Source organism: Neofelis nebulosa, chromosome 12, assembly GCF_028018385.1.
Source record: "Neofelis nebulosa isolate mNeoNeb1 chromosome 12, mNeoNeb1.pri, whole genome shotgun sequence".
Lineage (NCBI taxonomy): Eukaryota > Metazoa > Chordata > Mammalia > Carnivora > Felidae > Neofelis > Neofelis nebulosa.
In genome coordinates, this window is record NC_080793.1 from 8,213,722 (window position 1) to 8,322,833 (window position 109,112).

General features: G+C 56.8%; 6 protein-coding genes across 20 annotated transcripts; all 6 read left to right on the forward strand.

Moving 5' to 3' along the window:
* The first annotated feature begins 5,172 nt into the window (after positions 1 to 5,172).
* On the forward strand, positions 5,173 to 40,668 carry EEIG1 (estrogen-induced osteoclastogenesis regulator 1). Of its 2 annotated transcripts, none has more exons than XM_058694003.1 (11): positions 5,173 to 6,093; positions 28,280 to 28,400; positions 28,664 to 28,693; positions 30,650 to 30,766; positions 32,978 to 33,024; positions 33,148 to 33,302; positions 35,337 to 35,441; positions 35,525 to 35,720; positions 36,173 to 36,294; positions 36,401 to 36,470; positions 37,880 to 40,668. In XM_058694003.1, exons 1-11 carry the CDS (start codon positions 5,948 to 5,950, stop codon positions 37,923 to 37,925), a joined length of 1,155 nt encoding a protein of 384 aa, XP_058549986.1. In that variant the 5' UTR covers positions 5,173 to 5,947; the 3' UTR covers positions 37,926 to 40,668. The 2 variants fall into 2 exon arrangements, with proteins under 2 accessions (XP_058549986.1, XP_058549987.1); XM_058694004.1 differs by having other exon boundaries at positions 5,174 to 6,093; positions 35,337 to 35,438; positions 35,522 to 35,720.
* Positions 40,669 to 42,500: 1,832 nt separating this feature from the next.
* On the forward strand, positions 42,501 to 45,421 carry DPM2 (dolichyl-phosphate mannosyltransferase subunit 2, regulatory). The gene is made up of 4 exons (XM_058694005.1): positions 42,501 to 42,620; positions 42,911 to 43,000; positions 43,798 to 43,900; positions 44,727 to 45,421. Exons 1-4 carry the CDS (start codon positions 42,618 to 42,620, stop codon positions 44,783 to 44,785), a joined length of 255 nt encoding a protein of 84 aa, XP_058549988.1. The 5' UTR covers positions 42,501 to 42,617; the 3' UTR covers positions 44,786 to 45,421.
* A 2,129-nt stretch (positions 45,422 to 47,550) lies between these two features.
* PIP5KL1 (phosphatidylinositol-4-phosphate 5-kinase like 1) lies at positions 47,551 to 56,717 on the forward strand. Of its 4 annotated transcripts, XR_009251392.1 has the most exons (11): positions 47,551 to 48,215; positions 49,028 to 49,231; positions 50,332 to 50,382; positions 50,589 to 50,743; positions 51,016 to 51,140; positions 51,633 to 51,667; positions 51,758 to 51,813; positions 52,822 to 52,934; positions 53,242 to 53,395; positions 55,419 to 56,188; positions 56,522 to 56,717. XR_009251392.1 is itself a non-coding variant. In XM_058694006.1 (10 exons), the coding sequence occupies exons 1-10, from the start codon at positions 48,186 to 48,188 to the stop codon at positions 55,684 to 55,686; spliced, it is 1,191 nt and encodes a 396-aa protein (XP_058549989.1). In that variant the 5' UTR covers positions 47,551 to 48,185; the 3' UTR covers positions 55,687 to 56,717. The 4 variants fall into 4 exon arrangements, 1 of the variants encoding a protein (XP_058549989.1); XM_058694006.1 differs by having other exon boundaries at positions 55,419 to 56,717; XR_009251393.1 differs by lacking the exons at positions 47,551 to 48,215; positions 49,028 to 49,231; positions 50,332 to 50,382; positions 50,589 to 50,743 and having other exon boundaries at positions 50,807 to 51,140.
* Positions 56,718 to 59,659: 2,942 nt separating this feature from the next.
* On the forward strand, positions 59,660 to 68,728 carry ST6GALNAC4 (ST6 N-acetylgalactosaminide alpha-2,6-sialyltransferase 4). The gene is made up of 6 exons (XM_058694016.1): positions 59,660 to 59,818; positions 60,257 to 60,343; positions 61,867 to 62,052; positions 64,910 to 65,322; positions 67,081 to 67,182; positions 68,037 to 68,728. Exons 2-6 carry the CDS (start codon positions 60,332 to 60,334, stop codon positions 68,230 to 68,232), a joined length of 909 nt encoding a protein of 302 aa, XP_058549999.1. The 5' UTR covers positions 59,660 to 59,818; positions 60,257 to 60,331; the 3' UTR covers positions 68,233 to 68,728.
* A 2,055-nt stretch (positions 68,729 to 70,783) lies between these two features.
* On the forward strand, positions 70,784 to 87,914 carry ST6GALNAC6 (ST6 N-acetylgalactosaminide alpha-2,6-sialyltransferase 6). 9 transcript variants are annotated; one of them, XM_058694008.1, is made up of 7 exons: positions 70,784 to 70,841; positions 76,304 to 76,360; positions 77,994 to 78,084; positions 79,911 to 80,090; positions 82,531 to 82,937; positions 85,641 to 85,748; positions 86,413 to 87,914. In XM_058694008.1, the coding sequence occupies exons 2-7, from the start codon at positions 76,335 to 76,337 to the stop codon at positions 86,600 to 86,602; spliced, it is 1,002 nt and encodes a 333-aa protein (XP_058549991.1). In that variant the 5' UTR covers positions 70,784 to 70,841; positions 76,304 to 76,334; the 3' UTR covers positions 86,603 to 87,914. The 9 variants fall into 9 exon arrangements, with proteins under 9 accessions (XP_058549991.1, XP_058549998.1, XP_058549990.1 ...); XM_058694015.1 differs by lacking the exons at positions 70,784 to 70,841; positions 86,413 to 87,914 and adding exons at positions 74,986 to 75,139; positions 86,062 to 86,188 and having other exon boundaries at positions 76,302 to 76,360; XM_058694007.1 differs by lacking the exon at positions 70,784 to 70,841 and adding an exon at positions 74,990 to 75,139 and having other exon boundaries at positions 76,302 to 76,360.
* Positions 87,915 to 93,793: 5,879 nt separating this feature from the next.
* On the forward strand, positions 93,794 to 102,438 carry AK1 (adenylate kinase 1). 3 transcript variants are annotated; one of them, XM_058694019.1, is made up of 8 exons: positions 93,809 to 93,888; positions 96,435 to 96,506; positions 96,693 to 96,731; positions 98,356 to 98,391; positions 98,562 to 98,725; positions 99,422 to 99,538; positions 101,749 to 101,940; positions 102,192 to 102,438. In XM_058694019.1, exons 3-8 carry the CDS (start codon positions 96,725 to 96,727, stop codon positions 102,258 to 102,260), a joined length of 585 nt encoding a protein of 194 aa, XP_058550002.1. In that variant the 5' UTR covers positions 93,809 to 93,888; positions 96,435 to 96,506; positions 96,693 to 96,724; the 3' UTR covers positions 102,261 to 102,438. The 3 variants fall into 3 exon arrangements, with proteins under 3 accessions (XP_058550001.1, XP_058550002.1, XP_058550000.1); XM_058694018.1 differs by lacking the exon at positions 96,435 to 96,506 and having other exon boundaries at positions 93,794 to 93,888; XM_058694017.1 differs by lacking the exons at positions 93,809 to 93,888; positions 96,435 to 96,506; positions 96,693 to 96,731 and adding an exon at positions 98,065 to 98,191.
* The last annotated feature ends 6,674 nt before the right edge of the window (positions 102,439 to 109,112 follow it).

A 109,112-nucleotide genomic window follows, 5' to 3' on the forward strand; every position in this document is an offset into this window, starting at 1 on the left:
GGGTAGCTGCCCTGAGGGTGATTTGGGCAAGTGACATTCTCCACCCTGCCTCAGTTTCCTCTTTCCCCCTTTCTTTCCCTTTCTTTCCTTGTTTCCTCTCTCCTTTCCTCCCTCCCTCTCCCCCCACCTTCCAATGAGTTGCCAAATATGCATCACTTATTGTGACAGCAAACAGACGGCGAGCTCTTATTTTCTCTGCATACAGATGGTTGGTAACTTGGGGGGCACAGATCAGGGAGTGAGTGTGGTGTCTGACGTGGGGGCATGGGGTGGGAGAAGATGCTTGAGCTGAAGCTTCGTGCTCGGTAGGTGTCACCAGGTGGGCAGGGGACAAGGCCAGAACCTTTGGGTGGGGCTACAGGGGCCTGGGGGAGGCAGGTAGTGAGAGGCTCACCCTCAAGACGGTCTTGAATGCCAGGCTAAGAACCTTTGATTTTATCCAGAGGGTGATGGGGAAGCATGGAAATAATATCCTTATATATTTTTGCTTGTAATATCCTTATCTGTTATTAAATTACAAAATGAATTCATCATATTATAAAACACAAACAATACCCCCTCCCCAATTCATTAAAATAGGGTAAAAATGTCCCTGTAAGCTCTCTCCCCAGGTGGAAGCTTCTGGTAGCAGTTTAGGGTGTATCCTTCCAGATTCTTCTCTGTGCACACGTAAATATACCCGTGCTTCTTGACAAAAATAAGCTTGCCCTTCACGTACTATTCTGTGACTTGCTTTGCCAAGGCAGGGTAGACATTTCCCATCTCGGCCACACACACACGTCTCCCACATCCTTCTCGCAGCTGCGTAACATCTCATCGATGACGCTCGCCTTCATATGACAAATATCGATTGAGCTCTGTCGTGTACCAGGCACCATTCTGGGTGCCAAGGATGCGGCAGAGAACAAAACACAGTTCTTGCCCTCAAGGCTTCCTTCTTCCTATTGCCAGACATCAGGGTTGCTTCAATATTTTTGTGTAACATACAAGGGTGCAGGAACCATCTTGCATATGTATCTCTGCATGCATGAGTGAGTACTGCTATTGGGTAACTTACTTTCTTTATAGAATTTTAAAAAGTTTTTTTTTAAATGTATTTCAGTAATCTCTACCCCCAACGTGGGGCTTGAACTCACGACCCTGAGATCAAGAGCTGCATGCTCTTCCAACTGAGCCACCCAGGCACCCCTGGTAACATACTTTCCAAGGTATTGTGCACATTGAATTTTGGTAGTTATTGGCAACACTGAGGGGTTTTAGAGTAGGAGGTGATTTGGTTAATCATCCATCCACCCTTCTATCCATTTACCCATCATCCATGCATACGCACATATATGCACACGTACATCGTGAATGCATCTGGGCATCCATTGCTTCGACAGTCATTTATGGAATACCTACCGTGTGGCAGGGCCTGAAATTGACATACAGACACCATGGATGAGGTGTCTGACCCCGTGAAGCTCATGCTGGAATGGCAGGGAGAGAGAAGTAAACAGTATCACAGGAGACTGTCCAAGGCCAGACAAGGGTAAGGATTCTCTAAGGTCTCCCACTTTCTGCAGCCGTGATTCTGTTCTAGAGGCTGCGGTCCCACAAAATTCCTCTGTTCCCCCTATTCCTTTCTCATACCTATTCCAGTGCTTATGCTCACTCACATCCTGACTTCAAGAACCCGGTGGCGGGGCGCCCGGGTGGCTCAGCTGGTTACGCGCCCAACGCTTGATTTGGGCTCAGGTCGTAATTTCATGGTTCGTGAGTTCGAGCCCTGCGTGGGGCTCTGTGCTGACTGCACCGAGCCTGCTTAGAATTCTCTCCCTCTCTCTCTGCCCCTTCTCCCCACCAAAATAAATAAATAAACATTAAAAAAAAAAAAAAAAAAAGAACCCTGCGGCATCCAGTCAAGTTCAAAACCCTGGGAATATTCAAGAAGTTCTATTTGAGTAGCTATTACTGTTGCTCAGGAAATGCTGAGCGCTTCCTCTGCAATGTGTCCCCTTTCTCCTCACAGCACGCTGGCTCCACCCTGGTCTGAGCTACCAGTCTCCTGTGTGGCCATAATAGCTTCCTCCCCTATCTGCCTGTTCCTGTTCTTGCCTGCCGGCAATCAGCCCATTCTCCACATAGCCAGAAAGAACTTTGAAAGAGGCATTTTGGATCTTGTCATTAACCTGCTAGCATCCTCCAGTGACGTCCCTTTGGGCTTAGAATAAAATCTGAACTCCTTCCAGGCTCACAGAGCCCATCAGCAGGTTCTGACCCTATGCCTCTCTCTTTTCCCCTGCAGTCACACACAGTCCCCCAAACACACCAGTCCCTGTCTCTGCCCCTGGAGTTTCCTGCACTTGGGCCCTCCTTATTATAAAGGTCTGGGCTGAGATAATACCTCACACAGGCCAGGAACCCCGATCCGATCATCCTCTCACATTTCCCTGGATTTCCCTCCCCAGACCACTTGTCTGAATTATCTTGTTAGTTACTGCTTTCCTTATATGTCTGCTCAGGGCCTCGAGTAGGTAGGACAGGTTATGCTTGGGAATTTAGGGGGTGCTGGAGAACCATAGAAGTGCTGGCCTGGGCCCCCTTCTGACCTGTCGCTCAGATCTCCATGTCCCTTCAGGCCTAAGCCATTTGCAGGGGTAGCCCGTTTGAAGTCCTCACAACTTTCTGAAAAGGTTGATATTCTTTTTTTTTTTTTTTTTTTAATTTTAAAAAATTTTTGAGTCTACCGACTCAGCCAGTCAGGCACCCTAGGTTGGTATTCTTATTCCCCTTTTACAGGTGAAAAACTATGGCTCAGAGATTTAAAAAGAAAAAAAAAAAGTTTAGGCTGTATCCCTCAAGATTCCTTTCTATCCATGCAAAACTCCAAACAAAGTTTGTGCGACGCAGGTGGTCAGTGTTATGTGAGCCAGGTTTTGAACCCTGCTCTGATGGCTTCCAAGCAAGTAGTTCTAGCCATATCATACTGAACCCGCTCTCTCTTTGGAGTCCCCAAACCTCAGTGTCCCAAACTAAGGCTATACTGCCACTGTGCAGCAGAGCCAGGATTCTAAAACGAGTTTCTCTCACCCTAAATGGAGCATCCTGAACTGGCACCAGGCTCTCTCCCTTCCTCAGGCACCATCTGGGAAATGAGGAAAGGGAAACTTCCTGGGCTCCGAGCCCTGAGGCTACAGAGAGAGAAATACCCCATCGGAGCTAAGTCTGGCAGCCAGGCCCACCCTGCTTCCTGTTAGAGCAGTCTGAGGTTACTCATGGTCACAGCTGAGGAGCCAGCCAGGCCTTGAGAACTCCTTGGCTGGTCCTCTCCTCTGAAATCCCCTCCTGGGGTCAGGTAGGCACAGGATCTTCCCCTGTGGAGCAGACCCAGCTAGGATCAGCAAGGGGAACACACCCCACAGTGTGGGCAGCACAGCTTGGCCCTCTAGCGCCTATGCTCCAGGGTCAAGACTGTAGTCAAATGATCTAAACTTCCCAGGCCTCAACTACCCTGGCTATAAATGGGGATATGTGAGAGCAGTGAGAGCTGCAATCATAATTTTTCACCTATGTGGCTGAATTGTTTTCTAAATGATGGGACAAACTGGAGAGAAGCATGGGTTGCTATCCATTTTATGGCTGGGAAGCAGAAGGAAATCAGAAATTTGAGCCCTCAGTTACATGTCTGGACCCAACTCAGCCCCAAGTCCATTCAGTTTCTGTCTCCAGATGCCTTTCAAACCCATCCTCTCGTTTTCTCTCAGCTCTGAGGTTCTGCCTTTATCATTTCTTGCCTGGATCAACACAAGCCTCCTCGCCCCTGTTTCCCATATGCTCTCCTCCACACTACCTACCGTGAGAGCAAGCTTCTTACAACAAAAAACAAGTCTGGGTCACTCTCCTGTTCAAAATGTGTGAGTGGCTCACCTCCTTACTCTGGCCTACAAGACTCTGCAAGATCCAGCCACCACAGGCCTTCCAGCTGTATCTCTTGCCCTCTGCCTCCCCCAGATCTCAATGCAGCCAGATGAAGTAGTCAGGGCTTCTGTGGGCACCTCACTCTCTGTTTTCCTGGCCTCTAGAGGCTCCCTCTGCATGGGCCCTGCCTAACTCGGGGCCCGCATCCCGCTATGGCTTGGATAACTTTGTGTGAGAAGCCTCATGGTTTCGCCCTCGTCCCTGCATCCACGCAGCTCCTCCAGGCCCCTGTACATCCACTATCACAGCTCTCATCTACCAGATTTGTTGCTGCCTGTGTCCCAGGCTGCTTCTTCACCTGATCCTTGGCTTAGAGAGGCTCGGAGGAGAGGGCCACCACGCACACAGCTGGGAGCAGATTGCCCCTTAACATTTCGGGGCCGAATGAATGAACTACAATGTGTTCAGAGTCTGGGAGGTCCGAGGCTCTAGAAGCGGTCTCTGCATCCAGGGGAGTTAATGTAGTCAGAGAGACCAGCCATAACTATCTAAAAGCTAGCCGACAACAAAAGGCTTGGAAAGCAGGTTGGGGGAGAAGCTGGGTCTGGCACGGGTTGCGTGATGAACTGCTCCAAGTCATTCCTTCGGCTAAGCCTTTGCAGACACTTCCTTCTCAGTGTTCGGAACTAGATTCCCAGGCGAAGAACCTGCTTGGTCTAGTCCTGGCCACCTCTCTGGGTGTTTTTTCTGAAAAATGGATTCACTACCTCTGGGCTCGATTTAGTGTCTAACGAGTTCAAGTCTGGGGGGGGGGGGGAGGGGGGACGCTGGAGGGCCATTACAGCCATAGTGTTCGTATAGTTTCTTTTCATTGTTTCTTCTTTTCTTCCGCTCGCGCCCTCCTCCTCACCGGACCAGCCTGGGCTTCCCGCCCCGCGACCTCCCACCGCCTTCTCGGGGGCCCTCTCCCCTTCCCTTCTCCCGGCCTAGTCCGAGGAGGCGGGTCCAGCCGCGCGGCACACCAATCCAAGCGTCTTGGGCCGCCTCTGCCTCCCGCAAGTCCCGCCCCACGCTGCCGTCCCCCAATCGCGCTCCGCGCCCGCCCCGCGGGGTCGCCCAATCGCGGGCAGCCTGGGCCGCCGGTGCCCCGCCCCTCCCGCGCTCGGCGGCGGCTCCGCGGGCGGCCGCGCTGGGCCTCAGCATTCTCCGAGTGGCGCCGCACAGCGTCGGGCCCGGGCTGCCGCGTCCGGAGCGCAGGCGGCGGCGCTGCTGCTCGCGGGGTGCTGGGCAGAGTTGGCGAGCGAGGCGGGTGCCACCGGCCGGCCGGAAAGGCGCCTCAGCTCCGCCGGGGCCCGCGGCGCGGGACCCAGGACCGAAGAGAAGGCGGCGCCCCGGCTGCCCGGGCCTGGTGCCCGCCCGGAGGGGGCCGCGGCCGGCCGTTCCCGGCCGGGAGTGTCCCCGTCGCGCCTCCCGGAGAGGCCCCCAGAGCTCCCGGTCGCCCCCTGGGGGTGCCCTCAGCAGCCCCGGACTCACCTGCTAGGGCCGCCCGGCTCCCAGGTGCGGGGGCGTGTGCGTGGCGAGGGCGCCTCCCCCGGCCGCCAGCGGGGCGGGGGCGGGGCCGCCCGCCGCCCTCGGCCTCCCCGGTCCGCCAGCCGCGCCCGGTAGCGCGGCTGAGAGCTCCCCAGGGACCGCGGTGCGGGATGCTGCCCTCCAGCGCGGCCGGTCTCTCGCCGCCCGCCACCCCTACCCCTGCCTCCTGGGCCATGCCCCGCTGTTTACATGCCGGTGAAGCCCCCGGCCACTCCGAGCCCCTCCGAGCCCCGGCTCCCCGACGGTGAAGCCAGCCGGCCCGCGAACTGGACTGGTCGCTCAGACCTGGGCCCTCCGGACTCAGATCCCCGCCCGCTCGGCCGCCTTCGCCACCATCTGGGCGAGATCCGGCTCTGATGTTTTGAGGAGGGGGTGTGGTGTAGGGAAAGGAATCCTGGGGATTTCTGGCTTCCCCCCTTTTTTGGCCTTCGGGGCTTCAGACTCAGGGAACTCGCTCATGGCTTTCTTGATGAAGAAGAAGAAATTCAAATTTCAAACCACTTTCACCCTGGAGGAGCTGACTGCGGTCCCCTTCGTGAACGGAGTCCTCTTCTGCAAAGTCCGGCTGCTGGATGGCGGGGATTTTGTCAGCTTGTCGTCAAGGTAGGAGCTGGGGCAGTCGCGCCTGCAGGGGAGGGGGATGATGAGCCAGATCTAGTCACTTGGCACGTGGAAGCGCCCTTGTGGGCCCAGAGAGTTCTGGGGATTATGTGTGTCTGGGGCAGGTTTGCACAAGGCAGGGCTGAGTGATCTGGGAGGTCTGGGCCTGAGAAGCTGGCAGGGTGCCGGGCACCCGTCTGCAGGTGACCAGCTGGTTAGGTGGGGGTTCATTCTTTCAGCCCGTCTTGGGGCCCTGCATGCCGGCCCATTCCTCAGACTTGCACAAAGAGCCCACCAGGATTTGTGCCTGGAAGGGCTGAGGCAATCAGGAGTGTTCCAGGCCACCTTGCACCCAGCTGGCCGCTTGGGCTGTCATATGATTTAGAGACTGGGCCAGCCACAGGTTCCCAGGCACTCCTGGTCTGGATGGAGGGAGGTGGCTAGGTTTTGGCCTGCCCAGCCCTCTCTGAGTGACTGTCCTCTTTTGGCTGGGGCTGGGTTGTTTTGCATTGCAAATGCCCTTGTTAAGGAGGCTGCCACTCTCTCAGAAAGAGGCCCAATCCAGTTTGGTTTTGTGTTCTTCCCCATCCTGCGGGTCCAGCTGTCCAGCTCATTGCTGAGGGTGACTGAGTTCCCAAGCTGCCCCCACTGAATGGGCCCACCTGGGATTACATAGTTTGGGCCTGTGGCGGGGAGAGTGTCTCCGAGTCTGACAGATGGGGGTTTGAGTCCTGGATCTGTCACTTTCTGGGCCCAGTGCAGGTCTCTGTAAGAGTTGTGGAGAAGTTTCAGTAGATAGAATGCAGTACCAGGGCCTGGGACATGTGCCTAGGACATGCTGGTTCCCTTCCCTGGTCTGTCCCTTTGCTCCTCAGGCCTCCTTGTGGGCCCAGTTGGCTGGAGCTGCTTCATGGTTCTGCAATGGAGAAACTGAGGCCCAGAAAGAGGAAGTAAGGTCTTTCCAGGGACCTCACAGGAGGTAGTTGTCAACTTAACTTGGCCTATTTGGAGACCTGTTGGATGAATCTGGTGATCTGGGAGGACGGGTGCGGGGCGTGGGGTGGGGGGTGGGTGGGCATACAGCCTAACCCAGATTTAGGAATCTCCGGTGTGGACAGGGTGGGTGCCTTTTCTCTGCACTTGGGCCCACTTAGGCCCGGAGGCTCCCCAGTCTGCCAGGAATTGCTTATCTGAGGAATTCAGAGAAGGACTGCCCTTTGCTGTGGGGGCTGGTGGCGGTCCTCCGCTGCCTGGGAAGCCTGTGATCCCGTGGCCACCCACGTAGCAGCACAAGGTTTTGGGGATGGGGTTGTGCTCAGAGCTAGGGCCTGGGGTCGGCCACTCATGGCCGGGTGACCTTGGGCGAGTTACCTAACCTCTTGGATTCCAAGAACCAGCATTTGTTGGTGCTGTGCTGCCTGTTTTATTAACACTTCTTCCTTAATTCCTTGACCATGCCATGGAGCCGGGGCCAGGTGGGGAGGGGGCGCTGTAGGATTATTATCCCCATTTTACTGAGGTGAAAACTGAGGCTCAGGGAAGGAGTGATTTGCCTGAGCAAATACAGCAGAGCCCAGATTCAGAGTTGGGGTGTGCTTTTAACCACTACCCTCTTCTACCTTTGAGCCTTTGTTGCCTTGTCTGTGAAGTGGGAGAAGTCACACCTGTCCCTGGAGTTGTGAGGATCATGGGTAATGTCTGTGCCTGTTGTTGCAGCAGTTGTAGTTACTATGGGAGAGGGAGGGGTCCAGGCCCCAGGCCCCAGCCGTCCTGTGTCTTGGAGGGACCAGCTGGAGTCAGCAGAGGGTCTAGACGTGAGCAGGGTATTGGATCCCGTTGAGGAACCGGTATTCAGCCCCAGACTGAGGTCTCCTCCCAGGCACTGGGGCCACCGTCACCCTACCTGGCCCGTCAGCCTTTCCATTGCCATAAAGCTGCCTCCTCATCTAGGAAGCTCTAGAAAGTTCTAGGTTTTGGCCCACAGCGTGCGGATTTCACCGTCTGCCTCCCCTTCTTCCCTCCTGGCAAGGAGCCATGGATTCCCTGAACCCAGCCGAGCCCAAACAGCTTTTCCCAGCCCTCATCCTGGATGAAACCTGAGCCGGTTGTGGAGGGAGGAGCTGACGTTGAGCCCCCAAGGCTGGACGCTTAGTGAGCTCTGGGTACCTGTCTGCTGCTGGGCAGGTGTGGCTGAAGAGAGCAGACAGTGATGTTGGGACCTGAGGCTGCTTTAGAGCTGCTTTGGCTTCTGCCCAGGAGATAGGGGTTCCTGGGCTCCTTTCACCTCCACTCCCATCCCACCCATCCTGTTCTGCAGTCTGGGAGCCCACCCCTCCAGATGGCCAAGGCCCCATTGTTTTGGAGTTGGAATAGGGTCAGAGGTGATGAGACCTGCTCAGATCCTAGGCCCAGATCCAACAGCATACGCTTCCCAACCCCAGGGACCCCTGGGATGGCCCAGAGGCTGCTGGTGGCGGCATGGGGGTTGTGTGAGTGAGGCAGGCCTGAGGCCCCACCCCTGCAGCACCCGCCTTCCTAGCTGGAGTGTTTCCTTGTGTTGGGTACCATGGCAACAGCCGGGTACACAGCTCCAGCCTGACCCAATTTGAGCAGGTAGAACAGGTGGTATGTCGCGCTGTCCCCCAGCCTCAGCCTTCTGAGGCCTCCTTACGAACAGTGACGCTCACAGCTACCACATTCCGAGGGCTGGTGCTACGTGCCCGGTGCCGTGCTCAGTGTTCGGCAAGCGGTATATCCGCTAATCCTCTTGGTCACCCGGAGGGGCACCAAGGCCGGAGAGGTGAAGTCACGTGCCAGTCACCCATCTGGTAATGCAGTTGGGAAGATAACCTTTTTATCATTAGGGTTTAAACTGCCTTTGATGTGTACTTACCGTGTGCCAGGGACCTGCCGAGCACCTTGGATGTGTGATCGGTTGAGTCCTGGAACCGCTCCATGAGCTGATGAGGAAACTGGGGTCAGGACACCTGAAGTGATGGGCCTCAGCTAGGGAGTGGCAGGGCTGTGATTTAAATCGGGCAGGCCCAGCTCCGAAGTCCTGCCTTGCCTTGGTAGCAGAGGGCTGGGAGCAGCTACAGCCCATGTGATATCCTCAGACTTTTGAAGAAGGTTCTTTTTATTGGGCTGGGTCCAGATTGGGAAAGTCCAGATTTGGATACTTTCTAGGCACCAAGCTAGGTCCTGTGACATCTGAGGAAAAGGGGCCCTAGGGCCATAGGTAGGGGTGAAGCTAAAATCGCTGCTGTGGATTTGGGGCCAGGCATGGGCTGGCACTGGGGCAGAGTAGGCATTTGCCAAGGTCTCTGCCTGGAGGCCTTCCAGGCAAATGCATCCAAATGGCATCTGGAAGGCTTTCCCGGGGTCCTGGGGGGGATGCAGAGGTCCCAGCCAAGTCTGGTGAGTTGGGAGGCAGCAGGCTGGGCCGTGGTCTCTCCAGGGCAAGGGTGCAGGCTTCCAGCCTTGAGCCAATCTATCCTTCAGGCAAGAAGAATCCCAAACATCCCCAGAGGGCTCCGTGCCCGGTTGGCACGGGTCCTGTGGCCCGGCCCATGCACGTGCTGGCGGTGCCAGGGGAGGGAGGAAGAGGGAGGCGCTGATTTACCTTATAGCAAGCCCTCTCAGGAGGAGAGCACCTCCTTAGCCGAACGGTTGGGGGGCTGGTGCAAATGAGGAGGAGGAGTTGCCGGGCCTGACTGCTCCTGGCCTTGAGGGCCCAGCCGAGGGGCAGGGGAGCAGTGCGGCCTGGTTTGCCCATTAGGATGATGGCTCTTGGCTGCTGAGTGGAGAAGACACAAGGGGGCCTGACCAGCACCCCGTAAGGGCCAGTTGGAATTGGCTGAGCGGGTTTTGCTGGCCCGGCTGCGTGGTGGCAGGGAGAGAGAGAGAAGAGTGGGCAGACTGGAGAGAAGGTTGCCAGGCAGAGTGGGCAGGTGGGTTTCCTGGTCCTGAAGTGACTGGCACCACTATTGCTTAGTGGCTGCTAGAAGATGGAAGTTCAGAGGGTGCACAGCGGCCAAATATCGCTGGGGTTTGGCTGCCCCATACTGTGCTCTGATAGTTTTTGACAGAGTAAAAATCCAGACTTTCGGTTTCTTTTAAGTTGGGTATCTGGCAACAGTGCCGCGTGGCAGCATTTGGCCCAAGGGGCTTTGCGACTGCCTTCTCCACAGGCTGCCTGCTCTAGGCTCCTGACCCCACTGTACACCCTTGGACTTCTGCCATAGTCTGTCTCCCTCACTTTACTAGGTCCTGCCTGGTCCCCGGGGCCTCTGCAGAAGGCCTTCCTTGTGCGGGCTGGGGGGCATGAGGAGGCAGACACTTGCGGAGAGAGGTCCTGCTGGCGAGCCATAAAGGCCACCCCAGGCAGCCGGGCTGTGGCACCAGGCCAGCCGCTGGGTCCCTGCAGGGTCAGACCGTGCTGCTGGTGCCCCTGGTGAAGCCTGAACCTGTCCAGCCTGTGCCTGGCCTTGGTGTCTGCTCCTTGGACCTGGCCTTTGCTGCCAGCTGGCCACACCTTTGGCAGGTGCCACCCTGGCAGCCCTGCCGCCTGTCTCCCAGCCTGGCAGTGGCAGAGCCCTGACCTGAGGCGATCTGAGTCTCTGGAGCCAAGGCTATTCCCTGAGGCCTGTTCCTCACTTCAGGCTCTGTCCTGATAGCCACTCTGGCCAGGCGTTCTTGGCAGCGATGACATCGTGTGTCTGAGTGCCCTGAGTGCCCTTGAACTCGGCTTGTTCGGTACCTGGAAGTCCTGACTTGCATTTGGGAAGCCTTTACTGAGCCTTGTGACGGCCACTGGCTTGTCTGCTCACGTGTCTCAGGAGCCTGAGGACTCAGCGTATGGAGTCTGGTGACTGCCATGGGGCGACCGTGCGGTCACTTGCCTGTTGCCGGGGATGGGCAGTACAACACCATGGCAGCCAGTACGCGTTTATCTTCATCCTGACAGACAGCCACGGCAAGGTTTGAGCGGGCGACAGACATCAGATTTGCTTAGAAAGTGACCTGTAACTTAACACAAGGTGGGGGCAGCGGGGGCGTCTCTCTTCGTTATCCATCTTGCCTGGCCAGTGCTTCTCCCAGGGCTTCAGATGTGCCCTGTGACCCGACGTCTGTCATCTCCTGGGCCTTCTGGCTCTCCGTGAGGTCATACCCTGCCGTTGGTGGCCTTGGTGAGGCCTTAAACTGCCCAGTCTGTGCCTGGCAATGGTGTCTGCTTAGGGCTGTGGTTGCAAACCTGTGGTCTCCGCTCTGAGCCATTTGTGGCACCTTGGGCTTGGAAAGGCGCCCACGTGCAGGCTTGGAGTCGCCATCCCCCCGTCCCTACCCAGATGTCAACTGAGAGTGGCCAGCCAGCAGCCCCCTCGGCCAACTTGGTTCAGCGGTCGGGAGGAAGCAGCTCTGATGGAGGACTTTGCGTGTTCGGTCAGGCTGGTGCCTTGCCCCTGCTGTAGGACTGGGAAGGACATTCCTGTCCTGCCTCTTGCTGCCTGTGTGACCTTGGGCAAGGGACTTAGTCCTTTAGACCCTACCAAGTGGGGCTGGTTGTGCCTGCCTCGCAGTGTTCTTGGGAGGACGCAGTGAGATAATGCCTGTCAAGCGTCCAGCTTGGCTTCTGGCACATGCTAGAAGCACAGGGCACACTGCAGTCCATCCTCCCGTCCCTGGACTGGGTCACAGCGGTGGGCTGGGTGCACACCTCAGTTCCCACCCCCTTTGCCCACCGGTCCTGTGGCAGCTGGCACTTGTTTGTGGGCCAGGACTGACCGGAGTGCTGTGGAGAGAGCGCACTTTCCCCAGGGGGCTCTCTGCCTTCCAGAAGTGGGGGAGTGGGCGAGGAGCACATTTAGTGTCTAAGGGGCGTGCTAGCATGCTGGAGCACAGGGTCTCCGGTGGGTCTCCGTGACCGTGCCTTTTCTTTTTTTTTAGTTTATTTATTTTTTAAGAGAGAGAGAGAGAGAGAGAGAGGGCAGGGGAGGGGCAGAGAGAGAATCCCAAGCAGGCTTCTCGCTGTCGGCACCAAGCCTAATGTGCAGCTCGAACCCAGAAGCACTGCGAGATCATGACCTGAGCCGAGATCAAGACACTTAACCGACTGAGCCACCCAGGCGCCCCAGTGGGTCTCCGTGCTTTTTTGGCCCCATTGGTTAGGACCTTGGGGTGCTTGGCTCTGAGCCAGAGAGAGCTGGGGCACTCTCCCCAGGAGGGCCTGGGCTGGGGTGGGGTGGGCTGCTGCCTGCGGGAAGGGACCCTCTCCACGGCCAGCTTTGGAACCCACTCTGACAGGCTGAAGATAGCCCCCCCACTCGAGGTGGAGGTCCCGGGTGTCAGACTCTGTGGAGGCGTGCGCGGGTGAGGAAGCCAGGGGCCCCTCAGTGGATGGGAGGCCCCTGGCACTCCCCTGGCTCCCACCGGACCTCACTCTTCTACCTATTTGTTTCTGCAGTTACTTTGACCTCAGGCTCCCTCCCCCCACTGCTTTACTCAGCTAAACTCCTGCTCAGCCCAAGAGCCACCTCCTCTGGGAAGCCCCCCCTGGATTCTTTTGCCCTGTACACCCACTATGGGCCCTTATCTTGGGACACTATGGGCTGTGTCCCTGTCTCTTCGCTTCTTCCCCGGACTGGGCAGGAGCGGCCTCCACTGCATCTTAGTCCTGGGACTTGCTGCTGTTGGTCGTTGCTGGCACGGGGCTGGGACTTTTCTCTCTTGGCACCAAACCAGCGTGGGCACTGATGGTGCCGGATCGTGTGCCGGATCGTGTGCCGGCCACTGCCAGCTGCTTGGGTCCAGCCCCTCCCCCACCCCGGGGCCAGAGGTATCAGTCCGTGTCAGGAGCAGCCCTCACCCGCCTAGCGGGCAGCTGGGCACCACCATGGGCTCAGAGGGTGTGATGGAGAGGCAGCTGGGGGCACTGATGGGTTGTGGGAGGTGGGAATGCTCCTGGGGGGATGCAGAGGACGAGGGGGTTGGGGCCCACCCCGGGCTCTGCTGTTGGACCTTGGCAGCTGCTCGCTGGCTCTGTGACTGTGGCCAGAGGCCTTGTCCTGTCAGCCTTGGTTTCTTCCTCCATGGTGTGGGGGTGCTCATACGGGGGTGGAGGGCTACCTGTTCAGCACAGGGCCACGTACCTGGCAGCCAAACACAGACGAAACTTGCTGAGAGGGGAGAAGGTGCATATAGCCCAGGGCTCGGGAGGGCTCTGGGAAGGAAGGCAGAAGCCTGGGTCCTGTTTGCAGGCCCGGCATCTTCTCCTGCCATTGCTTCCTCTCTGCAGGCAGACACGCGGGGGCAGCACACCTGCGGCCCTCAGTCCCTCAGGGATAATTTCCTGAACACCTTCTGTGTGTAGGGCCCGTGGTGGCTCCTGGGGGCAAAGTCCTACAATCACAGCCCTCCCCCGCCACACACAGGAAGCGATGCTGGGTTTGGTCCCAGGGAGGAGTGGGCAGGTGGTGGGGAGAAGAGCACCCTGGGGTGGAGGGAGGGTGAGGGCAAGAGTGCTGAGCAGGGAGGAGCCAGTGGCCTGGGGGCTTGGAGTGGCAGGAGGCCATGGGAGGAGGGGGTTGGACCTTTCCCAGGTGGGGAGCCGGTGGAGGAGTCAGATCGCTTAGGACCAGGGGCAGCCTGGGGCTCCAGTTTGCAGAAGGGGAGGTGGCTTTCAGCTGAGAGGGCAGCTTCCCACCTCGGTCATCATGGAATGGTTCAAAAACAAGGCTCGAGCCTCCACCGCTGCCCCTCACAACCAGGACGGGCGTCACAAACGACATTGAGGGAAGGAAGCAGACAGGAGCACGTTGTGTGATGTTGTTTATATAAAGTTCAAAAACCATCTGATTCAAAACCCACCTGATACAGGTCAGGATGAGGTTATCTTTCCCGGGTGGCATTCATGCCTGGGAGGGACTTCTGAGGCCTGTCCCCTTCCTTGGGGGCTGGTTACAGGGCTGTGCTGAGACTCTGGGAGCTGAACACTGAGGATGTGTGTGCACACATGTGTGTCAGCAACAGCCGTGAGACCTCCCACGCCTTCGGGAGTGCTGGGCGCCTCTAGACAAAACTGAACCTCCTTCTTGGGTGCCTGGAAGCCTGGAGGAGGTCCTCAGTCTTGCTGGAAGGGCGGTCTGAACCGTCCTGACCTGATAAGCATCTCTCCTGTTTACGAGGCCATAACTCATCTTGGCAGCTGCCAGCGGTCTTCTCCGGCTGCAGATTTTCCTTCTGCTGCTCGCAAACCCTAGCAGGGGCTTCTGGACCGCAGGGCTTGGCAGCTCAGAGGGAGGAGTGGCTCTTGAGGCTGCCAGACCACGGGATCTCGCTAAGCCTTGCTTTCCTCATCTGTGAAATGGGGTGATAAGCTATTTGGTGTGGGATTAAGTAGATTAACACCTGTTGTGTACCCAGCATAGCCCCTGGCACAGAGTACGTGCTCAGGGAAGGCTGGCAGTGATTGGTATTAATCCAGGGCAGTTATTGGAGGGGATCCACGGGTGGGACAGAAAGGAAAAATCCACGTTCCTCCATTTCTCCTTTTAACTGTTTCTCTTCTCTCTTCCTGTTTTTCACCCAGTCAGCAAACATTTGTGATTCGAGCCAGGCTACTTACTGCCCTGACCCTGCACTGGGCACTGGGCCCAGCAGTGGCCAAGACAGCCATGGCCCCTGACCTGGGGGCCCATGAGCCAGGGGAGACCATTAGTCGCAACCATGCTCAGGGAAGTACTGAGCACCGAGGGGGAGGGGAGGCATTGGCTTCTCCCTCCTGCTCTGGCCCTGCCCCATTTTTTGGGAATGGCCCTTTGACCGACTGGGTACTCTCTGTGAATGCCAAGAGAAGGCTCCAGCCCCTTCTGAAGATTTTGAGTTGGCTGAAGAGGAATCACATGGACATGAGTGAGAATGGCCATGCCCGGTTTGGATGCAGACAAGACTGATGTCCAGGCTTATTCGGGGGGTATCTTCAGCGTCCCCCTCAGGCCCAGCTCAGTGTAGTTAATGCTCAGTTAATGTATATGGCCTAAGTGAATGACAGAGGCAGTGATTGGCCCAGGGTCAGAGCATGAGTCTGTAGGAGAATCAGGTGTCAAGGAGGAGGTAGAGAATGGTGAGTGATGGCCTCATGGTCCCACCTGACCCTGAGCTTTCTGTCCTGTGGTTGGAATCTCGGAGAAATGCTGAAGATGGCTGGTAAAACAGGTCTGAGTCTGTGAGGAGACATGACTCTGAGTCTGAGTGGTCTCTGAGTATTCCTCGGTCACTTCAGAAGACCAGGGAGCCATGTGCGGGGCAGTGGGAACAGCTGGGGACAGATCCAGAGGTAGCGATAACTCTCGACCCCTTGGACTCTGTGGAGAGCCAGAGGACATGGCCCAGCCACAGCTGGGAGGCCCTCTTCCTGGAGACGGAAAGAGCATTGCAAGAAGGCCCATGGCAGCCCTTGTTGAGAGCAGGGCTGTGAAGGTCACTGATTTAGTCATTGGATACTTACTGAGTACCTGCTATGTGCCAGGTGTCATCCCAGGACTCAGCAGCAGCAGTGAGTGAGACAAAGGCCCTGCGTCCAGGAGTCCCACGCTCTGAGACACAGGAGCCTTGTTTTGTTTTCACCTAAGACCCAGACCCAGAAGAGGAAGTGATCTGTCCAGCTACAGTAGTTGGGGGAAGGGTGCTTACCTGAAGGCCTAGCGGGGTTGGATAGGGGCTCAGAGGACAGGGACACACCCGTGACTCACTTACGTCCAGCCATTCAAGGAACAGGACTCTGGGGATGGGATTCCCTCCCCCCTGTTTGTCTTCCTTGGATGATTCAAACGCCACCCAGATGTGAGTCAGCCAAGAGCAGCCTGGGCCACTTGCCGGGTTCAAGGCCTGGGGAAATATCCAGATATATGGTCCTGGGGTGGGCAAGGGGAGGCTCAGTGAGGAGCCTGGCTTCCTGCTTCCGACGGTTGCAGCCACATCCCCCATTCCACGTGAGTGCCCTCTGGGGGTGGGCTGTGAGGTCAGGCTTGGTGGGCCAGATAAGCACCTCCCGTGTGAGCAGAGGACTTCTTGAGAGTTTGCTCATCTGTGAAGTAGGTGGAGGTCGTGCCTGCAGAGAGTTAATGCTTGAGTAGCACCTGGCACGTGTGCCTGGATACCTAGGAAACAGGAGCCAGGCTGGGTCACACTGGGTAGTGGGGTGCGTGGGATTGGATCAGCACTTGGTCAAAGCTAGCAGTCTACTTTGGACCCCTTCAATGGCCCGCTCTCCTCTTGGGCTCTAAGAACAAGAGGGAATGACCCACCGTTGTCAGTTGAGAAGAGCGTCCATAGGCCCTCGCCTGAGTGGTGGGGAGGCCACCTACATGGCCTGACTGGGTGCAGAAGGCTGGGGCAGAGAGGCTATGTGCCTGTGTCTGCAAAATGGGGAAGCTGGCACCTGCCCGCTTTTGGGTTTTGATCCAGCTCAGGGTTGTGGGGCTGATGAATGGCAGGATTCAAACTCAGGTGCATGTGACTCCAGAATCCTACTCCTAACCCTGACGCTTCCCCACTAAGCCTGAGTGGTTTGGCTGACCCCCTACCCCTTTTCCGATGTGGAGTTTCTGAAGCCCCCAGGGGGCTGTCCATTCTGTACTTCCATGGGTCACTTGCTGATGCCAGCCTTTGCTCCTGGGCCAGCAGCAGGACTCCTATTGGCAGGGGAGCAGAGACGAGGTCTCGGGGCGGCCGGGGGCCCCCTCCCTCCACCCGCCCGCCCCCGCCCCCGCCCAGCACTCCGGTGTCAGCACAGAGTGGCTGGCTTCTAGGAACTGGCTGCCGCCTCACCCTGTCACTGGCAGTGTCAGAGCCACAGCGAGCTGCTTCCCTGCACGCGGCCCTGAATTCCTGGCAGGAGCCCGATGCCGCTGGGCTGCCACGTTGGCCACGTTGCTGGGATGGGAGCTCCAGCGCCTCACAGCCCCTGGATGGACGCCTTGGCCGCTCCCTGGGGTGGGCCCCTCCCCGGGCGGCTGTGCTCTCTTCTCTTCGGGGAAGCGCAGGCAGATGTTGTGGATTTAAATTGTTTCCTTATTAGACTCTCGCCTCTCCCGGCCTGGGCTGGGTTTCATCAGCCGGGAACCTGGGTTGCATCACTGCGACCGACTGCTCGTTCCTCCGGGAACCCAGCCAAGGGCTGGAGATGATGGAGTGGGTGTGGCTGAGGAGGAGCAGGCTGGGCACCGTGACAGCACCCCCTTCCCCGGGGCTGCTGGACCAGCTGGGAGGGACTTAGGGGGTGCAGCCTCGCTCTGCTTACCTGTCATTGTAGGGGCTAGATGGGAAGAATCCAGGGGCCAGCGTTCTCAGGAACCCAGGAGCACAGCTGGGGCTGAGGGGTCCCTGGGGTCCCACTCAGTCCTTGCGGATGTGCCCTCTCTTAGGTGGGGGCCCAGCTCCTGCATCGGAATCACAGGAGGGCGTGTTCCAAAAGTTCGGGCCGAGGCCTGCAGCAGTGGTTCTTCACTGGGTGACTTTGTCCCTGGGGAGACAGCTGGTGATGTCTAAAGACAGTTTTGGTGGTCCCAGCTGGCGTTGTACTCCCGGCAGGGTGCTGCTGAATATCCAACAATGCACAGGAGACCCCCCACCCCCACCCCCGCCCCCACAACCCAGAATTTCCATCTCGGGATGGCAGTGGTGCTGAGGTCCAGGCACCCTGCAGTCTGTAGCTCTGGCAGGGCCTGGGAATCTGCGTGACGAGCCAAGGAGTTTGCGGTGTTCACTCAAGCCCGAGAAGCCCTGTCCTACGGGGCCTTGCCTGTGGCCACGACTGAGCCACTCCCTGCCAGACTGGGGTTCCGTGCTGGCGGGCGGCGGTGGTCACGAGCCGGAGGCGCAGACGAGGCCAGGCGGCTGGGAGGGCGAGGTGCTGAGGCTGGGCGTGGGGTCACACCGGAGGCTGTTCCATGGGCTGCCCCACTGATACCCCGGGTTCCCTTCTCCCGACTCTCTGCTCCTCTGGTGACTGCTGGCCGTGCCGCATCCTTGCTCCAGCTCCAGCGGGAGGCACCGAAGGGCCTAACCGGTTCCCATCTGCAAGGACCCTGGGGGCCATGGACAGCCTGTGGTCAGGAGGTGGCTCCCACCGCACCGATCCCTCGTCACCTGAGTGACGGGGACGCCGGGGCTGCTAAGGCTCTGGGATCTTGCTGTGCTTCCTGGGTCGTGATGCTGGTCTAGGCCGGGTGCCGGGGACGCGGCAGTGAGCCGACTTTGGGGAACCGTGGAGCCTGGCCTCTGAGGTGTCTCCTGCTGGGAGTCCCGAACTTCTCTGAGGGGCCGAGGATGGGGCTCACTTTAACCTGGCCCGCCACTCCCCACAGCCTTCAAGTGGCTGGGGCCCGGGAAGAAGCACTTCCCGCCACCCAGGTCCACTTCTTGCTTTTGAGGGGAACGGACACGGGGAAGAAGTGAATCTGTGCTGTGATCTCAGGCCGCCTCAGACTAGCATCCCACCCTGTTGTTCTGTGAGTTGGGACCTATCCTGCCCTTCTCTGGACCTCCGTTTCTTCATCTGTAAATTCGCAATGATAATGGCACACGCCTCATGGGATTGTGGTAAAATTCGGTTGGTCATGTATATGAAACACTCTCCTAGGGGCGCCTGGGTAGCTCAATCGGTTGAGCGTCCGACTTTGGCTCAGCTCATGATCTCACAGTTCGTGGTTCAAGCCCCGCGTCGGGCTCTGTGCCGACAGCTCAGAACCCGGAGCCTGCTTCAGATTCTGTGTCTCCCTCTCTCTCTGCCCCTCCTCTGCTCATGCTCTGTCTCTCTCTGTCTCAAAAATAAATAAAAACATCTTTAAAAAATTAAAAAAAAAAAAAAAAGAAACACTCTTCCTGTAGAACAAGCTCAGTGAACAGGATCTGATTTTACTATTGATTAAATTAAAGATGAGCCTGGAGGGGTGCGGGGGAAAGTGGTCTAGAGTGAGAGTCGCACTCTGCTCAGCTCTGTCCTGGGCTCTGGGGAGATAGTGGTGACAGATGAAATGCCATCATCATCTGCGTGAGGCCCCAGTGGTGGCCAGCTGCCTTGGTCTCTGACACACGGCAAGGCAGATACTAGGAAGACTCAGCCACACGCACCATGTTGACAGAATTCTCTGTGTTCCCCGTCCAGCCGATCGGGAGGAAGGAGCTGGACAAGGCACCGCGGAGTCACCCTGTGACAGCCTCAGGCGGTGGGCAGTGTCACCCTTCTGCAGATGAAGAAGCCCGGGCTCCCTGAGACCGACCTCCTGGGGTCACTCACCAACCTGATCCTGCCCCTCCCTGGCCTTGTCCTATCTCTTCCTGGAAGCCACCCCTTTCCCTCTGGGTCTTCCTGGGCCGTTCCCATGACCTAGGACATCTCATCTAATCTTCACCTGGCCAACCTCACCTTGAGGTCCCAGCTCTGGTGTCACTGCCCCAGACCGGGTCAGGCCCCTGTCTGCACTCTCGGAGGCTGGTGGCAGTTATCGGTCACTTGTGTACTGTCTGTCTCCCCCACTCGACTGGGGACTCCCTCAGGAAGACTGCTCCCGTAGTGTCCCCACACCCACCCGGGGCCTCGTGCCAAGCCAGCACCCACAGTAAGTCTTTGTGGATACGTAATAGAGGCCCTGGGATTTGGGGCCAGGGGGGCTCCAAGGGAGTTCTGCTGGCCTGATGACAGCAGCCTGGTGCGGTGCTCTGTCCTATTTCAGGACAACCCGGAAATAACAGAATTCTGCCACTGGGATGGCCACAGTGGGCTGCGGTGGGTGGAGGGCTCACCCTGCCTCCTGGGATTTGGACATCTAATTGTATATCTTAAAGCTAAAAACAAAACTCCCCTGAAAACCCAGTCTCTGTAATTACCTATCCCTGGCAGCATGGCTCTGGATACTCATGCCTGAAACCCTAGGCTTGGGGGGTGAGGGGCGCCTGGTCCTGAAGGAGGGCGAGTGTGGGCCCAGACCTTGAATCAGGGAGATGATTTTGCTTTTGACCGCCCCTTCTGATCTCACGCCCTTTTCGCATTTCTCGGTTTGCATTTCGATTATAGAAATGATTCTTGGACAGAAATGAAGAAAACGGTCTTGGTCCCTCATCCCACCCCAGCCAGACCTGCTATGAGCTCTCTCCTTCCTTCAACCTGTCCCCTCATGCCAGCACACAGATGAATGAGAATGAGCCCCTTGCCCGGAAGCCCGGAGTCCAGGCTTCTGGATAGTCTCCTCTCTAGGCTTCATCGTCTTTTTAGTTCCATTTTCCCACCTCTCCTGAGCCACGTCAGCAGGACAAGCGGAGGGGACGCGCGGTCCTGTATGGTTGTTTTTTTTTTTTTTTTTTAAGTTCATTTATTTATTTGGGGGGTGGGGGCAGGGGTGGAGAGAGACCATCCCAAGCAGACCCCGCACTGTCAGCATAGAGTCCGATGCAGCGCTTGCAACCTTGAGATCACGACCTGAGCGGAAATCAAGAGTTGGCGTCCCAGTCCTGTTTTCTTAATGAACATCTTATTTTGACTTTTCTCCCTAGATGTTCACTGGTTTTAATTCTTTCACACTCCCCATCTTTCCGAGACAGGCGCTCACTGTGCCTCCTGTCATTGCCCATGTACGCGGAGGCCAAGGGTGCCTAGCCAGGCCCGGTCCCTGTCCCCGGGGCCCACAGTCCATCGAGGTCATAGCAGTGTCACGTGGCGCTCACCTGTCAGGGTCCTAGCCACCCATCAGGGGTCTCGCATGGGGCCTCTGCTATTGCCAGGGCTCATTCGCCACGGTGGCTTTGTGGCCTCAGACGTCACTGCAATGCTGAGAACTCCCAGACGAGTTCATTTCCCCCTAGTTGTGCTTCTAAAAAAAAGCCACCTTGGTACTTCCAGTTCGGAAAGAAAAGGACACAGTTGCCCTTCCCCTCATGTCGTCTCTTTGTCCTTCCCTACCCACCTGTGCACACATGGACGTCCATGATCAATGGCACCTCTCCACAGCTTGGAAGCTTGGGGCCATGACCCCCTCTCCAGTTTCGCCCCCACCGGCCCCCTTGCTTACTCTGCTCCAGCTACACTGGCCTCCTTGGCTTTGTTAAACATGTCAAGGGGCACCTGGGTGTCTCCAACTCTTGATTTCGGCTCAGGTCGCGAGCTCACGGTTCGTGAGTTCGAGCCCCACATCAGGCTCTGCGCGGACAGTACAGAGCCTGCTTGGGATTCTCTCTCCCTCTCTCTCTGCCCCTCCCCTGCTCGTGCTCTCTCCCTCTCTCTCTCCCTCCCTCTCTCTCTCCCTCCCTCTCTCTCTCTCTCTCTCTCTCTCAAAATAAATAAATAAGCATTTTTAAAAAGTCTCTTAAACATGTCAGGCACGCTCTCACCTCAGGGTCTCTGCACTTAAGCTCTTCCTCCTGCCTGGACGGCTTGTCCCCAGGGCGTGGGTCACTCTCATCTCCTTCAGCTCTTTGCTCAGATGTCACCTTCCCTGGTCACCTTTCTCTCACGCTCTCTCCGCCTGGGCACTGCCTGCTTCCTCACCTGGTCCCCTTTTTCCTCCACAGCACGTATGCCACCACCTGATATGTGTCTGCCCCATTTTGTCGGTCTCCTGCTACCCACTGCCAGACTGTAAGTCCCTGGAGGGCAGGAATTTCGGTTTCGTTCGATGTTCGTATCCCCAGGGCCTTCAGCTCTACCTGGCAGCTACCAAGTGCTTAATAAAAGGTTTATGAGTGAATCAAGTCCCTGAGACTTCCACAAGCCTGGCCAGCTCCCCCCTGGGGCTCATGGCAACTGACTTGCTTGACATCCTCATTCCTGCCTTTTTTATGAACAGCCCTCCCCTGCCCCTGAGCCTGTGTTCATCTCCCTCCATCATCCCTCTCCTGAACCTGTGACTCCCTTCCACCCGACTAGGGGTGCCCGAGTCCCTCTCTCCAGAGGCGGCCATAGGGCCGAGTCCTGGCTGGGCCATCTCTGGCTCTGTGACATGGGCTCTGGACACAGACGTGCTCCTCACAGCTCTGTGGCTGTGGGTGGGTGACTCAACCTTTCTGAGCCTCACTCAGCGAGGATTGGCCACGATAGCACGCAACTTTCAGTGTTGAAGGGCTCCAGGTAGCACATGGCAGGCTCTCGGGAAATGGCCGCTGCTGGGTGTTTATTTTACCCTCCCTGTGCCCTCCTGGGGTGGGCCAGGGCGGAGGTGTGAGCCTCTCCCGTGGGAGTGGTGGCATTTAATAGTGTGTATTTAGAGCCCTGTGGAAACAAGGGGGTGGCCCAGCACTGATTCCGGTGAGCCCTGTCCTGGCCCACCTTCCTGCGGAGGGAGAGGAAGGCGCCTGTTACCTGAGCCTGGGAGGGCACCACGTGGCTTTCTCTGGTTCGGCCTGGCAGGCCCACAGGAACCCGGAGAGGGCCTCAGGCTTCCTGGCCGCTCGTTCCCAGGGCAGACTCACAAAGGGGCAGGGAGAGAGCCTACAATCCGATATCGGCTTTTGTTCCCAGACACTAATCCTAATTCCTTGGGGTGTTTCAACATGCCCGACACTGTGAGCGTTCTCCTCAGGTCTCCAGCAGCTGCTTCCGATGCCCGGGCTGAGTTGAGTGGAGGGGGGGCGAGTGGAGATCTGAGGGTCCACGTGGAAGCCATGGCCGGCCCCCAGCTTCCCATTTCAGGCTTGGGCCTCTGGCTGCTTTCCACCCTTCCACCCGCCTACTCCAGGGTTGCTCTCTGCCTGTGCCTAAAGCCATCGTGGCAAGACAGAGGCACCGTCAGAATAAGATTCAAAGACCTCACCCGGGCCCTTGAGGCCCCTCATGACACCTAACCCCCTGCTCCCTCACCAACCACATCCCCTCTGTTTTCTCCATTTTTCTCTCTTTCTCTGACCTACCGTGTTTTTTGGTTTTTCACCTGTTTAAAGCACACATTTCAGTGGCTTTTAGTCTCTTGACAGTGTTGTGCAGCCATCAGCACAGTCAATTTTAGAACATTTTCATCACCCCCAAACGGAAACATCATACCCATTGGCAGTCCCTCGCTATTTTCTCCCGAATCCCCTAGCCCCTGGCAATCACCAACCAGTCTTTCTATCTCTTAGCGATTTGCCCATTCTGGACGTCTCATGTAAGTGGGATCACACAACATGCAGTTCTTTGTGACTGGCTTCTTCATTTAGCGTATCACAAGGTTGAGCCACGGGGTAACAGGTGTTAAGTGCTTAATTTCTTCTGATTGCTGAGCAATAATTCCACTGAATGGATAGACCACGTTTTATGGATTCATTCACCGGTTGATGGATATTTGGGTAGCTTTCGCTTTTGAGCTGTTACGAATATCGCTGTGTACATTCATGCACAATCTGTTTTTTGTGGACATACGTTTCATTTCTGTTGGATATACACCTAGGAGTAGCATTGCTGAGTCATAAGGTAACTCTGAGTTGAATGTTTTGAGGACCTGCCAGATTGTTTTCCAAAGGGGGTGCACCGGTTTACATTCCCGCCAGCTGTGTAGGAGGGTTCCAGTGTCTCCACCCCCTCGCCATCACTTGTTCTTATCGGTCTTGATTATAGCCTTCCCAGTGCGTATGAAGTTGTAACTCGTTACAGTTTTGATTTGTGTGTCCCTGATGGCTAATGATGTTGAGCAGCTGCTCATGTGCTTGTTGGCCATTTGCGTATCTTCTTTGGAGAAATGTGTGTTCAGATCTTCTGCCCATTTTTAAATTGGGTTGTTTTTTACTGTTAAGTTGTAAGTGCCCTTTACATATTGGTTGGTGACAATTCCCTTGTGATGTATCTGGTCTGCAGATACTTTCCTTCATCTGTGGGTTGCCTTCTCACTATTGATTTATTTTTAATTTTTTTTAATGTTTATTTTTGAGAGAGGGAGAGAGAGCAGGGGAGGGGCAGAGAGAGGCGGAGAGACAGAATCCAAAGCAGGCTTCAGGCTATGAGCTGTCAGCACGGAGCCCAATGCAGGGCTCAAACTCATGAACTGTGAGATCATGACCTGAGCCAAAGTTGGACGCTTAACTGATAGCCACCCAAACACCCCTAATGTTTGTTTATTTTTGACAGAGAGAGTGCGCGCGCGAGCGCACGCGCGCAAGTGGGGGCAGGGCAGAGAGAGAGGGAGACACAGAATCTAAAGCAAGGCTCCAGGCTCTGAGCTGTCAGCACAGAGCCCGACACAGGGCTTGAACCCATGAACCACAAGATCATGACCTGAGCTGAAGTCAGATGCTTAACTGACTGAGCCACTGTCTCACTTTCTTCATGGTGCCCTTTGAGTCACAAAAAAAGGCTAATTTTGATGAAATCCAGTATTTCTTTTTTTTATGTGTCTACACATTTTTTTAAATGTGTCTTCAATATTGAGAAAGCTGTTTCTTTTTTTTAATATTTATTTATTTTCTTTTTGAGAGAGAGAGAGTGTGTGTCAGCAAGGGAGGGGCAGAGAGATAGGGAGACACAGAATCTGAAGCAAGCTGCAGGTTCTGAGCTGTCAGCACAGAGCCTGACACGGGGCTTGAACTCACGAACCACGAGATCATGACCTGAGCTGAAGTCGGATGCTCAACCAACTGAGCTACCCAGGTGCCCCTGAAATCCAGGATTTCTATCTTTTTTTGCCTGTTCTTTTGGTGTCCTATCTGAGAAACCCTTGCCTAATTCCAGATCACAAAGATTTATCCTATATTTTTTTGAAGAATTTGATAATTTGGGCATTTTAAAAAAAGTTTTTATTTATTTATTTTGAGAGAGAGAGAGCAGGTACACAAGCTGGGGAGGGGCAGAGAGAAGGAGAGAGAATCCCAGGCAGGCTCCACACTGTCAGTACCGAGCACGATGCAGGACTCAAACTCACAAACGATGAAATCATGACCTGAGCCCGTCAGTCAGATGCTTAACCATCTCGAACCACCCAGGCGGTTAAGGGTTTGAGCTCTTAAATTTAGGTCTTTGATTCATATCGAGTTAGTTACTGGATGTGGTGTGAGACACGAGTCCTACATCATTCACTCGCACAGGAATATCTCATTGTCCCAGCAACTTTTGTTAAAGACTATCCTCTTCCCCTACTGGCAGGCACCCTTGCTGAAAATCAATTGACCATAAACGTGAAGGTTTATTTCTGAGCTCTTAATTCCATTCCGATGATCTATGTGTCCATCCTTAGGCCAGAACCATCTTTTCTTGATTATGGTGGCTTTGTAGAAGTTTTGCAGTCAAAGACATTGAATCCTTTGATTATGCTCTGTTCTGTTTTTTTCTAGATGCTTTGACTATTCTGGTTCCTTAAATTTCGAAGGTTTAGGGCCAATGTGTCAAATTTCTACAAAGAAGCCAGCTGAGATTGTGTTAAATTTTTAGATCGATTTGCTAGTATTGTCATACCAAGATCAGATCTTTTGAAACATGACTGTAGGATGTGTTTCCATTTATTGAGATCTTCTTGAATTTCTTTCAATAATGTTTGGTAGTTTTCAGAGAATATATTTTGTACTTCTTTTGTTAAATTTGATTCTATTTATTGTGTTCTTTTTGGCTTTTCTGTAAATGGAATTATTTCCTTCATTTCATCGTGGATGTTCACTAGTATATAGAAATAATGGATTTTTGTTTACTGATCTTGTATCCTGAAACCTTGCTAAACTCTTGTATTCTGATAGTTTTTAGTGGATTCTTTGTGATTTTCTACATACAAGCTCAAATTATCTGCCAATAAAGGTAATTCTAGTTCTTTCCGCCCACTACCATTTCTTTTTCTAGTTTGCTTGACCTTGTTTTTGTCCCACCACAATGTAAGCTGGTCACTGCGGTGGTCCCAGTGTGTAGGACAGGGACTGGCACATATTTGAATGAATGGGTGGAACCAGCATGGTTGGGGCAGGGGCTGCTCCCCAGCCCAGGGCCCGCTCCCCAGCCCAGGGCCCCTGCTTCCCCTGTGGCACCCGCTTCTTGAAGGTCCCTGCCACGTCCGCTGGCGGTTGGGCACTCTTCTCCCTCCCCCTCGTCTCTAGCCCCAACCTTTTCTGTTTGTGCCAGTACTGGGGCTGCAGGGAGTCGCTGGAGCTCCCCTTCCTAACAAGGTCAGAGCACGTTGGGGACAGTCCCTCTGGACCCCCAGTGTCTTCATCACGCAAGACACGTCTCACGGACCTCCCCAGGCTGGGGCCTTTGAGGGACCTACTGATGCCTCCTGGTGCCCACAAGTCAGCGGGTGGCGTGCCTGTTTTGCCCATGAGGGTGGAGAGGTCGAGCTCTCGCTGAGTCACTCAGTGATCTGAGGGCCATGAGCCCAGGTCTGCCTGACCCAAGTCCTGTTGTCCCTTGTCACGGCCCCGACAGGATGTAGGAGAAGCCTTGTAGAGTCCGGAGGGGGCTCCTCAGAGACGCTTGGCGCAGGGGTTTTCATAGCCAAGGAAACCAAAGTATATTTGTTCCTCACTCATGCTGTTTCCTCTGCCTGGAACTGTCTCCCCCACTGGCTACTCCCCTCTCTTCATTCCTGCCTGAGCTTGAATGTCACCCCCCTGCAAGTCAGTCATCTACCCTGACTCACCCTTCCCTCCACCCCCTCCTGGTGACACTGAGTCATCACCGGGGTAACTGTCACTGTCGGTCTGTGAATAAAGTCCACCACAGGCTCAGTGCCTGACTCATACTTGTCAGTCAGAGACACTGGTGGGGTCTCAGGTACATCGCAGGGCACTGCTGGCCCCAGAACCCTGGTGGGTTCCACCTGCCAGGCCTTCCCCGGCTCTGGGCCCTGTGAACCAAGGTGATGGCCAAATGCTTTGACTGCAGTCAGACAGTCCTGGGTTCAAATCCTGCACTGTCAGTCACTGGGGATGTGATCTGGGGCAGTCTCTTGGGGTCCCTCCCAGTGCCCTCAGCGGTAGAAGGGGGTGGCATAGAGCCTACTGTCTGAGGTCGTGCGAGAAGCAAACACGCCCCCGTTTCGATGATGCTCCGTTTGCGCTGACCCTCCAACCTCAGGCCCCAGTCTGACAATTAACCTGTGATCCTCGGGTCCCCCGGGGTGTAGGGCGGTCACTTCCTCATCTGTCCACGTGGCTGTTCCTGTTAGATGGGATGATGAAGCAGGAGATAATGTCTCTCATGCCGTTCCTTCCCTTCTGTGGCCACCCCTTCCTGAGCACGGGCTCTGCCAGGCAGGCTGCGGGGGGCCGGGGAGCTGTGCAGGGATGCAGACTCACCACTGCCACCCCAGGTCCTGCCGGTCAGCTGGGAGAGGCTGGGGGAGCTCCTGGCATTGCTCTGGCTCCCAGGGCACGAAGCATTTCCCTATTAAGGGTGTGTTGCGGGTTTTGGTGTGGTGATACTTCCCAGGTGCCGCAGGAGTGTGGGCTGGAAGGCCAGACCCCCAGTTAGTGTCAGGGAAGCCGAGGACCCCAAGGTGGTGTCTCAGGCCAGTATGGTGAGAGTGACGCATGCAGCCCCTGGGGCCCATTGCTCAAGGTCAAGTCCCTGTTCTGCTGTGCCTGCGGTGGGCCTCGGGTCAGCATGCTAGCCCCCTGAGCACCAGCGTCTGTGACTGTGGGATTGGGCTAAGGGTAGTAGCCGTCCCAGACAGCTGCTGGAAGGGCGGGCGGGCGTGATCGTGGGTCTCTGACCCTGGGAGCAGCCCCACTAAAGTGCCGTGAGAGCTGCCCAGCACGTGTGAAGTGCGATCCGAGCGCTAGACATGGCTATTATTACTATCATTGTTGTTGTTAGTGGCAAAGAAATGGTCTCCGAAGGCCAACTGTTTCCTGTTTGGGCGACACTGGGCAGCTTACCTCGCTTTTCGTCTGCTGGGGAAGACTGTTGTGAGGGTCGGCCGAACAGAATGGTCAGGGGCCAGTGGGAGGTAATGGCAGAGGAAGGAGCCACAGGACAAGGGGAAGGGGCAGTGCTGGGAGCAGGGACAAGGAGTAGCTGCCTCCAGCCTGACCTCACCCCTACCTTGTGTTTTTTCACTTTTTATCACTTACTATTTTTGTTTTTGCAACACTTACACAAGCATGTTCTTGTTAGGAAAACACAGTCACTCTCTGATACAAAGTAAAAAGCCAGAGCTCCCCTCCTCCCTCTACTCCCTAAAGGCCAGCCCTGTCCCTGATACCTGTGCTGACCTGCCTGCTTGTGCTCACCTGTCTGTCTGCCCTGCAGGGAGGAGGTGCGGGAAAACTGCGTGCGGTGGCGGAAGAGGTTCACCTTCGTGTGTAAGATGAGCGCCAACCCGGCCACCGGCTTGCTGGACCCCTGCATCTTCCGTGTGTCGGTGCGCAAGGTGAGGCTGGGCTCCGGGCTGAGGCGGGGGGCTGCGGGCCCAAGGCCAAGGCGGCGGGTGTGAGGCCGCTGGTCCAGTGGCTTTAGGCCCATCCCCTGACCTGTCCCCTTGAGAGAGCATGGAATGAGTCGCTCTGCCCCTTGGTTTGTCTTCCCCCGCCAGCAGTCAGATTTGGTGTGGGGTGGGAGGCACCTGGGGAGATGCCCGAGATCACTTGGATTCCCCAGTTACGCTGCTGCTTGTGTCTCTGTCTCTCTGTGCAGGAGCTGAAAGGCGGGAAGGCTTATTCCAAGGTGAGTGGGGCTGTGAAGGGATAGTGGGGTGGAACAGGCATGAGAGAAGCTCCCAGAAGAACTTCCAGCCCCTTCTCTGCCCCAAACAGGAGACACTCAGCTCTGCATGAGATGTATTGTTTTTTGGAAATGTCTTTATTGATTGTCTTTGCACTTAATATAAAGGTCCCATGTGCTTGTCACAACACAAATGGCACAGAAGTTCGGAGTGAAAAGGGAAGTTTCCACCCCCTTCCCCTGTAGGCTTCCTCCCCAGATCCCATCCTTGGGTTCGTTAAGGTCTCTCCAGACCATTTAAGGAAAAGAAAGTTAGGAAATACACAGAGCAGCGAATAAAACATATGCGCGTGTGGGTCAGAGGAGTATGGAATGAGCTCCCCGTACGTGTACCTATGTGCACGCAGACAGTGGGATCTTTAAATACACAAAAGGGACTTGTTCTAAACAGATTCGACAGCGTGGTTTCCGCTTGCTGGTACACCGTGGGCATGTTTTCACATCCTCACAAATTCCTTTTGCCATCTAACAGAGGCAGCATCCCCTTGTACGGCTGGGTGCTGAGTACTCCGCCAGCCCCCGCTGTCGCACATCTGTGTTGTTGCCATTTGCATGACACCCCCTGGGAAAAGTGAGAAAAGGCGGCTCCGGAAGGGTCACCTCTGGCTTTGAATAAGCCTGCTCTGCCCTCGACCCCCTTCGTGGTGGGGACTCACAGCCCACCCTCTGTGGCCCCTGGGAGGCGGCCTGGTAGCAGGGGATGGGCTCAGTCCAGAGGGGAAATGCCTTTGCCTCACCTCGCCCTGCGTGGAAGGCGTGTCCCTTCCCACTGACCAGAGCTCAGGAAGCTCAGCATTCTGGGCTGTGCACTCTGCCCTGGGCAGGGTGGCTAGAACTGGGCTGTGGAAGGTGCCACCAGAGTGGAAATTTCTCCTGCCACTAATTCACATGGGCAGGGACAGCTGCCCAGAAGGTACTACTGGCAGACGCTTAGCAGGTGCCTGGCGCGTGTCAGACCTGCAGGCCCTTCCCCTCTGTCCTGTAGTCAAATGCCCTCGCCAGGCCCTGCTCCCGTTCTCCAGGGAAGGAAGCCGGGGCCCAGAGGGGCGGCTGGACTTGGTGCTGGTAGGGCCTGGTCTTGGGCCTGGCTCTGCGGGTTAGGCGGTGTGGGGCCCTGGGGAAGTCACTTATCCAGAACCTTAGTTTCCTTCTCTGCCAAACGGGGGTCCCTGTGACTTGATGGCAGGGCTAGGATGTGAACCCACTAAACCTCTAATTCTAGCATGTGTGCCCCTAAACTCTGCCGTGGAGATTTGCATGCAGCAGGTGGTCAGTAAATGCCACTTGTTGCTTTGCTTGTCCCCCCCCAAGTCCCTAATCCCAGCACCCCCTGCCTTAATTCAGTTTCCTGCCCACAGGTCTGGAGACCTGGCTTCTATCGAAGGCTTTCTTAACTCCTACACTCTGTTCTCAAACGTTCTCCCACCTCCCTCTGTGTCTCTGGTGCCTCTCTCTGCGTCCCAGAACAGCCAGGTGTTCCCACCAGCCCCCCACTCCAACCTCCATGAGGGACTCCTGCCCTCCCACCTCCCCCCCACGCCATACCAAGTTCCCACGGGCCTTTCCTCCCCTCTGCGTGCTGGCCTGGCGACTCCCACAGCACAGCCTTGTTTCCCAGGGAACAATGCCTCTGTGTCACAGACAACAATGTCCTTTCATCTCAGGCGCTGCCCTAGTGCACGCTGGGATGTGGCACAAAGGGCGCTTTGTGCGGCTCAGGGATGTGAGCCCCAGACCAGCCTCTGTCCTTGGGTGCCATTATGCAACACTCAGTCTGGGCTGTGGGGCGGGCCCGGGGGATCTGCCTGCCCCCCCCAACCTTGACAAGTTAACCCTTGTGCTGCCCGCTGTGCGCCCACACCCCCTGCAGCTTCCCACACTCTCCTCTGTCCCTCCCAGCTGGGCTTTGCCGACTTGAACCTGGCCGAGTTCGCAGGCTCAGGCTCCACAGTGCGCTGCTGCCTGCTGGAGGGATATGACACGAAGAACACCCGTCAGGACAACTCCATCCTCAAGGTACCAGGGTCCCCCACCACCTCTTCTGCCTCTTTTACTAAAGGAGCCCGGCAGACCTGCCCCCATCCTCTGGGGGGTTGTGAAAAATACGTATTCCTAGCCCAGACACTAGGAAGACGTGGTCCCAGGGTCGGGAAACCACCCTCAGAAGCCTGGCTCTGCCACTGGCCTCAGTTTCCCCATCTTTAATTGGGGGGCCGGTGGGGGGGGGACCCCAGCAGTCTCGTTAAGGGTTTGATGAGCACTTTTGGTGAGATGAGCATCCCCAGGTGTTTGCCACCTCGCATCTCATGACACCTGACAGCCCCATCGGGTGTGGTTTGGTCCCAGTTTTGCGTAGGAGGGGGTCAGGGCACAGAGGTCAGATCATTTGCCTGGGGTCACAGGCAGAACTGATGCTTGGCCCCCAGCTGTTTGACTCCACGGTCCAGCTCCCAACCATTGCCCCATGTGACACCAGACTGCCTGAGCTCGCAGTGGAGGGTCAGTGTGGAAGAACTTGCCATCCCTTGAGCCGGGCAGACCGAGGTATTTCCTCCGAGAGCCCAGCCATAGGCAGGTTTCCGGCGGCCGGGGCAGCTCCCTCCCTCCAGGCAGCTGGCTCTCTGGCCTCTCAGGACAGAGCTATCTGGGCATCTGCCACGGCCAGCACACCTCTCTTCCTCGTCCCCACACCCTTCCACCCGATTGAGAAAACAGTCTTGTCCTAACCACACCTCTGCGAGCTGACCCAGCGGGAACGTGTTGTGCTTAAAGCAGAGCCAGGCAGAGGTGGTGGCCTGGGGTGCTGCAGCCCCTAGGCCCTTTGCAGAGACAACCAGAAGTACCCAGAAAGGTCCAGGCTAGTTGTGATGGGAGCCGGGACCTTTCAGTCTCACCCCACTGGCCCTGTGCACCCTTAGGCAAACCAGGGGGCCTAAGGGGGGGGGGGGGGTTGCAGGTGGCTGCAAAGCCAGCTGCCTCACATCCTGTCTGCAGGGCTTTGGGCCCTTACTTCCCTTGAGTCTGTGTCTGGGTCCTGCTTCCCTCTCCTACAGCCTGGGGCCATCACCTACTTTGTAGGCACTATCACAGCCAGATGAAATAATTCATTAAAAAAAAAAAAAAGAAAAACAGTCTCAGGGGGTGCCTGGCTGGCTCAGTCTTAGAGCATGTGACACTTGATCTCTGGGTCATGAATTCGAGCCCCACATTGGGTGTAGAGCTTACTTAAAACAACAAAAAGCCTCAGCCCAACGATCTCCATTTTTGTCAGTGTTGGCACTGGGCTTATGAGTACCCATTTCTTTTTTTTTTTTTTAATTTTTTTTTTTAATGTTTTATTTATTTTTGAGAGAGAGACAGAGTACGAGCGGGGGAGAGGCAGAGAGAACAGGAGACAGAATCCACAAAGCAGGCTCCAGGCTCTGAGCTGTCAGCACAGAGCCCGACGCGGGGCTTGAACTCACAAACCGTGAGATCATGACCCGAGCCAAAGTCGGATGCTTAACCGACTGAGCCACCCAGGCGCCCCTGAGTACCCATTTCTTACCCCATCTTCCTCTTCCCGTTGCTCTATCTCAGCCCAGACTTGGGGACCCAGCCTTGCCTTGTTTGGTCCATTGATCTCTGCCCAGGTGCATGATGTCGAACTTCTGATGGCTTCTTGCTTTCCTTTACTCAACACGCTTTCACCAAGCCCCCGCCGTCCGCGTTGGGCTCTGTGGGCACCCCATCTCCCACTCCCACCCACCATGTTGTGCCTGGTGAACCCCCTCCCTACCAGGTGGGCTTCGTGAGCCTCCCTCATGCCTGCCTGCCTGCCTGCCTGCCTGCCTGCCTACCGTGTGGAGCTCGCATACCTTTGCCCACACTGAGGCCACGAGCAGGCCCTGAGGCTGGAGAGGGACTGTAGCCCCCCTCCTCGTCACAGTGTTAAAGTCACAGTAGCTAACTTTTTCTGCTTGCCCTCACTGTGTGCCTGGTGCCAAAGCATGCCAAGCCTCATCTCCCCGAGTCCCCTCCACTGTCTCAGGAGACGGGTGTCAGGAGCGGTTCTGTCCTCCATCCACGGAAACGGGGGCTCGGTGCGGTTCGGTGGCTTCGCCGGGGCCGGCGAGGGGCAGAGACGGGATCAGAGGCCAGCCCATCTGGAGCCAGAGCAGGTGGACCGCAGGGAGGCCCCTGGGCCGGGGGGTGGCCGTGGTGTGGCTGATCTCTCCCTCTGTGCAGGTCACCATCGGAATGCTCCTGCTATCCGGAGACCCCTGCTTTAAGACGTGAGTGTGGGCACAGGCTGTGGGGGGCCACACAGGGACTCTTCCCACCTCGGGGCTCTTGGGCTCCCCTGTCTTGGACCCCAAACATGGGGCACCCCAGTCACAGCCGTCTTTCCTCCCCAGGCCGCCGTCCACCGCCAAGTCCATCTCCGTCCCGGGCCAGGACTCTTCCCTGCAGCTGACGCGCAAGGGTGGTGGGACCGGCAGCGGCGGCAGTGGCACCAACTCCCTGACGGGATCCCGGCCCCCCAAGGCGAGGCCCACCATCCTCAGCTCAGGTGCCACTCTCCACCTGCCCTGCTCCTCCCTGTGGCCCAAGGCTCAGCTCAGTCTCCCCAGGTCCCAAGGGGGACGCTTGCTGAGAAGACAGAGGTGTTGGGATGGCGTTTACACCGGTCCATGCTTCCAGTGGGCCGAAGTCTCAGCCCCTCCTGCATGCCGGGTGCTGTGCTGGGCCCCCCAGGATCGCAGCAGTGTCCTGACCTCGAGGCCCCGTCTTTCAGGAGAGACAGAAGTCAGTCCGGCGGTAAATAAGTCCATGTCACCCTCAGGTGTGACAGGAGCTGTGACGGGCACTGGAAGCATCTGCCTGGGAACAATCACGGAAGCCTCCCTGAAGAGGTGGCATTTGAGCCGAATCCGAGGTGTGGGGTGCGGGGCAGTGTTCCTGGCAGAGGGATGTGCCGTGAACGCTTCTCTCCCGCTTGCTGCCTGACTAGGACTGGCCATTTTGCCTCTCCAGTCTCAGCATCCTCCCCTGACTAATGGGATCAGCCATAGTAACTACATCCTGGGTTGCTTTGGAGATTAGCCTTGCCTGGCACACAGTAGGTACTCTATATACTTCCCAGCACTGGCTTTCTATTAAATTACCGTTATTACTAACGTCATAAAAAGTGCAGATGCCTGAATCCCCAGAGGAGACAGCCTGGCCATTAGGATAAGGAAGGGCTACGGGAGAGGAGGCTCCAGCCTCCCCCGCCACCCCGTGTCTAGTGCTGTGCATGGTGAAGCGGGGCCCCTGAGTACCAGCCTTGTACAAGGACCCCGTCCCTGGGGGTGAGCCCGGAGCTGGGAGGCGGACTAAGCTGATTAGTGAGCAGGGCAGCACCTGCCGCCCTCATTTGCACCATGAGAGCAGTTAGAGAGGGTGCTGGGCCTCCAGCAGCTCAGCAGAAGTTTGCTGGGTGATTCTGCCCCCAGGGCGGCTGGGAGCAGAGAGGGCCCTGACCTCAAGGGCCAGCTTTCTTCCGCTCCCGTTTTTCCTGTAGACTCAGTCAGGTAAGGCCTAGAACCGAAAGCCCGCCTCGGGCTGGAAACTGCTCACAAGGTTAAGGGCTTCCCTGCGCCATCGCTGTCTCCAGCTTCTGGACCAGGCCATCCCAGTGTAGATGGTGCCTGTTGTACCGAGTAGAAGAGGTGCCTCTCCCAGGCAGGGTGGGGATTTGAGCCCCTACGTGCCTCTTAACTGGTTTTCTACCCATCTCCTCCTGCAACCCCCACCCCATCTGCAGAGCACCTGTTTTGAGAAGCCCTGTGGCTTTGGGTGGGGACACAGGCAGGACTGGGGTCCAACCTGTGGCCTGGCGTGCTGTTCTCTGAGGAGATGGACGAGATGAGTCCTTCCTTCCTGTGACCACAACTGGTGGGCAGGCACTCGTGGAGCCCTGAGTGGATCCCGCCTGGGCCCCTTGTGCCTCCTGCTGGCGAGTGCCGGCAAGTTTGTTTCCTAAGTTGGGCTTATGGGTGACTTGTGACAGGACTGTCAGCCACTCCCCATTCCCCTTATTCCTTCCACTCTGGCTCTACTGACCTAGGCTCATTAAAGCCTCGGGGCCTTTGCTTCTGCTGTTCCTCTGTGTGGAAGGTTCTTTCCCTGATGCTTTATGTGGCTCGTTCCCTCCCATGCCTCCTGAAGGCCTCCCGTTAAGGCCCTCTCCTCAGAGAAGACTTCCCTGATCCCAGACTGGGTCAGACCCCCGTACACACTGCTCCCTGTTCTGTAACACGCACCTCGGTTGTGGTTAATTGTGGGTCATTATTCAACATTCTCCCTTCCCACTGGCCTGTGATATCATCTCCCATCTACGGCCCCTGGTAGAGAACCCTGTGCAGAGGTGGTCCCCACGGATGTTTGTGGAATGGACAGACCTGGGCTCCAGCGGTGAACTGTGGCGGCAGTAGAACTCAGCTTTTCAGGCTGTTAAATGGGAAACCCTCAGTGCGCCCCCCACCCCTGACCCAGTGAGAGGACGTGTGTGAATGGCAGGGGCCGGCACCGCTAGTAAGCCTGTCTCCTCCCCGCCTTCCAGGGGTGCCAGAGGAGGCCGAACAGAACCTGTCCAGCCCCGAGGAGGTGTTCCACTCCGGTCACTCCCGCAACTCCAGCTACGCCAGTCAGCAGTCCAAGATCTCTGGTGAGTGCCCGCCTGGCTCCATGCCCCTGGCCCTCCACCTCCCTGGCTGGCCCCTGTAACGAGCCTCCCCAAACGCCCACCAGGCTACAGCACAGAACACTCGCGCTCCTCCAGCCTCTCGGACTTGACGCACCGCCGCAACACGTCGACGAGCAGCAGCGCCTCGGGCGGCCTCAGCATGACTGTGGAGGGCCCCGAGGGCGGGGAGCGGGAGCACCGGCCCCCCGAGAAGCCGCCGCGGCCGCCCCGGCCCCCGCATCTGTCTGACCGTTCATTTCGGTGAGCACAGCGCTCCTGGAGAACAGACCCGTCTCAGGGGCACCCTGAACCTCTGCTTCTTTACTTGTGACACGGGGACAGCAGGGTCCCCCACCCCAGAGGGTTGGATGGTGATGATTCAGCCAGTGGATGTACATGCAAGGCATGGCCTGGGCCTGGCAGGCACGTGCTGTCGTGTGTGCCTTGGTGTACCTAGGTCCCTGGTCTACACGCCGTGCAGCCTCTCGGAGGCTACGAGGTTAGGTAACCTCTCAGAGCCTCCGGGTCGGCATCCATAAAACCAGGTCATGGCACCTGCCCTGCGGGCCGAGGTGAGGGCTGAAGGAACACAGTTGGGATCACATCCTCACGTGCACTCAGAGCAGCCTCAGTGCTGCAGGTGCTCCGGTGTCCTCCTTGTGCCTGTCGCTGGCCGGACTGCTGTGACTCTGCCCTGCTTTGCCCCACCCCAGGCGGAAGAAGGACTCCGTGGAGAGTCACCCGACCTGGGTGGATGACACTCGGATCGACGCAGATGACATCGTGGAGAAGATCATGCAAAGCCAAGACTTTACGGACGGCAGCAACACTGAGGGTGAGCTGCCGGCACGGGGAGGACCGGGGGACGATGTCACCTGTTCCAGGGGTCCCCTGGCTGCCCCTGCCCCACTCAGCCTCCATCCTCCCCTGTGTCCCCACAGACAGCAACCTCCGGCTGTTTGTGAGCCGTGATGGCTCTACCACGCTGAGTGGCATCCAGCTGGCCAACAGGTAAGGGTGACAGTTTGGGGATGGGTCACTAGGGTGGCCATGGGGAACAGGGGTGAGAGCACGGTCTCTGCAGACACTGACCTGGCTTTGAATGCCGGTTCTTATCACCACGTTGTGACCTTGGACCAGTCACTTCTCTGAACCTCAGTTTCCTTATCCGTCAAATGGTGTGGACCACACCGTCTCCACCTAGAAACCTGGGACAACCTGCAGGGGCTGGTTCTGAGGGTTGCAAGGATAGCCTTGGAAAGTGCCTAGCACAGGGCTTGGCACACAGCAGGGGCTTTATCCGTCTCTATTTTGCCCTCTGCTTTTCCCTTCCTTCCGGATCTGAGAACCCCTAAAAATGATGCTGCTGACTCATTTTATTTATTGAACAAATATTTATTGAGCACCAGCTATGCACCAAGCACTGAGCTAGGCGCTGGGGATGCAACAGTGAGCAGCACAGATCTGTGCCTGCCTGATGTTTACATATGAGGGGGTGGTAGGACCAAACTTGGGCTTCAGGTCTGCAGTTTATAGAGGGCCTTCTTGTGATCATTTATTTATTTGTAGCATGTTTACTGGCTCACTGAATGAATGAGCAGAGGAGCTTCCCGTGTGCAGGGTCGTCCTGAGGCCTTTCCCCCCTGTTCCTGTGGGCCGGATGGGAAAGTGCACATCTAACATCTAGGTTCCGGGGTGTGGGGGGACGTGGCTGAGCTGCCCAGCCGCCCGGCACCTTCCCTCTGGTGCTGCTATGCTGACACCTGCTGGCTGAGGCTTGAAATTGCAGCTGCCTTTCCTGGTGGCTTCCTGGGCTGTCCCGGGTAAGGTGGGCAAGAGGAAAACAGGATGCCTCCTTGGAGGTTTGTAAACACCACCCCCTAACCCCCTATGACAGTGAGGATATGGGGGATGGGAGAAACCAATTTAATCAGGAGCAAGGTCTTAGCAGAGCTGCACCCCAAGCCCTGAATGTCCACGACCCTGTGGCTGGGTGGGCCTGGCTTCCGCGGGGGAAAAAAAAAGCCAACCAGGCTCCCTGACCTTCTGCTGTCTTCTTGGTAAGCCTCATGATCCCTCTGCACCTCAGTGCCTTCATCTGTCAAGTGGGGTGGAGTGAAGTCTTTCCCTGCCAGGGCTGCTATGAGGATGGGTGCAGCACACCCCTGAGCGTAAGCCACTGGTCCTCAGGAAGGGCTCAGGCGCGGCCCGTAGCAGCTCTGAGATCCCACAGACTCCCGATACTCACCATCTGTGTTGCCCTAGGCAGGTGACTCAACTTCCCTGAGCTTCGGTTTACCCCTCTGTGAAACAGGGCCAGTTAGTTACAGTGCCAACTCGTGGGGTGCTTACAAGGGCCTGCCCCAGAAGAGCGTCTAGGAGGATAAGCTGACCTGTTTCTCCCCTCCCCTCCCCTGCAGGGTCTCCTCTGGGGTCTATGAGCCTGTCGTAATCGAAAGCCATTGAGGAGCGGGTGTCCAGCCTGGAGAAGGGCCCTGCCTTCGCGGGCATCCAGGCCCGCAGCATTCCACGAGGGACCTTCCGCTTCGGATCACCTTCCGCACCACATCTCATCTGTGCCTCCTCCGTGCACTCCAGTCCCGCTCCTGCCCCAAAGCATCATTCCACTGTCCTCCCATCCATGCCGGGACCCTCCTGGCCTGCCAGGCCCCGGGCACCACTGTGAATATTCTCCTCTGAACCACTAGGGGGGCAGGCCATGCAGGCCCACGAAGCAGGTGGACAAGACCAAGATGGCCGGGACTGCCCCGCTGGAGACCAATTGGGCCCCTCAGTGGGGACATGCAGTGGCATCTCCGCGCGGGGATGCCTGTGGCTGAAGGGCCTCTTGCCCCGTGTCCCTGCTCACCCCGGGAGCATTGGCTCAGCCGTGCCCTGGCAGGGCCTTGCTCCACCACCCCCTTGCCCTTGGGAGGGCCGGTCCACCCCCAGAATCCCGCCACCATGGCTCCCTGACTGCTTAGTGCTTCAGCTGTCCCTTCCCTGTGTCCTGGGGGACCCGCTGGCGGCCTTCTCCTGGGAACCAAGACCACCCACGCTCCACATTGAGACCCCCTTCCCCCAACGAATGTTCTCCTGCTGCCCCGGCAGCCTGCACTTTGCACATGCTCGTCTCCAGCACAGCCCCCCTGGCCCTTGCCTGCCTTTCCCTTGAGCCCTTCGCAAGGATTCCCTGGCACTGCCTGCTGTGCAGCCAGCGCCTGCCTCTAGCGGTCCGGCTGGAACGTGGCACCGCCTCTCCCCCTGCTTAGCTCCAGCTCAGGCCTGAGCCCATGTCGAGAAAGGTCTGAGCATCGATGGTGGCTCACCTCTGCTCGGGGCTGGATCCTGAGCAGCTGGTTTCCTGTAGGAAGCCAGGGAAGGTGCCTCCCAAACCCTTAGAGGTTGAGAGTCTGGCTGGGCTGGGCTTGGCAAGCAAAGCCCCCTCTCCCTCCCCGCAGGGTCAGCTAGCCCAGGCTGGGGCCGATGCTGAGAGGCAGGTAGGCTGTGACCGGACTGGCCCGGAGCTGGCTTCCTGGCCAGAAAAGCCTCAGCCCTCCTCTGGAAGCATCCCTCTCTCTGGGCGAAGGCGAGGTGGGGAGCAGTCTGGCCCTGCCCCCACCCCTCGCTAAAGCCTCTGCTGTCTGCACCCCACCCCTCCTGTCTTCCTTACTTGCTTGAAAATGGGTTCTGGCTGCCAGCCAGTCCCTGGACAGACTTCCCTGCCACCCTGAAATTTCACTTATTTTGTGTGAACCCAGCAGGCTGGTGTTTACGTACTCCTATACCTTTTTTCTTTTTAACATTTCATTTCCTCTTTTCTTTCTTTTTCTTTCTCTTTCTCTTTCCTTTTTTTTTTTTTTTTTTTTTTTTTTTTTTTTGAGTTCACAGTTTGGTATTTTCTCCTCCCCCCGGTGAGGGGAGGTGGTTCTGTTCTCTGCCCTACCTGCTGGCTGGGTCCCAGCAGGACTAGGGATCTAGATGGGGGGAGGGGGGGCAGGATACTGGTTCTCTCCCTGGTGGGGTGCAGGTGCCGGTGGGGTGTCCTCCCCAGGCTGGGAGGGCTCCTTGCCCTTATGCTCCAGCTGGCAAGAATTGGAGCCTTTGTCTTGGAACCTCCTGGCCTTGGGAGGGGAGCATTTCTAGGATTCGCTGTCATTGTTTTTAATCCCCTAACTCATAGAAACTGAATGTGAGGAGGCTCTTGCTAAGACAGGACAGAGTACTTGCTGTGGCTGGAGAGGGCTCTGGTTAGCCCTGCGGGTCCCTTCCTGCCCCGCAGGCACCTGGCGCTTTACAAGGAAGCTGGCTGTGCAGTCTCCAGGTGAAGTGACCCCCAGAAAACGGGAGAGCCCTCTCCTTCCCTTCTGTGTCTGCGTGACCTCTGCCCAATGGGGAAGCGCATTCAGGGTGTATTTGGGGTCTGGCTCAAAGTTCCGGGCTTCAGGCATAAAACAGCCAGTTCTGGTGCTGTTGGGACTCCCCCAAACCCCAGCCCCACCCAAGTCGAGGTCTGGGCTTGACAGACACCCCAGAAGCAGACAGAGCCTGCCACATTCTTCCATGCCAGTCTCTGGGCCAGGGTAATTAATTGGACTGAGAATTCGGCCACATCCAAATTAACACTAGCTGGAGCCAGAGGCCTGGAGCCCTTTCTTCAATCTCTGGTCTTCTCAAGCTCGGTGAATTCCCGTCAGGCACCCACAGCTCCTGGACGTAAAATGCTATATATAGAGAAAGACTATATTAAAGATATTTTTGGAAAGGAATCAGTCTATGCAATGCCAGTTTGGAATCTTCTTGAAAGACAGTTTAACGTTTTTACTAGGAGATTTAAAGAAAATAAAAGTCTACAATATTTTTAGGTTATTTTTTTTGTGGTCACCCCAAACTGACCACATGGTGTGGTCTGCTGGGATGGAGATCTTCTGTGTTCTCCTCTCTCTTAGAGGGTTGAGCTGGGAAATGGGGGGGTGGGAGGGGGTATCTTTTTTTTTCTTTTGGTCTTTTTTTTTTTTTTTTTCTTAATCCCCTCCTTTCTAACAGAATGTTGCCGCCACCACCGCCCCTTATTCAGAAGGCTGTGTTTGTATCTCTGTCTCCCGGCTTCTGTTGTAGAAAATCACATTGTAAGGGGAAATCAGCCTAGTGTCAGTGTCTTGGTTGGGGGAAAAAAAATTAAATGTCGCAATTTTTGTTTGTTATGGCATGTTGGGTTTTGTTTGTTTCACCACGTGGTCAGCATCAGAAGAAAGCCAGATGTGCAGGTGGACATCCGGGAATGGGGGAAGGTGTAGGTGGCCTCGGTTCTCCCTGTCCTGGCTGCCATCAAAATTATTACCACCTTTATTACTCCAGATTCCTGGGGAGGAAACTGAGGCCCAGGAAGGCAGTTTCTTGCCAGTCTCACACCTACTAAGTGGCAGCTCTGATCTCAGGGCACAAGTTCTAACCACTGGACTTCCCCAGCAGTCAGCCTGAGGGACAAATAACTGTCTGTGCCTCAGTTTCCTCAGCTGTAAATGGGCTGGCGGATGAAAATGGGTGTACAGCCTGACACGGGAGGTACTGAGTTTGTTCCCAACTCCTCTCGAGCCCCAGGCCACAACTGTCTCCAGGCCCAGGCCCCTCACTTCCTGTCCCCCACACTCAAGTTACACAGGAGCCAGCAGCTTGGCCAAGCTCTGAGAAGGGCAAGGCACCCTGGCCTTTAATTAGCTCAGAAGTGGCAGGAAGCCTCCGCGGCCGTGGACAGGCCAGAAGGGACCAGACCACCAGGCCTCCTCCCCGCTGCAGCATGACCTCGTCTGCACCCCTTCTCTGGGCTGACACCCACTCATGGCCCCTTTAAACCCTGGAGGCTGATTTTGAGTCTCTTCGTCTGTTCTGCACGGCACACCTGGGGAGGGAAGAGTCGGCCCCTGGCTGAGGCCAAAGTCTGTCCTGAGATGGAGAGGGAAGTCCCTGGGCTGTAGGCCAAGAAGAGTTGCTCCTATCATCTTTGAAGGGTGCAGCCCCCACAGGGACCGGCTCAGGTGACCCAAGGAGTCACGCTGCCAGCAGGAGCAAATCACGCCAGGTTCAGACACATCTCTACAAGTCTGTCTGCCCATCCTCCCGCCCCTCGTTCCGGGCACTAGGGATACAGCAGTGACCACAGACCCCATCCCCAGGGAGCCCACAGGCCAGTTCAACAAGTACATGAGCGAATGAAAACTCAGTGACAAGCGTTAGCTCAGAGACACACCGGGGGCTGTGGAGCACAGGGGAGGGAACCCCTGCCCGGCTATCAAGGGGCTTCCCTAGGACGTGTGGCATCCCACTGAGACCCGATGGGTGAGGAGCAGGTAGCCAGCCCCTCGAGCTGTGGCAAGACAGTGTTCCAGACTGGGGAAGGACCTGCGTGGGGGCTCAGCCCAAGACCTGTCTGTGCTTGCTGCTGCCTGGGCTGCAGGGACACGCAGGGCCCAACAGGCAAATGGTGAGGAAACGGAGGATCACCCTGACCTCATCCCCCGCAGTGAAGAGAAGACACCAGAAAGGGTCTCCTGGGAAGCCAGGCGACGGGAAGGGGGCACTCCCCTCACAGCCAATGAGAATCCTCCTCATCCCTGGGGACGCGGGCTTACCCACCCTCCCTCCTCCTCCCACCCCAGGTGGGGCAATGAACACCCTCTGCACCCCTGTCGACAATTAGGGCCTCGGGACTAGGAAATGGGTGCCGGTCTCGGCCTCACCACTGATTCGAATTGTGATCTGCAAGTCTTCTGAGCCTCATTTTCCCCATCTGCAAAATGGGACTTCTGACCTCCCACGCCATCCCCGCTCTGGGTTTGGGATCCTGGGATATTTAGAGATGGAGTTTTTCTTCTGGGGCGTGTTGGACAGGACGGATGGGATGAGTGCCAGCCAGTCTGGATCCTCCCACTCGTTTCCATTCACTAGAAAGCGTCTGGGAACAGCGTGTCCCACAATGCCCTTGGAAACTACATTTCCCGACATGCGAAGGTGGGGCGCGGCACCCTCCTGTCTTGGGATACGTAGTCCCGGGCCCGCTTGAAGACTACGACTCCCAGCGTGCCCCGCGGCCCAAGGCCAGAAGGGCCCGGACCCGGAGCGCGCTGTGGCTTGCGGCTCCGGGGAGGGATCGCCGGCGAGATGGTGAGCACCGGACCGAGTGCGGGGGGCGGGAGGCGGCTGGGGGTGGGGTCTGGCGCGGAGCGGGGGCTTGGGCACTCGGAGCCGGGATGGCTCGCTCTCCCGCCGGCCCAGTGAAGGAGTGAAAATCCCGCGGCCCGGCAGTCGCCCAGCCCGCAAAGCGATACTCGTCAGGCCTGTCTGCGGCTGTTGAGTGAATGGGAAGCTTGGCGTAAGCAGGCTGCGACGCCACCCCGCCAGTAGTGCACCTAAAGGGGGAGTTACTTCGTCAGTTGAGCCCTCCTTTTCTCCAGGCCACGGGGACAGACCAGGTGGTGGGACTCGGCCTCGTCGCCATTAGCCTGATCATCTTCACCTACTACACCGCCTGGGTGATTCTCTTGGTATGTGTGCTGCCCCCGCCCTCCGTCTTACCTTCCACCCCCGGATCTTGAAGCCGACCCCTAGCACCCATTTAAGCTGCTGTGTGCCGGGCACGGTGCTAGGCGCTTTACCTGCTTCGTCTGGTGAAATCTCCAGAACAGCGCTATGAGGACGATGCTAGAGGTGTCCCAGTGTATAGTTGAGGGAGCTGAGGCTCGGCGAGAACCGCTACCCTTAAGGCCCTTAACCACTACACTGTACGGCCCTGTTACTGATTTGCTTTTGCCTTTGATTGGAGTTCTAGTCCTTCCGGTTATCTTGCTCGCCCCTGGGCATGATGAATGCCAGCGGATTTTGTGAGGGCCTTTAGGTTTTTGTTTTTGTTTCTTTTTCTTGTTGGAAAATTGGTTGGTTACTGCTTAAGAGGCGCAGTGTGGTTGGAAGGCAAAATCTTGCAGAACTTTGGAGGGAAATGTTAGTAAAGAAAACCTGGAGCCCGCTTGAGAACTCCTCACGTGCCTTTGCCCGTGTTGGGCCGTGAGTGGCTTAGGGCAAGTCCCTCCTCTTCTGTTCATTGCCGGGTCCCCAGCACCAACTTAGGGCAGGCACCAGGCAAGTGCCCACGGAACAACTGTTCAGTAAGTGAATGAAGGAAACAAACCCGAACTCCCCAAATACCGTCATCTTAAAGCAAAGCAGGTGCTATACCAGTGCACTGACTGGGGTCAGCCCCGGAGATGGAGGGGGTGGTGGTGTTTGGGCTTGAAGGCCTGGGCAAGACAAGGAATGCTCACCAGAGCTCTGCCCTCGATACCAGCCGTTCATTGACAGCCAACATGTCGTCCACAAGTACTTCCTGCCCCGGGCCTACGCTGTCGCCATCCCACTGGCCGCCGGCCTCCTGCTGCTCCTGTTTGTGGGTAAGTTATCACTCCCTCAACGCTGAGCAGGGCGTCTGCTGGGAGTTCCCACAACCCTCTCCCATCCCTGAACATGCTTCCCCATTTTGCCAGTTGCTGTCCACCTGCTTGAGGCTCCTTGCTGCGCCCCCCTCCCCCAGTTATCCCCTGGGATTTTCCTGTTCATCCTTCAAGACTGTCAGTCAGTAGCCCCTCTGGCCTTCCCTATGCCTCAGGCTCATTGGTCTCAAATGGGATGGCCCCAGTGGGGTGTCTCCCTTTCCCACCCCCGCTCCCTCCACCACCACCATCATCACTCTGTGCACACCTCGATCGCCTCTTACCCCTTCGTCACCCACTGGCTCATGATTCCTGCCCCTCTCTGTCTCCCCCCGGGGTTTAGTGTGTGTCTTCAACATCATTATTATGTTGAAGCTCCTGGAACAGCTCCTGGAACAGGCTGTGGCCCTGAGCTGGTGCTCAAGAAAGCAGTTTGCATGAGTCACCTGGATGACTGGATGGTGGGGTGGGAGGTGGATGTGGGTTAGGCAGGTGTGTGGGCGGACAGGTGGTTGATTGGGTGAGTAGACGGATCATTGGGTGGGTTTGTTCCCTGCAGAATCAAAAACACTAAACATGGCAAATTGCCCGGGGTAGGTGCTCTGGTGGTGTTTGTTGAACACATGTGGGTAGACGTGTGGCTTGCTGAAGGACCAGGGAGGTGATCCTGGCCTGGCGGGTGCTTGGCCCCGCGTGCGGGTCACTTCCACCATGCTGGGCCCTGCTCTGGCCTCCCAGCAGCCCCGAGCCCAGATCTCACGCGGCCTTTCTGGTCTGTGTATTCCAGGAGTGTTCATCACCTACGTGATGCTGAAGAACCAGAAAGTGACCAAAAAGGCTCAGTGAAGGCCCAGTGGGGCTGAGGCTGCCGGCCCTTCCTCTGCCTCCCCTCCAAAGGTGGGGGCACATGGGACGCATCCAGGCACCGCGGCCCCCCCCCCCCCTCAAGCCTGGCTGCCCTGAACACATCCCGGTGGGATGGAGTTGTTTAGAACTGACCACACAGGCCTGCTCCTCCCCTGCTCAACCTTCCGGAAGCCAGGAGGGAGGATTACTTGGAACCTCCCTCTCATCCCTTTCTGGCTCAGGACCTGAAAGATGCTGGTTGTCCCCACCTCACCTTCGGGCTCCCCGTCACCTTTTCCTCAGGGTCCCACCCTCTTGTGTCACTGTCCCTCTTGTCACCTGCTGATGTTGGACTTGGCAGGTTCTGAGGCGTCATGTGACCTTTCCCCACACGTCCTGCTCCTCATCAGAGGCAGCTTTCCCAGGTCTGACACAGCCCCAGGCCCCATGAGGACTTCTGGACCTGGAAAGCCTAAGGGGAGGACTGACAGGCCCTAGGGTTACCACCAGGCCTCAGGGCACATTAGGGTGGCCACAGGGGGCCCCCAGACCAACTGCTCCTCACAGAGGCCCAGTCCCCCAGCCCTGGCGCTAGCCTACTGGGGAGAGCTGAACAATAAACACTGATGATGTGTCTGTCTCTGTGCTATCCCTGACCAGGGAAGCCGGGCTGCTCAGGAACTGGAGAGGGGCTGGTCTCAGGTCGGGAGACCCTGGTTTGTGCAATGAGGGTGCCTCAGGCGCCTCCCAGACTGTCCCTGTGCTGGACACAGGATCAAGTGGGGACTGAAACAGATGTGGATCCAGACAGGTGCAGCCCACAGATGGGAGCTCGGTGGGGGCATGGCAATGTGCCAGATGCCAACCACATCAGCCTGTACTGAGCCTCCCCTGTGCCAGCCCAGCTAGCGCGCACTCGTGTTTTAGGGACCCTCAGGCCAGTCCCCTAAAAGGCCAAGTCCATTGTCCGTCTCTTATACCCAGCAGCCCAACCTAGCATGGCTCTGGGCAGTGAGAGCTGGAGGAACCAGAGCAGGGCTGGCTGTGGTCAGGTTGACTGATCTGGCGCAGGCCCAGCCCTGTCTCCGGGTAATCAACCCCGCCCCCCGCGCAGCCAAGGCTCCGGTCCACAGTTCCTAGTTTAAGGCTCTGTCACGCCTTGGATGTTCACTCTAGTCAGCAGAGGCGGCTCCCTCATCTGAGAACAGAGGCCGACTGCGGGCACACCTCCCCTTCCCTCCCCTGGCCCATCTTCCCCCCTGTCCTCCAGTCCAGGCAGAGCTACGACCTGGGCTTCGGGTTCTGTCCTCTCCCCCTGCTGTGACAGGAGTATCGTGTCTCTGATGGTCCCCCTCTCATTGGAACAACCACTGCCTCCCACTGGGGTCCTCCCTCGGTTTCATGAGCATCCCCAGGCCTCCATATAAAGGACTGTCCATCAACCGAGTAATTTCCTCCGGGTCTCTCCCCTTCGTAGCCAAATTCCGAAAAGGGGGTCCACGTCCGCTGCCTGGATTTCCTCATCTTCGCTGTGCTCGGCATCCTTCCTGGAGGGCTAGATCCACTCCGACCACCAGTGAGCCCATGTTAGTCTGTGACATCCCCCTGGACGCACCCTCAGATGCTCTCAGTGTCTGTGATGACCCATTCTCATACTCCTGCCTCGTGCTCCACTTCTGCCATGAGACAACGTTGGGCTCTTTGGGACTCGGTCACGAGCCTTCTCCCCACAGATCCTGGGTGGCCTTGTCCTCATCCCGGCTCGCCTCCCAAGCCCCCGTGTATTGCATGTGCACCAGCTAACTGCCACTGGATGTCGTAGTGGCACCTCAGATGAAGCCTGTCATGATCTGAGCTCTCAGACGCCCCCTCAGCAATCTGGACCTCCCCTCGTGCCTCGCCCCCTTCCGTGACCGGCATCATCCTGTGACCCTAACCCCAGCCAGAAGCCTGGCAGACATCACTGCCCTTCCTTCTTCAAGCCCCCATCCGCATGACCTCACATCTTGGCAATTCTCCCCTTCTCTCCCTCCCCCACCCCAGTCACCTTCCTGATGCAAAGACACCATCCTCTACCATAAGTCACCAAAAGATTCCTCACTCCCGCCCCCCGCCCACCCACTCTGGCTCCCTCCAATGTGACTATGCATGACAACCATGGCCTTTCTAGAACATCTGAGCGTCTTTCTCATACACATTTAGAATGCTTGTCTGGGTTCTCCACTCCCCTCCCTAAGATGGCCTAAGAGAGCCTGCATGGTCGCTTGTTCGATTCCTTCTCATTCCAGCTACCCTGGCTGGAATTCACTGAGGCCCTTTGCACATCCTACTCACATTGGTTCAACACATGATTGTGAAACACTGGTTTGTGCCAGGCACCAAGCCAAGAAACGGACCCAGCCTGGTTCCTGCCCTCCTGGTGGTCCCATTCTGGGGATGGTGAGGGGGAGATATTAAGAAATAAATGAACAAGACAATTTCCTACAGTGTTGAGTGTGATGAAGAACATTAAAACTAGGTGATGTGAAAAGCATGAGAGCTGGGGACACTTTGAGTCAGTCAAGGTCACAAGAAAGAATAGGGCAAATGAGAGCCTAGGGGAAAGGATTTCAAGCAATGGGAACAGCACCTGCAAAAGCCCCAGGTGTGGAAGAATTTTATTCCTAAGGACCAGCGGGGGGGGGGGGGGGGGGGGGGCGTGTGGCTGTGTGGTGGGTGTAGGGAGAGTGGTTTGAGATGGGCCTGGGGCCGTGGCCGGGGCGAGGGGTGTGGATTTTGTTCCAGTGCAGGGGAAGCCACTGGAGGTTTTAAGCATGAGAGTGACATCATCCGATTTATGCTTTTAAAAGATCACGCTGGCAGCTGTGTTCCTCCCTCTCACCACTGAATCTCCAGGGCCTAGCACTAGCCCTGGCCCAAAGGGAGTGTTCAAAATATGCCCTGAATGAATGCGTGCCCCGGACTTCCTGTGTGACCTGGAGATACTCACTTCTCTCTCCGGACCTTAGTTTTCTCACCCGAGAGGCAGTCCGTGGGGATTTCACGCCAGAGTGAGCGGGTCGGAGTGGATTTAGGTTTCCCGCCTCCCCATGCGGCCCCGAGACCCGAATCCCCCACTTCAGGAGACGAACTAAGGTTGGTGGGGGGGGGGGGGGGAATCTTCCCTTCTGGCGACCTGAAGCAATGCGCTGCGGCCCCGCCCGGGCCTGGACCGCGGTCTGAAGGATGCTGCAGCCCCGGGGGCGGGACCCGCAGGCGATCGCCGGCGCCTCCCGTGCGGATTGGGTGCAGCGGTGACCGGCGCCGCGCTATTGGTCGGTCCAGAAGCAGGGGCGGGGACCCGCTCCCGCAGCGCGGCGGCGGGGACACGGCCAGAGCCCGGGAAGCTGCTGCGGGGGTGATGGCCGCGCCGAGCCCGGGGCCCCGCGAGGTAGGTGCGGACCCAAAAGAGGACAGGAGAGGAAAGGGTTGGGGGTCAGGGTCCAGGCCTCCCCTCCCAGGGTAGCGCGGACACAGACCCCCCAATCCAAGCCCCGGAGGGGTCCTGCCCTGGGCGGGGACCAGGACACGCCCCACAGGGGGCCGCAGGTATGCAGGGGAAGTCTGGCGGTTATCCCCAGAGAACTTCCTCAGTTTTCTCATCGCGAAAATGGAGGTGATTATAAAAGCTCCTCCTTCATAGGGCTGTCAGGAAGTCAGACTCTCAGCCAGTGCTGGGCACATGGTGGGTGCCCACTACTAATGGGTCAGCTGCTGCGAGCTCAGCTTCATGCTGACCCTCCGCTCGGCCTGGAGGAACTTCAGTCGAATAGATGCCCCCGTCCCTGGCGTCACAGCTCCCACTATCAAGGGTTCCTGGGCATGGAGCTCAAACTGCCACGAAGGAGTTATTATAGTTCTCATTTTACAGAGGAGAAAACGAGATGCAGAAAGGTTAGGTGACTTACCTAAGATCACACAGCTGGTGAGAGACAGGTTTGTCTGCGGAAAGCATTCTCTACCTACTGATAATAATAACCATCGTTCTATTCTGGGTGCTGACTGCATGCCAGGCACTGGGCGGCCCATCACAACACCCAGTGAGGTGGGTACCAGCATTCTCCCTATTTTGCAAGCGAGGAAACGGAGGCAGAGAGTGATAACAGGAGGGCTCACGAGTACTAGAGGTGGGACGCAAACCCAGGTCTTTCCCCTCTGGAATGCTTCTGTGTGCTCACTGCTTCTTGTGTTTCCTGCCGCCAGGTCCTGGCCCCCTCCCCAGAGGCTGGATGCAGACCAGCCACCTCGACCTCTGGCCGCCGTGGCCTCCTCTGGCGTCTACGAGACAAGCAGGCTCGCCTTGGCCTGTTTGAGATCGGCCCGGGGCATGAGCTGCACCAGCTGACATGTATGATGCAGGCAGGGCTGTGGGCTGCCACTCAGGTCTCCATGGACCACCCACCCACAGTGAGTGGCTGATCTGTGCCATGCACCTCAACAGTACCAAGGGCAAGACTGCGCCGATGGCCTGTCTTGTTAATACTGCAGGACTGGGGATGAGAGGGCTATGAGAGGAGGAAGTCGGGGGCTTGGGGGTGCAGGGAGGGACATGCTGGGGTGGGGGCTGAGGCCAGGAAGCCACACAGCCCAGTGCGTGTTGGGGAGGCGAAGGCCCCCTTAAACCCAGGTGGTTGGTGTGTGATCTAGTTGGGCCTCTTCTTCTTTGGGCCTCAGAGTCCCCATCTGTATAATGGGTAGGGGGGACTGTATTCCTTGGTCTCTGAGGCCCTCCTAGCTCTGCTAGGGTGCGTGGCTGAGAAAGGACCCCACCCCCACCCTGCCAGCCTGGCCCATCCTCCCGGGAGCTCAGGCTGGGGCCAGGCTGGCTCAGCAGAAAGGGTCGCCCAACTGCAAGCTCAGCAGCTGGACGGAGCCCGAGCAAGCACGTGTGTTGTTTGTGTGTGTGCACACATGTGCACAGTGTGACCACAGCCCATAGGCCAAGTCCTGGCACATGGACCTAGAGGTCCAGGAAGAGTGTCGGAGCCCGACAAGAGGTCCTCTAACTCTCATCACCTGCTGCCAATCTAACATGGCTCCCCAGTACTCAGCATGGCCTCAGGACCTTGCTGGCTCAAGTCCAAGAGCCAGCTGTCCAGCTGCATCCATACTCCATCCTTCCTTTACCTACTGCAACCACTTGGGCCCTCTTGCTCTTCCCGGTGGCCACCAGTGCTGTTCCCCCTGCTGTGAGCACCAGGCACGTCCTCTCCACCACCTTTCAGATTTCAGCTTAGAGGTCACCTCCCCCAAGAAGCCTTCCCTGATCCTGCCTCTCTCACACTGAGTCAGGCAGGTCCCTTGGCTTTAAGGCCATCCCCTTTCACTGGGATGGCCTCCGGCTTCACTTGGCCAACACGTGCATCTGGGTGAATGGACCAGGCTCTGAGTTCTGGTGCTTGTTGGCTGGAGCAATCAGACTGTGGAAAGAGGGTGAGGCCAGAGGCAGGGCTCTTGGAGATCCTGGGGCTGAGACTTGCCCTGAACCCCTCCACCCCTCCCTGTAGGGACCACCCACCGAGGAGGATTTCTCTGAGGTCCTGACCCAGGTTCACGAGGTAGGAAGCCCAAGACTGCTGCATGGGAGGGGCGTGTACTGGTGTTCCTTCTCTGTCCTCGGTCTCCCCCTTTGTGCGGTGGGAGTGCTGACTTGCCTCAGGGCCTTGTGGGAAGGATGTGATTACCCTGACCCTCCCACGCTAGGGCCAACTGCACACACCTGGCCCCCGTGGACACTCTTGGGCCTGCTTTTCCTCCCCTGCAGGGCTTCGAGCTGGGCACCCTGGCCGGCCCGGCCTTCGCCTGGCTACGCCACTCCCTAGGCCTGGCTGAGGGAGACTATCAGGCGGCATTAGGCCCAGGTGGCCCCTACCTGCAGTTCCTCAGCACCTCCAAGAGCAAGGCCAGCTTCTTCCTGTCGTGAGCTGGCAGCAGGGGTGGGGAAGGGGTGGGAGTGTTGTTCTTGGGTGAAGCGGGGGGGAGGCGGAGAAGAGAAACAGGATGGCAAGGTCGGGGAGGGCCAGGGCCAGGTAGGGATCAGACGGAGGAGGAGAGGGAGGACGGGAGGTGACAAGGGTGGAGGTGGGGAGACCTCCACCCTGGGCCTGGGGAGACAGATACACATTCGGGCAGAGGGCCTGATGGGGGCCGCTCCAGCCCTGCCTGACCAGTGACCTCTCCCTCCGCCCCAGCCACGATCAACGCTTCTTCCTGAAGACCCAGCGCCGCCGGGAGGTGCGGGCGCTGCTCGCCCACCTGCCCCGCTACGTGCAGCACCTGCGGCGGCACCCGCACTCGCTGCTTGCGCGGTTGCTGGGTACGACCGGCCAGGAGCCCGGGACTGCGGGGCTGGGGGAGGGAAGAGAGAGCGGAGGAGGAGGGTAGGGAGTGGGGCGGTTCCCAGGATGGGGGGTGTAGGGGATCCGAGCCCGAGCGGGGCGGAGGGAACCGATCCGCCGGCCGCGGATAGTTCCGTGGGGGGCGTGTCCTAGATGTTCCCGTAGGGGAAAGGTGGTGTCTGGATGGGCGGGGCCTAAAGGGGGCGGTGTCGATTGACAGTCCCTTGTGGGGAGGGTATGTGGGTGGAGTCACGCCTGAGGACCGCGCACCTCTGGGGCTGCCTGGAGCCGGGCCCAGTCGGGACCTCTACCCAAGCCGAGGAAGAGGTCTGGGCGCGCGGCCTGGAGGGGCGGGCTCGGGAGGCGGTGGACCTCGAGAAGGAGGCGAGGCCTGGCGCCGGGCCTAGGTTGGGATGGGCCCAGGGGTGTCGAGTTTGGGGCCCCTCACCTGGCGCCCTCTCCCCTTCCAGGAGTGCACAGTCTGCGGGTGGCTCGGGGAAAGAAGGTGGGTGAGGCCGAGGCGAGGGGGCCGGGTCAGAGGGGGCGGCTGGAGGGTGAGATCCTGTCCTCCCTCACTCCCTACCCCCGTCCCCAGAAATTCTTCATCATCATGCAGAGCGTCTTCTATCCCGCCGGCCGCATCTCTGAGAGGTGAGTCGCCTCACAGGGCCCCGGCCCCACGCGGGACGTGCCACCTGCAGCACCCATTCCCCCCCCCCCCAGATAGATGCGAAACTGGGGCCCAGGGAGGAGAAGGGACATCCCCAAGGTCTCCTAATGGATCAGAGGCAGTGCTAGGCACGCCCAGCGTCTCTTGGGCACTCAGGATGCACTGGGCACTCGAGTCTTCGCATTCATTGCCTTCTTTATTCCCAGAACGGTTCTGAGGGGCAGGTGTGGTTATCATGCCCATTTTATAGATGAGAAGCTGAAGACAAGGAGGGGCAGCTACTCTGCGAGGAACAGGGATTCGAACCCAGCCTCTTATTGCACATGCCCTCTGTGCCTCCTAACCCCGACTCTGCCTGCAGGGTCTCCATTAGTGCTCCCCTGGGGCCACGGACTTCCTTCAAGCCCTCCTGGTGCTGCTGTCTAGGGTTGGATGCCTGTGTCTGGAACACCTCCAGGGATGACAGGGTGCTAAGAGGCAGGCACAAGCAGGGGTAAAGCCTGAACTGGGCTTCCAAAGGCCTGAGTTCAAATTCCTGCTCTGCCTTCTTTTTTTCCCCCTTAGTTTATTTATTTATTAATTTTAAAAAATATTTTATTTATTTTTGAGAGAGAAAGAGTGAGAGCGGGGAGGGGCAGAGAGAGAGGGAGACACAGAACCTGAAGCAGGCTTCAGGCTCCAATGTGATGCGGAGCTTGAACCCCCAAGCCTCGAGATCATGACCTGAGCTGAAGTCAGATGTTTACCCGACTGAGCCACCCAGGTGCCCCACCCCCACCCCCGCTCTATTCTTTACTTACGGTGTGGGCAAGTCAAAGAAAACTCTGGGCCTTTTTCTTCATCTGTGACATGGGGACAATAATGGAATGGGGTTGTGCTGAGGATTTGAACGTCCACCCGGTGGAAGCTCTTGTTTCTTGGTTCCCTGTGTGTGTCAGTCTGTGTCAACCTGAATTCTGTCATCCCCTTTCTGTCATACCCCCTCACAGGTATGATATAAAGGGCTGTGAGGTGAGCCGATGGGTGGAGCCAGCCCCTGAGGGTAGCCCTCTTGTCCTCGTGCTGAAGGACCTCAACTTTCAAGGCAAGACCATCGACCTGGGTGAGCCATGGGGACAGTCAGTGGCTGCTCTTTCTCCATTCTGGGTGAAGTTAGAAGGGTGTCCCTGGCACTGCCCTCTGCCTGAGTCATTAAGAGCCCGGGGTCTAGAGTCAGGCAGAGCAGAGTTCAAATCCTAGCTCCACGACTTACCCACTAGGTGACCAGGGCAAAACTACAGATGAGTTTCCTCATCTGTGACGTGGGACAGTAATGACACCTGCCCTCTTGGGGCAGATATGTGTGGAGCCCTCAGCACCTTGCCTGGCACACGATGAGCACTCAAGTGGGGGCACTGATGCTCTGGCAGGGCCCCAGCGGAGCTGGCTCCTCCACCAGATGGAACTGGACACCGCCTTCCTCCGGGAGCTCAACGTGCTGGATTACAGCCTTCTGATGGCCTTCCAGCGCCTCCACGAGGATGAGAGGGGCCCGGGCAGCAGCCTCATCTTCCGCACGGCCAGGTGGGCCCCCCCTACAGGGCAAGGGCAAGAATGAGGTGACGGGAGCCTGAGAGCGATGGGTGGTGAGGTGGGAAGACAGTACAGACGAAGGCTCAGAGACTGGAAAGTGCAGCGTGTGTGTGTCCACGTGTGCGTGTGTCCACGTGTAGGGTGAAGGGCTGGAGAAGCCTGGCTGGCAGGGTGGCAGGGGGGACACATGCGGAGAGCAGCCGAGGACAGAACAGGGGAGATCCAGCTGGACAAGGACTTCGGTGCTGATTTAAAGAATCTGCCCACTTTCCTGAAGGGGTGTGGAGCCATGGAAGACTTCAGAACAGTTTTCAGACCTATTTAATTTTTACTTTAGAAGGAGCCCTTGCCCTTTAACCCCGTAATTCTACTTCTAGGACCCTGGGGTCATCACCATGGGCACCATCATCACGGTGTTCCCCTGCCTTGTAGTAGCAACTGTTCTTTGCATGCTGGCCACGAGCCTCATTAAGGTGGGCTCCTTCCCATTTTAGAGATGTGATAAGTGAGGTTCAGAGACGGGAAGTGAGGTTGTAGAATGACTTCTGAGGATTCATGTTAGTCCTTGGTTGGTTACTTTGATTTCAATCCTCCAAGGCCCACCTTTGTGACCGAACAGGGTTAAGTAGGGGTTAAGGAAGGCACATTAAGGAAAGAAGCCCAACCATCTGGTGGGTGGAAAAGAAAAGTGAAAGATGATGTCCTCTCATCTGGCCTCCAAACCCACCCTTTGGAGGAAGACCTTGGGATGGGTGAGGCTTGGGCAGAACCCAGATTAACAGCTCCCCACAGTCCTGTGGCTGGCCTGACCACATCCTGACCAGAGGGTGAAATTCCTGCCATGGGGCGCAGGTCTGCCCATCCAAACTAGGTCAGCTTCTGCCTTGCCCTCTGCCCCCATCTGGGGCTTAGATTACAGCTGTCATTCAGCCGGTAAACCCTAGTTTGCATATAGTGGTTGTTGTCATATTGAAATTTGCTAGCTGGTAAGTTGCCATGTTCCAGCCCCACCCCTACCAGTTCCCAGCCCCCCATTCAGAGAAAGACCCCTCCCCGCCCCCTCCCAGCACCGCACGGCATCGCAATGCAAAGGACACTAGCGGTTTGCCCAGTCTCCCACACGACTGGGTTCTGATTGGTCGATGCCTGGGCAGGGCCTGTCTTTCATTGGCTTATTTCCCTCCGCGACACTTCCCCAACTTCCCTCCACCCCCAAGAGGACGAAATAGGGAATTGAACCTGCTTTGGGCTGTGACTGGGACCCAGCCAAAGGCATCTTCGGATTTGGAATACATTTGGAAGGCATCCCATCCCCCAACACACACATCATCTATAAACCGGAATTGGACTTTGTTCACAAGGTTTCTTTCAGCTCTGCCACCCCGAAACCTCCAGAGATGGACGACCCCAAATAGAAGTTTGGGAAATACCCCAACACCAGACTTGCCCAAAGTGACCCGGCGAATAAAATGCAGAGCCAGGGTCTGCGTGACCCAAATGCTCTAGACAACAGAAATGTAACGCGAATCACACATGTGGTTTTAAATTGTCTAGCAGCCTCTTTAGAGAAGTAAAAAGAAACAGGTAAAACTAATTGTAAGAATATATTTGTTACTCAATACACCCCAAATTTTATCGTTTCATCATCTAATCAATATAAACATTTATGAGGTATTTTACATTCTTTTTCTCATACTGTCTTGGAAATTCAGTCTGTATTTTACTCTTAGAGCGTATCTCAGTTGGGACTGGCCGCAGTTTAATGCTCAATGGCCACGTATGGCTAGTGGCTACGTATTGGACAGTGCAACTCTAGACCATCATCCACACTTTACTCGGCCTCCCAGTTCATCTGACGTCATAGGCCTGGCACACAGGAGTTGTGGGAATGAGCGGAGGAAGCGCAGGGTCAGCGCAGAATCACCGCGGGCGCGCCGGGGCTAGGCTTGCGGGAACCCTTTGGCCGGGGCGCCCCTGGAGGAGGCAGTAGCCTCACCCACCTGTCGGCCGCCAGGTCTGTGCGAGGGGTACAGAGCCCGGAGGAGCCGGGATCCCAGAACCGCCGGCTGCTGCCCGACTCCCCCAACGCCTTACACATCCTGGACGGGCCGGAGCAACGCTATTTCCTGGGCCTCGTGGATCTCGCTACGGTCTACGGGCTCCGCAAGCGGCTGGAGCATTTATGGAAGACGCTGCGCTACCCAGGTCGGACCTTCTCCACCGTCAGCCCCGCTCGCTACGCCCGTCGCCTCTGCCAGTGGGTGGAGGCTCATACCGAGTGACCCGCGCCCGTCGCTCTCTCGCATCTGGACAATGGGCACACGCCGGGAACCAGGGTTCCAGTCTGGCCCCGGCGGCGGGTCGGCCTCCCTTCACCTGCTGTTCCTCCCTTTGGCCTCCAGAGGGCAGCATCCCCTAACTAATACCATGACAACACAGCCTCATTTGGTGGTGATGACTGGTTCGGCGTTGTGCCAGGGACTCCCCAACATTAGCTCGATTAATCTTCAAAAAAAAAAAAAAAATGCTATTATTCTCTTTTTACAGACCATGAATTGGAGGCTCAGGGGGTGAAGGTACTGAGCAAGATCATTCAGCAATAAATGCTGGAACCAGGACTCGACTATGCCTTTTGGACTCAGGAGCCTGTATTCTTACCCACCAGCTCCCTTAGCCCTGTCTTCATGCTCTGGGGAATGGTGTAGGCTGAAGGCTCCAGCCAAGCCCCTTTGTCGTCCAGATGGGGAAACTGAGGCCCAGAGACTTTAATGGGCTTACCCATGGGTAAGTGGAAAGGCCAGCCCAAGATCCCAGGTCTCCTTACCTCCTGTCCACTGGCCTTTTGGGGTGGTTCCTGTGGCTCCTGCTTCTCTAGGGATGCAGGCAGGAGAAGGGGAGGTTTTGGGGGGGGGGGGGCTGCATCTCTGGAAGACACTATGTTAGGACCCACCATTGATCTTGAGTAAGTTCTTCCTTCCTCTGGAAGTCGCTCTTCTCATCTGCGAAAGGGGGACAGGGGTTGGTGGTCAGACCAAGGGCCTGGCCACACAGACAATACCAGCAGCAAAGAAGTACAGTGCGTGCACAGCCCCTGATCATCCCTTCTCCTTCCTCCAGGAACCTCCAGCCTGGCCTCTGACCCTGGCCCAATCCAACCATGCCCAAGTGGGCCTCTCCTCTAGAGCTGCTCTGGGGCCTGGCTGTGTGACCAGGGCAAGGTGCTAAACCTCTCTGTGCTTCAGTGGTCGAATCCGTAAAATGGAAAGGATGAAAGTGGACTTCGTTAACTCATTAAATATTTATTGAGCACCTACTATGTGGCAGGCCCTCTACTGGGTGGTGGGGACCTGGGGAGCAAGATCCACAGATTCCACAGATTCCACAGTTCTCTCCCTCACAGAACTCACAGTCTAGGGAGAGATTGTGACAAAAGCAGCCCAGTGTGACAGAGCCTCATGAGGGAGCATGGGGCCATGGTGCTGAGGGAAGGGGCCTCCACCTAACAACTTGACTCCAACGTTTTAACTGAGACCAGAAGAGTCCGATGCAGCCCTGGGAGTCAGGCCAAGGTCATGGCAAAGGTCTGGGGTGAGAGAGAGCCCCTGACAAGAGAGAGAAACATCTCACCGTGGGAGGGACAGTGTGTTGGTGGTGGGATTTTGTGGGCCAAGAGCTGACCCCTCAGGACTGGAGCTTGACCTTGGGAAAGCCCTTCAGCCGATACCAAACATTGCCATTCCACTAGCCTTTAGAGGAAATGAAGAAAAATGGTGGGGAGGGAAGGGAGAGGGAAGGGAAGTTGAATGCCACCGCCCTGGAGTGTGGGCTTCTGGAATGCGTGTACAATTGTCCTCACCCCTAGTTGTCTGGGTGACCTTGGGTGATATTCACCCTCTCTGAACTGGCACAAGCCACAGAGAATTTCTTGTTTGGGCTCAGCAGGAAGTTGAGACATGGAGGCCTTAAGGTCATCACTCAGGAGGTGGGTGGGTTGAGGAAACTGTGGCTGTGGGGCAGCACAGAAGGTTTGGCCCTACATTTCCCCAGGGTCTGGGTCTGACAGGACTGGAGCCTGAGAGTCCTGCACTCAGATGAGCATGACTCAGCCCCTCCCCTAGCTGGGGTCTCTCACAATGGGCTGAGCCAGAGCCTGAGGCTGGAGAGGGACATGACTTATCCGAGATCTCACAGGGCCCAGGACTCCTGGTTGTCCTAAATTGCTCATTCAACAGACATGATCTAGCACATCGTGCTGGATGATTACTATGAAAAAGACCAATCAAGGTGAAACTTAGAGGGATGGGCATGCACTGTCACATAGAGTAGTTGGCCAGGGCCTTTCTGAAGAGGTGACATGACAGTTGAGCTGAATGGCCGGAAGGAGCTGGCCAGAAGGAGCTGGCTATGTGACTAGAGCAGTCCGGGTAGAGGATACAGCAAGTGCAAAGGTCCTGAGGTAGGAATGAGCTCAGTGTGATTGGGGGTCAGAAGGGTGACCAGGGTGAGCAGATGGTGATTAAGAAGAAAACAGGAGTTCAGACTGTACAGGGCCTGGTAGGTCAGGATAAAGAGTGGACTTTTGCAAAAACCAAATTGAAGAGCTTTATCTGAGCCTGCAGGACTTCCCGGTGTCAGTTCTACTGTGGATTTATGATTCTCATCTGCTCGGGGAGCCCAGGACATTTGGGCACATCCTTGTTTCCATGTGGCCAGGGGGGTGTTGCCTCTTTAGAGAAAGAATCCTCACATCAGGTCACCAGCCATTGTGGGTAATGAATGGATCTGTGGGGAATTCCTCACAACTGTCCCCTTAGGGTTGAGTCTATGAGGAAGAAGAGAAACGTGAAGGATGAAGACTGGGGGTCAGGGGCAGAAGGACGCAGGCTTTGTGTGCCTGGCCTTGTGTGAATGAGACCACAGAGAGAGTTTGAACTTGGGCCACCACCCTTGAACTATGCCCAGGCTAGGGTGCAGGGACAAAGTAGGCCCATGCTCAAAGGAGGCCCAGGGACAGGGCTTGACTCAGCATGCCCTCCCCGCAATAGGATGGGGAGAGTCATGGCCGACTTGGTTTTGCACCTGAGCAGGTAGCCTTGGGAAGTTGCTGATCTGGGTGTGGATCAGAACGTGGATACCTTGGCATCGTGCCCACGTCAGAGCCTTTGAGAAAAAGGTGAATGGAGTTTGAAATGGGGTCTGAGAAGGAACCTAGCCTGGATCTCAGGGGAAGGCCCCACAGAGGGAGGTGGGTGTGGTGGAGGTGGTAAGACCTCCATAGGTAAGACCTTTATGCTGGCCCATAAAGCATTATATAAAAAAAAAAAAAAAAAAAAAAAAATGCTTCAGATGGAAAATGTGCCCTCTCCTTCACCACAGGCCCACTATTCCCTATTGCCCCATATCTGCTCTTTCGACCCTTTGTGGCTCCTGACCGTGCTAGAGTTTGAAATCCCCAAGGGACCCCATTTGGGCCTTCAAATGGGACACATTGCAGCCTCTGTGGGGGTGCAACACTGAGTTGGTTGGGGTCTGGAGGACACTTTGGGAGGGGGTGTTTGGGAGGTGAAAATAGGTGGCCACTGCGTGGCAGTGAGACTGCCCGGGGTTCGAATCCTAACAGTGTCACAGCTGCCCTGCACTGTGTCACTGGCACGTAGGTGCTGTTATTATCCCCACTTCATAGAGGAGAAAAACTGAGGCTCAGGTGTAGGTCATACCACCAGAGACAGTCCAGCTAGGGTCGACAGAGAAAATATAAGACGACCCGTTACACCGGAATGTCAGATTTTTAATACAATTATACACTGTTTATCTGAAATTCCAATATAACTGAGTGTCCTGTATTTTACTAGCTAAATCTGGCAACCCTACCCGCTTGAAACCCAGGGCTGCTTGACCCCAAGACCCTGCTTAATTTTCCTACCCACCCCCCAATTTCAGAAATGGAGAAACCCAAGTCCGGAAGGCTAGGCAGCCACGGAGGCGCCCTGGTTCCCACCCCCGCTCAGCCTTTTCTCTCGGATCCCCGGCAGGAGCTTGGGAGAAACGTGGTTGGGCAGAAAAGGGGAGATGCGGAGGCTCCGACTCCGCCCACGGCCTGCGGGCCCCGCCCCCATCCCGGAGGCCCCCGCCGCCAGCCACGCACTTCCCTCCCCAGCCGCGCAGGCGGTGCTCGTAGGTCCCGCCTCCCTCCTCCCGGGCTCCGCCCCCAGCGCGCCTGTCTCCTCCCCGTCCTCCTAGACCCCGCCCCCGCTGCCGGCGGCGCACGTTCGGTTTCCAGTCTCCAGAAGCCGCGGCCGCGGTGCCGCCTCCGCCCCGGGGCTCAGGCTTCCAGCCCGGCCCGCCCGGTTTGCGGGCCATGGAGCTCCGAGCAGTGGATCGAGAACAGCCGGAGCGCCCCAGCCTACCCGTCTGGTTAGCTCCCGGCCGGGGGAAGGGGCGGTGGAATCTGGGAGAGGGGTGGAAATCTCTCGTCCTATCCCGCCTCAGGCCTCTCCGTTTCTCCCGCCCGTAGGGAGGTAGGAAGGATGGGGAGGCAGTCGGGGCTCCAGGCTGCTGGTTCGAACTGACCCAGACTCGATGGGTGACCTTGAGCCGAGGGCTCCCCCTCCCTGCCTCTCTTTCTCCATCTGCACAATGGGGATTGGGTTGGTGTGAGGTTTCCCGAAGGTCACCTGATACCAGCTCTTTTAGGATGCGGACAGCGCTGTCCGGTGTTTGGGGACTTTAAGGCGTTTGACTCCCGAAAGCCATTTGCCTTGACCCTGGCCCCATACCCTTCCCTGCCTCAGTTTCCCTGAGCAGGTTCCTCAGGGGCCTGGGACCTAGCTCTGAGTTTCTGGATCTTGGCAGGTGCCTGGCTGCCACCCCTTCCCAGCCTGAGCCCTGGAGACAGCAGCCCCCAGGCTGCTGAGCAGCGGCAACAGCATGAAGGCTCCGGTAAGTGGTGGAAGGAGGAAGGCTCTTGGGGAACTTCCGGCACAGCAGCCTCGTAGCCTCTCCCACCCCAGCACTGACTCACTTTTGACCCACTGCTCCTGAGCTGGGAAGGGGAGACTGGCCTCAAAGCCCTGCCTGATCTGGCAGGCTGTGTGGCTTCAGACAAGTGGTGTTCCCTCTCTGGTCTCAGTGCCCTGTGCGTCTCCCCTGTACTGAGGAGATAACAGTACTACCTCTTGTGGGTATCCCCTAGGTCACCCAGGTGAGGCACCCACCTGGGAGGGGGATATGGTGCGAAAGTTCAGTTTAGCTGCTCTCAACTTTATTTAGGAGCCGCTGGTTGTGGGAGAGGACCCTGGATGCTGTGGGGAGTCCACCACCACTGCCTGAATCCGGGTCTCTGGGCCCCTTGGGGGCAGGGGACCAGATGCCTGGCAGAGCCTGAGGCCTCAGGGGCTGAACCCCCTCCCCCCCGCACAGCTGGCCACAGACAGATTTATTTTTAGAAGCTGATGTGGCTTGTGGGCAGAGAAGGGTGGGCCTCCGGCAGGATATGCCCTGGGAGGGGGGCGGGGGCGGGGAGCTGCATTTGCCACCTCTGATTTTCAGAGTATCAGCCAGCTGCCGGGAGGGTTCTGTGGGCCACCTGAGGGACCTCTGCCTTGGGCGGGCTGGGAGAATATTAGAGCCCAAGGAGACACAGATGGTGACCAGGGTGGCCCAGCACATGATGGCAGCCGCAGGTCGTGCCCCCTGTCAGGGGGCTCCTCGTTGAAAGGCTTGGTGGGGGCACTCCCTAAGAGGCCCAGCGGGCCTCCGGAGGGCGTCCTGCTTCACGTGGCCTTTGGCGCATGTTTTCTGGAGGTGGGAGCCTCTGAACCAGCAGCTGTCAATTACTGAAACCATTTCGTGAGTGACACTTCCCCTTCTCCCATCCTCCTTACTCACCTGGGCTGCTGATCCAGATCCGGCACCAGGTCAGCTGGGGGAGGGGACAGGGGATGGGCACCCTGGCGGCCTCAGTCCAAGGTCTGAAGGAGGAGGGTTTGCCCTCCTGAGGGGCCACTCTTGCGTCTTCTTGTGCACATTATAGTCTACACAGCACTGTTACCGCTGGCCTCACGGTAAGCTCACAGGTGCTACGGGCCCTGAGTTTTTAGAAGAGGAAGCAGGTCCAGAGGGGTGGAGAGTTGCACCCAGGGCTACTGAGTGCACCTAGGCTTCTGGTTAAGAGTATGGGCTCTGCAGCCTGGATTGAAGGGCCCATCCTGTTTCCATGCTGTGTGGCCTCGGGTTTTCATCCCGGATCCCTTATCTAGAACATGGGAAGAATAAAAGGGCTTGTCTCCAGGGCCTGAGCAGCCCAGAGGAAGCCCTGGTTAACTCTGAGCTCTGCTGATGTTCTGGAAGCTACTGAGCTGGGGTTTGGACCCTTGAGGCTGGAGCATGGCACCCCAGCATAAGCTTCTAGGAGCCCCAGGGACACCCCCCGCACACACCCCATGACTGTTTGTCTCCCCCAGGGTCGGCTCCTGCTTGTCATCCTGTGCTCCTCGGGCTTCTCAGCTGCCTACATCCTGCTGTGCTGCTGGGCCTGCCTGTCCTTCTGCCTGGCCCCCTGCCTGGACCCCCACCCGTCCACCAACTCCAGGCCCACTGTGCCAGGGCCCCTGCACTTCAGCGGATATAGCAGCGTGCCAGATGGGAAGGTGAGCTGGCCGGACAACATGTCGAGACGGGCCGGCCAGGGTGCCCCCTACTCTCTGGGCATAAGTGAGAACCAGGCGCGTGCCAGGCCAGCCTGGACCCCAGGCTTGGCCCCTCTGCTCACCAGCTGTGTGACATTGAGCAGTCACTACACCTCTGTGAGTCCCAAGTTCTAAGAGGAAGTGGATTTATTTATTTTTTTTAATTTTGTCATTTTTTTTTTTTTCCAGAGAGAGAGAGAGTGAGCACGAGCAGGGGGGAGGAACAGAGGAAGAGGGAGAAAGAATCTTAAGCTGGTTCCACACTCAGCGTGGACCTGGGATCTTGACCTGAGCCAAAATCGAGAGTCGGATGCTCAACCAAATAAGCCACCCAGGCGCTCTAGAAATGTTTTTGCTTTTGTTTTTTAATTGAATAAATATTGTCTGGCTGCTCTCAGCTGGGTTCTGGAGGTAAACTAGGTGAGTCAGCCAGGGTGGCTGGCCACCTGGAGCTCCCAGTCTGGTGGGGGAGACAGACACCTTCACATCGTGGTGATCTGTGTATCATTCTGTGTATGTATTTAAAAAAAAATTTTTTTTTAATGTTTGTTTTTGAGAGAGAGACAGAGACAGAGTATGAGCAGGAGAGGGGCAGAGAGGGAGGGAGACACAGAATCCGAAACAGGCTCCAGGCTCCGAGCCGTCAGCCCAGAGCCTGACGCGGGGCTCGAACTCACGGACCGCGAGATCGTGACCTGGCTGGAGTCGGCCGCTTAACCGACTGCGCCACCCAGGCGCCCCAAGAATCTTGTAGTTTCTACCTCTGTAGAGTTGCTCTGCTGATCTAACTGGGTGATCCGTGGCCAGTGTTCACAACAGGTGCCATGTAAATATTTGATCAAGATGTAAAACCACTGGGGGTTTGGCCACATGGGACAAGAGGTGGGGTGGGCCGGGTAGATGCTGTCCCATCTTCCGTGGTGGTGGCCAGTGTTTATTTCAGACTCGAGCTCATGCGGATATGGGCTCAAGGTGGCCAGATCCTCTGGGTTTCTTAAGAGAAGCTGGAAATCCAGGTTTTGGATATCCGGAAAAAAATCTGATTGCAGTTAAATAGTTTAAAGCCCTTGCGTGGGACAAGCTGAATATCTCCTGGGGCTAGAAGTGACCTCAGATCTGAATAGACCACAGTGGGCAGGATAGGCTCAAACTGTGGGCAGAATAAAGGAATTGTGCTGTCTTTTGGAGGCATGGAAAATGGGCCTGTGAGTCCCTAAATCAACATTAGGTCTGATATAAAATATCTCAGAGAGGAATACAGGACCATCGTAAACCCGTGTCCTCTCGGGAGGGCATGGAGACGTGGTGTGGGGAGCAAGTCTTTTTCTGGGACCCCTGACCCCTGACCGCCAGTGAACGTTTGTAGACATCTTGGCTCAGCTTCAGCTTCTCGGGGGATAATGAGATGGTTGGGCCCTCACTGTCCTCTGGGTCTGGGCTAATCATTCCCCAGGCAGTTTTATTTTATTTTAATTACTATTTAAAAAAACTGTTTTAATGTTTATTTATTTTTGAGAGAGACCGAGCATGAGTGGGGGAGGGGCAGAGAGAGAGAGGGAGACACAGAATCCGAAGCAGCCTCTGAGCTCCGAGCTGTCAGCACAGAGCCCGACGTGGGGCTCGAACTCACGGACCCTGAGATCATGACCTGAGCCGAAGTCAGACGCTCAACTGACTGAGCCACCCAGGCGTCCCTAATTATTATGTTTTTATGAGAGAGAGAGAGAGAGAGAGAGAGAGAGCGCATGCACGTGAGTGGGGGAGAGGGGCAGGGAGAGAGAGGCAGAATCTCAAGCAGACCCCACGCTCAGTGCAAAGCCCCACTCGGGGGCCCGATCCCACAACCCTGGAATCAGGACCTGAGCCGAAATCAGGAGTCAGAGGCTCAACCGACTGAGCCACCCAGGCGCCTCTCCAGGCATTTTTAATTGAGTCCTCCCACAACCTGGTCAAGTAAATGCTATTTTCATTCCCATTTGACAGATGAGGAAACTGAGGCTCAGAGAGACAGAGGAAGTGGCAGAACCAGGATTCAGGCTCCGAGCCAGACGTTCTCAATGTTGTGAAAGCCTAAAGACTAAAGACCCTTCTTTTACTTACAAACCAGGCACAATATGAGTGGGGCTCAGGCAGAGGAGGGAGTGGCCTAAGAGTCATTGTGAAGAGCCGAGGTTCATATTTACTTAACAAGCACGTGTATGACCCCCAGTACCAGTGTGTGCTAAGTACCGCTTCAAGTGCTTTATAAACGTTTGCTCACGTAACCGTAATAAAGAACCCACGATGGGGCACCTGGGTGGCTCAGTCGGTTAAGCGTCCGACTTCAGCTCAGGTCACGATCTCGCGGTCCGTGAGTTCGAGCCCTGCGTCGGGCTCTGCGCTGACGGCTCAGAGCCTGGAGCCTGCTTCCGATTCTGTGTCTCCCTCTCTCTCTGCCCCTCCCCTGTTCATGCTCTGTCTTTCTCTGTCTCAAAAATAAATAAACGTTAAAAAAATTAAAAAAACAAACAAACAAACAAACCACGATGGAGGGCGTATTAGGGCCTCAGCAATAGGGAAAAGGGACATGAAGGTGGCCGATGAGGAAGCATGGGGCTCTGAACACAGAGTCTCAGCCCTGCCACTTGCTATCCATGTGACCGTGGGAAAGTCACTCCCCCGGCCCAGCCTCAATTTCCCTACCTGCAAAATGGGTTGACGCCGTACTTGCAGCTGATAGAGGGGCCATGTGGAGGCGGTGGCTGTTACTGGGTGGAGGGACGGGGATGTGGGAGCTGTGTGCTCATGCCTTTCTCTTCCTCTCTGCCTCTCCCTGCAGCCGCTGGTCCGAGAACCATGCCGTAGCTGTGCCGTGGTGTCCAGCTCCGGCCAGATGCTGGGCTCGGGCCTGGGCGCGGAGATCGACAGTGCCGAGTGCGTGCTGCGCATGAACCAGGCACCCACCGTGGGCTTTGAGGCGGACGTGGGCCGGCGCAGCACCCTACGCGTGGTCTCGCACACGAGTGTGCCCCTGCTGCTGCGCAACTACTCCCACTACTTCCAGCACGCCCGTGACACGCTCTACGTGGTGTGGGGCCAGGGCAGGCACATGGACCGGGCGCTGGGCGGCCGTACCTACCGCACACTGCTACAGCTCACGAAGATGTACCCGGGCCTGCAGGTTTATACCTTCACGGAGCGCATGATGGCCTACTGCGACCAGGTCTTCCAGGATGAGACGGGCAAGAACCGGTGAGCCTGGGGCCGGCCTGTGGGGGGTCTCCCTGCTGGCTGGGGACCTGCCTTCTCAAGCCGCTTCTTGTCCATCACGGGTCTGCTCCACCGGGCGCTGGGGTTCAGCAGTGAGGGAGGCAGACGTGCTCCTGCCTCTGATGGGGGACAGAATCAGAGAGACTGTCGTTCGTCGAGTTAGCACATAGATCAAAAAGCCCCTACGGCGGCCGGCCTTACGAGCACAGGATAGGGGAGCACTGCCGCGGGGAGCGGTGTCGGGAGCTCTGGCCTCGGGAGGGGATACTCCCTGAGATCTGAATTGGCCTCTGAAGTCCCTGCCAGATAACAGAAGTAACGGTGACAGTAGTAACGGCCCTCTTCCTGCACCAGGCACTGCCTTAAGCCCTCTGCGTTGAGGATCTCCTTTCATCTCACACTCAGACTCCTCCCAGCCTCCTCCTCCACACGCTGGCTCCTCCCACCCCCACCACAGCTCTGGAAATCCGGCCGCCAGCCTCCAGTTTCCCAGCCAGAAACCTGGGCTTTGTACCCGCCTCCTTTCATTCCATCACCTGCGGCATATGGTGGGCTCTTGGCTCTCCCGTCCCACAGGTGCCACCTGGACCCAAGCCACCATTACGCCCCAGCCTCCGCTGTGCTTGTAGCAGCCCCTTGCTGCCGCCACTCTTGCCCCCTTGGCAGTCTGAGCGCCAACCGCCTGCAACCTGACGGAGGCTTCCCTTCACGTGGAGAATGAAGTCCAGGCTCTCGTCCCTCCCCTCCCCTGGCCTGTAAGCCTCCTACGAGGCCCGCCTCAGTGATTTCATCATCTCCCTTCTCTCAACCTGCCCGTCCTCTGGGCCTCCTCATATCTCCACACTGGCTCTCACCTGCAGGGCTCATACATGTTTTCCCTCCATCTAGAATGTTCTCCTCTCACGCCTCCCTGTGACTGACTCCTTCTTGCTATTCAGGTCTGGATGGGATGTCACCTCATCAGAGAAGCCCTCCATGACCACCCCGTCTGAAGGTGCCCTTCCCTGCCCGACATTCTTTGTCCCCTTCTTGTCTCAGCATTCCTGGCCCTCCCTTGAGAATGTTAGCACCGGCCGTGGCAGGTTCCTGGCCACCCAGTTTGAAAGAGTGAGCCGCCCCATAACCCTTCTGTCAAGGTGGATGTGAGTAGCCCTCGTCTGGGAGGGTAAACAGTGCTGGTGCATTGAGAGAGTTGAGCCCTGGGCTGCCCACACAGTCCCTCGCTCCCAGTTGGGTGTGGGGACCAGGGGAGGTGCTGAGCTGACGGTGTTCCCTCCCCATAACTACCTATATAATTCTCCCCATTCCACAGATGGGTCAGCGAGGCTCAGAGAGGTTTGTGAGCAAAGCTGATACCCTAGGGCAGATGTAGGGTTTGAATTGAAGACCAACTTGAATTCAGACAGGGGTCTTCCCCACTCTCACCCGCTGTGCTCGGTGGCCTCACACGATCGTCTGGGGGTTTGCTCAAGCCCCGTGTGGGTGGTGAGGGGCTGAACGAGCCTGGGTTGGCGTCCAGCTGCACCTCTTTCCTGCTGCTGATCTTGGGCTGGCTCTGTCCCCTCCCCAGCCTTCCCCAGGGCCCCCTCTGTGGGGGTCAAGGTGAGGGCCCTTGGCTGGGAGGGTGACCAGCGCTGTGCCTGGAGACAGCTGAGGCTGGGCCTGTCGCACAGCCGCTTCCTTGCTCAGACCCGCGTTGGGGAGGGACGCGGCTGCGCTGACTGTGCCCCTTCCCGCCAGGAGACAGTCCGGCTCCTTCCTCAGCACCGGCTGGTTCACCATGATCCTCGCCCTGGAGCTGTGCGAGGAGATCGTGGTCTACGGAATGGTCAGCGACAGCTACTGCAGGTCAGGCCAGCCGGGTCCTGGGCGAGAGGAAAGGCCGGGGCGGGGAGGACCGTGGGCCCCCTGTCCCTGGACCCTGGGGGAGCTTGGGGCAGGGGGTGCGTGGGCTCCCCTGTGGGCGGCTGAGGCTCCGACACCCCTGGGGCCCAGGGCCTCCCTTTCCTCATATGTAAAAGAGAGAGCGATCACACCTTCCCCAGAAGGTTGTAGAAACGTTTAGAGAGAGAATAATCTACCGAGGTGCTCAGAAGGGCATCATCAGGCACCAGCTGCGTCGAAGCTGTTGCTGTTGATATCACAATAGTTCAGTATTATTGTAAGGAACATGTGCACAAGGGACAGGACGGGCCCCGGGTCTTTGTCTTCTGTTCTCTTGGAGCTTGCTTGGTGAGCACGTGGGCCAGATGACAGCCCATGTGCGCCCTCTGCCATGGCCCCGGGCCAGACGGCCAGTGTGCACGGTGCTGATGAGCGGGTGGGGGTGCAGCCGCGGGGACTGGCGGGACGCTCACCGGAAGCCCAGGACCCGCAAGGCACTTTGCAATCTTACATCTTTTTGACCCGTGGTCTCAGGTGACCGTCTGCGTTTTACAGACGGGTTATTTATGCTCACAGAGTACGTCTCCAGCCCAGAAGCAGCCAGCTTGCAAGAGCCAGAGCCAGGGTCAAACCATGGCCCGTGGGATCTGTGGGCTGCCCTGCGCCTCCCCTGTCTGTCCTGACCTTCCCCGGGACCAGGCATGGGGGTGCTCCGGCGGGGAGTCCCTGGTGAGGGGCTGGTCGTGGTAGGTGGCAGGGTGTGGCGGGAGGCAGGCGAGCTTTGGTGCCCCACGCCTGTCCCTCTTCCCCACCTGCAGGGAGGAGAGCCACCCCTCGGTGCCTTACCACTACTTTGAGAAGGGCCGGCTGGACGAATGTCAGATGTACCTGGCCCACGAGCGGGCACCCCGCAGCGCCCACCGCTTCATCACTGAGAAGGCCGTGTTCTCCCGCTGGGCCAAGAAGAGGCCCATTGTGTTTGCCCACCCATCGTGGAGGACCCAGTAGCCCCATCGCCTAGCCAGCCACAAGGCCCTCACCGGGCCTCTGTTCCACACTCCACCAGAAACATTTAATTTATGGATCCTGTCTCCTGCCACATGCCTAGTGGACCTAAGGTCCCTTCCGGCCCTACCCTGGGGACACTTGGAGCCATCTTAGGCCTCCTGACTTGAGGGGGAGAAGAGGAGGACTGTGGTGACCTTTGCAGCCCTTCCCTGCACCCCACTTTCTGAGTAATCCAAATCTTCATTTTGGGGTTCACCCCCCCCCTCTGGGTCTGTCCAGTGGCCTTTGCCCCCGGGGCTGATGGCCCCTCAACTCACCAGCATTGTGATCTTCGATCTTTCAACAGCCCTGGCCCTTCTTCACTGTCCCCCCTCCACCTGCCTTTGGTGCCACATTTCCCAGGCTGGAGCTTGGGGTTCGTTGGGCGAAGGGGCCTTTGAACTGTGACTGCCAGGGCCACCTCTGGAGTGTACGGGTAAACATGTGTTTTCTGGAAGCCTGTCTGAAGTGTGGTCATGTGTCTGGGGGTGGGGATTGGGGCTCCTCTCCCTGCCACAATCCCATAACCTGTTGACTCGAGGGCAGGCTGGGTCCTTGGGCCCCTCCCCGGGCCCACAGCCGGCTGGACTTCTGGCATTTAACCTGCCCACGTGTTTCTTCCCCAGGAGCCTACCTGCTTCCCCGCCAAGTCAGGAAGCCTCTTCCTCACCAGGCCGGGAAGTCTGGCTCCCTGGCTGCACTTGGCACGGGGAATGCCCCACCTCAGCAGCTTCCAGGGTACCCCTTGTCCTGTACCAGTGGGAGGAGAGTCCAGAGCTTGGGAGGAAATGACTCAGGGTGGGAAGGAAATTGCCCCACCCCGTGCTCCGTGGGTTAAATTCCAAGGATCTTGCCAGTTAAATCCCCTGTTAACTCTGAAGTTGGTCACACTGCAAGAAAGGCAGGCAGAGCTTCAGTTTCCTCACCTGTAGGGTGGGAAAAACAGACTCACCAGTAAACAGCAAGGGCCAGTGAACAAGGGTCTGTGGCCACCTTGGGGAGCGGGACAGAGTTAGCACATTTTACAGATAAGGAGAAGCCACTTGGCTGAGCCAGGAGAGCAAGGAGTCTGAGTGCCTGGGCCCTGCACCAGAGGGCTGGGGAGAGCCTGTGAAAGTACTTAACTACCCCTCCCTCCCTTTTCCCTTTCCTTCCTTCCTTCCTTCCTTCCTTCCTTCCTTCCTTCCTTCCTTCCTTCCTTCCTTCCTTCCTTCCTTCCTCCACTCCCTCTCTCCTTGCCTCCTTCCTTAATCTGGAGACCAGGAAACTAATGAAAAACCAGGACCCCAGGACCTCAGGCTGTCAGTTGCGATGGAGGAGCCCTGGGGTCCTAGCTCCCCCAGCTCCAGGGCTTGGGGCCCACCTCACGGGCATGTGACTTGCGCAGTTGTTTAGGATCTTATGCTTAGCGTAACGCTCTGCTGTTGTCAACCTGAAATTCTTAACAGTACTTTGTCATAAGGGGCTGCACACTTTCATTTTGCGCTGCACCCCGCAAACTATGTGGCCAGTTGTGCCATGGAGTCTGGGTGCTAGGGAGCACACTCCCCCTGCTGCCCCCAGCCTTCTCAGGAGAGCCTGGAGACCCGGCCCCTGGCCCACGGCACTGCTTTATGCGCCCGGCCTCCCCCGCCCCAGTGCCAGGCAGGCCCAGAAGGCTCTGCAAGCGTGGGAGGAGCGGGGAGAGCCCTGAGCTGGGGAAGTAGGAGCAGGCTGGCAGCCGAACGCCAGCTGCTGGCCTGGCAGTGGCCAGTGTCTCCGAGCAGGTATTGGGCAGAGGTAAGGGTGGGATGTAACCTGGCAGGCAGAGGGTTGGTGGGGGAACTTCCAGGCTCGGAGGGAGGGCTCTGGAGTGAGACCTGGCCTCCCTCAGGGTCCTGCCGTGGGATCCTGGCAGATTAGTGCCTTCTTCCTGGCCTCAGTTTCCTCATCTGTGAAAGATATTAAAGTAGTCCTCACTGGGGCGCCCAGCTGGCTTGGTAGAGCATGCGACTCTTGACTTCGGGGTTGTAAGTTCAAGCCCCATGTAGGCCTGGAGTCTACTTTAAAAAAAAAAAAAAAAGTAGTCCCTACCTCATGGGATTGTATGAATTCACCGAGGTGGCCCCAGGGATGGCCCTTGATGTGTGGGACTATCATTTTCAATGGGATCTCCCTTGCTCAGCATCGGCCCTGCCCTCCTTGGCCCTGACCAGCTGCTTCCCTGCTCACAGTCTTGTCCTGGGTCTCCAAGGACAGAGTCTGCTGTTTCTGAGGAGATTTGAACTCACACCCCTTCCAAGAGGTTGCCGCCTCCTCCTCCTCCATCCCCCAGGAGATGCTGGCTCAGCCCCTGGGCCCAGTGCACAGAGGAGCCTCTGTCCTGGTCCTGCCCCCGGGGGGGATGTTTATTGCTGGGTTGGCCTAAATAATGTGTCTTTCTGGGATGGTGACCTGGCAGGCACGATCCACTTCTTCCTCCGGGCCAAAGACAATGACCCCTGGCTGCTCTGGTGACTGGTTCTGGGCCTGCTGAAGGCTCTCCGAGGAAGCCTCTTCTCTGCCACTGCAGTTCCAGCAGCTTCCAGGAGGTGAGTTGGGGGCGGGACCTTCCTCCCAGCTCTGAGGAGTGTGGCCGGGTGGGGCACCGTATGTGCAGCCCCCCTTCGGGGATCTGTTTTCCTGTCCACACCCCTGCTCCTTTGTCCCCTCGGCAGGCCTGCTGAGGACTCATCTACTTCCTCCTGAGGTCAGAGGGGAAACCAGGTGAGCCTCACAGCCTGGAGGTGTCTTAAGGGGCCACTTCTCAGAAGGAACTTGGGGCCAGCTCCTTCCTGGTTCCAGACCCACTGCCCGGGTCTTGGGAACATGCGCTTGGGAGCAGCTCCTGTGTGCAGGCCCACACCTGCCAGAGACGCTCACTGGCCTCTTCTTCTCTGTCCAGAGGAAAAGAGCCTGGAGTTCCCAGGCTTGACTCCCACGCTGGCTGTGCCCAGGACCCAGGAGGGAGAGACCTGGGCAAGTCTTGACCCCTCTCGGGGCCTTGGTTTGGGTCTGTGTAAATTGGGAGCTAGGGTGGCGGGTGAGGGGGTCTCTGAGGGCTCCTTCTAGGGCCCCACGGAAGGGAAAAATCCCAACAGTGCAAAGATTGCTAAGGGGTAAGAAGGGAAGGTGGTCACACTCAGGACCCCCGCCCCGGGACAAGAAGGCCTGAAGCAGAGGCCATCTCCCCCACACCATGGATGGGCAGCTCTGTGGGGAGGACCAGCTCCGGGCAGAGTTGGAGAACAGCACCAGAATTGGCCATGGCCACCCGTCCATGAAAGCCCTGCTGGGGGTGTGGGGCAGGCCTTGGGCTTTGGGGCAGAATGACTTGTGGTTATTCAGCAGACAGGCCTGGGGGAATCCCAGCCTGGGCACCTGTGTGCACGCCGAGTGGCACTTTCTCCCTCTGGAGGGTAGTAGTACCCATCGCATAGGTTATTTTAAGGATTCAGTGAGGTGTATCTGCAAAGTGCTTAGCACAGGAGAAAGCACCTGACACACTGGAGCTGTTTTTCTTATCCTTGTTATTATTGAAGTGGTTCTTTTGGGGGGGCCCAGGAAAAGGGAAGTCAGCCCCACAGCAGAGCTTCCTGGAATAAGCCTTGGCCCGGCAGGCCTGAGGGGGGAGCTCCAGCTCCGGGTTTGGTCCAGGAACTGGTTCTGCAACACTCTGATCTCCCTAGTCCCTGTCATTGGCCTGGGGCAGGAAGAAGAGCTGGGGACAGGACACCCCCACCCCTGGTAGAGGCTCCAACCTGAGGGGTGACTTTGGGCAAGGGGCTCCTCTTCTCCGAACCCCCATAACCAAGCTTCCCACCCGGCTGCCCTGCTCCCTGCCCTGTGGTTTTGTGTCCTCCCGCTGGCAGGGTGAGAGGTCTGGGGCTGAAGTGGGGTGCGGCTCAGGAAGCGGATGGAGGTGGACACCAGAGGGGCAAGAAGCCTCGAATCCACCTTTGGCCCACAGTGTCTACACAACCTGGAGGAAGGACCTTGGGCGCGCCCCCCCCCCCCACTTTGGTTTTAATTTAAAACAAAGTGGTATTAACAAATGAGTCCAATGTAAACAGCCTGGAACTTTATGAAGCAGAAAGCAAAGGTAGCACCCACGCTTGCTGCCCCACATCCATTCTCCAGGGGGACACGACTGCCAGTAGTCCAGTGTGGATTCTTCCAGAGTTTTTATGTACGTTTACAAATATATAGGCATAGATAGTTATATACTTAAAAAAATTTTTTTTAATGTCTATTTTTGAGAGAGACAGATTGCGAGCGGGGGAGGGGCAATGAGAGAGGGAGACACAGAATCCAAAGCAGGCTCCAGGCTCCGAGCCGTCAGCACAGAGCCCGACACGGGGCTTGAACCCACAAACCAGAAGATCATGACCTGAGCCAAAGTCAGATGCTTAACCGTCTGAGTCACTCAGGCACCCCCCCCCCCCGATAGTTGTATTTTTTTCTTTAAGGAATCATGCTATAGATGCAGTTCATTTTTTTATAAGTTAAAAACTCAGTTTTTAAATATAAAAACATTGTGGCTGTTAATCTTAAAATTTCTGGAAAATACAGTTAAGCCAAAAAAAAAAAAAAAAAAAAAAAGCAGCCCATAATCTCATCATTGCAGAAATAACCACTCTTAACACTTTAATCACTGATAGGCAAAAAAGTATCTCCTTATTTTAATTTGATGATCTCTGTCCTTTTTTCACTTTTTTTAGTGCTTTTTAAAAAAAGTTTATTATTGGGCGCCTGGGTGGCGCAGTCGGTTAAGCGTCCGACTTCAGCCAGGTCACGATCTCGCGGTCCGTGAGTTCGAGCCCCGCGTCAGGCTCTGGGCTGATGGCTCGGAGCCTGGAGCCTGTTTCCGATTCTGTGTCTCTCTCTCTCTCTGCCCCTCCCCCGTTCATGCTCTGTCTCTCTGTCCCAAAAATAAATAAATAAAAAAAAGTTGAAAAAAAAATTAAAAAAAAAAAATAAATAAAAAATAAAAATAAAAAAAGTTTATTATTTTTGAGAGAGAGAGGGTGTGCTTGCATGCACGAGCTGGGAAGAGGCGGAGGGAGAGACAAAATCCCAAGCAGGCTCAGCACAGAATCCGACTTGGGGCTCAGTCTCACGAATCATGAGATCATGACCTGAACCAAAATCAAGAGTCGGACACTGAACCGACGGAGCCACCCAGGCGTCCCTCTTTCTTTCACCTTTTAATTACTGTGATACGTGGGGCACCTGGGTGGCTCCGTCAGTTAAGCGTCCGACTTCAGCTCAGGTCATGATCTCGCGGTCCGTGAGTTTGAGCCCCGCGTCGGGCTCTGTGCTGACGGCTCAGAGCCTGGAGCCTGTTTCGGATTCTGTGTCTCCCTCTCTCTCTGACCCTCCCCCGTTCATGCTCTGTCTCTCTCTGTCTCAAAAATAAATAAACATTAAAAAAAAATTACTGTGATACATAAAAATGGTGGCATAGATCATTCTTGTAAATTATAAAACATAACAATATAGTGAACCTCTCAAACCCCACGTCCCACTTAAAGACCAGAGTGGTACTAGAAATGCCCGCCTCTGTTTCCTCCATCCCCTTTCCTGCATCCCTGCCTACCCCACAGAGACAACTGTGTTCTTAACTAACTTTTGCTTGTAAAACTTTAATCATTCGGATAGGCAAAAGCTAACCCCCTCCCTGGCTGGGAGAAGTAGCCTGCTGCCAGCTGTATGCTTAATATAGTGTGTAGTTTTGTCTTCTGGGACTTGTCTTTTTCACTGCTCGTGTCTCTAAAACCCATCCTTGCCATTGTAGCTTGTTCGTTTTCCCTGCTATATAATAGTTCACCGCCGCATATTGCAAAGGAAACAAATCCATTCTCCTGTTGATGGATATATAGGCTGTTTCCAGTTTGGTGTTATTTCAAGGACCACCACTCAGGATTTTGTTGTGTACACATGAAAGAATTTCTCCAGACTACACATGCAGGAGGGGAAAGCAAAGTTTTACAATTTCCTTTTCTAGCATGATTAACTTCTTTAAGTTGCTTTCTTCACTTAAATAGCCTGTAAATATCCTGGACATGCCTTCCTGTCAGTGCATATGGACCCTGCATCATCCATTTTAGCGGGGCTGTGCCTTTATTTAACCAGGCTCCTAGAATGCCTACTTAAATTGTTATGTTTCGTTATCACATGAAATGATGTCATGTATACCCCAGTACCTATAAGTAACATAACATTTTGAATCCTTAAAACACCCTATGAGGTCGTTCTTCCTGTTTTCCAGAGGCAGAGGAAAGGTAAGTAATGTGCCACGACCCAACATCTGGTGGGGTGGCACACAGCTGGACTTGAATCCACAGGAGGACCGGTGAGTTCACCTACGGTGACTCCTGGATGCAGGGCTCTGGAGGTCCTGGGGAAGGGGGCCCAGAGAGGAACTCAACTGGTTCCAAGCTCAGCGTGCTCCGGGACTCAGTTTCCCCATCCGGGTCGTGGCGGCAGTAAAGCGAGATAGAAGCGGGCCCGACCCACACTGAAGGTTTCCAGAAGGCTGTTGCGGTTTTCATTGCCCCTACCGGCTGCCCAGAGGGGCAAGCGACGCGCCAGCGCGGCCGGGTCCCGGGGTCGCCCGCCCCTCGCCCTTCCCCGTCGGCGCCGCCCGGGGGGCGGAGCCACCCGCGGCCCCTCCAGGCTCCGCCCGCCTCCCCGGCCTGGGCCAGAGCGGCGGCGGCGGCGCTAGGACCCGGCGGGCGTAGGCTGCGGCGGGGCCTGGGCGGCCGGAGCAGCGCGGACCCCGGCTCTCGGCTCCCGGCGCCATGTGAGGGGGCTCGGGGGCCGCGGGGGGCCGGGCGCTCCCCGGGGGGAGGTGAGCGGGCGCCGCGCAGAGGCGGGCAGCGGGGGGGGGGGGGGGGGGGGGGGGCGGGGGGGGCTCTGCCTGCGCCCCGGGGCGGGGGCAGGGTGTCGCCAGGGATGGGGAAGATGCGGGGCCTCGGGGCTCCTCCAGACCCGCTCTCTCTCGGCGGTGGCGCCTGGAGGTACCGGTCCTCGCGCCCTAGGGCTGCCGCGGGGTTCGCGGGGCCCCTGCCACTGACTACCCCATTAGAGCTCGGGGACCTGCCGCCGTCCTGCCTCCCTCCTCGTCCCAGCTGGCGCTAGGGCTCCGGACCCCCCCGAGTGCGGAAATCGGGGGGCTTAGCGCAAGAGGGGGCGCAGAGAGTGAGTCGTCCCCCACTGGTGGACTTACGGGCTCAGCGCCCTCCCCCATCTAGACGTTAGGAGCCCCCTCCCCCTCCTCCCCGGAGCCCTCCTCCCGAGCGGCTTGTGGGGGCTTCTCGACCCTGCAGGAGGACCCCACCTCCCCCAGCCCCCCGGCTGAGAGAGGCAAAGCCCCCAAACAGAGGGCAGGGCGTGGCCCCCACCCTGAGCCCACGACTGAGCCCTCTTCCTGAACGACCAGCCTCGGGGCTTGAGGCCACGCTCCTGGCCCGGTGCTCTGGGCTGCCGCCTCCCTAGCAGGCCTGCTCCCTGGTGCTGGGCCAGGTGCTGGGCACACACTTGGTGCCCTCTGGCCCCTTCCAGCGCGAGGAGATCCTGGAAGGAGATCCTGGCAGGCTCAGCCCTGGGCTGCTCCCTGCAAACAAGCTGTAAACAAGGCTCCCCAGCAGACTCTGGGCAGATGTGCAAGGAGCTTGGCCTCTCTGAACCTCACTCTCCTTATCTGTGAAATGGGAAGTAAGAGCCCTTCCTTTGCAGCGTGGCCAGGAGGATTGGGTGAGTGCGTGATGCATAGTGTGGCTCCCTGCACGCCTTCCTCGATATTAGAGGGAAGTGGCTAAGCCAGGTGTCCAACAAGGGGCAGCGTTTAAGCTGAAGGTGAGGCAGGCCTTCAACAATGAATACCCACAAGACTCACAGCTACTGTCAGGCACTGACCCAGCACTTGCAAGCTCCTTGCTTCCCTTGCCGCAGCTGCTTGAATCCTTTCAACAACCCCGTCAGTCACCTACTCTTATTATTCCCATTTCAGAGATGAGGAAACTGAGGCTCAGAGAGGTCACATGGCTTGTCCGAGGCCCCTCAGCCAGTAAGTGGTGGAACCGGGATTCGCACTGGCACCTGAGATGCTGTATGACCAGGACCTTCCCAGAGCAGGAGGGTGACGGGGCTGACCAGGGGGTCGGTGGTCCTGGCTGAGGTCACTGCTCGGGCAAAGGTGGGAAAGTATTGGGTGGGCCTGGGAACTGGAGTGCTCTGGTGTGTCTGGAGCTTGGGGCATCCGAAGGAAAGGGTAGCGAGAGGGGAGGCTGGACCGAGATGGCCTGGACTGCCAGCCAGAGGGTCGGTGCTCATAAGCGCGACCCTGGGATTCTGGACACCCGTCTTGCTCCCCAAAGGGCTGTAAGGCCTAGGACAAGCTGCTTTTCTCTTCTAATGAGCCTCAGTTTCCTGATCAGTGTGGCAGGCACTGTACCCAGTGAGAGTCCCCAGTGCGCCCTGACTGGCCCTCCGGCCTGGGGGAAATCTGAAATCTGAAACCCGGCTTGGGAGGAGGGGGGTCTTCCGCGGAGAAGGGGGTGGGGTTGGACAGTGGGCGGGGTCATGGCCCAACCAATCAGGAGCGGCATGTGGGGGGAGCCTCCTTTGGCCTGTCGTGTCGTGGCTATTCCTGGTGGCTGTGTAGGAGTAAACCAGCCGCCAGGTCAAGGGGTGGGGATAGTGGCGGGGCCGGGAGGCCCCTGGAGGGGAGGACCGAGCTGGGGAGCCCTGGGCCTCCGTTTCTCCTCTGCACATTCTCCCTCCCTTAGTGCCTTTTGGCCTTGAATCTGCTGGAGGTGGCTGGATGCAAGCACTTACTCCCTTTTGACAGGTGGGGAAATTGAGGTCGGAAAGGAGCTAGGGCCTGTGAGGAGGTCCCCTCGCAGCTGCAGCTGCTAAGGGCCGACTGGGGCAGGAAGGAAGGGCTGTTACTTGAGGCTCCCCACCTACCCTCTGAGGGTGCGGCTGTGGTTATAGCGGATTGTCCAGTCTGTGCCCTTAACTCCTAAGGGCTTGTTGTTCATTAACGAAGTCATTCAGCGAAACTCCTGCACCCACCTCCACGCCTTTGGAGGCACAGTGGAGAATGTGAGTGAGGATCTGTGCCGGCTGCACGCTCGGAGAGCTCTCAGCCTAGCCGTGAGGGGACACACAGAGGAAGTTCCTGGTCTACCCTAGGCTTGGACGCTGAGAGGGCATGAGCAGGGTCCAAGAGGGCAGGGTGTTCTAGACAGAGGGACAGTTGATGCAACTTCTGGAGGGCTGCCTGTGCAGAGGAGTTTGGGGACCTATAAGGAATAGTGCTTTATTCCAAGCCCACAGGGACCTAAGTCAGAGCAGGAATATACAGTGGGGCTCTTGCTGAGTGGGGGGCAAGCCCCCCAGCTTGGGAGCCAGCTTTAGGCCCTCCAGCTGCCTAGGAGAGCTAATGAGTGGGAAGGTCCCTGCTCAGGAAGCAGAGTGGGAGAGAGAAAGAGAGAGCAAGGAGAGAGGTCGGGCTCTGCACCACCGGGCTGTGTGACCTGAAGGCAGGTTCCTGCCCTCTCCAGGCCTCAGTGTCTCTCTCTGCAAAATGCATATGACCCTGAGCCTTGAAGTCATGGGTGGGTAGGAGAGCTGGCGGGGTGGGGAGGGTGTAGCCTTTGACCAGCTGTGGCCATAACCCTCTCTGTGGCTTGCAGGTGTGACCCCACATCCCTGCCCCCTGGGCCACCTGCAGGACGCCGGCCCCTGCCCCTCAGCAGACGCCGGAGAGAGATGAGTAGCAGCAAAGTAAGTCCCCCTTCATTTCTCGTCCCCATCCCGGCCTTTTATTTACCCAGTGAAATGGGCTCCTTTGGATCTGTGCCCCAGACCCAGACAACCACCAGTGCCTCTTTCCAGCCAGGAAGTGCCTGATGCCCCGGAGGCCCTGGCTGGAGCTCTGCCGTGGCCACTGATCTCTGTGGCTTTGGGCAAGCTCCTACCTCTCTCTGGGCCCATATCCACCTGTGTCTTCCTAGGTTTGACTGGTCCATCTGTGGTAAAGGATTGGCCCATGTGATGGACACAGCACTGGGATGTGCTGGACGGAGGGTACTGCTCTGAGCAGTGGTCAGAGTCAAAGGTGATGGAATATCGTTTGCGTCACTCTGAGGCTGTCAGAGTGATCGATTCGTTCCTGCTTTCCTGAGCACCTACTATGCGCCTGGCCCTGCACACGCCTTTCCTGGGATCCACTGCAGCGAAGCTTTGGAAGAGCCTGAGGGTTGGGGGTGGTGTGGTGTGGACGTACCAGTGTGGGTCCAACTGAGAGAGAGAAAGCACAGAGTAATTTGAACAGGGAAAGTTTAACATAAAGAATCATTAGCTACAGCCGGGCATTGGAGTCACGAGGGATGGCCATTCTGAGAAATACAGGAATAGCCAGTACAAGGAACAGCCACCACCGGCAGGGCCGAGACCCAGGCCTTGCTGGAGAGGGCACAGCTCTGGCCCACCGGGTGGCAGAGAACTCACTGTGGCGGTCTGCTGGTGGAAGTCGTCACAAAACCACTCCCTGGGCTACGGGGAAGGCTGCTCACAGGAGACGACTCCCAGGAGGCACTCGGAGCTCATACAAAACTGCTCCGGGGAAGCTCATGGTCTCTGGGTGTTGTGTGTGGTTGAGTGTATTACACCCGCTGAGCTCTAGAGAGGCTGTGATCATAGAAGGGGCCAGAGACACTCTGCTCCCAAAGTGCCTGAAGGCACGTACAGGAGGAAGCTGTTGGCCACATGTGCTGTGGAAGCCATGTGCTCTGGGGGAGCAAAGGCACCGGGACCAGGCGTCAAAGCCACCAGAAGCAGGAAGCAAACTCCTTTTCTCCCGCACTGCCTCTCCAGCGTCCTTTCCTGACAAAGCTTCATCTGCATTTAAGCTGCCAAGGACGTGCGTCTAAGGGCCCAGGTCCATTTGCACAGACAGGCAAAAAGGGTGAACTTGGAGCTGAGAAGCGATACACGAATAACCAGCACAGAGGGGCGGTTAGCGCAAGGAGCCAGGATTTCCAGGCCTTGCCTAGCTGTGCCGACCCTGGGCAGATGAATCCCAAGGGACACTTTGGATCTCGCTTTCCTGCCCTGGCAGTGACAATGCATCCCACTTTGTCCCGTGCATCCCGCTTCCTGACCAGATCCGTCCCCTCCAGCTTTAATGAATGATAAACATGACATTGGGTTACTGTTTGGGGAAGACCTGGATCCCCTCCTTTGAATGTCCCACCTATCTCCAGGCATCCTTCCAGCTGTGGCTGGAGGGGTCCTTCTGACACCCACATCCAGTCCGATCCAGCAAGCCTTCTTTGAGAACCTTCCATGCTTCTGTGCTCTGGGAGCTGGGATACGGTGGCCATCGAGGCCATCTCGGTCCCCACCCGCGGAGCTCATGGCCTCACTGGGGGGACTGCAGTTTGAACAGTGTGACCAGCGCTGTGATAGGGGGTACTCGGGGGCCAGACGAGGTGGTATCTGAGCTGGTCTGGAACGAAGAGCGGGAGTGAGCCAGGCGTGGTGGGGGGCAAGGATGAGGCGGGGGCCTGCTGGGCGGCCGGGCGCTCACCAGCCTCTCCCCTCTCCAGGAGCAGCGGTCAGCAGTGTTCGTGATCCTCTTTGCCCTCATCACCGTCCTCATCGTCTACAGCTCCAACAGTGCCAGTGAGGTCTTCCATTATGGCTCCCTGCGAGGCCGCACCCGCAGGCCTGTCAACCTCAAGACATGGAGCATCAGCGACGGCTACGTCCCAATTCTTGGCAACAAGGTAGCATGACCACCTCGGGGCGCTTCCTGAGACCGGGCTGGCGGCTGGTCTTTCCCATTGCCCGCCATCACTGTTCCCTCCTCCTCCTCCTCCTCCTCCTCCTCCTCCTCCTCCTCCTCCTCCTCCTCCCTCTGCTGCCTCCATTCCTTCTAAAGGAAAGGGGGGACCCCAGGAGTCAAGGCCATAGCTTCCAGTGCCTTCAGCCCCTTGTTTGTTTGTTTTTTAATTTTTTTTTAATGTTTATTTATTTCAGCGGGGGGAGGGGCAGAGAGAGAGGGAGACACAGAATCGGAAGCAGGCTCCAGGCTCCGAGCCATCGGCCCAGAGCCCGACGCGGGGCTCGAACTCATGAACCGCGAGATCGTGACCTGAGCTGAAGTCAGATGCGTAACCGGCTGAGACACCCAGGCGCCCCATTCGGCCCCTTGTTTGCTGTGTGATGTTGCACAAGTGCCCCGTCTCTCTCTGGGCCTCAGTTGTCTTCAGGGTTCCATTTTTAGTGCTGATATCCTACTGCCTCCTGAGTCAGAATTCCTAAGGAGAGATGTCTCTGGTTTTCACGGATCTCCATCTTTGCTGGGTAGTCCACACAAGGTTTGAGAGCAGAAGGCTCAAGTATTTGACAACACAAAAACAGTCCTAATAATGGCTGCCCTTTGTCAGTTCCCTGCTGTGTGCCGGGCACTGTGATTAGCAGTAATGAGCATACCAACCCTGTAAGGTCAGCATTGTTATTCGCCTTGAAGAGATGGGGAAATCAAGACTCAGGGAGGCAAAGTCACTTGTCCAAGTCCACACAGCAAGGGAGGGGAGGAGCCAGGGTATTTTTTGCCCCAACCCCTGGGGAGTTGTAGCTGTAGAGAGAAGCCAGAAATCATTCCTGGGGCTTCTGTTTGCCTTGGGTAGCCGTGAAACGCAGGTTGTATTTCTGGGGTTCACCCCATAATCCTCTGAGCCCTAGATGTTTTCTGGGAGGCCAAGTAGATAATCATTGGCTTGGAATATGAACTCCGCCTCCCAGGAGAAGGTGGTCTCCCAATCCCTGCCTGCCTCCTTCCCCTCCCTCAAACCCCACCCCCCAGGGGTACCTAGGCAGCTCAGTTGGTTAAGTGGCTAACTTGGGCTCTGTCACAGTTCCTGAGTTCAGGCCCCACATCGGGCTCTCTGCTGTCAATACAGAGCTGGGTTTGGATTTTCTGTCCCCATCTCTCTCCTCTCCCCATCCCCCCCTCTCAAAAATAAACATTAAAAAAAAATTAAAAACAACAACGACCCCCTCCTAAATCCCTCAGGGTCTTTGCACACGTCGTGTGTATAGAGCCTGAACCAGGGGCTCTGAATGCACCCTTGCTGGGAAAGGGCCCATTGGCAGGTGTTCAGAGATGGATTGACACCTAACTGAGACCCTAAGAATCCTTGAAAGAGAAACACAAATAATGGGACCAGGGAGAAAGTGGAACAGCCTGAGTGTGGGTGACACCAGCCTGACAGGGGAAGCCAGTAGAGCTCGGGAAAGCTGGAAAAGCCATCCGTTGAGGTCCATGGGAGCTGTTGTTAGATCTTGGAGTGAGGGCTCAGAGCAGACTGCCTGGAGGAGGTGGCGCCTGAGCTCACACTTAGAGGGCGAACAGGAATTCCATGGGCAGAAAACAGGCCCCAGAGAACACGTGGTTCCAACTCATTCACCAGTGGGGGAAACAGGCCCAGACGGGCTTCCACACTCTTTCCTTTTCGACAGGTGGTGTCTTACGTGTGGATGGTGTGGAAATGTCATGGGTGCCCTGGGGAGGTTGCCCTCTTAGGAGAACTGGACCAAGCCGGGGGCTCTGTGGCCATATCGACCTGGGTTCATACCCCAGCACTGCACTCCTCTGCTGGGTGACTTTGGGGACATCCCTACATAACTGTCCTGTCCTCCTGTTCCTTCACTCGGCTCCAGACAAGTGGCCGCCTTTGGCTTCTCAACACACGGTGGCCATTCCCACTTCAGCACCTCTGGTCTTGCTGTTCCCCTGCCTCAATTATTTTCCTATGTGGTTCCTCTTCATCCTCCTGGTCTCGGCTCCGACAGGCCCCCACTGGATGATCTTTCTAGAGGAGCCCCCACTCCTGTCCCTCCTGATCCCTTGCCTCTGTTGTATTGTCTTCGTGGTACGTTTTGCTCACCACCTGGCATCATTTTATCTTTTACTTGTTCTCTGCCTAACTGTGCCTCTTGAAGGCAGGACGGGGCTCTTTTTCTCATAGCTCTGTCCCTGGTATTTAGCCATTAGCCAGCTTGCTGGAAGTGTTTGTTGAATGTCGAGCGAACAGCCTTCAGCTTCCCTGTTTTTACAATGGGAAAATAATTCCTGCCTCCTGGAGGCCTGGATGTACAGAGCCTAGGGCCTGGCACCGAATGGTCGCGATAGTGTTGACTTTCCTTGCTGCCTCCCCCCAGACGCTGCCCTCCCGGTGCCACCAGTGTGTGATTGTCACCAGCTCTAGCCACCTGCTGGGAACCAAGCTGGGCCCTGAGATCGAGCGAGCCGAGTGCACAATCCGCATGAACGACGCGCCCACCACAGGCTACTCAGCCGACGTAGGCAACAAGACCACATTCCGTGTGGTAGCCCATTCCAGCGTATTCCGTGTGCTGCGGAGGCCCCAGGAATTCGTCAACCGGACCCCCGAAACTGCGTTCATCTTTTGGGGCCCCCCAAACAAGATGCAGAAGCCCCAGGGCAGCCTTGTGCGTGTCATCCAGCGGGCAGGCCTGGTGTTCCCCAACATGGAGGCCTATGCCGTCTCTCCCGGCCGCATGCGCCAATTTGACGACCTCTTCCGGGGTGAGACGGGCAAGGACAGGTACCAGCCTCCTGCCTGCCCCCTCCGGCCGGCCCTGTGCTCCCCATCAGCATTCTCTGCCCAGGGGGCCTGTTGTTCCCGGCATGCACTACTCTGAGGGTGTGGTCACTTCCTGCTGCTCTCTGCTCAGGTTTTCCTAGGGGATTTTCATTGTGTCCAGCCCTTAGCATGAGTCACTTCCAACGGGCTCTGCATGGTCTCGTCTCCCCCAGGAAGGCTTCCCAGCCTGCATTGCTCTGAGGGAACAGGGCTCCTAGCATGCTCTGCTCCCCGTAGTCTGCCTCTGGAAGGTATTGACTGTACCCAGCATGTCTTGCTTTAGGCACACGGTTGCTCCCAGCGTACTCTATCCTAAGGATACATCTTTCCCAGCATGTCCTTCTCTGGCTAATCTCCCCAGAAAAGCTAGGCCGATGCTATCCAGGAGAAATATAACGCAAGCTGTATGTGTAATTTATATTTTTGTAGTAGCCCAATTAACCCAATCCATCCAACATATAGACCCTGTGCTTATTTTGACTTATCCCTAAGTATTTATTTTTATTTTTTTTACGTTTATTTATTTTTGAGAGAGAGGGAAAGACAGAGCGTGAGCAGGGGAGGGGCAGAGAGAGAGGGAGACACAGAATCCAAAGCAGGCTCCAGGCTCCGAGCTGTCAGCACAGAGCCCGACGCGGGGCTCGAACTCACGGACTGTGAGATCATGACCTGAGCCGAAGTCAGAAGTTCAGCCGACTGAGCCACCCAGGCGGCCCCTGATTTATCCCTAAATATTTAAAATTTGAGGGTGCTGTTGTAAATTATATTTAAAATTTTGGGGGGTTCCCAACTGTTCATTGCTAGTAGATAGAAATACAGTTGGTTTTTGTGGGTTGACCTTATATCCTGTAATCCTGCTAAATTTCCTTATTGGTTCTGGGAAATTTTTCTAGGTTCTTTGGGATTTTCCATATACGTAATCATGTTGTAAGGACAATTTCCAATATGTATGCATCTTATTTCTTCTTCTTGCCTTATTGCACTGGCTAGGACTGACAATACAAGGTCAAATTGTATTGGAAGTGGTGAGAGTAGACATCTTGCCTTGGTCCCAGTCTTGGTGGGAAAGCATTCAGTCCTTCATCATTGAATATGATGTTAGCTATAGAGTTTTTAGCTGCTCTTTATCAGGTTGAAAAATTTCTCTTTTCTAACTAATTTGCTAAGAGTTTTTATCATTATTGGATATTGAGTTTTATCCAGTGTTTTTATGCATCAATTAATATGATCATGTGGTTTTTCTTAAGACTATTACTGTGGTGGATTATACCAATTGATTTTTGAATATTGAATCAGACTTGCATTTCTGGAATAAACTCCACTTGGCTGTGGGGTATTATTCTTTTTTATATACTGCTGAATATGACTTGCTAATATCTTGTTCAGATTTTTGTGTCTGTATTCATGAGAGATCTTGATCTGTAGTTATTTTATTTTATTTAAAAAAATGTTTTAATGTTTATTTTTGAGAGAGAGAGAGATAGACAGACAGACAGACAACACAAGCAGGGGAAGGGCAGAGAGAGAGGGAGACACAGAATCCGAAGCAGCTCCAGGCTCTGAGCTGTCAGCACAGAGCCTGACGCAGGGCTCGAACCCTCAGACTGCGAGATCATGACCTGAGCCAAAGTCGGACACTCAACCGACTGAGCCACCCAGGCACCCCGGTGTTATTTCTTCTTTAAATATTTCGTAGAATTTGCCAAACTCTCTGGGTCTGCAGAGTTCTTTCTCAGAAGGTTTTGAACAATGAATTCAATTTCTTAATAGTCACAGACACTTAGGTTAATCTGTTTTGTCTTGGCTGTGTTTCAGTAGTTTCTGATTTTCAAGGAATTGGTCCATTTCATTGAAGTTGTGAAATTTATGTATGTACTTGTTTGTGGTTTTCTTACTGTCCTCATGTCTACAGGATCTGCGATGATGTCCTTGGTTTTATTCTTGATACTGGTAGCTTGTATCTTTGCTTTTTCTTGGTCAGTCTTGTGAGAGGTTTATTTTCTTTCCAAACTTTCCAAAGAACCACCTTCAATCAAATATATCCAAACTATTTTCGGTTCAACATATGATCAGTATCAAAAACTACCAGTGACATTTTCTGTGTTCTTTCTCTCATACTAAAAAAATCCCAGGCATATTTTACACCGACAGCACATTTCAACCACACGTCGTGTGCCCACATGTGGCTACTGGCTGCCGTAGTGGACAGCGAAGGCTCCAGGTCCTTGGCTACCTCCCATGCCTTGCTGTGAACCCGTGGTCACTCTCAGCATGACCTTCTCTGATTAGTCTCCCTTTAGGCGTTTGCTCCTAGTGTGGGCACAGCTGTTCCTAGCAAGTTCCATCAAGCAAGGCCATGAGTCTAGTGAGCTCATGGTCACTTGCAACCTGCCCTACTGTGACCAGTCGCCCCGGGAGTCTATTCCCAGCGTGCCCTGTTCCTTCAAAGGCGCTCTCTCCACACCCCTCATCTCTGCCCAGACAAGTCCTCTGCCAGCACGCACGTGTTCCCACAGTGGGGCTGGGCTGTGGGGCGGGGGGTGGGGTGGTCACTGAAGTTGGGGGAGGGCCCTGATGGCGGGAGGAGTTCTGGGAAACCCCAGGTGGGTTGACTGTTCCTCCCTGCCTGCCTGACCCCTCATCATGCCACCTCTCTGCCCGCAGGGAAAAGTCCCATTCGTGGTTGAGCACCGGCTGGTTCACCATGGTGATTGCAGTGGAGTTGTGTGACCACGTGCACGTCTATGGCATGGTCCCCCCTGACTACTGCAGGTGAGCCCCCCACCCCACACAACGCCCAGTCACTAGCTGCAACTTGGAACCCAGAAACATTGGCTGGGGGTGCCTTTGAAGCCTCTGTCTTAGGGTATTCAGACTGCTCTGCAGAGATCTAAGCTCCTTGGGGCTAGCTGCCTCAGGGGCCTCTCCCCAGCTCAACCATAGTCCAGATTTTGTATATTAATAGCCACTATTATTGAGATGACCACATGAAAAGCCCATGTACCAAGCGTGGCTTCATTCATTATCTCATGTACTCCTCACGGTGACCCACATGGATAGTTGCATTACTCTTTCTGTTTCATAGATGAGAAAAACTGAGGAAGATGTTTTGTGAGTGGTCTAAGGCCCCACAGACAGGAAGCAGTGGGGCCAGGCTCCGGAGCCCATACTTCTTACCGCTACCCTACACTGCCTCCCTCTTCAGGAAAGGAAACGTTTGGATCATATTAAAAAAAAAAAGTTGGATGGTCATAAACCTAGTCCACCCTACATCCATTTTACAGATGGGAAAACTGAGGCCCAAGGAGGGGCAGGGATTCCACCTCCCCCCCACCCCCCCGAGCCAAAATCCTATAGCAAGTCAGGGGCTGGAAAGGGCGAGGGGGCTGTGCCGGTGCCTACCCTGCCCTTACAGCCCCTCTCTGCTCTGCCCCAGCCAGCGGCCCCGTCTGCAACGCATGCCCTACCACTACTATGAGCCCAAGGGACCGGATGAGTGTGTCACCTACATCCAGAATGAGCACAGCCGCAAGGGCAACCACCACCGCTTCATCACGGAGAAGAGGGTCTTCTCATCCTGGGCCCAGCTGTATGGAATCACTTTCTCCCACCCCTCGTGGACCTAGGCCGCCCTGCCTGTGGACCCCTCCTAAGGGACACAGGAGAGGCCTCTCTCCTGCCAGCCACTCAACCAAGGGCCGTCTCCTGGCCAATCAAGGCTGGTCGGAGCATCTTCTGGCCAATCCGGGCCTTGTCGGGGGTAGTATCCTCTGGCCAGCCAAGGCCCGGGGGTATCTCTTGACCAATCAGGGATTTGAGCTTCTTTGTGGTTAATCAGGGGTGTTGGGGGTATTTCTCGTCCAGTCAGGGTCTGAGCATAGTCAATCAGGGTATTTCTGAAGTTATCTGAGGCTAAGGACATGTGCTTTCCCATGAGTCCTTGGTCCGGAGCCCCAGGATGGACCTCCAGTCACTCCCTGAGCCTGGAACGGTGAGGTCCTGTCCTGAGGAGCTGTGAACTTTGTGTTGCTCCCTCGCTTCCCAGAGCCGGAAAGAGAAGCTGCATGGGAGTGGGGCTGTCTGGAGGGCAGGCCAGACCATTTGGGGGGTTGTGGGGGATCCTAGAGGTGGGAGCCAGCATCCGGGTCTTGGCTCTGCCCTGAGTGGCTTTGGACAAAACCCTTGCCCCCTCTCTGGTCGCCCTTCTGCCCGTGTCAGGTTCTAACGTGGAGGCTGAGACCCCCTCCCACTTTCCCCATTGACCTCCTTGGGTCTGTCCTCCCTGAGACTGGACCCCTCCAGCCACCACCTTTGGCTGGGGGGCTCAGCTCCCTGGGGGACTGGGGTTCCCTTCCTCTCCTCCTTCTGGAAACTTAAGGGTATTTTTGCGCAAACTCCCACAGAGTTTGGGGGGAATCTAACAGGAAAGGGATAAACCTTCAGCTGTTTTCTTAGTCCCTCCACTCAGCTGCCATTAGTTTGGCTCTTAAAGAGCCAGGCTCCCTTTTCTGCCATCCAGCAGTGAGGATTTCTACCTATTGGAGGAGACTTTGGGGCTGAGAAGGGGGGAATCCCAGCCAAACTGGGGTTTCACATAGCCCCTTTGCAGCTGCTGTAGTTGTCCGAGGGCCTCCCCTCCGCTGGGCCTGGGAGGGCTCTAGGGGGCCAGGAGCTGTGTTGCCTGGGTTCTGTCCCCTCACTCTACATCAGGCACTTTATTGCTGGACCTCAGTGGGGTGGGTTCGCCCCTGCTCTTCCAGAGCCTGGAAGGGAAGACTGGAGGGCTTCCTGGAGGAGGCTGTGGAGTGGGAGGGGTCAGGGGGAGAAGGAAGAGGCCAGCAGCAAGCCTTTGCACATTGGGGTGGGGGCTGGGGACCGGCAACTACCCCAGACTTGGTTTTGTAACGATTTGTACAGAATAAATGCACCTAAGCTCTGGTTCCGTTTCCTGTGTCTCTCAGATCCAGCTTGACTCCCTCTGGCCTGGCTGTGGGCTTCCTCAGGACAGTGCCCACACCCTCCAGCCAGCCTGGAAGTTCATACACAGGATGGCCAGCTCCTTCAACCGGCCAGTGAGTCATGCGTTTAGCAGCTTGGGTGGAGACCTGGCAGCCCCGGAGGTGTGTGGGGTTCCTGGAGCCAAGCCCACCTGGCTTTTCCAGTCCCTCCTCTCCCTTCCTGTGTGACCTCAGGCACATCACTTCCCCTCTCAGAGCTCTGGCTCCCTCATGGGTGCAACAGGTCCAGACACTGCTCTTGACGTTCTAGGGAGGGGAGGGGCCGTGTGGCAGTTCTGTCCCAGACAGGCTGCGGAGGGTGGTAAGGGCTACGAGACAATGACACAGGGCACTCTGAAGACGTGACGTGCTTCCCTTCCCTTCCCTTTGAGGCCTGGAGGAGGAGGAAGAGACCTGCGGAAGTTTGGGGGAGGTGCTTCTGGCAGGGAGAAGTTGGGGGGGGGGTGGAGAATGACATCTGTCACAGAGAGCAGCTGGGGGGCACTGGAAAGAGAGAGCACATTGAAGGGGAGAGAACAGACGGGGCTCAGAGGTTGACTCTAGGGCCTGGGGACACTGAGGGCAGGGAGTGGAAATTTCCCGCGAGGCCCAGTGGGAAGAAGGCCGCAGGGCTGCAGCCCTGGGAGGGGCCTGGTGAGTCCTAGACCGCACGAGGCAGCCGCCGCCTTCTCGGCAAAAGGGTTTGTTGACTCCAGGTTGGCAGGAGGACGGGGGTCGGTGACTCTGGCAGATTACAACCTGTTTAGGCAGATAAGATGCCCTTGGGAGCGGAGGCCTAACAAAGGGTGACTGTGTAAGACAAGGGCGGGCGGCCTGCTGGGACGGGAGAGAGTGCTCCCCGGGCACAGGGCCAGCTGGGATGGTGGGCCCCGGAGCTGGGAGGCGAGAGCTCGCTCACGGACACGCTCCCGCAACGGGTAGCCACGCGCCATGTGCTGTGTTAGGTGCCATTGGCGAGGGAGGGAATGTCAGGTGGGAAGAACGGCCGGAACGACAGCCTGCTGGGGGCGACCCACAGCCTGCCTCAGTAGACAGTGAGTCCACAGAAGGAAGGAGAGGTGGGAGATGAGACTGCCCGGGGCTGGCTGGGAAAAGGCCACGAGTGCCCGTGAGAGGGGGGCAAAGCCACAGTCCTGTGGCAGCAGCAGGATGGGCAGGAGGCTGGGACCGACCAGGTACAGTAATGGTGGTGATTGGCCTGTCAGAGGGATAGTGACCCCTTGCAAAGTCCTTATGTGGGGAGCCTAAGGCCCCGCATGAGAATGGGGAGATGGGAATACCACCCACTTCCAAGCCCACGCAAAGGCTGCTGGGGATCTGGGTCCGGGCAGAGGTTTCTAGGTAGACTTTCTCCCAGAACACTGAGGCCCTTTTGTCTGCCCACTGGTGGGCATGAAGGGAGGTGCAGTAGGAAAGCATCAGGAGGGGGTGAGTTGTTGGGGGTGGACCCTGGGACCACTCAGCTTCTCATCAGACGGTAGGACTCGGAGGATGCGGAGGGCAGGAGGCGTGGGGCTCTCAACTCCACAAACTCACCCCCCGAGATGGGACCCAGCAGAGACTGGTCCACACTCGTTGCCAGAACCAACTTCCTAAAGCCACCTCATCACGGTCCTCTTTGCTCTGGAAGCTTCACCGGCTCCCCACTGTGCCAGGACCAAACCTACCTCTTCCTTTGGGGTTCAGGGCCCTCCGACCTCCATTCTTCTTCTTTCCCAGTCACCCCACTGAGGCCCCAACCTCTTACCCCTCCTTGGGCGTGGGGCCATCTCTTACCAGCTGTAGACCTGGCATGTGCTTCCTGAAGTAGCCACTCCAGCCGTTTCCTGCCGTGTTCGGCCAGTGGGGACAGCCAGGCCCACCTGGGGCAGCTGGGCTATGCATGAGCCTCTGCGGGAAGCTGCCCCAGAGTCCTCCTCTACTCCACCCCCTGCCCCGCCCCGCCCCACCCCAGCAGGCTTGTCTTTCAGCCTTGGAATTCTTTCTTTAACCAAAATATTTTTTAAATATTTTAAAAACTGGTTTCATGGGGACGCCTGGGTGGCTCAGTCAGCTAAGCGTCCGACTTCAGCTCCGGTCATGATCTCAGGGTCCGTGGGTTCAAGCCCTGTGTCGGGGCTCTGTGCTGACAGCTCAGAGCCTGGAGCCTGCTTCGGATTCTGTGTCTCCCTCTCTCTCTGCCCCTACCCCGCTTGCTCGCTCTCTCTCTCTCTCTCTCTCTCTCAAAAGTAAATAAACATTAAAAAAAATATTTTTAAACATAAACTGGTTTCATTTTATATGTTTTTTGTTTTTTTTGTTTTTTCATGTTACAAAGTAACATAAGCCATACAAATGTACAAGATAGCATCTCCTGGTCCCATATCCTGTTAACAATCTTCCAGATTTTTCCCTTATGCAATTTTTGCCTGCCCCCCCCCCCGCCCCCTTTCCTCCTTCCTCCCTCTCTTCCTTTCTGCCTCCATTTTTCTTTCTTTAAGTTCTAGCTGGGGGAAGAAATCCCGACACTTTAATATCCCAGCATTGGTGGAAAATCCACAGATCATACACGAATGAATAATTAAAACAGGTACTCAAATACGGAAATTCGGTAGGTTGGAGAGCTCGTTGAACTTCCACAAAAGGCAAACTTGTGTTTTCACATAGACTTAAATATGGCTTAGACTTGAATGCGGAAGAAAACAGGTACTTAAAATAGGATTTCTTTCCCCAATTTTTAAGATTATGGAATTTTTTTCATTGTGGCAAAAACCACAGAAGATTTACCACTTATCCATTTGGGTAGTGTTAGGTACATCTACGTTGTCGTAAAACACCTTCAGAACTTTCTTATCTTTCGTGTCCGAAACTCAAAATCTACTAAATGGCCAGGTCATGATCTCATCATGGTTTGTGAGTTGGAGTCTTGTGTTGGGCTCTGTGCTGACAGCCTGGAGCCTGCTTCGGATTCTGTGTCTCCCTCTCTCTCTGCCCCTCCCCCACTCGTACTCTGTCTCTCTCTGTGTCTCAAAAATAAGCAAATGTAAAAAAAAAGTTTTAAAAAATCTGCTAAATGGCAACTCTGAATTTCTCCATCCCGCCCCACCCCGTTTGCCGTTCCGCTTTCTGTTTCTATGAACTTGAATACTCTAGATACTTCACATAAGTAGCGTCATACAATAAAAAAAAAAATAAAAAAATAAAAAAAATAAAAATAAAAAAAATAAAATAAAAAAAAGTAGCGTCATACAATATTTGTCCTTTTGGGGACTGACTGACTTCACTTAGCATTGTGTCCTCAAGGTACATCCATATTAAAATTGTTTTATGTGTAAAGTAATAGGTTGTTTTAATACAAAAAGAAGGAAGCAAGCAAGCATGGAAGCTTTTAAGTAAGAAGTGAAAGTCCCAGGGGCGCCTGGCTGGCTCAGTTGGTTAAGTGTCTGACATGTGATTTCAGCTCAGGTCATGATCTCAGGGTTCATGGGAACAAGCCCCGCACCAGGCTCTGCACTGACAGCTTCGGAGCCTGCTTGGGATTCTCTCTCTCCCCCTCCCTCTGCACCTTCCGTGCTCCAACTCTCTCTCAAAACAAATAAATAAACATTAAAAAAAAAACAAGTAAATTTTTTCAAAGTGAAAGCCCCACCCCCACCAGGGAGGGTCATGTGCACACCCCGGCCCCTCTGTTCTGCTTCATTTCATCAACTTAAAGATACCATCAATTTGATGATAAGACAACACGATTTCAGAGAAGTTAAAAAAAAAACAAAAAAAAAACCCCTAGGAATAGATTTTACACACACACGCCCCCGCATGTTTAGAATTATTTTCACTGGGCTCTTTGCCTGTTTCTCTTGCTTCGGCAGACACACGGACCTCTGGCTTCCTTTCTCATGCCGACGCTACCAAGGACCATGACCCCACCCTGCCTGGCTGCACCACCGTCCCATCAGGCAGGCCCTTCTGGCACCTGACACATTTCATGCCCACATTTCGTGCCCATGTGTACACATTTCGTGCCCACGTGTGGGATTCCTAAAAGTAGGAGGATGTTTAAAATTTTGATTGACGTCAGTTTGCTTTCCCCAAAGGTTGTGCCGGTGCAGTCAGCCACCGACAGCTTTTGAGAGGGCCTTTCAAGCAACTTTGAAGACAGAACCTCTGGCCCAGCACCCATCCCTCCCACAGATGGGGAAACTAAGCTCGCAAGGGACAAGGACCTTGTCTCATGTCACAGGTGGCAGAGCTGGGACTAGACCCAGGCCTTATTATCCTGGCTGTTGTTGCTCAGAAATGACCCACCGGAGGCAGTCTCAGTCTCCTGGTACTCTTGCTCTCTTGCTCCAACACCTTCCATGGCTCCCTAGTGCCTATGAGACAAATTCTAAATTCCACTCACCGTCATCTGGGGCTGCTACCTTCAAGGTCATGAGTTCTGCCACTGCACGGTCCCGGTCTCTGCCCTGCTGCATTATTGAGCACCTACTGCTATGTGCCGGTCTCCATGAATAAACATCACTTCTACCTGTTTTGACCGAGAAAAGAGGAAGAATCGAAATAAAAAGCATTTATTGGGCGTCTGAGAATTGCAATTTGGGGAGCACAGATTCAGGGAGCAACCCAAATTGTGTCCCTTTGAGGAATAAAAGCCAGGGGGTCTTTGTTAGCAAATTGTAGAAGTATTAGGAAGACCACACAAGTTGTTTTCCAAACATTACGATTGGAAGAGAGAATGACATTTTACAGTGCATCAATTTTCTAGTGCATTACGACAGTTACTAGGAAAATATCCAGTTTTTCTCAAGAACGAGGGTGCAACATTTCTGGGTTCAGTCATAGGCCTTTGTCTAGTTTAACAGTTCAGTAGCTCCTGTGTCAAAAGCTGGAGGACGTTTTCAGCCGCAAATAAGGTTTTGTGTTCAGGGATTTTTCTCAGGTTCACGCTGGGGACCTCAGGCAAGCTATTTTAAGGGGATGACCCTCACTTTCCTCCGTGCTTAAGGATTCACGGACCCCGTCTGAGCCCCAGCGCCTGACTCAGTGAGTGCTTGTTAATGGGAACTGTCCTTTTTATCAGGATTGGCGGTCCCCCGTCTGGGTGCCCACGACCCATTCAGCATTCTGAATGTCCCACATTCTCGTGCTCACCTCACGGGAGCTACCTGGCAGTTTTGCGGAGGCAGAGCTGATATATATAATCTACACAACCACTAGCTGGGAAATGGGTACATGGATGGTCTTGGGGGGGTCCTGAGAGAGTTCGAGTTCCAGGGGGTTCTTGGGCCCCTTCTAACGGAGGGGGGGCCGGAGAGTTCCAGGTGGGTCTTGGCCCAGGGGTCCCTGGGCAGGATCTGAGGAGGGCAGGTACTTGGGGGTGGGGAGGACTGTTCTGGCCGGCAAAGCCCCCAGAATCCACGCAATGATTGCCTCCCGCGCTGGGTCTGGCCTCTCTCTGCCAACAACTGGCTGTGGGATTTTACACAAAGAGCCTCTTCTCTCCGGGTCTCAGTTTCCCCAGCTGTCCTACAGGAAGCCGGGTCCTGTTCCCCTGCCGAGATGTGGGCACACCGGAGGTCAGGCAGGAACGGAAAGCCCTCTGCAAACTGTTAAGTGCCGTGCTGTGTGCAGGCACAGCCACCGGGGGGGGGGGGGGGGGGGGGGGGGGGGGGGATGCGTGGCGGGGAGACGCCGGCCTTGCTCTGGCTTCCCATCGGGGCTCACCCCGGTCCGGCCCCCCACCCCCCTCCCGGTCCGCTCTCCCTCCCTCCTTCCCCCCTCCCTGCCCTGGCGGAGCGCTGGCTCCCGGCATGCTGCGCGCTGCTGACAGCCTTATAAATAGTCGCCTTTGCGGGCGGCCGGCGAGGACGGGCAGGGCACCACTGGCCCCGGCGCCCGCCGCACCCCTCCCCCAGGTCAGTGTGTGCCCGTGTGCATGTCTGGGCGCGCGGGGGGCGCCTCTGCGGGGCGTGGGGAAGCCGCGCGCGCCCGGGGGGCGCCAGCCTGTGTGTGTCCGGGCATCCTTGGGGTTTGTGCGGCTGTGTGTTTGTGTCCGTGGTTATGATCCGTGTGTATTTTTGCCTGTCTGTTCTCCCCAGGCTCTGTTCTGGGTGTTTGTGCCACCCTGCGTGTGCCCCTGCGGGGGGGATGTGTGTTGCCGTCCTTCCTAGCCTCCTAGACCGTCGCCCCTTTGTCCCGGCTGGCACTCCTGGGGCTGGGGCTCCAGGTCCCTGCCCTTGGCACGTCCCAGCTGGGGCCCGGGGAAGGGGGCTGTGGCCTGACTCCCTGCCCCGGAGGATCTGGCAGGGGCAGCCTTTGTGATTGGAGGAGCTGTCCTGCCATGTCATTTTGAGCGCTGGGGGGGACGGGAAGCCCCCCGGATGACTGGTAAGGGCTCTAAGGGAGCCCTAGGGGCACCTTTTCTGAGCACTGCTCAGAGATCCACTCAGGACTCTCCAGCAGGAGCGGGTCACGGCCTGGGGATACAGGCCCAGAGAGGGGACACCAGGTGCCCAAGGTCACACAGCTGAGCGATGAGCCCTTAGGTCACTGTCCCCCCGGGCCCCTGTTCCCCAGGCCCCTCGGCAGACCACCCAGTCATGAGAGGAGTTGCTGCAGCCTGGCTCGGGGGCCTTATAAGGTCTGGGTGCTGAGCCTGTAACCCAACTCCGTCCTGGACCCCTGGCCTCTGTGATGCCTCCTCACGACTCAAGTTATTTTGGACGAAGGAAGTGGCAGGTGCCAGCAGGACAGAGGGGCTTAGGTTACTGGGAAGAGGCAGGGCAAGGTGGGTTGGAGGCCACTCCTCAGGGTCACTGCAGGCTCTCCCTGGCCTGGGGACCCTCCTCCTCCCTTGCCAGCTGCTGCGGGCCATTGGCAGCATCTGCCCTTCCCTAAGCACACTCAGCAGGAAAAAGGCTATAACTCATGGCCCATGAGTGGTAGGACGGCCAATAAACCTGCTGAAAGACCTACTGGGTGCCAGGCCTAAAGCAGCAGAAAATGCACCCCTGAGTTTGACCCCAGCCTGGCTCTGGAGCAAGTTTCTCCTTCTCTCCGAGCCTCAAATCCATTCCAAGACAGCTGGGAGGTGGAGTGAGGCCCCCAGCCCTATGCTCAGCCTGGGGCCAGGCCCGGTCTGGTGGGGCACACAGGCCTGCAGTTCCACAGAGAGGTCCGATACCGTGTGGGTATGTGCTACGCTGGGGGCGTTCAAAGGAGGCACCTGCCAGTGTGGGAGCGGAGGACGGAGTCCAGGAAGACTTCCTGAAGGAGGTGACACCTGAACTGGGTCCTAAACAATAGCACCTGGGGAGAGGCATCCAGGCATCAGGTGCAACAGCAGCTGGGCCTGGAGGCGGGACGCAGTCATGGTGGGTGAGGAAGCTCCAAGCAGTTCAAGCGGTGGCTGTGAAGCCTGCAGAGGGTGGGGGTGGGGGGGCCAGGTTACTGAGCCCTGTCAGCCATGTTAGGGGCCCAGGCTTTATCTTGGGAGCCAAGGAGCCACACGTGGAAGGGTTTTAAGCAGGTGGGCGATGTGGTCTGATGCTTCTCACAGAAAATCCTGCGGACTGCCTGGTGGGGTATGGAGAGACCCACGGGAGGCTGGGGCAGTGGCCAGGTGCCCTGCTTGGAACAAGGAAGTGGTGTTGAGGACACAGACTGCAGAGAGGTTCGGGAGCAAGAGGGTTGGGATGTGGGTGTGCAGGGTGGAAGTCGGGTGTGAGAGAAGACAGGGCCTCTGGCTGGGTAATAGGGCACAGAGCTGGGGACATGGGAAGGTCTGTGGGGACTTGGGGCCTGTCCAGGGGCTGTAGACTCACGGGGCTGGGAAGGGAGGCCGGGGCTGCCTGGGCAGAGGCAGGGGTCCTGGGAACCTGAAGCCAAAGTGAGAGCGAGGAGTAAAGGGCCTGGGGTTGCGGGCATGCCAGGCGGGAGGAATGCTGTGGCGGGCGTCAAAGGTCAAGGCAAGAGTGGCTGTGATAGTAGCTGGTAGCCTTGGGGAGGGCCGGCGGGGGGGTGGGGAACGGAGGCCAGAGGTGTGTAGGTGGTAACTGTAGGTGGGAGGGGACGTTGAAGCAGAGTGGGGTCCCCAGAGGGGTCGGGGTGGACTCGCATGCTGAGGAACACGGTCCTCGAGGGGGTGAGGGGGCAGGGGCCATGTGGGGGGTGGTGAGAGCCGGGGATCCCCCATGACAGCTGTACAGGGCTGTGTCCCCCATGAGCAGCTCCTACAGCTTCCTCCCCCTCGGGCCTCCGTGATGTCCCTTTAAGCATCCTTGTCCAAACCCCACCCCAGGTGGGATGTATTGCAGCTCAAGTCCCCCCTCTCTGGCCTCCACAAGTCTTTCCTCCTGGCCCCGGGGGGAGCATCACCAAGGTGTTGGGCAGACACCTGTTTTCTGGGACTCACAAAGGGAGCGGCCCAGCAGGTGCTGATGTCACTGTTTCCGTCCCTCAGCACCGCCCTCACCACCCGGCTCCTCCAGCGGGAAAAGGTGGACAGGAGGGGGCTGCCGCCCTTTTGTTACAGGTGAGGCAGCGGACACACACGGAGGAAAGGTGACTTTCCCAAGGTCACCCAACCTGCCGGGGGCCTTCGCTGCCCGGTGCCGCTGGGAGCATCAGGGCCTGGGGCACACCGTGGGGCTGGGCAGGAGCAGAGGCAGGATGGAGGAGAGCCCCCCTCACCGGCCCCACCTGTGCCCTTGTCTTGCAGAGCGCTGACTCGGCTCCCCGGACCTCAGCAGGATGGAAGGTAGTGAGTCTCTTCTTTGCTGCTCATTGCCTGGGCCTCAGTGTGCCCATCTGTTAAGGGGGCGTGCTTTCAGGAGACATTCTGGGAAGGGTTGGGGGAGGTTCTGGGGCTGCCAGAGGGGCCCGTCTGGGAGCCTCCGACATCCTCCTCAGGCATCTCACGGGATGCGCCAGCTCCAGGATTAATTTTTTTTTTTTTCAACGTTTTTTTTTTTTTTTTTTTTTTTTTTTTTGGGACAGAGAGAGACAGAGCATGAACGGGGGAGGGGCAGAGAGAGAGGGAGACACAGAATCGGAAACAGGCTCCAGGCTCCGAGCCGTCAGCCCAGAGCCTGACGCGGGGCTCGAACTCACGGACCGCGAGATCGTGACCTGGCTGAAGTCGGACGCTTAACCGACTGCGCCACCCAGGCGCCCCAGGATTAATTTTAGAAGCGATGAGGCCTCCTTGAGGCTCCTGAGGGCCCCACAGCTCACCTCCTACACCGGTATTTATAGAGCTGAATCCCTGCCTCTTTCTAGAAAGGGTGGGCGCTAGCAAGGGGAGGCTAGCCCTGGGGAGAGGCCCCAAGTGTGTAAATGCCAAGCCTAACAAGGACGAGGCAGCGCCCAACGCCTCTGTGGGACTCAGTCTCCCTGTTGTCCAGAGACGGTGGGTCTTGAGGATGTCTGGGGCCCTCCTGGCTGCTTTGGGCTGGGACCTGGAGGGACACATGGGGCCAGCAGGGAGCCTGGCAGGCCCGCCTCCTGGCGGCATCACGGCCCCATCTTGGCGTTGTGCCTCAGCCTGGGTGGCCCTTAAAGGAGCCCGCTGCTGCCGCCCGAGCGGGCGGTCACCCTGCCACCCCTCGGGCTCCGAACAGCAGCTGCCGCCAGGCTGTGGCCTCCCCCACCTCCAGGTGGTAGCCGGCCCACGGCGGGCAGCTGATGGGAGCCCTCAGGAGAAGTTGTTCTACAGATAACTCCTCTGGGTTTCCAGCCTCGGGGCCAGAGGGCCCCTGGGAGCTGCCAATAGCCAGAGAGGGCCGGGGACTCCTTTCCTAAGGTTACACAGTGAGGACCTTCTTCTCCCCTGAGAAGAGGGGACGGCCGGGCCGCCTGGGAAGAGGGCCCAGCTTCCGGTTCTGGGTCTGGCGCCCTTGGAGCAGGCCTCAGTTTCCCTCCGTCTGGTGAGGCTGTGGTCCTGTTGAGTTCTAAGGGCGGGGCTGAGGCGGGAGCATCATCGCACCTCCCACTCTGGGCAAGGGTTCTTTGTGCCCACAGCAGCCGGCTTCCCTGGCAACCGTCTCCGGGGCAACGTATGTTGTGGTTGCCGACTCCACGTTTGTACCGCCCAGGGAAGGCGGGCGATGGGCAGGCCCGGGGTCTGGGAGGGAAAGGGTAGGGGACACAGCAGAACGGGAACCATGGGGGCCTGCTGCGTGAGAAACCTCCACAACACGGAAGACTGTAAGGCCAGAGGTGACCCGCCGTTGCCCAGCCGCCCACAGGGAGGGGCTGCGAGGGCAGGTGTCCCAGCCCCTCAGAGGCTCCAGGCTTTAGAGGGCCCAGCCCAGGCCTGTCCCTCCCGAGGTGTTGTTTGCCAAGCGAGTGACTGAACTCTGCTCCCCTCTTCTCCCCCACAGAGAAGCTGAAGAAAACCAAGATCATCTTTGTGGTGGGTGAGTCCAAGGCAGGCGGGGAAGGCGGCCAGCAGGGAGGCTCTTTGCAGGCATCGGTGGGAGCCTGGGCCTGGGGTGGCACCCCGGGGCGCTGCCCCTTCTCTGCGGGGTGACCCTATCCCTGCAGCGGCCCCATTTCCTGGGGCTTCTGAACGGGTGGGCGCTTGCAGGAGGGCCCGGCTCGGGGAAGGGCACCCAGTGTGAGAAGATTGTCCAGAAGTACGGCTACACCCACCTCTCCACCGGGGACCTCCTGCGGGCTGAGGTCAGCTCGGGCTCGGCCAGGGGCAAGATGCTGTCGGAAATCATGGAGAAGGGACAGCTGGTGCCACTGGTGAGTGGGCCCGATGGGGTGGGGGGTGATGGTGGCCCTGAGTGGGCCCCAGCCGGCAGAGCCCATGACACTCTGCCTTGACCTTCCCTGGCTCCAAACACTCCTGGCTTTGGTCCTCATGGCCCTTGGCAGAAAATTCCTTCTAGAAGCTCCCAGAGCCTCTAGGACCCTGCCCTGCTGACCCATTTAGCCTCACTCCACCCACTCAACCCCCCTCTCCCCAGCTCTCCGCCCTCCAGCTGCCCTGGCCTTTCTGTCCCGTCCAACTCATTATATTCCTTCCTGCCTGGAATGTTCTTTCCTCCTCAGCTTTCAGACCCTCCTGGCTCCACAGATTTGGGCTCAGACCCCCTAATTTTATAACTCCTTCCCTGCCCATTCAACCTGTGCCATGTTTGGAAATTGATGAACCGGCCTCACCACACTGTGAGCTTCTCGAGGAAGGCCTGCTTTGTTCACAGTGGTGTCCTCAGATCCCTGGACGGGAGCTGGTGGGGAACAGGGGCTCCATCGACATTATTGAGTGAATGAATGAATGGGTGAATGAATGATTTAATCAGCCAGTCAAGCCTTCACATTCAAAGGAAGCTTCCTGGAGAGAGAGGCTTGTTTGAAACTTCTTTATTAGGGCAGAGGCCTAGAGGAAGGTGGAGGGAGAGGGGTTCGTGACCCCTCCATCTTTTCCGGTGCCCCCAGGAGACAGTGTTGGACATGCTCCGAGATGCCATGGTGGCCAAGGTAGATACTTCCAAAGGCTTCCTGATCGATGGCTACCCTCGGGAAGTACAGCAGGGAGAGGAGTTTGAGCGGAAGGTAAGTGCAACTTGGTGGGTGCATTTGGGAGCTGTGATGTGGGGTGGTCGGGTGGAAAGAGGGCTGCCACGATGGCCAGAGAGAGTTTGGGGCAAAGAGACACTGATTGTGGGGTTGGGGTGGGGAGAGGGATAAGGAGGGAAACTGGAGAAGACTTTCTGGAAGTCTTTCTAGAAGTTTAGAAGAAAAGTCTAGAAAAGGAGGAAGCACAGGCTGGGGAGCTCACAAACCCGAGCTCAGGTTCCAGCTCAGCAGGCCTGAGGCCAATCATTCTGCCTCCCTGACCCTCAGTGTCCCCCCCATTTGCAAAATGGGAAGACACAGTTGGCAGCTGCCTTAAGGAGCAGAATGGAGATTAGAGAGAATGTACCCTCCAAAAGTGGGGCTTGGCACCTTACAAACACAGAGGGCCAGGGAGTGGGAGGGACAGGGCTGGAAGACTCCGGCTGGCATGGGGAGAAGAGAATCTATGGGGCAGGGCAACCAGGATGATGTGGGAGAGGCGATTCAGGCCTGGCTGGAGGCCTCCAGTGCCAGGGAGGGGAGTCCAGTCTCCTTCCGTGGGCCGCGGGGAGTCTGTGAAAGGCCTAGAAAAAGTAGGCCTTGAGGATGAAGGCCCCGAGTTGCCTGAACAGCTTCCCACCAGGAAAACAGGGTGGGGGCACCTCTCCCAGACATACGCACACAGGCCCCAAGCACACGCACGTGTGCGTGCACATACACAGCACAAAGCCACAGGCACATACACACATGCACACAGGCACGCATACGTGCGCACACACGTCTGGCAACGCACATGCACGCACATACGTGTACGTACACGGACACAGCTCACTGATACACAGGGATATACACATGCGCACACACGTGGGCACACACACATACACCCACGCCTCCGGTGTCACAGGTCATACTAGGGAAACAGGGCTGCAAGCAAGTGCAAGGGTGGGGGCTGGGCTCAAGGAGGTTTTCTTGGCAGAGGGACTCCTCCCTGGCCTTGTGGGGAGGACCAGGCATCCCGACAGGCTGGGGCAGGACCAGACCCCCCAACCCCCACTTCCCAAGCCTGTGAGGCTGGGGCCACCTTTGGGCTTCCACAACTTTGAGCCTCCTCCAGTGGAAGGAGATTGGATTTCCTGACCTTGAAGTGCCCGCAGGACCTCCAGAAAGTGTCTGCCCTGCTCTGGGCCTCGGTTGCCCTGTCTTTGAAATGGAAGCGGGCTGGGCTTCCTTCAGACTGGGAGGCCATGGACCCTGTGGTCAGGTGCTAGGCAGCCTCAAGGCACGTCCTGTCGTGACCCACCCATACCAGCTGTGTGACGTCACCTCTGACCCTCAGGGCCACATCTAGAAAATGAGATTACTAAAAGTCTCCTTCCTTCCTGGGGCTGTTGGGGGCGCCACTGTGGGTGGTGGGCTCAGCGCAAGGGCCCAGCCCTGCCATGGGCTCCAGGGGTCCCGGCAACACGTCTTCTCAGATCTGGACACCAGGGGGCATCAGGGCCTCACCGAAGGAGGACAGGTCAGCCTCCTTCCTTGCCCTTCCCGGCTTATTCCAACAACAGTGACGTTATTCAGAACCCCCCAGAGCTCGGCAGCCCGTCACCCCTCAGTCAAGTCCTGTCCAGCCCTGCTGTGTCAGACAGATGCTTTGATGTCCTTAGGGGATCCTGGACTGGCAGGGGAGAGGGACACTAAGTGAATCACCAGAGGCCTCCTGAGACATTCTGGGCAGAGAAGTAAAGGGGACTCAAGAGTGTGCCCCAGAGGGCTGGGGACGGTGGGCGGGGTGGGGGGGCGTGGGTTGCATCTGGGCAGACTGCCCCAGAGGAATGAGATTTTAGCTCAAATCTGAAGGCAAGTACTTGGGATTGAGGATGAGGATTCTTGGCATGAGCGAAGGCCTGGCTTGGGTGGAGGTTGACAAGAGCCTAGACTTCAGAGAATCGGTGTGACTAAAGCCAGGAGAGCAAAGGAGTGGGAAACACAAGGTGAGGAAGGCGGGAGGCCCTCTCTGAGGGCGCTGGAGAGCTATGGGAGAGGTTGGAGCAGAGGAGTAGTTTTAGGAAGGTCCTTTAGGCTGCCCTGGGGAAGGGCTTGATGGTCTGATCTGAGTGGGTCTCAGGTGAGGCCTCAGGCATGGGAGGATGGGGAGGAGATGGCCCCCGGGGACGGGAATGGGGCCCCTGTGACTACCGCCCCACCCGCAGATCGGACAGCCCACGCTGCTGCTGTATGTGGACGCAGGCCCTGAGACCATGACCCAGCGGCTCCTGAAGCGCGGAGAGACCAGCGGGCGTGTGGATGACAATGAGGAGACCATCAAGAAGCGACTAGAGACCTACTACAAGGCCACGGAACCTGTCATCGCCTTTTATGAGAAACGTGGCATCGTACGCAAGGTGCGCCCCCTGCAGGCCGCGGGTAGCCCCAGGAATCTGGAGTTTTGCCTGGGTTGGCCAAAATCCCCGTGACCCTGGGCCAACCCTCCATTCCGGGCCTTGGTTTCCCCGCTGGCTCCGTGATGGGCTGCTGTCCCCTGTCGCTGGGCTCAGAGAGTCAGGCCACACCTCTGGGGGAAGTGAGCCCCTGCCCCATTGAGGCCCGCATGGCCCTCCCCAGCAGCTCTGCCCTCCCGGCCGTCTCCCTGCAGGTCAATGCCGAAGGCTCCGTGGACAATGTCTTCTCCCAAGTCTGCACCCACCTGGATGCCCTCAAGTAGCAGCACTGGAGCCCCTTCCCCTGCTGCCCGCCCCCCCCCCCCCCCCACCCCGTGCTGACCTGAGGCTGTCCTGGCCTGAGCTCAGCGCCTCCACCCTGCCCGGCTGGAGCACAGACAGAGGAAGCCACTTTATCCTGTTTTCATGGACAGCCAAGCACTAAAGGAATTTCCAAGGACATTCGGTTTTATTCCTTTTTCTTTGCTTTCACTGGCGTTGATCCACGTGATGTGGCCTCCAGCAGCCCCTCACCCTCCCAGTCCTCCTCAAGCCCCTCACCCCGCCTCAGCCAGCTGCCCTCCCCTAGTACCAGGGGAAGGAAGACCCAGGGCCCTTCCTCACCCAGGGCATGCTGGGTCTGGGGGTCCCGGGTGACTGAGGCAGGGTCCTTGCTCGCAGGGGCTTGTGGTCAGGCAGAGCTGGGCCCTGGCCTACGTTCCTCTGAACCCTTGCTGTGCGGCCTTGGCCCTGACCCCTCATGTCTCTGAGCATGTTTTCTATGCTGAACCCCACTGGGGCCTGTGTGCAGTAGGCAGTGAGGTTATAGGCTGTGGGGGGCTTCCTGGGCAGTGGGGGTGGCACATGTCAGCTGGCTGGGGGGGGGCAGTAATTGGCCTCCTGCGTGTAAGAAGTTCTGAGCGTCCGGAAAGGGCATCGAGATGGAAGGGTCCGCGGCACCTCCCTGAGGAGGCGAGACACGAAGGGCCTCCCACCGGTGCCTCCCCGGACGGGTCACAGCCTGCCCTTTCTGAGCCCATTTCCAAATCTGAGTTAGGGTCCGTGCCCCCTGCACCCCTCCCCTCCCAAGGGTAGGACGAGAACACGCTGAATGGGGGTGTGGGAGGGAGTCACCGGGGCCTGCGGGAGCCGAGACCAGAGTGGCCTTGGGGATGGTGCAGGGCTGGGGTGCTTCGGGGGCGCCCCAGAAATCCCTGGGGGAGAAGCACCTTCCCTTTTCTGTTCTTTCACTCTGTGACCTCCTCACCGAGGAAGGCTCAGCTTGGTGCTCACGTGTCCTTAACACCCGTCCTAGTCCCCGCCGACTCCCTTTGGAGCCAAGAGAACCTTCAGCGGGCCACACCTGGCTGGACCGAAACGCGACGTGGGGCTGATTGGGCCCAAGGTGTGTCCCCTTTTATTTACGGCAAGCGTGGCTGGTCTCCCTTCTGCATTAGTTATTTAAACTTTCCTTTAAAATAAACATATTTAAGTTACGAAAGGTGAGTCTATTGAAAGAATAACAGCACAAGTAAAGCCAGCACAGGGGAGGTAGGAGAAGGCAGGCGTCGTGGGGGGATGAGCCTTCTGGCCCCGGGTGGGTGCGGGAGGGCAGGTCTCTGCTGCTGGCCTCTGTTCCCCGTGCCAGCTGGGGTGTGCGGGGGGGGGGTGGGCCTCGATCTCTCTGTGACCTTCCACCTCCGGCAGCGGGCACATCCGACCAAGCGGGCTAACACGCACACACACACACCTAGCGCAGGGCTGCGGCGATCAGCGGGGAAGAGACGCGGAGAAAACACGCCGAAAACGAGCGGCGAACACACTCCAAAGATGACGAGGCGCTACGGAGATCACCTGACAGAAGCATCTTCGTCATGCGTATTTTTTTCTAGTTACTGCACCGTCACTCCAGGTGTGTCCCAGGTGAATGACAATCTAGGCTGACCCCAACTACTGTTCGCCGCAGAATCACTTTATGCGCTTAAAACAAGAAGCGGCTTGAAAAAACACAGAAATGTAAAAGCTCCAGTGACCATCACCCGGTCCCTGCTACCACAGACACTCCTTTTGAGGGTGTCCTCTGTGCGTGTTTTCCAGAGCACCGGGCCGGGGCCGTGCTGGCAAGACAGGATCATAAGCCGCCGCCTGCTGGGATGTGCCCACCCCCCCGCCACCTCCAGCGCCAGGAGGGGGCCCGTGCTCACAAAACTGAGATCAGTTTTCAGCAGCTGAGTGCACAGGGGTCCCCTGGTGGCAGCGGGTTCCTCGAGCTGGAGCTCTCGAGTGGGGCCTTCAACATTCCTAGGAGCCCTCTTCACTGTAAGGGCACGGAAGGGTAGAGGGAACAGCTCTGCCGAGTCACAGAGGCCTGTTGGATGGAATACGGGAGAGAAGGGGGTACAGTAGCAAGAGACAAGCCCGGAGGGGCCAGATTTGCAGGGCCTTGAATGCCGACCCAAGCATCCAGTCTCTCCTCTAGGGGCAATGGGAGTCTCAGAAAGAGGATTTTTGTTTTGTTTTGTTTTGTTTTTAATGTCTATTTCTGAGAGAGAGAGAGAGAGAGCGTGAGCAGGAGAGGGGCAGAGAGAGAGGGAGACACAGAATCGGAAGCAGGCTGCAGGCTCCGAGCTGTCAGCACAGAGCCCGATGCGAGGCTCGAACCCACAAACCGTGAGATCATGACCTGAGCCGAAGTCGGACACTCAACCGACTGAGTCACCCGGGTGCCCCATTAATGAAAAATTGTAAACAAATTGAAAATTGGAGGAAATAATACAGTGAACACCAACATACAGTAATTGTTATCATTTCCCTATATTTCCTCATTACTGTTTTACTTTTGACAACGTATTTACAGTAAATTACAAATGAGAAAAATTCCACCCCTACAGTATGACTCTAAAAAGCAAGGACATCTTCCTACCTAACCACAACTCAGAGCTTCAATAACACTAAGTTAACACTAATATCATAATATATAATAGTCCACATGCAACTTGCCCCAATGGTCCCCAAAACGCATCTTTGTTCAAATCAGGGTGCACACCGCATTCGGGTGCGATATTTGTCAGGCCTCTGTTAACCAGGATGGCCCTGCTCTGGTGATGACACAGGCCTGTGGCGGGACCAGTTGTCCTGCAGAAAACTCCTTCCAGATTCACCCTTTGCTTCCTTCTGGTGTCATCCCACCTTCTCGTCCATCCCCTAAATTTCTTGGAAACTGGAAGTTAGTTGTAAAGGCATCATAGATTCAGGCTCAGCCTCGGAGACAAGAACACCTAAGGGATGAGGCCCAGGAAGGACTTTAAACCCGGGGAGGGGAGGGGAGGGGAGGGGATGGTGGGGGCGCCTGGCTGGCTCAGTCGGTTAAGTGTCTCTTGATTTTGGCTCAGGTCATGATCTCGTGGTTCATGAGATCGGGCCCCATGTCGGGCTCTGTGCTGACAGGTGCAGAGCCCGCTGGGGATTCTCTCTCTCCCTCTCCCTCAAAATAAATAAACAAACACTAAAAACAACAGGCAGGGGACCAGAACTGCGTGCACCCAGGCTTCCTGTGCGAGCAAATCTCTCGGGTCTGGTTAAAAAGCTGATTCTGCTTCAGCAGGGCTGGTCTGGGCAGCGAGGCTCAGCTCCTGGTCCGTGGCCCACACTTTGGGTAGCTCAGGGAGAACCTGCTCAGCGGAGGCCTGGACCCTGGGGGTGGGGAGGAGAGAGAGTCTCTGGGGTCAGGGAGCACGAGTGCTCATCCCCTAGCGTGGGCTGGGAGGTGGGTGTGGCACTGGATCCAGACAGGAGACAGTCGCCGCTGTCACACTCTTCAGTCTCTAGGGACGCTCCAGGCAACAGCTTTGTCCCAAAGTGCTGGAACATTATGACCAGCCAGAGACCTCAGGGTCTCAGAGAGAGAGTGCTCTGTGGGGGTGGTGGCCTCAGATGCCCCCCCTGCTGGACTGCGCCCCTAAGTCTTGGCCTCAAGGGCCCTGAGGGCCTGGCCGGAGGCGCTGAAGTGGGAGAGGAAGGAAGCGGGGAGCAGAGGAGGCCAAGGCTGTGGCCTCCCAGCCTCGAGAGGGGCCTCGAGTAAACAGGAAGGCCTGGCGGCTCCACAGTGGGGGGGCTTTGCAGGGGTGGGAGGCCAGAGCCCTACTGCACATGTGCAGCCTGTGACCACAGGGCTTCCTCGTTGGGGAAGCTGACCCAGAGAGGCGGTGTGACTTGTCCCAAGCCACACAGCAAAGCAGAGGCACAGGGCTAGACCCTCACCTGCCTCTCCTGCTTCTTCCCTCTTCCTAGGGTTCTGGTTCAGGGTCTCCTGCCGGTGGTGCCTTCCATGGTTCATGGGGTGCTGGGTGAGTCTCTCCCCTTCGTGGGCCTCAGCTTCTCTTTCTATGAAAAAAGAAAGCCTTAGCCCTATAACTTAGAGGTTCTAGGATCCTGGCCCAGTAGAATTCTTTCGCCTCCTAGGTGGTCCTTGTGGGCTCTTCAGACTATGGGGAGTAGGTTTCATCAGAAAAGCCAACCTGTACTTGGGGAATGACAGGGAGACTCTGAGGGACTTCTGTCTTCTGGAACACAGCAGCGTCTGGCAGGACCACTGACCCTTGTGACCACCACGTACCCTTGGGGGGGTCATTCCCCCCTCATCAGAGACCCTGTCCTTGGGCTCAGAATGCTTCCAGCACCCACCCCCTGGCACCTGAGGGTCACAACGTATGCACAGCCCATTCATTTATTCCCATCAGTACTTAGCCAAACACCTCCCACGGGCCGGGCACTATTGGAAGTGATGGGCGTTTGGTAGCGAACAGAGCAAGGCCCTCGCCCTCATGGAACTTGTGTTCTCGAGAGGGAGACGGACAAAGTAAACACTGTATAGTGTGTCAGATGGAGACCAGTTGCTGACGTGAGGAGGGGGCTATTTTAACGGCAACAGTTGCGGAAGTCCTCACTGACCGTCGACGTTTGATCTGTGGTTTAAGAATGAGGAGCGAGCGCCCTGGGCTTATCTAGGGGAACAGTGTTTCAGAGAGAGGGAATGGCAAGTGCAAAGGCCCTGAGGTGGGCATGTGCTTGGCGCATTCAAGGAACAGCACGGGAGGCCAGGGCGGCTGAGTGTGGGGGGCTAGGGGGAGAAGAGCAGATGAGGTTGGAGAGGGGACGGGGAAGCCTCGCTGGCCATTTGAGGGGGCGGAGCAGAAGGGCTGGAATCTGGCTTCACTTTAACAGCCTCCCTTTACTGTGTGCAGAATGGCCTGGGGTAAGCCGTGGGGGCGGGGGGGGCGGGGGGGGGGGAGGGCAAGGGAGCTCCATGAGGTGACTACAATATTCTAAGAGGTTCTGGTCCTGACCGGGGCAGTAGCTGTGGGGTAGTGGGAACCCCCCAAACACTGGGAATTTGGGAGCACCGCCACCAAGATTTGCTTGTAGGTTGGACGAGAGGTGTGAGAGTCAAGGTTCACCTCAAAGCTTGAGCAATGAGAGGGGGGCGGAATCGTCATGTTCTGAAGATGGAGACACAGAGGCAGGAGCGCTTGGCAGAGAATCAGGAGAACGTGGTTTTGGACACGGGAAGTCTGAGCTGCTTATTCACAATCCAGGAGCCTGGAGCCTCTTGGCGGCGGGGGCAGGGGGGGGGCGGGGAGCGGGGGAGAGTTCTGGCTGGACATAGAAAACTGGGAACCATCAGTATATAGATGGTACTTAAAGCCATTTGTCGGGATGAGGGCGCCCAGAACAGCCCTTCTCAAGCTTAATGTGCACATGAGTGCCCTGGAGGTCTCGATAAAATGCAGGTTCTGAGTCAGCAGGTCTGGGTCAGGGCCAGAGAGAAGCTCTCAGGAGATATTAGGGCTGCACTTGACAGGCGGGGATCTAAGGCATCATCTTTTATGGCCAAGACCTGCTGGTGGATAATGAAACCAACAGAGTGGCTTGTGATCAGTGTTTCAAAGAAAACGAGACAAGATGGACGCGTATCATAAGGGCATATACATATGTTCACAAAACGCTGGAATTGTTTGAGTCTGAGTCCCAGGATTTGTGTGGGGACACAACACCATGGTCCCCAAAGTTTGAGAAAACCTGACCCTGAAGTGAGGGTAAACAGAGAAGGGAAAAGGCCGAGTAAGGATGAGGAGGAACCAGCCAAGAGGCAGATAAGGCGACCAGGGAGATGGGAAGAACACCAGGATGGAATGTTCTAGAAGCTAAGGGAGGAACTACAGGCCCAGATTTGCTTTGCCCCAGCCCTGGTGTCATGTGCACTTGAGTCTCCGTCTCCTCCATTGTAAAATGGAGACGTGACAGTCTCAGCCTTTTAGGTGGCAGTAGGTTGGCACTTGGTACGGGGCCGGGCAAGCTTTGTTAATGGGGGAGCGATTCTGATTCTTGTCCCGGGCTTCAAGCTTCTCCAGGCCGGCAGGCTGCCATCCCCTTGTGCAGACGAAGAAACTGAGACCCAGAGCATAGAAAAGTCTTGCCCGAGGCCACCGGAGACAGAGTCTGCACACCCTGACCCCAGTCCCGTGCTCTCTTTCCTGTGCACCCACTTTCTCCCTTGTCCTTGCGGGTTTGGCCCGGGTGTTCCAACAGCCCCTGGCTCCCGGCCGATGCTGGAGACAGACAGCCGCCTGGGGGGGTCCCTGGGGATTGCCTAAAATTCCTCCTGTGGCTGGTGGCCAAGGCAGACGTGCTGATCCCTTCCTGCAGCTCTGGCCTTCCCAGCCAGCCAGGAGGAGGAAGCAGCAGAATTTGTGCACCTGCCCATTGTAGGCTTGAGGCACAGGGGCCTGGCCATTGGCCACATGTCTCTTTGGCGTGTGGCTAGGCGGCACCTGAACGCATTTGTGTCAGTCAGAGCCCCAGCAGGAAACAGATGGCACGCTCCAATGGGATAATTTGAGAATTTAATGGAGGGTCTGTTTACGCAGGTGTAGACAGGGTGTAGGGAAACCACGAGGGACGGGGCAGAGCCCAGGGCTGGCAGCAGTGTGGGCCATGACCACCCTCGGCCTGGAGAGGGACTGGTCAGCGCTGTGGCCTTCAGCGGAGTGATCCAGCAGGGAAAACGTCCGAGGAATGAATCCTACCCGCCCGGCCCCCTCCGCCTTCCTCTCTGTGGTCTGTGCAGGGCTGAGGGG

Coding starts and splice junctions, on each gene's coding strand:
- EEIG1 (XM_058694003.1), top strand. CDS start 5,948: ATGGCTTTCTTGATGAAGAAGAAGAAATTCAAATTTCAAACCACTTTC. Junction 28,401..28,663: donor TCCGTGTGTCGGTGCGCAAG/GTGAGGCTGGGC, acceptor CTCTCTGTGCAG/GAGCTGAAAGGCGGGAAGGC. Junction 33,303..35,336: donor GCCCACCATCCTCAGCTCAG/GTGCCACTCTCC, acceptor CCCGCCTTCCAG/GGGTGCCAGAGGAGGCCGAA.
- DPM2 (XM_058694005.1), top strand. Junction 43,001..43,797: donor CCGCCTGGGTGATTCTCTTG/GTATGTGTGCTG, acceptor CCTCGATACCAG/CCGTTCATTGACAGCCAACA. Junction 43,901..44,726: donor CCTGCTGCTCCTGTTTGTGG/GTAAGTTATCAC, acceptor TGTGTATTCCAG/GAGTGTTCATCACCTACGTG.
- PIP5KL1 (XM_058694006.1), top strand. CDS start 48,186: ATGGCCGCGCCGAGCCCGGGGCCCCGCGAG. Junction 48,216..49,027: donor CGAGCCCGGGGCCCCGCGAG/GTAGGTGCGGAC, acceptor TCCTGCCGCCAG/GTCCTGGCCCCCTCCCCAGA. Junction 51,668..51,757: donor GGGTGGCTCGGGGAAAGAAG/GTGGGTGAGGCC, acceptor CCCCGTCCCCAG/AAATTCTTCATCATCATGCA.
- ST6GALNAC4 (XM_058694016.1), top strand. Junction 62,053..64,909: donor GCAGCGTGCCAGATGGGAAG/GTGAGCTGGCCG, acceptor CTCTCCCTGCAG/CCGCTGGTCCGAGAACCATG. Junction 67,183..68,036: donor GGAATGGTCAGCGACAGCTA/CTGCAGGTCAGG, acceptor CCTCTTCCCCAC/CTGCAGGGAGGAGAGCCACC.
- ST6GALNAC6 (XM_058694008.1), top strand. CDS start 76,335: ATGGCTTGTCCGAGGCCCCTCAGCCA. Junction 80,091..82,530: donor TCCCAATTCTTGGCAACAAG/GTAGCATGACCA, acceptor GCCTCCCCCCAG/ACGCTGCCCTCCCGGTGCCA. Junction 82,938..85,640: donor GGTGAGACGGGCAAGGACAG/GTACCAGCCTCC, acceptor CTCTGCCCGCAG/GGAAAAGTCCCATTCGTGGT.
- AK1 (XM_058694017.1), top strand. CDS start 98,080: ATGGGCAGGCCCGGGGTCTGGGAGGGAAAGGGTAGGGGACACAGCAGA. Junction 99,539..101,748: donor GAGAGGAGTTTGAGCGGAAG/GTAAGTGCAACT, acceptor CCCCACCCGCAG/ATCGGACAGCCCACGCTGCT. Junction 101,941..102,191: donor AACGTGGCATCGTACGCAAG/GTGCGCCCCCTG, acceptor GTCTCCCTGCAG/GTCAATGCCGAAGGCTCCGT.